This window comes from Azolla caroliniana, unplaced genomic scaffold (assembly GCF_043228905.1).
Source record: "Azolla caroliniana isolate FFs.n. ecotype wild unplaced genomic scaffold, voAzoCaro1.0.p SCAF_6, whole genome shotgun sequence".
NCBI lineage: Eukaryota > Viridiplantae > Streptophyta > Polypodiopsida > Salviniales > Salviniaceae > Azolla > Azolla caroliniana.
In genome coordinates, this window is record NW_028230441.1 from 1,501,948 (window position 1) to 1,622,717 (window position 120,770).

At 39.7% G+C, this 120,770-nt stretch overlaps 7 protein-coding genes across 14 annotated transcripts; 1 reads left to right on the top strand and 6 right to left on the bottom strand.

Moving 5' to 3' along the window:
• Positions 1-32,522: 32,522 nt before the first annotated feature.
• Positions 32,523-38,805, bottom strand: LOC147862458 (immunoglobulin). Of its 3 annotated transcripts, XM_087321051.1 has the most exons (11): positions 38,407-38,804; positions 36,835-36,912; positions 36,511-36,671; positions 36,342-36,426; positions 35,925-35,992; positions 34,510-34,759; positions 34,267-34,434; positions 33,839-33,942; positions 33,566-33,619; positions 33,407-33,490; positions 32,523-32,917 (listed from the first exon to the last, which is right to left on the bottom strand). In XM_087321051.1, exons 1-11 carry the CDS (start codon positions 38,699-38,701, stop codon positions 32,618-32,620), a joined length of 1,647 nt encoding a protein of 548 aa, XP_087177177.1. In that variant the 5' UTR covers positions 38,702-38,804; the 3' UTR covers positions 32,523-32,617. The 3 variants fall into 3 exon arrangements, with proteins under 3 accessions (XP_087177177.1, XP_087177179.1, XP_087177178.1); XM_087321053.1 differs by lacking the exon at positions 34,267-34,434 and having other exon boundaries at positions 38,407-38,805; XM_087321052.1 differs by lacking the exon at positions 33,566-33,619 and having other exon boundaries at positions 38,407-38,805.
• Positions 38,806-44,041: 5,236 nt separating this feature from the next.
• Positions 44,042-46,806, bottom strand: LOC147862459 (F-box/kelch-repeat protein At3g24760-like). 2 transcript variants are annotated; one of them, XM_087321632.1, is made up of 2 exons: positions 45,534-46,806; positions 44,042-45,096 (listed from the first exon to the last, which is right to left on the bottom strand). In XM_087321632.1, the coding sequence occupies exons 1-2, from the start codon at positions 46,770-46,772 to the stop codon at positions 45,088-45,090; spliced, it is 1,248 nt and encodes a 415-aa protein (XP_087177758.1). In that variant the 5' UTR covers positions 46,773-46,806; the 3' UTR covers positions 44,042-45,087. The 2 variants fall into 2 exon arrangements, with proteins under 2 accessions (XP_087177758.1, XP_087177757.1); XM_087321631.1 differs by having other exon boundaries at positions 45,192-46,806.
• A 24,202-nt stretch (positions 46,807-71,008) lies between these two features.
• LOC147862460 (zinc finger CCCH domain-containing protein 56-like) lies at positions 71,009-73,828 on the bottom strand. The gene is made up of 2 exons (XM_087321716.1): positions 72,229-73,828; positions 71,009-71,677 (listed from the first exon to the last, which is right to left on the bottom strand). Exons 1-2 carry the CDS (start codon positions 73,493-73,495, stop codon positions 71,379-71,381), a joined length of 1,566 nt encoding a protein of 521 aa, XP_087177842.1. The 5' UTR covers positions 73,496-73,828; the 3' UTR covers positions 71,009-71,378.
• Positions 73,829-76,230: 2,402 nt separating this feature from the next.
• LOC147862461 (hydroxyproline-rich glycoprotein family protein) lies at positions 76,231-78,428 on the bottom strand. 4 transcript variants are annotated; one of them, XM_087321699.1, is made up of 2 exons: positions 77,512-78,428; positions 76,231-76,561 (listed from the first exon to the last, which is right to left on the bottom strand). In XM_087321699.1, exon 1 carries the CDS (start codon positions 78,362-78,364, stop codon positions 77,513-77,515), a length of 852 nt encoding a protein of 283 aa, XP_087177825.1. In that variant the 5' UTR covers positions 78,365-78,428; the 3' UTR covers positions 76,231-76,561; position 77,512. The 4 variants fall into 4 exon arrangements, with proteins under 4 accessions (XP_087177825.1, XP_087177824.1, XP_087177826.1 ...); XM_087321698.1 differs by having other exon boundaries at positions 76,231-76,548; positions 77,512-78,427; XM_087321700.1 differs by lacking the exon at positions 76,231-76,561 and adding an exon at positions 76,585-76,703.
• Positions 78,429-80,031: 1,603 nt separating this feature from the next.
• On the bottom strand, positions 80,032-85,212 carry TRANS11 (translocase 11). 2 transcript variants are annotated; one of them, XR_015529965.1, is made up of 9 exons: positions 85,031-85,212; positions 84,740-84,910; positions 83,740-84,219; positions 83,537-83,601; positions 82,845-83,038; positions 81,803-82,011; positions 81,640-81,730; positions 81,398-81,527; positions 80,032-80,454 (listed from the first exon to the last, which is right to left on the bottom strand). XR_015529965.1 is itself a non-coding variant. In XM_087321539.1 (7 exons), the coding sequence occupies exons 1-7, from the start codon at positions 85,202-85,204 to the stop codon at positions 81,542-81,544; spliced, it is 1,482 nt and encodes a 493-aa protein (XP_087177665.1). In that variant the 5' UTR covers positions 85,205-85,211; the 3' UTR covers positions 81,399-81,541. The 2 variants fall into 2 exon arrangements, 1 of the variants encoding a protein (XP_087177665.1); XM_087321539.1 differs by lacking the exon at positions 80,032-80,454 and having other exon boundaries at positions 81,399-81,730; positions 85,031-85,211.
• Positions 85,213-99,437: 14,225 nt separating this feature from the next.
• On the top strand, positions 99,438-101,551 carry LOC147862463 (uncharacterized). Its single transcript, XM_087321420.1, has 3 exons — positions 99,438-100,172; positions 100,630-101,052; positions 101,199-101,551. Exons 1-3 carry the CDS (start codon positions 99,609-99,611, stop codon positions 101,277-101,279), a joined length of 1,068 nt encoding a protein of 355 aa, XP_087177546.1. The 5' UTR covers positions 99,438-99,608; the 3' UTR covers positions 101,280-101,551.
• Positions 101,552-104,486: 2,935 nt separating this feature from the next.
• LOC147862464 (putative pentatricopeptide repeat-containing protein At3g47840) lies at positions 104,487-109,221 on the bottom strand. Its single transcript, XM_087320974.1, has one exon. It carries the CDS (start codon positions 108,737-108,739, stop codon positions 105,206-105,208), a length of 3,534 nt encoding a protein of 1,177 aa, XP_087177100.1. The 5' UTR covers positions 108,740-109,221; the 3' UTR covers positions 104,487-105,205.
• Between the last annotated feature and the right edge of the window lie 11,549 nt (positions 109,222-120,770).

Consider the following 120,770-nt stretch of genomic DNA (forward strand, 5'->3'; position numbering starts at 1 on the left):
GAATCTTAATTTATATTGACCTACGAAGCCTTTTGAGGCATCCGTGATTACATGGAGTGGAGAAGTAACTGCATTTATATATTGATGTATGACGTGGTCTTTGCCGTTGACAAGTGCCATCTCAAAATCCCTTGGTTAGCCTATTGAGAGGAAGATGATCCCGCAAAACTCAAAAGTGACCCATCCCTTTGAGACAATGCGATCAAACCATAATTAGCTCAAATGTTATCGATAATAAAATTTATCATTAACTTGTGAGAAGTACAATGACTTGTTAGACGAGCATGATAATTGAAGTGTCAAACTCAAAATTTCACCAAGATGAGTGAATACATATGTCCATGGATTATTTTCACAAATAGGTTTTTGTATAAAGTAGAAACCCCCCATCTTAGGAAGGAGCCGTATCCAAGCTTATATGTTTATTTAGTCCCATAATTGGATTTGGTTGTCTCATTGTGGACAATAAATATATATTATATTATCTATATTTCATCGCATTTACTCTCATTTCCTTTGTTTGTTCAAATCATTGTGTGTTCCCCATTGTTTCTTCTTTTCCTCCCCCATCACTTCATCGTATTCGTTCATTATTTTTCCTTCCCCTTTTTTCTTTTTGAGATGGTTTGGCACACACATCCATCTTTGTCATCAAAGGATTCAATCTAGATTGAGTGGTGGAAGGGCAATGCAAATGGTTGAAAACAAATATCCATGGAGACATGTAAATATACCATTGCCTCGTCTTCTTTTTGTTAGTATGCAATGTGTTTCTCTTTCGTCCTTTCTTTCTCCCTTATTAATCGCCATCTTGAGTTATTTCTCAAGGACATTTAATACGTGAGAAAGATTACAAATGTGCTATTTAAATATCTGAACAATATAGTAAAATAGTCTAAAACAAGTATTTTCCCATAATTTTCTAAAACATGCCACTTTATCAAATAAGATCATACAATGGATGAATAAAGTGTGGAACTTCTACAATTATCTTTAATTTGTTGGACAATTGTTAATGTTCATAAATATTTGTTACCATTCATCGTAAAAGTTATTCAACTCAAAACTATGATATCACAAATTCAAGGATAATATAGGCAGCACAATGGGATCTTGGAATTTAAACTCTTACGAACTTCATCATGATCATGATCATCGACTTACATGAGGCAAATGTGGTGTCCACTCTAGAAAGGTGTTTTGTTTTGTAAGGTTGCAAAATGATGTGGGAAAGGCAGGGTGTAGCATGATAGAAGATGGCAATTCAATGTAGTACTTAAGAAACCTTGTTAATCTTATTTGTAATGCAAACAAAGATTATTGAATTTGTATGAGCTTCAAGAGGTGTTTCCAAAATTTCGTAGTGAATCTAAGATCTCATTTGATGATAATGATGTTTTGGAAGCCCATAGCGATGAAAAGTCTTGCAAAGTCGAAGTGCGATCATGACTTCACTTGAGATGGAGAAAGAGCATGGAATGAAATGTGCCATCATTGAAATGAAAATCAATCCACAACTACTAGAATGACATCATGATCTTTAGAAGTGGAAAACTCTAAAATCCTTCCAAGCCCAATTGGTATTAGTTGAGTGTTAAATAATCCATACTAAAAATGATGAGTGGCTTTTCCCGAAGCGCAAATGCCACAAAATAAAAAAAAAGCCTCAACTTTTCTCCAAACGAGGGACACTAGTAATCACGAACAATGAGCTCAATTGTCTAAGTGTCCCCAAAATGGTCTATGAAATGAGAATTTGTGACAAGCCTAGATTATTTGAAGGTATGGTGGATTATTTGGAACATACAAGAAACCATGTCAACACACAAGCTTGTCATGCTTTAATTAGGCATACCATATTCATCTGTTCATGATGTCGATTATGACAAAATTGTATCCAAGTATCGAATCATTCATGTGGCACTACATCTATCATTGATGAGTTTTGAGTGTCATCTAAAAATGTTATATCAGGATGAGCTAAAAACAAGGTGGTGGCACCAAGTTGTAGACTATTTGAACCAATAACAAACTAAGAGTAATGACCAAAAGTGAGCTTGCTTGGTTTTGGTACTAAGTAAAAATGACATGACAGTGCATTCAATTTGTTCCACAACCATCCTAGTTATAGATATTCAATATGATAGGAAGAACACCATAACTTTATAAGGGGAGCATTCAAGACAACATTGTGATTCCTAAAAGGAGTCCACAGTAGCCAATAATTGATCCATAACATAGATGGTATAAAAAAATTGATGGAATTTTCAAGAATGAAAATAAATAGGGTGCAATTGATAGTTATCTCTATCTTGAATTAAGATGCCTACCAATGCAAATTTATCGAATCTGGAAAATAAGGTTTTGATGGGGCTTGGTGTGCCCAAATTGGAGCTACTATGAAGGCATGTTTTAATACCACAAAGGTTCAATCTCCATCAATGGTCTAGTCAAAAGTGACATCTATCTTAACTTAAGATGGCTACCAATGCAAAATTATGGGATCTGGAAAATAAGGTTGTGATGGGGGTCGGTGTGCCCAAATTGGAGCTACTATGACGGCATGTTTCAATACCACAAATGTTCAATCTCCATCAATGGTCTAGTCGAAAGTGACATCTATCTTGACTTAAGCTAGCTATCGATGCAAATTTATGGGATCTGGAAAATAAGGCTTTGATGGGGCTTGGTGTGCCCAAATTGGAGCTACTATGAAGGCATGTTTCAATACCACAAAGGTTCAATCTCCCTCAATGGTCTAGTCAAAAGTGACATCCTTTGGAGTGAGACATTTGATCAACAAGACAATATTTTAATATTTCTTAATAGAATAAGAAAGCAGTTCCTAAACCCTACTAAACATTAAACATTCGATGAGCATCTGTTTTCCAATGAAGAATAGTCTAGACTTTTGCTTAATCAATAGATATCCATTTAGAGGTGATGAAATACACTAAGAATTTTAGATTACACTTATTCTTAAACTAATATTTGTCTACATTCGCATATGGTTCATGCTCTTAAAAGTTTTTAGAGCACTATTAGCATGGGATTAGTGCTCTTGTAAAGACTTCAAGAATATCATAATGTCATCTAACTACACAATAACAAGCTAGAGGTCCAGGAATTCCCCCAGAAAACCATTTTGTCACATGTTGAAAAATCGTTGGAGCATTAGTAAGCCCAAATGGCATGACAATGTACAAAACCAAACTTCCACTTATCCTCCTCTCTAATACAAATGAAATTATAATAAATACCATGGAGATTGACCTTAATTAACTATTTGGCTTCCTTGAGGCACTACAACATGTGTATGATTACCGAATAAAGGGTATCAATTTTAAAATGTGGTATTGTTGAGTGCAATTTTCTTATTAAGTCATGGTGTTATCGTGTCGACCATAACAATTGACCATAGTGACTTAGGTATGGTGAACAATGTGTCGTGTGGTATAGAGGGAATTAGTTCTTGGAACATAAGTGATCGTAAGAGGGCCACGAGGGCCACTTAAGAGTTGATTGAGACAACCATGTAATTGGAGTTTGGGTAGATCGAACTACTTGATTGAAATACTTAGTTAAAGAAAACTTTAATGATATTAAGGGAGAGTGAACACAATTAGAGAAATAGAGTTTGATTAATAAGGATGCACAATTAACAGAGTTGAGCTACAATACTTCCCTCTCTCTATATTCCTTTAGTTAGGAGGAACACCCTACTCATTATGTTGGTAAGATTAATCTATGGGGCTCTACCTTTGTACCATGTTATTGTTAAGCTATATATCCTAATGGTTAAAAATGCTCTTTGGCAAGATATTTCGTAAATCTTTTGCATGTACAATGATCACAATATTCTCAACATCCATGAACTACCTTAGCATGATTGATAATGATTGAGATGGATGCACAATACTGTGCATCCATTTAGAGAAGTCTGTAATACTGTGCAATGCAAATAAATGATTAGATAACATTTAAAAAAAACAATGTTGGCATGAATTTCATTGAATGTTCAATGGTACTTTTAATACAAGGATGGTTTTTACCAAGATCTCACGAACTGTGTATTGCATTAATTTGTTAATCCCTGGAGTTGGTAGCGCACCTTACATAGAGTCAATTTGTTCGACTCACCCCCTCAAAAGGTGTAAAGAAATCATAAAATTCCTGTAGGGCCCTCTATTGTCTTGTTTGTTAATAGTTCAATATCTAAACTTTGCCTTAAAAAGAATCCAGTTATTTGCAAAGGAACATACAAATAGTGAAATTGCTGAAGTAGGAAAGTCGGCCTCCTCTAATATCTTGTTTGTTTATGTTCAAATGTATCGATTAATACATTCTTTACCCTTCGATGTATTTTTAATTAATGTATCAAGGTCTATCCCCCGTAGCAAAAGAGTATACATGTACTAAAGTGTTTAATAGGAAAGTTGTGGGTCTTGTTTATTAATTAATATGTCAAGTCTGCCCTTTGTTGTTTAAAATGTCCTAGTATAACAAAGTGCTTGAAAAGGAATGCCGCATGTCTTGTTTATTAGTATGTTAAGGTCTAGTGCTAGTCTAAAAAGAGTCTACATATAATCAAGTGTCTAAGTAGGAAAGGTCTCGACCAAGTGTTAAAATAGTCCAAAGTTGTTGATGCCAAGTGGATCGATCCCGATCCAACAATTCCTTTCACAACTATTCTTTTGGGTATAGTCGATGATGCTTGGTAGTTTCTGTAAGCACTCTATTCAAAGTGGTCTAAGTGCAAAGTTTGTCATAAGAAAAGGACAATCATAATTGTAGTAGGACCCATCAACTACACATCCTTTACAAAGTCATGACATTACATGGTCCAATGTTTTCAAATGGGAGCATATTGTTGAAATATTGGTTTGACACACATGCAACCTACTATATGAATTCATGTTGATGTTCATTACCCACTTCTCCGAAAAATGTAATGCAATTTTTTATATGTTCCAAATCATTCATGTAGTCATGTAGGCGGTATGGATGTCAAATTATTTCAATAACAAAATTAATTACTATTTATGGTAGTAGCATTGTATCCAACTTCCTTGTGAAGAAGTTATATCAAAAGTATTCTCTGAGCATCTCTTCATCACCCTATGATTGTCCAGGACTTTATTTATCCATTATAGGCAAAACTACCACCATGTGTAAGAAAGTTGGATGACACTTCTAATATTGGCACGGAAAAATATCTAAAATTATATTTTAACCAATTGTGTCAACTTGCACATGTATAGAGAAACATTTAACATTCATTGGTAGAATAATTTTAACACATGAGGAGATTATACATAGCATCGTGGAGCACTGCGGCCTCGATTTCCCTCGGTTGATAGCTGGATGAATGCCTTCAATGCATGCAATTGGTGTTATGGATGCACAAGAGGTAAACTCGTCAAGTCTTGTTTTGTAAGAGGCTTGAAACCACATCCCCTCGTTTTTGGGAGAATTGGATGTTGATCGCAAGCTTCACCCTTTGGGGTAAGTAAGAATCGGCAACGGTTTTGTTCTGTTCAGTTCGAGAGGGTCCAAACCAAACCGGTTTGGAATCGAACCGTTTAAATTTTTTGAAACTTGAACCGAACCACGAAACTGTTAAACCGAACCGTTAAACATTTTCCAAACCGTTAAACCATTAAAACGTAAAAACTGTGGTTTCGTGGTTCGGTTTCAGTTTTCAACTTAGGTCAAATTTTAAATTTTAAAATTTTAAAATTTATAATAATTCATTATTTTAAAATTGTAAAGATGATCCTAAAATGTGAGAATAAGGTCTAAAAATGAAAAGATTGTTTAAAAACAATTTTTAAAATTTTTTTAAAAAATAATAAAAAATAAATAATCGTTTAAACTGTAGTTTTTGACTGTTGAAACCGAACCGAACCATTCTAAAAAACCTAAACCAGAACCGAACCGTTGCCGATTGCTAGGGGTACGTGTGGAAAGCACTATTGTAAGTAGGTGGAGCAGAGAAACATAGTTCGTCTTATGATCTTAATGTAGAGACAACAAATGAAGAGGAGGAACACTGAGAGGGAAAATACTCTTATTGATGAGGGCAACAATAGTTCTGTCTATTCTCAACAAAGAGATTTTTTACACAATAGTTAGAAAAAGAGAAATAAAATAAAAAACAAGGGCACATGCCATTTTGACCTTTTCACACTATGTACATGTATCTATGTACATAGTATTTATGTACATATAACAATGTCCCACTAAAAGGCCTAAACTAAGAGTACAAACAATAGAAGGTTGAACTATACAACGCCTATACCTCCCACCTGATGGGCATGTTACATAAGGCACTAGGCGATACCCATCAAGTGACAACAATGCCCCAATGCATCTTGTAGTAAGGCCTTGGTCAATGCATTTGCGCCATTTTCTCGAGAAACACCCTTCTCAAGGCTAATGCAACCATTAGCTAAGCATTCATGAATGAAATGGTATCACACTCCAATGTGCTTGGTCTTTGCATGATATAATGGGTTCTTAGCCAAAGCAATGGCAGTCTAACTATCACAAAACAATTTGGGTACATGTTGAGGTATACCCATGTCACTAGCTAATTGAGACAACCAAATTGCTTCCTTACATGCCTCACTGGCTGCAACATACTCTGCCTTTGTAGTTGACAATGCGACACATTCTTGAAGACGATATCTCCAAGCAATGAAACCTCCAATAATTTGAAAAATGTACCATGAAGTAGATTTCCTACTGTCAGCACATCCAACATAATCTGAATCTATGCATCCGATGAGAAAGATATCACCTCTTCCCAAACATAGACACTTATCTTTAGTGCCACTCGGATATCTCAATATCAACTTGACTGCATCCCAATGTTTCTTACCAGGATTTAACATGAATCGACTTACCGCTCCCACTGCAAATGCAATGTTTGGTCTAGTACCCACCACGATATACACAAGACTACCAATAACATATTGATAATGAACCTTGGTCATGAATTCCTTGTCCTCATCAGATGTGGGGTAATCACATGTGCTCAACTTTACATATGTAGGAAATGGAGTGCTCAACGGCTTTGCATTCTCCATATTAAACCACTTGAGTACTTTGGATATGTACTCAACTTGAGACAAGTAAATGCATCGTTTACTCCAATCATGAGTAATACACATACTAAGAATATGTTTCGTGTCTCCCAAATCCTTCATGTCAAAAGCCTAACTCAAGTTTTTCTTCAACAAGGATAACTCATCCTTGTTTACCAACGATAAGCATGTCATCAACATAGAGTATCAACATAATAGAACTCTCATCTGAACATTTTTTCATATAAAGACAATGTTCCTCATTGCTTCTAGTGCACCCTTCAGTCTTCATAAAAGCATCAAACTTTTGGTACCACAAACTTGGGGACTTCTTAAACCCGTACAAGCTCTTCTTGAGTTTACATACCAAATGTTCTTTGCCCGAGACTTCATAACCTTTTTGTTGTTCCATATAGATCTCCTCATCAAGATCCCCATGCAAGAAATCAGTCTTTACATCCATTTGGACTAATTCTAACTCTTGATTCGCAGCCAATGCAAGCAACATACACAATGTAGTCATCTTAACAACAAGAGAGAAAATTTCATCAAAGTCAACTCCTTGTTCTTGCTTGAAATGTTTTGGTACCAAGTGTGTTTTGTACTTTGGAGAAGTCCTATCACATGTATATTTATACTTGTAGACCCACTTGCATGGTAATGCTTTCTATCATTTGGCAAATGTACTAAATCCCAAGTACCATTCTTATGAATACTATCCAATTCACTTTGCATGACATGCTCCCATTTAGCATGATCACTAGCCAGCATAGCTTCCTTATAGCAAGAGGGATCACCTGCATCTGTTAACATCACATTGTCCGTGAGCCTAGCATGTGGCCTAGAGACACAAGTAGATCGTCTCACTAGTTGTTGAACTGGAGTAGGAATGTTCTCAGGTTGTACACATGCGTCATCATCTTGTACATCCTCATATGGGTGGACATATTATGTAGGACTGTACGGCATAGGTGTGGGATTATTCACTTGCACACTAATAGAGGGTGTAACATCTTGAAACACCACTTTCCTCACTCACTTCCTTAATTGGCTACTTATGCATAATCTTTTCATTGAAAATGACATCATTACTTTTGACTATAGTGCGTGTTTCAGGGTCCCATACTCGATATCCAAACTGACCATCTATACTATAGCCAGGAAAAACACATTTTCTACTTTTGAAACCTAGTTTCTACCTTAACTATTTTGGAACATGAGCATATGCTTCACATCCAAACACTCTAAGATGATCATTGTGAGGGGTTTTTCTAGTACATAGTGTTAGGAAACAGGTCCCTCCGGATGAGGAGTACCCGGCTACGGATGACCCGGTGAGAACCGGATGATGAAGACATGATGAGAACCGGATGAGGAGTACCCGGCTACGGATGACCCGGTGAGAACCGGATGATGAGTGCCCGGCAAGCGCCGGATGATGCAGGCCCAGTGAAGAGTGATCACCGGATGAAGGGACATATTCGTAAATATGTTTCTGAGAGACAATCGGGGCTATATTTGTAAATAGCCGAAAATTCATTTTAGTATAAATATGACTTAGGGCAAACTGTTGTTTATGATGATGTGTGTGTGTAGTTGTTGTCATTCTTGTTGGCGCAAGATTAGAGCGCAACAGTGTACACAGAGAGAGAGAAAGAAACGAAGAGGTCGTTGCCTCTGTTGTAACCGCCGCCTGTGGCAAAGATCGTGAGCACGAGGTTGTTGCCTCCATGAGCTCACTGTTGTAATCTTTGTGATATAGTGATAGTTCACAGTCAGTGGGTTGCCGTGGTTTTTTCCCTAATTTGGGTTTTTCCACGTAAACATCCTATGTACTCTCTTTTCTTTCCTCTGTGTCGTGCCTTCATTATCCGTTTATTTCTGTGCTTCAATTATAGACTCGGTTGTGGCCGAGTGGTGTGGAAAGGGAGTGTGCATTCCTGTCAAAGTGGTATCAGAGCGAAACGACACAGAAAATGGACAATTCGTTGGGAGGCATGTTCAAGCTCACCGGCTCCAACTATTCGGTGTGGAAGTCAAAGATGAGGGACATGCTCGTGGTTAAAGATCTTTGGTTGCTGGTTCAGTTCGGCGACAAGAGACCGGACAAAATCGACGCCACAATATGGGAGGTGATGCGCATGAAGACAACGGCGTACATACGGTGCTTCATTGACATGAGCCTATACAACAACTTCAATGAAGAGAGCAAGGCTCATGAGCTCTGGGAGAAGATCGACATTATGTTTCAGAACAAAAATGTTGTTAACCAGGTTTCGGTATTCCAGAAGCTAGTAAGACTCTAGTACCAAGATGGCTCCAGCATGGCAGAGCACATGAATGCCTTCAAGGGGCTGATACACCAGGCAACATCATTGGAAGTACCTCTCGCCGACGAGGTACTAGCGCTACTCCTACTCGGTTCCCTCCCGGATAGCTGGGAGACGTTGGTTGTCACTTTGGGCAACGCCGGGCCGGAAGGGAAACGGTTATCCCTAGCAAGAGTGAAGTCGAGCTTGCTAGATGAGGAAGCGCGTCGGAAAGATAAGGATACGAGCTCCGACTCTAAAGCGCTCCTTACCAAATTGGAACGTGGAAGACAAAGGAACTGTAGCCCCCAGAACCGGGAAAAGTCGGGGACACGGTCAAAGTCAAGAGGGAGGCCTACTTGCTTCTATTGCGGCAAGCGGGGACATTTCTAGAAGAACTGTCGGCATTTCCGAAAAGACAAGGAAACCGACGGTACCGATTCGAAGCAGACACCGAACCGGAATGGTAAAGACCAGAGGGGGCCGGACCGGAAGGGAACGACGGCAATCACGGCAAGTGAAGAAGAGTTGATGCTCATCACCGAGGAGAGTGAGCTAAACCTTGCCGGCGACGAGATGACTTAGGTGGTCGACTCCGGAGCGTCATTCCACCTTACCCCGGACTGGAAATGCTTCTCATCCTACTCAGCCGGTGATCACGGTTGTGTCCGGATGGGGAATGAAGGTACATGCCAAATTGTCGGCATAGGAGATGTGTGGTTGACAACGCCAACCGGATGCAAGCTGCTACTGAAGGATGTCCGACACGTTCCGGGGGTTCGTCTGAACCTGATATCAACCGATCGGCTAGATGATGAAGGCTACACGGGTAGCATCCGGAACGGTGTTATGAAGTTCAGCAAAGGGAGCCTGATTGTGGCTCGGGCCTAGAAGGTAAACACGTTGTACCTGATGAATGCCCGATTATGTCCGGAGGAAGTGAACGTGGCATCCGACACTACCGGTGAGCTGTGGCACAAGAGGCTGTGTCACATGAGCGAGAAGGGGATGAAGAGGCTTGCAGACGACAACCTCATTCCAGTGAAGAACGTGCACTTGGAGAAGTGCACTGATTGTCTGGCCGGTAAACAAAACCGGACCTCCTTCCGATCGAGGCCACCGATGAAACATAATGCACCACTGGAGTTGGTGCATACTGATGTATGTCAAGTGGACACGAAGTCACATGCAAGATCGCAGTACTTCGTGACGTTCATAGATGACCACAGCCGGAAGTTGTGGGCCACATCGTTGAAGACGAAGGATCAGGTGTTATCCGTCTTCAAAGAGCTCCACGCGAGAGTGGAAAGAGAAACTGGCTGGAAGCTGAAGGCGGTTCGAGCAGATAACGGAGGTGCATACCGGGGGCAATTCGCGGAGTACCGTCGCTCGAAGGGAATCCGACTCGAATTTACCATGCCGAAGACGCCGGAACTAAACGGGATGGCCGAGAGGATGAACCGGACCATAATGGAGAGGGTCCGGAGTATGTTGGCGCATGCAAAACTACCCAAGAAGGTTTGGGCTGAGGCATTGTCGACGGCGACATATGTGATAAACAGATCACCCTCAGTACCCTTGGACGAAGACACGCCACAGAGAGTCTGGACCGGTAAGGAAGTGTCCTACCGGCATCTAAAGGTATTCGAGTGTCTTGCGTATGTGCATGTAGCTAAGGACCGGAGAGGAAAACTATGTTGGGATTACGGTCCCTCCGGATGGGATGGTCGGATATCTGGGAATCGGGAATGAAGACCCGGTTTCAGATCCGGATGATGAAGACCCGGTTCCGGATCCGGATGATGAAGACCCGGTTCCGGAGCCGGATGACGAATGTACCCGGAGAGAGATCCGGATGCGGGGACATATTTGTGAATATGTTTTGCCAAGGGCCCTTGAGGCTATATTTGTAAAATAGCCCGAAAGTCATATATGTATAAATATGACTTAGGGCAAACAGTTTTGTTGTTGTTGCTCATTTTTCTTGTTTTACACCTAGAGGGAGCGAAGTGAGAGCAGCCGAGAGAGAGAGTGAGAAAGAGAGAGAAAGGAAGAGGTCGACGCCTCTGTGTAATACCGCCGCCTGTGGCGAGGACAGCGAGCTCAAGGTCATCGCCTTGCAGCTTGATTCGGATATGTCGGCTGATGCAGATACCAGCCGGTCCACATCAGGGTATGTGATGACGTATGCAGGGGGAGCTGTCTCGTGGCAGTCGAGGCTGCAGAAGACGGTTGCGTTGTCAACCACGGAGGCGGAGTACATAGCGGCTGTTGAAGCCGGCAAGGAAATGATATGGATGAAGGACTTCATTAGAGAGCTCGGTATCCGGCAGGAGGAGTACCGACTCTACTGCGACAGTCAGAGTGCCATCCACCTTGCGAAGAACGCGGCCTATCACTCTCGGACGAAGCACATCCAACGAAGATATCACTGGATCCGGGAAAGGATAGAAGACCAGGAGTTCGTGCTGACGAAGATCCACACGAACGAGAACGGGTCAGACATGCTGACCAAAGTGCTCACACCCGACAAGCTGGAAGCGTGCCGGAAGAGGGTCGGACTGGAAAGACATCCCATGCCGAAGTGAAGGGGGAGTTTGTTGGGATTACGGTCCCTCTGGATGGGATGGTCGGATATCCGGGAATCGGGAATGAAGACCCGGTTTCAGATCCGGATGATGAAGACCCGGTTCCGGATCCGGATGATGAAGACCCGGTTCCGGAGCCGGATGACGAATGTACCCGAAGAGAGATCCGGATGCGGGGACATATTTGTGAATATGTTTTGCCAAGGGCCCTTGAGGCTATATTTGTAAAATAGCCCGAAAGTCATATATGTATAAATATGACTTAGGGCAAACAGTTTTGTTGTTGTTGCTCATTTTTCTTGTTTTACACCTAGAGGGAGCGAAGTGAGAGCAGCCGAGAGAGAGAGTGAGAAAGAGAGAGAAAGGAAGAGGTCGACGCCTCTGTGTAATACCGCCGCCTGTGGCGAGGACAGCGAGCTCAAGGTCGTCGCCTTGCAGCTTGCCATTGTACATTCCCTGCGTATAGTGATAGTTGGAGTCTTACACTCCCATGGTTTTTTCCCGTCTAGGGTTTTCCACGCTAAACCCTGTGCATTTGAGTCTCTCTCTGTGTGTTTTTTTACTGCTGCATTGATCCGTGTTCCCTCGGTTGTGGCCATCCGAGGAAGGTTTTTGGAAAGCGTAAACTCCTAACAATTTGGTATCAGAGCGACTGCAGTGCAGAAAATGGAAGGCGGTAGCAGCGGGCAGCCGGGGATGATGGTGCTGAATGCGCAGAACTACGCCGACTGTAAGATAAAGATGGAGGATCTGCTCATTGTTCGGGACCTGTATGAACCGATCGACAGGTCGGAAATACCCAAGGGGGTACTTGAGACGGAATGGAGGCTTCTGAACCGGAAAGCCGTTGCAACCATTCGGCAATACGTCGACGTGAGCGTTCTACAACATGTGGCGAACGACACCAACGCATATGAGATGTGGCGGAAGCTGTCGGGCCTCTACGAGAGGAAGAATGCGTTGAACCGGACCTCCCTGATGAGGAAGATAGTGAACCTCAAGTACCGGGACGGCGAGAGTATGGTGGAACACGTAAGCACGTTCATGGGATTCGTGAACCAGCTTGCGGCGATCAAGTTCCCGTTGGAGGATGCAATGCAAGCCATCATCCTGATGTGTACATTGCCGGAAAGTTGGGAGAACTTGGTGGTGACTCTCAGCACCTCCTGCACCGAAGATAACTTGTCCTTACAAACGGTAAAGACAAGCATTTTGAACGAAGAAGCGCGTCGGAGAGATAAAGAACCGACCTCCGATCCGAAGATGCTGCTTACCGAATCGGATCGGGGAAGACAACGGAACCGGAGTCCGCAAAGACGGGAGAAGTCGGGGACCCGGTCGCAGTCAAGAGGAAGGCCCACATGCTTCCACTGTGGGAAGCCGGGGCACTTTCGAAAGAACTGTCGACATTACCGAAAAGACAACGGAGCCGACGACACCGATTCGAAGAAGTCTTCGGAACGGAACGGTGCTTACCGGGGAGCCACGGACCGAAATGGTTCGGATCGGCGAGGGCAGGACCGGAAAGGAACGACGGCACTCGCGGCAAGTGAAGAAGAGATAATGCTCATTACCGAAGAGAGGGAGCTGAACCTTGCCGGTGAAGAGATGACCTGGGTGGTCGATTCCGGAGCGTCGTTCCACCTGACCCCGGAGAAGAAATACTTCTCATCCTACACAGCCGGTGAGCACGGCTGTGTCCGGATGGGAAATGAAGGTACATGCCGGATTGCCGGCATAGGAGACGTGTGGCTGATGACATCAACCGGATGCAAGATGCTGCTGAAGGATGTCCGACACGTTCCGGAGGTCCGATTGAACCTGATTTCGGCCGGGAGGCTAGACGATGAAGGCTACACGGGTAGCATCCGGAACGGTGTCATGAAGTTCAGCAGAGGGAGCCTGATAGTGGCTCGGGCCCGGAAAGTCAACACACTGTACCTTATGAATGCCTGGTTGTGTCCGGAAGAGTTGAACGTGGCAGCCGACACTGCCGGTGAGCTGTGGCACAAGAGACTGTGCCACATGAGTGAGAAGGGGATGAACAGGCTCGCAGAAGACAACCTTATTCCAGTGAAGCACGTGCACCTGGAGAAGTGCACCGATTGCCTGGCCGGTAAGCAGAACCGAACCTCCTTCCACTCAAGGCCACCGACGAGACGTAGTGCACCATTGGAGTTGGTGCACACTTACGTGTGTCAAGTAGAAACGAAGTCACATGGCGGAGCCCAGTACTTCGTGACATTCATTGATGATCACAGCCGGAAGCTGTGGACGGCACCATTGAAGACAAAGGACCAAGTGTTGTGCGTCTTCAAAGAACTCCACGCGAGAGTGGAAAGGGAATCCGGCAAGAAGCTGAAAGCGATACGAGCGGATAACGGAGGGGAATACCGGGGGCAGTTCGCGGAGTACTGTCGCTCGAAGGGAATCCGGCTCGAGTTTACTGTGCCGAAGACGCCGGAACTGAACGGGCTGGCCGAGAGGATGAACCGGACCATAATGGAGAGGGTCCGGAGTATGCTAGCACATGCGAAATTACCCAAGGGATTTTGGGCTGAGGCAATGTCGACGGCGACATATGTGATAAATAGATCACCCTCAGTACCCCTGGATGGAGACACGCCACAGAGAGTGTGGACTGGTAAGGAAGTGTCCTACCGGCATCTGAAGGTGTTCGGGTGTCTCGCATACGTGCATGTGGCAAAGGACCGGAGAGGAAAGTTAGATCCAAAGACCCGGCCATGCATATTCCTCGGTTACGGCGACGACGAGTTCGGCTACCGAGTATGGGACCCGGTCGACAAGAAGATATTCAGGAGTCGAGATATCATCTTCATGGAGGACAAGACACTCGCCGACTGGGAGTCGGAGAAGAAGATGAAGAGCTCCAAGTCGACCAGTGAGAATCAACTCTACGAGGAGCAGTCCCGACCGGCAAGGGACCGGTTAGCACTCGAGGATCCGGCCGAAGACGGTGAAGAAACAGAACCGGCCGAGGAAGATGAAACTGATACCGGAACCGGCCCCGATCCCGAAATGGATTCGGATGAAGAGGAAACGGAGGAGCCGGTTACCGAAGCTCCGGAACGGAGATATCCTCTAAGAAAGAGAAGGGCCCCCCGGAGATTTCCGGAACCAGAGCACGTGCTGCTAACCGACGAGGGGGAGCCGGAGAGTCTTGAAGAAGCAAAGCTTGACACCCATAGCCGCAGATGGTTAAGTGCCATGCAGGAGGAGATGGATTCCCTGCGTGAGAACCACACATATGAACTTGTGGAGTTGCCGAACGGAAAGAGGGCACTTCGAAACAAGTGGGTGTTCAAGCTGAAACTGGGAGATGCCGAAAACCCCCCGAGATACAAAGCCAGGATCGTGGTGAAGGGGTTCCAGCAGAAGAAGGGCGTCGACTTCGACGAGATATTTGCCCCGGTAGTGAAGATGACCTCCATCCGGACGGTGCTGAGCATAGCGGCAAGCATGGACCTCGAGGTAGAACAGATGGACGTGAAGACGACATTCCTTCACGGTAACCTCGAAGAAGAGATCTACATGCAGCAACCGGAAGGATTCGAGAAGAAAGGGAAAGAGCACCTGGTATGCCGGCTGAAGAAGAGCCTTTACGGACTGAAGCAGGCTCCCCGACAGTGGTACCGGAAGTTCGACTCCTTCATGACCGACGAAGGGTACCACAAAACGCAGTCCGATCACTGCGTGTTTGTGAAGAAGTTCGAAGGAGGAGACTTTCTAATACTCCTCCTGTACGTGGACGACATGTTGATCGTCGGACGGGACCAGGTCAAGATACGGATGCTGAAGAAGGCCCTTCACCGAACCTTCTCAATGAAGGACCTGGGTCCGGCGAGGCAAATACTAGGGATGCACATCATCCGGGACCGGAAGAAGAAGCAGTTGTGGCTGTCACAGGAGAAGTACGTGACAAAGGTGCTTCACCGGTTCAACATGTCGGAAGCAAGACCGGTTGGGTCAACCCTCCCGGCAAACTGCAAGTTGTCCAGCAAGCAAAGCCCCAAGACAAAGGCTGAGAAGGAGGACATGATGAAAGTACCATATGCCTCTGCCGTCGGAAGCTTGATGTACGCAATGGTGTGTACAAGACCGGACATAGGATATGCAGTCGGAGTGGTGAGCCGGTACATGAGCAATCCTGGCAAAGAGCACTGGAACGCGGCCAAGTGGATACTCCGATACCTGAAGGGCACGGAAAACGTGTGTCTCCGATTCGGCTCCGGTAAGCCCGAACTCGACGGCTTTACCGATTCGGATATGTCGGCTGATGCAGATACCAGCCGGTCCACATCAGGGTATGTGATGACGTATGCAGGGGGAGCTGTCTCGTGGCAGTCGAGGCTGCAGAAGACGGTTGCGTTGTCAACCACGGAGGCGGAGTACATAGCGGCTGTTGAAGCCGGCAAGGAAATGATATGGATGAAGGACTTCATTAGAGAGCTCGGTATCCGGCAGGAGGAGTACCGACTCTACTGCGACAGTCAGAGTGCCATCCACCTTGCGAAGAACGCGGCCTATCACTCCCGGACGAAGCACATCCAGCGAAGATATCACTGGATCCGGGAAAGGATGGAAGACCAGGAGTTCGTGCTGACGAAGATCCACACGGACGAGAACGGGTCAGACATGCTGACCAAAGTGCTCACACCCGACAAGCTGGAAGCGTGCCGGAAGAGGGTCGGACTGGAAAGACATCCCATGCCGAAGTGAAGGGGGAGTTTGTTGGGATTACGGTCCCTCCGGATGGGATGGTCGGATATCCGGGAATCGGGAATGAAGACCCGGTTTCAGATCCGGATGATGAAGACCCGGTTCCGGATCCGGATGATGAAGACCCGGTTCCGGAGCCGGATGACGAATGTACCCGAAGAGAGATCCGGATGCGGGGACATATTTGTGAATATGTTTTGCCAAGGGCCCTTGAGGCTATATTTGTAAAATAGCCCGAAAGTCATATATGTATAAATATGACTTAGGGCAAACAGTTTTGTTGTTGTTGCTCATTTTTCTTGTTTTACACCTAGAGGGAGCGAAGTGAGAGCAGTCGAGAGAGAGAGTGAGAAAGAGAGAGAAAGGAAGAGGTCGACGCCTCTGTGTAATACCGCCGCCTGTGGCGAGGACAACGAGCTCAAGGTCGTCGCCTTGCAGCTTGCCATTGTACATTCCCTGCGTATAGTGTAGTTGGAGTCTTACACTCCCGTGGTTTTTTCCCGTCTAGGGTTTTCCACGCTAAACCCTGTGCATTTGAGTCTCTCTCTGTGTGTTTTTTTACTGCTGCATTGATCCGTGTTCCCTCGGTTGTGGCCATCCGAGGAAGGTTTTTGGAAAGCGTAAACTCCTAACAAACTAGATCCGAAGACCCGGCCATGCATATTCCTCGGTTACGGTGACGATGAGTTTGGCTATCGAGTGTGGGACCTGGTCGACAAGAAGGTACTCCGGAGTCGAGACATTATCTTCATGGAGTACAAGACGCTCGTCGACTGGGAGTCGGAGATGAAGATAATGAACTCCGAGTCGACCGGTAAGGATCGATTCTACGATGAGCAGACCCAACCGGCAAGAGACCGGTTAGCACTCGAGGAACCAGCCAGTTACGGTGAGGATAACGATCCGGCAGAAGAAGAAGTAGAGGAAGCTGAAACCGGAAACTGTCAGGAACAGTACTAAGACAGAGAAGGACTTAGTACTAAAAGAAGTATTAGTACTAAGAGAGGTGAAGAACTCTCGAGAGAAGGAAAGAGTGAGTGAGAGGGAGGGAGGGAGAGAGAGAGAGATGATAAGAAAAGATATATATTATGTGAAGAAAATGTACAGTAACTAGGAGGCTTAAGACTAGCGTTGAACCGATTTGGTTCGAAATAATGCCTGGTGCCTGCCTCCTTTTATAGTGTTCTAAGGAATACTCCTGAAGTTTCTAGAATGTTCCAGAGAAATCTGGAATATACATCAATTTTCTATAATAAAACATAAATGAAAATAATATTCTACGTATTACAATGTATAATCTAATGGTCAAGAGCTCGACCCATGTAGCATAAGGTCATGGGTTCGAGTCTTGCCATATCATGACACTATCCCCCCTTTAAAACGATGAGTGTAACGAGTTGTTTTGGATTGAGGACCCGGTTTGTCTGGATATTGACGATGGAAGTCTTCAAGAAGAGCACGAGCATTGGTGACATTCTCTATCGGTTCCCAAGTACGCTCACTGGGACTATATCCTAGCCAATCGACTAGATAGTAGAGCTTGTTGCGAACAAACTTGGAATCAAGGATGGGGGCAACCTCGTACTCAGGTCCATCTTCAAGCTCGATCGGGGGTGGAGGCTGTGTAATACGGCCTGGGATGGTGCTCTCTTGATAGGGTTCGAGAAAAGAACTATGAAACACCGGATGTATCCGAAGTTGTGGAGGTAGATCAAGACGAAAAGCGACATCATTAATCTTTCCTATAATACGGAAAGGACCTAATCGCCGATAATCCAACTTCTCGCATGGGCGAATAGTCTTGATGTGTCGCCGGAGTAGCCATACCTGATCTCTAATGTTAAAACTAGATGGGAGTCAATGACAATCCGCATAAACCTTGTGTGTTTGTTGAGCTTGTTGGAGATGAGTAGACAAATGCGCTTGTATCTTGCGTAACCTCTCCAAACGATCCTTTGCGCAAGGATTTGTGGACACCTCTGGGGTTTCAAGTACACACCACCGGGGGTGACATCCCGTATAAGCATAAAATGGCGTAACTTTCGTGGATGCGTGGATAGAGTTGTTATAGGCAAATTCGGCGAAGTGGAGAATATCTGCCCAGTCATCCTGATGATAGCTGAGAAAGCACCACAGATACTGCTCCAGCGTTTGATTGGTTCGTTCGGCTTGGCCGTCGGTTTGTGGGTGGTAGCCAGAGGAGAGGTTACAACTGACCTTGAGCATGTTAAAAAGGTGCTTCCAGAATTTTGACATGAACTCGGGTCCACGGTCGCTGATGATACTATCGGGAAGTCCATGATGCCGACATACTTCACGCATGACAATTTCGGCAGTGTCTTCACTGGAGATCTCCTTAGTACATGGCAAGAAATGAGCCATCTTCGTATATCGATCAACCACCGTTAGAATCGCATTGAACCCCTTAGAGACTAGAAGATCTGTGATGAAGTCTAGAGCAATGGACTGCCACGGCTTGCTTGGAATTGGTAATGGTTCTAATAAACCATATGGATGATGCCTTGGCATTTTCGCTCTGCAGCATGTATCACAAGTTCGAACAAAATCCTCGACAAATTGTCGCATATAGGGCCACCAGAATGATCGTTGTACTAAAGGTAGTGTTTTAGTACTACCAAAATGCCCAGCTGTATATGTGTCATGAACGTTTTGTACTACTTGAAGGCGGCAAGAACCATTAGGAACATACAAAAGTTCTTTAAAGAAGAGTAATCCATCATGGTATTTGAATTGCCGATAGTCCGTACCTGGTGGTTGCGACTGTGAACACAACGCTCGACAGGGATCAATTTGTGCTAGTATAGCTTGGGCGAATGCATTTGTCTTCAAGTCTTCACGTATGGTATCGATAACGCGGGAATCCATGGGCATGTCAAAGATCTGTGTTGCTTGTAATCGTGTCGGTCCCAAGATGACTTGTTTTTGGTTATCGAAAGCTGGCTCGCCGGGACGGGGTGCTAGATACGAACGCCGTGATAATGCATCTGCCTTCCCTTGGTGCTTCCTCGGATGATATGTAATTTTGAAGTCGAAACGCGTGAGGAAGTGGGCCCACCGAGCTTGACGTCGATTCAACACACGAGCATCCTGAAAGTAGGCAAGGTTCTTGTGGTCACTAAATACGGTGACCGGATGAGAGGATCCCTCCAGAAAATGCCTCCATTGCATAAAAGAATCCACTATTGCCAATAGCTCCTTATCATGAATTTCATAGTTGATTTCGGCGGCGTCAAACTTGCGTGAGTGAAAAGCCACAGGATGTAGCTTCTCATCATTCCCATGTTGTGACAAAATGCTCCCCAATGCAAAATCCAATGCGTCAGCTTCGATAATGAATGGTTTTTCCGGATCGACATGAGCTAGAATTGGAGCCGAGGTAAATGCCTTTTTAAGACTCTCGAAAGCCACATCCGTTTCTTCATACCAGATGAACGGTTGTCCCTTCTTGGTAAGTTGTGTGAGAGGTAGAACGATCTTTGAGTAATATTGTATGAACTTCCGATAAAAATTGGCAAAGCCTAAGAAGCATTGCACATCCCCACCGAACGTGGAGCGGAGTCTGCCATTCTACCACTGTTTTGACGAAATGATGTAGTCGAGAAATTCCACTTGGTTGCATCCGAAACTTCATTTTTCCAGCTTTGCATACAAACCATGTTCTCGAAGTCGTTTTAGTACTAATAGTACATGAGAATCATGTTCTTCTTGGGTCTTTGAATAAACCAGTAGATCATCCAAATAGATGATCAAACAATCATCCAAAAGATCTCGGAATATATCATTAGCCATGTGTTGGAAGACTGCCGGTGCATTAGTGAGGCCGAACGGCATGACCGTATACTCCAAGTGCCCATATCTGGTGCGAAACACGGTCTTCCATTTGTCTCCTGGTCGGATCCGTACGAGGTTATATGCTCCCCGTAAGTCAATCTTCGTGAAGAACCTGGCACCATTGATCCGTTCTAAAAGACTTGAGATAAGGGGAAGAGCATACCTATTCTTGATTGTAACCTTATTCAGGCCACGGTAATCTACAACGAGACGAAGCGATCCATCCTTTTTCTTGACGAAGAAAATGGGCGCGCCCGCTGGAGATTTCGAATGCCGGATGAAACCATTTTCCAAATTCTCCTCTATATAGGCCCGAAGTACTTCCAGCTCGGTTGGTGACAAATTGTAGATCAGTCCCCATGGCAGCTCTTTTCCCGATTGTAAATCGATGGGGCAATCGTACGGTCGATGATGAGGAAGTGTGTTGGCTTGTACTTTATCGAACACATCGGTGTAATGACGATACTTCTCGGGAAGTTGAACGGTGGATTCTTCTTTAGTGGTGCTGGAGGGGTTTATTGATATTGCAAAGAGGAACATTTCCTCCTTGTGCCCTTCTTTACGCAACTGACGTAGCGAAATGGTTGCCATCTTCTGAGTTGACCCTTGGGTTTGTCGACACTAGATTTCTCTTGTTCTCCAATCTATGTCTGGGTTATGTAACTCGAACCACAGTAATCCTAAAACTATGGGATGTTCTGGGATACTAATAATATTAAATGATACTACACATGCTAAGTTATCTAGGACAATATTAATGGGCTCTGACTCTTCTATGATATTTCCGGAAGCAATGGGACGTCCATCAATGACTACTACAGAGGCTGGACACTGGAGTTTTCTTAGGGATATCTTATGAGCTTGAGCAAATTTCTTATCCATAAAGCAAGAGTTAGCACTGGAATCTAGGAGTGCTAGGACATGTACTGGAGGGGTACTTTTAGTACTAATTATTACTTGGGCTACGAACACATTAGTAACTTGCTTAGAGGGAATGGAACCACTAATGAGCTGCACAGATCTAGGGCTATCCAACCAAACGGCTCCTATTTTGGCTGGACTTAGTCGTTTAACTCTTCTTCTAACTGACTAAGGACATCAAATCTGTTCGCTAGATCTGGGCTATTAGTAATATTAGGACTATCAGATATCCCTACTGAAATAGGCTCGGGTTTAGTACAATTAGAACTAACGACTATTTGGTTTACTTGTCTTCTTGGCCTATGGGGGCAATTTATTGCAATATGTCCTGGTCCACCGCAGTAAAGACATAGTCGATTTATACGGCGTCACTGCTTTTCTTCTTCAGATAATGGCCCTCGACGACGTGTAATGTCAATCTCCATCGAAGTCGGAGTATTCGCTGGAGGCACATTATATGACTCCCGCGTAGGTGGGCTCTGATCTTGCCCTCGGCATCTGTAGTTGTCGTTCCGAACGTCGCTCAAAGAGGCGGTTGTCACATCTCACCACGCGACTGATTGCTTCTGTTAAGGACTTTGGCTCTTCGGGGAAGGTCAAGAGTAAATCCTTGACATCGTTGCGTAAACCATAACGGAATTGCTTCATCAACGCTTGATCATCCCAAGGGATATCGGCGGCGAGTAGGCGAAAATCTGTAGCGTATGCGGAGGCTGGACGGTCACCTTGGCGTAATCGCCGAATTTTGTTGATTGCGGTCCTGATGCTGTCAGTATCTCCGAAACATGCTTTAAACTCACCTAGAAACTCTTCAAAATTGTTGAGTAACGGAGATTCCTTTTCTAATAGTGGAGCGAACCATGCCAACGCTGAGCCACTTAACAAAGTCCCTACTAAACCCACTGGTGATGCATCGAAACCCTCTAAACTGTGATCGCGTTCCATCGAACTTCGTGGGAAGGCCAATCTTGGGTTCTTTATGAATCCCTTGTGTTCCGGGCCCTTGTTGTTGCATCGCTACGATGGTTGCTTCGAGTTGTTGCACGCGTAACGCAAGTTCCCCATGCTGTTGTTGTGTTTGCTGCTTTTCTAAGGAGATTTGTTGAAGATCCCCCAGCAACCGTTGGTTTTCTTGCCCTAGTAGTAAAGATGACCTCTATCCGGACGGTGCTCTGAGTATAGCGGCAAGCATGGACCACGAGGTAGAGCAGCTAGACGTGAAGACGACATTCCTTCATGGTGACCTCGAAGAGGATATCTACATGCAGCAACCGGAAGGATTCGTGGAGAAAGGGAAGGAGCACCTGGTTTGCCGGTTGAAGAAGAGCCTCTACGGGTTGAAGCAGGCCCCCCGGCAATGGTACCGGAAGTTCGACTCCTTCATGATCAATCAAGGGTACCACAAGACGCAGGTCGATCACTGCGTGTTTGTGAAGAAGTTCGAAGGAGGCGACTTCTTGATACTCCTTCTGTACGTGGACGACATGTTGATCATCGGACGGGACCAAGCCAAAATACGGATGTTGAAGAAGGCTCTCAACCGGACCTTCTCAATGAAAGACTTGGGTCCGGCAAGACAGATGCTGGGGATGCATATTATTCGGGACCGGTCAATGAAGCAATTGTGGCTGTCACAGGAGAAGTACGTGACAAAGGTGCTTCAGCGGTTCAACATGTCAAATGCGAAACCGGTCGGATCGACACTTCCGGCAAACTGCAAGTTATCCGGTAAGCAAAGCCCGAAGGCGGATATGATGAAGGTTCCATATGCCTCTGCCGTCATGTACGCAATGGTGTGTACTCGACCAGATATTGGATACGCAGTCGGAGTGGTGAGTCGGTTTATGAGCAATCCCGACAAGGAGCACTGGAACACGGTCAAATGGATACTCTTGTACTTGAAGGGCACTTCGAATATGTGTCTCCGATTCGGCTCCGGAAAACCTCAACTTGACGGTTTTACCGATTCGGACATGTCGGCTGATGTGGATACCAACCGGTCTACATCAGGGAAAGAGTAGATGACTAGGAGTTCGCGCTGACGAAAATCCACACGGCCGAGAACGGGTCAGATATGCTCACCAAAGTACTGACACCTGACAAGTTGGATGCATGTCGGAAGCGGGTCGGACTAGTAAGACATCCCATGTCGGAGTGAAGGGGGAGTTTGTTAGGAAACAGGTCCCTCCGGATGGGATGACCCGGTGAGAACCGCATGACGACTACCCGGCTACGGAAGACCCGGTGAGACCAGGATGACAACTACCCGGCTACGGAAGAACCGGTGAGAACCGGATGACAAGTACCCGGCAACGGAAGACCCGGTGAGAACTAGATGACAAGTACCCGGCTACGGAAGACCCGGTGTGAACCGGATGAGGAGTACCCAGCTACGGAAGACCCGGTGAGAACCGGATGAGGAGTACCCGGCAAGAGCCGGATGATGAAGGCCCAGTGAGAAGTGCTCACCGGATGAAGGGACATATTCGTAAATATGTTTTCTGAGAGTTCATCGGGGCTATATTTGTAAATAGCTGAAAAGTCATATTAGTATAAATATGACTTAGGGCAAACTTAGAATGTGTGGTTGTCATTCTTGTTAGTGCAAGAATAGAGAGCGTGTAACAATGTACAGTGAGAGAGAGAGAGAGGAAGAGGTCGTTGCCTCTATTGTAACCGCCGCCTGTGGCGAAGATCGTGAGCACGAGGTCGTTGCCTCTGTGAGCTCACTGTTGTAATCATTGTGATATAGTGATAGTTTGGAGTCTGTGGACTCCTGTGGTTTTTCCCTCTCAGGGTTTTCCACGTTAAACGTCCTGTGTACTCTTCTCTCCTTTGTGTCGTGTTTTTTTTTATTTCCCGTTTTCTATGTTTGATTCTAAGCTCGGTTGTGGCCAATCGTTGTTCGTCGGAGCGTATAGTTCCTGTCAAAGTAAGATGCCTGAATATGAAGTCGAGTCGATCACCCCGACAACAGTGATTCGGATGTGTCGGCTCCCTCACTAGACAATGAGTTCGGTGTACCCATCATGCAGACAACCAGAGCAAAGAAGGCACTCACATCGGCGAGCGAAAAACTTCGATGCTTATCTAGAGCTAAGAACCCCGTCACTCGGCACGGCTACAACGAGTACATGGCCCATCATTATGACGGGAACTCGACGTTCCTTATGTCCGACGCTTGGCCACAACCGAGATTCTTTTCATACACAGAAAACGGGAAAAAGAACACGACACAAAGAGGAGAAATGGTACACAGGAGGTTAACGTGGAAAACCCCAAACTAGGGGAAAAACCACGGCAGCCCACAGGCTGCAAACTGTCACTATGTAGGAATATACAACAGTGAGTTCACTGAGGCAACGACCTCGTGCTCACGGATCTTCGCCACAGGCGGCGGTTACAACAGAGGCAACGACCTCGTCTCTCTCTCTCTCTCTCTCTCTGTACAGTTACGCACTCTCTCTTTACAGTTACGCACTCTCTCTTCTTCTTGCACCAACAAGGAAGAATAACAACAACAACAAAAAAAAAACTCAACCTAAAAGTTTGCCCTAAGTCATATTTATACTAATATGACTTTTCGGCTATTTACAAATATAGCCTCAATGGGCTCTCAGAAACATATTTACGAATATGTCTCTTCCTCCGGTTCATACCGGGCCTGCACCATCCGGCTCTCCGTAGCCGGGTACTCCTCATCCGGTTCATACCGGGCCTGCACCATCCAGCTCTCCGTAGCCGGGTACTCTTCATCCGGTTCATACCGGGCCTGCACCATCCGGCCCTCCGTAGCCGGGTACTCTTCGTCCGGTTCATACCGAGCCTACAACGCCGAAAGCCAAAGCGGATGTCGGACGCCTGACACTTGAGCTTGACGGGGCGTGTTGAGAGATCAAGCTCAACTAGAGTTAGTTATTTAGTCAACCATGTAACTTTGTAGTTACCTAGATAGAATCTAGTTAGAAGTGCTGACTATAACGCCTTAAATAGGATCGTGTACTTAAGTGAGATATTCCAGATCCTCCACTCCTAAGTACATTTAATATAGGACTTACACTTTTGTACCTATATTATCCTCACACATGTGCACCCTTGCACATGAAATCTATATATACCTCATTGTAGGTATTTTTGTATTTTGATGATGATGTTTTATAATATACACTCTAGTTTACTCATCCCCCATCTTGTGTTGTTCATAAGTGTATCTCTCCTCTCTCTCTTCCTCTCACACACATATACACACATATCACATAATCTTCTGCACTTAACTTAATCACATAATTAGGTATTAATTAACTCTTAATTACTTTCCTAATTCTTAACAAGGAGGAACACTGAGAGAGCAAATACTCTGATTGACGAGGGCGGCAATAGTTCTGTCTATTCTTAGAGAGATTTTTTATGTAGTAGCTAGAAAAAGAGAAATAAAGTAAAAAACAAGAGCTCATGCTATGTACATATAACAAGCATGTTACCCAAAGGTCTTCCAAGATATGGTATGCCCCTTGGAGGAAATGATCATGGATATTTGGTTCGCGATTATCAACTACCTACGAGGGCAGTTGGACTAGGTTTGCAACCACTCTGATAACGTGTTCACTATTCGCTTACGCTTTTGGCAAAAATGGAGGAAAACACCGATGATGACGCTAGGAGGAAATGGCCCGAGGTGGAACTACCACCCCCCACACTAGTTGTTTCCTACTCACCTTCCATCCCTCCGGTGAAGGCCAAAGGATTGGGTTCATGCTGGTCGGCGATGATTGCCACTAGTTTATAGTTCTAGATACCTGCTTACATTTAGTAGAAAGTAAGAGAGGATATATTCGTAGTCTCATATTCTTGAACTCAGCCAGGGTTGATTCCCCGACTTATATACTTGTATCTCTACCTATAAAAATGTCTCCTAACTAATGAGAAAGTAGTTCCTTTTTTGGAAAAAAAAACACATTAATTTATCTTGTTAGAAAGCATCTAGAACATGCGACTTTAAGAAAATGACATGACATTTTGATTAAGGGAACAAATTGCACCCAAATAATAGATATGGTTATTGAAATACTAAACATGATATCTTTTAATATTAATAGGACAAATTTAAAATCTAGAATACAATCTCCTTTATGTGATTACAACTTAAGTGATCGCATATCAAACTATTATGATACACAATAATGATTTATATTTGTAAATGAGGTTTGGAATAAGAAATTACATTTTAGGACATTAATATAGAGAAGACCTATCAAAACATATTGATTTTATATTCTAGCAAACTAGACTTGGAATACCTACTATGTTAATGGATGTAAATGATATCAAAATCTTTGATGAGTTATATCATGGCATTACAATGAGTTCAAGATTGCCTAAGTAGTTAGTTTTGTGGGACTTTGCCTTTACATTCATTCTGATATTAAGGGAATGCTTTAGGTTGCATTCACTTCAAATGAAAGCTATGAGCAATAATTAAGGACCAAAGGTGTATTTGATTGTGTCTAACACCATCGGCAAACTGGAACTTAGAGCATGGATTGGACCACTCAATCTCTTATACAATAGTCAAAGATACAATATTGAACCATGTCAAGTTTGAGGAGGGCTGAAGGGGAATTAAATTTACCTATGATAGAAATATGCCATCAATTTGATGTTCTGGATTGCATTGAAGGACAAGGAGGGGACGAGCATATTAATTTCCCAACATGTACAATATAAAGAGCATCTAGGAAATTTATGAAAGGAAAACCTAAAAGTAGAAATGTCATAAGGGTGAGTTAAAATACATTTACTAGATGCATAATTGTCAATGTATACGTAGGAATCTACTCTCACACCTATATATAATTTCAAACCATAAAATATCTTAACATTATCTATGTGTCATCAACCGTTATTCTAATCTTGATCTTTAGCAAATCTTTTGAAATTTAAATTGAAAGCAATCATTTTTAGAGTGACAAAGGCCTCACGAGTTTTGATTGATTTACTCTCTTGCTAGTCATATCTTATATGCTCATTGGAGAATAATTTGGAAGAGTAACTTACTAGTTGGGGTTGTTTAAATGAAAATACCAAAAAGGGCACCAATCTTTGGGGTATCAAATTGCAAGGTTTTACATCCTTTGCTTAAGCACAATCTACATTCATGAATATTTTAAGAATGTTGTAAATTCAATGAGTATTCTAAATATTCTTTTTTAAGCGAGTTGTTTTTTTATTTACATAGTGCTATATATCCCCAACGTGAACCACAATATCCAATTTGGAAGATTATAACTTCAACCTAAGCCTAGTTATCATATTATTATTTCTCAACATGGATCAATTGAGATAGATTGTTCCTCTGGGATTGATTGTAACGTAGATGACTTTCAGACATAAAATGGTGGCGAATGGTGCTCAGTAACCACCCAACAAAGTGAATATTCTAAGAGAGTTTGAAAGCTAATGAGAACTAAAACAAGGCAACTTTAGTGAAGTTAAATATTTAATATTCTTGTCTACTAAAAACAATTGTCATATATTCACTAATCATGAGGGAGAAATCAATAGCATAGAGAGATTTCCTTTCTTGTTTAGGCAAATTAGAATGCAATGAATTGGAGGCGAATTAGTAAACTATAATGGGATTGGTGGCTCGAATTAGTAAACTATACATAATGGGATTGGTGGCCCGTAAGAGATTAGAAAAACAATAAATATAGACATGTTGAAGGATATAAACTTGATCTTGTGTTAAATAATTGGGAACGTGTAATCTAGTTCGGATGCAGGAATAACTTGAGTTTGCAGTTTATGTAGTGCAATTATACAAAGTACAACATAATGAAGAACCACAACAAACCAGAATATATTGCTTGATGGAAATAGTTGACAACTAGTGGTCTGGTCCTATTATCTATAGATGTTTGTAGTCCCGAGATACAATAAATATGTTTAGATTGGGGAGATGTGAGTTATGAGAGTTAAAATGCAATACCATATGGAAGGATTATAATTTATAACTATAAGTCACAAATCATGGTAATTTGTGTCCTTCTAGGACCTAGATAAGTTAAAATAATGGAATATGGATGCTAGTTGTCCTAACCAGGTAATGTAGGAGAATAAGAAACAAATAGCATAATGTGCAATCATAAGAGAGAACTTGAGCATTGGGTTCTATAATTGTTTTCTGGAGCATTGATCATTTGAGTTATTTTCATTATGGAAACTTGGGCCAGGCAAACCAAAATATTAATGTGCGTTAAGCTTTTAACCTTGACTGGAAATCAGATTTTGAGCTTAATATTTAATAATAATAGTTATTGTGGAGCCCTTTTTATTTTATTCTGCCAAGGATTGAGGTTTTATGTTTGTATAAATGTAAAGTCTTCAACAATCATGTAAATACTTTTATCATGATTCATATCATTATTGCACACAATATGATGTATGCTAAAAATGGTATTTGATCATTTACAGATTCTATTTCTAATTTAAAGTTATATACATCATGGGTTGTTGTGGATATTAATGTTAAGTTTCCCTCTTGTGGTGTCTCAATATAGACTATTGGTGCCAATTCCTATAAGGCTCAACTATGTAAATGATAAAGGAATTTAGCCCTACCCGTAATCCTTATTAGGAGTTTTTTTTCCATAAAAAATATACTCCATTGGTATTAAAATTAAAGTGGCCAAAGGCAATATACAAGATAGTCCAATATTACAATTTACAATGAACGTAGCCAATCTTTCTAGGTTTTAATGATGCAATCTTATTAGAGGTTTTAATGATGTAATGGAAGAAGTTAAAGAATGATTGGAATTGGTTGGGCAAATACTTATAGGGCATTACAAGATGAAGAAAGCTAAGTAGGACTTAATGAACGTCATTAGATACACAATATTTTATTGGAAACCATAGCGATACTAAAGCTTAGGAAACCCTTGCTTGGCAAATGCTAGGATGTTCGTAATCCAACCACAAGCCTATTCACATCACAAAGCACACACTTGTGGAACCTAGTAGAACATTTTAGAAGGCTACTAAAGGTCGTGGAACATTATGGAAGGTAGTATAAGGTTATGTAAGGTTGTGGAATATTATGGATATTAGTACAAGGGAGTCATGAGATTAATTATGAACTTGTGTTAAATACATAGAGTTATGTACTTCCATCTTAGTGTATTTGTTATGATTGGGTGACATTCTTGAACATTGTTTAGGTTGTTTCATGCTAAAATCATTATACTTGATACAAAATATGTCAATGACAAAATAGACACTACCTAGAGAAGTAGACTACGGAATTTCTCATTTGCTTCCAAATAGTATACATTTCTTGTATCAACATTATTATTAGCATCTGTTGTATGCTCAATTTCTAGTGTTGTCATATTGCATCATGATCATGATCAAATAAATACTCCAACTTATGCACCCACCATGTCATTCATTGTATTCTCTTTGGCTTGCATACTAACATGATGATCCATCCCATCATGCATTTTTGTTACATATGCATCATTAATTACATATTCTTTACTTATTGCACCATCTTTATAAAAACTAGCAACGATCCAATACATATACCTTTCTTATCCTCAAGTTTTTACACATACAAATTGTGTTATATCAATATCTCCAACCATTACCTGAAATAATTGAATATGGAGTGTGTTATGGTTAATATATATAGATTTGTTATTGATCTAATTAGTAACTAAAATAACAAGAGAAATATATTTATTCACTATCGTTTAAATGGGACAATTTCTCGTGAAATCTTTGTCGTGTTGTCAACATTTTTGTTTATGATCCATTACGTTGTGTCATTTTTTACCAATATTATGCTCATATTTGTTGCAAATACACATAAAATGTTCCCCAAACAAATCCTTGCACCCACCCTCTCTCTCTGGAGCAGGTGCATAACTATTGATATTATCGTTGTTACTAACAATATGTTTACACAATTTTTTTCCAACAATACATCACACAAAAAAACACAGTGACAAGTGATCCACACCACAAAAAATGCAATTTAAGTACACCAAAAAAGTGCATGTTATAAGTTTCCCAATTGATAAATTTTCACAAATGCTATTATGTTAAGTAGAATTGCAAGATTCTTGTTTTGCCAAAAATTCCAATAACTTGGTACCATTAGAAAATTTACCCTTTCTTTTGTCGGGAATCCTAACATTATTTTAGCGCTTTTATAAATAGCTAGAATTTTCAGATCTTAGGTAATTCTTCTACAGAAACATTGAAATTGTTGACAATTTTAAAATGGTTGGAATTCCCATCACCTTTGGATATGTACTAGAAATTTGACATTGAATTTTTCTTGCCGAAGTTTCCACCATTCATGCACAATTGTCGAAATTTTCAAGAATATACAAAAATGTTATATTTTTCGTTTTAGGCATTTTGTCTAAATTCTAGGAAATGTAAATCTAAAAGTGCTAAAAACAATTCATTTTGTATCAATGAGAGTTAGAATCTCAAGATTCATTTGACTAGGTTTCGTACATTCACGTTAGGCATCCTTAATATAGTGGTACTGACAGCACAGATTTCTTGCTTTCTCACGTAAGACATTCCCTATATACAAACACAAATTCCTCTATGCAAACCTACCCTGAGCATTCCTCATTTTCTCAGAGCGTCGGGCGGCATCCCTACTATAGGAAAAGGATAATAGAGAGGGAGAGAGAAGCAAAAGATTGTCATCAGTTATGTTAACCGTAGTGAGGTCTATGAGGGAATTGAACAAACTTGGTGGAACTAGGGTATTATGAATTGATTAATACTAATGATAAGGAGTAATTTACACCCTCTTAACCACATTGACCATCCTCAAATGAAGGGCAAGAGACAAACGTAAAATATCATCATTCTCCCATATTATTCTCATCTGAATATTACTTTATGTATACCTCAGAACTTGAGATGAACAAATCTGAAAGAAGAGAGCTTTGTCTCACAAAATAGAGTCTCAATAGTATCTCTAGGTGCAATAACGGAGGGGGTAACTTGCCCCTTCACATAACACAAGTCCTAGGGACAAAGCATAGTTTGTATTTTTGCTCTTATTGAAACTTGAACAATCTGTTGTCACATTACATCACTTGGGAGATAGCTTTGTTGACAATTGTTGGTATGTTATGTTTTCTTCTTCAGCTTCTTCAGCCGGCCTGAAATCGAATTCTTCATCCGTATGGAACTAGGGGATATAGTTCTGTGTGAGGTAGGGTAAGAGATAGAGCTAACGTAGGGCTCCTTAAAGGGAATTTGGAATAGGGCTATTTATCACCAAATGCATAGTTTCTCTAACTTCCATAACAATGATTTTTGAAAGATTTTCCTGAGTTTTCAATCAAATATGGAAATACAAACAATGCCGCTAGCTGAACAAAGCTTCTCTTTTAATGGTTTCAAAACCTATTAACTAACACAATCAATCAATTTGGGAACTTTGTGAGGTTTTCTAATTTTCTGCCTTGTTTTACCTTTATTATATGAATCACACTGTTGAAATTTGAAACCATGTACATATATGTTGCAAAGATCCTAACCTCTTATACCAAAGGCAACATGTGGCCATTGCAAAAGATGGATAACCAATTATCTAAAAAAACTGGAAGAATACACTTTCTTTGATGTTTAAACAGTTAAATATGTAGGTTATCAAATACAGTACTACAAGCACATCCCATGACACATGTCAATGCAATCTATTGAAAAACACCTCTAGATAATGGAGCCTATGATGCACAATGTACATCAAATGAAGCAAAAATCATACACACGATCATGACCACAACCTGACCATGTAAACAAAATAACATAACTCAATAACCTTCTCTACTCAACTCAAAGCCCTCAATAACACTGGCAAAAAGATTAATCTGAGATATCTATTGAATTTCTGTAGTTCAAGCCCTCAAAGTGTTATAAAATCTTTGGAAGTTGGTGTTTAGATACTTTTTTAAGGTACTAAATTATCTTGTTGCCACACTCACATCGAAAAGAAGAAAAAGACATTTACCTTTTGAATGACGATGTCTTGATTATTTTTAAAGAGAAAAACATACAATATTGTTACAGTGACATTCTATAGCTACAGTTCTCTTCTTGAGGATGGTCTCTCTCTTTTCACATTTGCTTTCTGTGTCCTTGGCAATGGAGCATGGACAAGAATAGGTATCGCCCATTCCCCTCGCTCTCGCTCCCCAATAAGAAGTGGATGTTCATACTTACTCATATCTACATTTTTTGTAGTGGTGATAAATTCAAACCTTAAAACCCATTCCAAAGTTACATGAGGGGTTGTAAATGATGGAGGTCCATCGGATGGAATGGAAAATAAGAAGTGTGTCTGAAGCATATCTGCCACTACTTCATAGTAATCAGCTTGCACCTACATCACTCAGAAGATTAATAGATAATCTGCTTCAAATAAAATAAAAAAATCCAAAAACATCATCTGGATTTCTTCATTTACTACAGGCACCATTCTTTCATAGTTTTGACATCTCAATGGTTCTAAAATATCCAAAGATATAATCTGGATTTCTTCCTTTATTATAAGCACCATGCTTTCATAGTTTTGACTTCTCAATAGTTCTAAAAATTAAAAAACATAATCTAGACTTCCATTCTATCATAGTTCCAGTTGAGTACACAGCAGAATCATGATGAGGGCTCCTTATCTGCTGTGTACTTGCTAAACAGGGCATTGTATTTGAAATCACTTACAGGCTATTTTGAGCAGGTAAAGGGCTCTTCATTAACCATTACTTGTAGCCTATACATCTCTGAGACCCAAAAGCATTTCTATCAAATCTGACTATTTTCAATCACATATGAATTCACCCTGCCCGAAATTCTTAAAATTTGCAAATGGTACCTTTGTTATTATTGGTGAGTTCTTTCTGGAAGGATGCATGAATGCAGAATTCAACACTTCTCTCATCTCAAGGATAACTGAAATCTGCAACAATGTGAGAATTATATCATCAGCAGAGAAATATACTTGATTTATATTAACAGGCTTCAAAATTTACACCTCTAGGCATCTCCTTTGTCCTTCATGATGGAAAAAACTCAAGACTCCACCAATCTACAAATAAGAGAAATATATAATGAAAAGTATGCTTGAAGAACATGAACTTTGTTTTGCATAGAGAAAAAGATCAATGTCTAGTCAAGTCATGTGAACTGGATGTACAAATCAATCTCCATTGTGATTTGGTTCATTTGCCAATTAAAGTTGCCAAAACTATATCTACATCCTCCCTTTACAGGTAAAAAAAAACAAGGGGCTGAATTGGGACATTACCCCATCTCCATAGTAGTAGGTTGAATCAGGATTTCTTGGGGAAAACTGAGCAAGCACTCGATCATTAATCTTAATGTTATAGGATCTCCCCCTTGCATGCGTACCTGCAAAGTATAGGGGTTTAATATGTTAATGCACAAACTGCATGTTGATTTCACAAGGGGAATAACTGCAAAATACCCAAGTTTAAATTTAATTTCCAAATGCCCCTAGAATGTCATTATTTACCCAAATGCCCTCAGTCAACCCCCGCTTATATGTGCTGTTTAAGCAATTATACCATCACTACATCTCCTTTTTCTGAGTTACATGTGCTATTTGAGCAATTATATCTCTCTTTCAAGGGTTGGTCTCAGCATTTGAGGAAATAAGGAAAAACTCAGGAATATTTCAAAGTTTTTTCCATTTCAATAATAGCATTGGCTTACCAGAAGGAGTTCTAGACAATAAAGGTTGGATATCTTGTTCATCATTACTAATACCAAAATCATCATGGCCACCATTGGCCATAGGCATATTACTGCTACTCGTCCATATTTCTATAGACTCCTTAGCGCTCAATAAACCTCTTGTTTCTGATACCCTTGATACAGAATCTGTTGTAAGGAAATATATCAATCTGAAGTGCATATAAACTCTATAGTTGGAGGATACTTTACAAGTTACCATACCTTCTCCACCATCATAGTCTGAGGAATTAGGTATTAACAATGGAGGTGGTTTTCTCAAAGAGCCAAATCCAGATACACTATGAAACAATGGCTTTTTTGAATTTTCTGGAGTATTGGTTAGTGATTGAACTTGAATCTTTTTCTCATAAGACCTTGGAACATTCTCTTTCTCTGGACTTTGCAACGCACTTTGAGTACTCTGACAAATAGCATCCTTTTTTACCTCTGAAAGAATATTGGAAGCTCTCACCTGCACACATGAGAAAAATGTTCATACTTAATGTTTGAAATGCTTAAAATGTTAATATAGTTAGATCAGTCATTGAGATAAACCTACCTCTTATATGCACAGGCTTCATATGTTTCTAGGCAGTTTAACATTTTTTTAATCAGGGGATCAATGTTCAGTAACTACTAGTGGTCAACCACAATCGAGAGGTTCTAAAACACTTTGTTATTATATACATATCATTTATTCTTTTCCTTTAACTCTAGTATAGATGAGTTCCCTAGGAATTTTCGCCTTCTCTTTGTTATCTTCTATTTGATGTTACTCGTTTTCTCTTCTCCCTCTTCAACTGCTTTTGCTAGTGTCAGTCAACTTGCACACGATATTTTTTAAGAGGATGCCAAGTGGTTCGTTTTGATAGCACCTGAGTCTAATGGTGGACTTGGAGCAAGAGAGACAAGAGAGAGAAAACGCCTGGGGTGTTAGAGAATTCGGAAAAGGAGAGGGAAGAGATACACACTTTGGTTTTATGGGGCAAAAATACACTGTTTAATAAAAATGTGATTTAAGTGCATGTGAGTCAGTTCGCCCTAATAATCTGTTTTTAAGGGGCAAAAGTATATTGTTTGGTTATTAAGGGCAAAGTGATCCAAACTTGTCCTAACAGCTCTCAAGAGAGCTAAAGTGTGAAAGACACAAATGCGTAACTAATGAGCCTTTACACCCAACACTATTCCCCTACTTCTAAGTTTACTGAGGCTCAAAGCCCTGGGAACCTACTTTAGGAGGCATGGTCTCATTGGAAATTTCCTTTCCACTTTGGTTGAGTCTTGCGATTTCAGTGTAGTTTTATCCATGAAAACTCTAGATTCATTTTAAACTTTTAAATTCCTGTCCAACCTTTCACTCATGGTTAATGATGACTGCAGCAGCATTCAGTTGATTATGTCTCTCTATTCTTGAACCAAGAATTTCCAATTTTGTATCCTATAGACTGTGGTGTTTATAGGGATGTTAGTTTACAGCATATATATGGATGGACATAGTGTCCAAACATTTTGTGTATGATAAAATTATGCATGATTTTATCCGAATCAAGTTTTAGACCTGCAAAGATAATGCTTTCTACCATGTTGTATCTCTTCATGGCATCTAATAAAGAAAGTGCATACTCTGGTTTCATTACCCAATCACTCTCATCAATTTTCTCCTTCCAGTGTATTTCCACTTGGATAGCCGACTGAGGAACAATTCCTATAAAGAAAAAAAAGGCTGAAAAAAATATGAGCATTGCAGAGTCCAGTTGTTTTATAACTACCTTCATAATTATAAAGTAGCATGTCTTTTAATGTAGTAAATCCACATATCTCATTTAACAATATTATTGTGACTGTTACACAGACAAACCAGTCAAGGGAACTTGCTGACCTATACAAATGCCTGTACTAAAGACTGCCAAAAAAATGTATAGAATTGTAAATATACATAAAGACATAGAGACATGAATGAATGAAGCCTTAAAAATAAACTTCTGTAAATATTATGATTGATTTTTCTGCTGTTCACATCAAATAAACATGCACATGCTTGCCATACAGCTTACCCACATATTCTTTTCCTTGAGGTTCTTCAATTGTCAGGGCACTATTGGTTGGCATCATCCACATGTTCAAAACCGTTTTGACCTCCTAATGGATTCCCACCGAGGTAATCTGCAATATTTAGTAACATCCCATATTATTTGAATCCAGATGCAACAGCAACGCACTTACCAATGGTGGCAATAATATCTTTGGGGAATGATGTCCACTGTTACCATTTTCCATGGAAGCAACAGACCATTGCACACTTATACCAATATAGTATAGATATCGAATAGCAGTGCCTTTATATGATGGTGGGAGAACCTTGGGAAGAACAATTTGAATAAGATCTGAGCACAAGAAAGCACTTAGCAGTTAACTAAGATTATGAAAATGATATGACAGACATATAACTGATATGAAAATGAAACAAAGGAAGGCCTTCATAATAAAGATAAAAACAAAAAACGAGCACTTTTCATCATCAATTGTCTTTAAATTCCATAGACTTACATGTCTTTTTCACACCTTCCTCAAACAGGACATTTGTGACAATGGTAATTGGAGAGGATTCCAAAATACTGCGCTCCCCTGTCTCAACAAAAATATACTTAAATGATCACCATATTTGGATTGCAATCCAGTGCATAGCCAAAAAAGAACATGATTAACAATGAAACTACCTCGACTTAACTAGAAAAAGAATTGACTCTAAGATACTTACCCAGGTACTCTACAGTCAGTACCTTTTGTTTGTGAGGGAGAAAGCTTGTTAATTAGATTTGTGTTTTTGTGTTCATGCATCGTGTGTGTGCACGTGCATTTATTTTATGCAAATATTCAAAAGAACAAATATTATTGCACAAAGAGGGTTCTCGCATCCAGTGAACTCAGGTGCTTAAGTGACTCCCTGAGGATTTGTTTTTCTAGTTTTGGAATGCCGGTTATAACATTTTTAGTGAGCAAAAAATACACTATTCCTCAAGTTTCTGTTATGGGCATTGTTAACCATGATACATGTTGCAAATTGTCTCTGTACACAAACCTCAGCCATGATTCATATTGCATGTGATTTATGTACACATACCAGCAAAATGATTCATATCACAAATTATGTACATACACAAACCTCTAACATGATTCATGTTGGACAATGATCATGTACATCCCTCTACCGGGATAATTCACATTGTACATGATCTATGCACACATGCTTTGTCCATGATTCATATTGCATATTATCTATGTAAACACCACACAATGCACATGATCTACATACATACATCACATATTGCATATAACATATACCACATACTGCACATACCTCTACCACGATCCACAATGTACATTCCAAATATTCAGATTAGTATGATTGTAAAAAATATGAACTACATAGGCATACAACATATTGCCCGTGACTTAAGCATATCAGATTAGCATGAGTATAAAAAACATAAACTACATAGACATGCAACATATTATTTATGTAAACAGCACATGATGCACATATCTACGTAGATACAACGCATATTGCATATCACATATACCACATACTGCACAAACCTCTAACATTATTCATATTCCACATATTTCAGATTAGCATGATTATAAAAAACATGAACTAGATAGACATCCAACATATTGCCTGTGAATTAAGCACATACACGACCATGATTCATATTGCACATGATCTATGTACATTTACAACCTATTGCACATAATCTCTATAGGCATGCCTCAACCATGACTCACGTTGCACATACGCATATTACAGATGATCTATGTACCCCTACCTCTCCCATGACTTAAATTGCACATATGCACATTGCACGCAACCTATGTACACCTACCTCTCCCATGACTCAAATTGTACATCTGCATGACCTATGTCTACCTACCACTCGCATGATCAATGTGTATACATAATGACATTGCACACGATCTATGCATATGTACACATATTGCACATGATCTATGTTTACACATGGCCACATGTTGCACATGATCTATGTGTACTCATAACCACATATTGCACATGCTCTAGCATATTTCATATTGCACAATGAATCCTAGTTGCACACATACCTCTATGATGCTTCGAGCCAAGGATGGGTTCATCAGTGAGAATCCATTGTGGATCCAACTTCTCGATCCCTTTGATCTCGAATGCGAGATTCTCGAGCAAAACCGGTTCTCCAAAACAAGTATTCTCATTATCATCGCAGACAATGTCAACCGTGGCAAGCAAGGTATCGCCAGGTCTATAAGAAAGCTTATCCGTGCTTAATTTGACAGAAGGAGGTTTCTGGACGTGGCCAAGGGAAGGGTATGTTTCCTGGACAGGCTTCTCCTTCCTGAGGAAAGAGAAGATCTCGAACATGATTTTCTTCTGATTCCTACAATGGTTTCTGCTCCATGAAGAGAGCCTCAGTTCATTTCCATTCCATCACTGATCAACATCTGCTTGCATGCTTTAGCATTCAAACTTCATCATTTATTTAGCTTGGCTTAGCAACAACTTAACTTAAGTGTGGAAGACATTTAGAATGACATACGTTTCATCGTGGCCCGTGGGTAAGAATCGTCGTTGCTGCCATGTGGCATACACTCTCACGTTCGATCTTTGACAACAAAGGTATTGCTGCTATAGAATCTCATATTTGCATATTTCTATAGGCAAAACAAGTTGGAAGGTAAAGTGGCAACCAAAGTTGCATGGAACAAAATAACACGATGCAAGAAAGATGGAGGATTTGCATTCATCGATCTAGAAACTCAGAGCAAAGCATTATTGGGCAAATTAGTAGTAAGAAGTGTCCTCCCTAGCAAAGAAATTTGGAAAATGTTGATGAGGCATAGATTTGATATCTGGACTCTTAGAACAGGAGGCAAATGGTTGTCGGCTAGCAGATGGCCTTTTGTACAGTAAATGAAGCTCAAATCTTCCAACATGCCTGAAGAGCGTCTAATGCTTTCCATCATGACTACTTGGAAGTTGCTCACCATTGGAGGCAGTCGTTCTCTCCCATGGAGTGGGCTTGCAAGCCTCTTCTATGGAATCCCAACATTACATATGTTAGCGGTAGAATGCTAGGAATGGAAGTGGGACTTCCTTGGGCAGATCTTTGAAAAGTAATGGTGGCCCACAGTGGTTAAGTGGTGGGAGCACCATCAAAAATCAACAACATATTGGAAAATGGCAATATAAAATGGAAGAAAATGATAACACTCATAAAAAACTTGATGTGGGGGTATCCTTGGGAAGGTCATGTGTCAGAATGTGGCTTTGAGAGGTGTAAATGGTTGGGGTACATCAATGCCAAAGGGCATATATAGGACATTAAACACACTAATGCAGATGTTGAGAGCTCTACAACAATGGTAAAATTTCAGGAATGGATGCCAATTAGAGTGCTTACTAGATCCAAAAAACATTGGGAAGTAGAGTCACCCAGACAACTACAAAAATGATGTAGCTTCTAAAATCTCAAATTTGGAAGATACTAGCTTCAAGAACTCGACGTGGAATCCAACAGAACTAGGATTGAAAACTTTGAAAGGTACTATTAAGTTTTTCCAATATTCATCTAAGCTTGGTTGTAGTATTCTACAACACAAGTACATGGAGCAACATGGCCTTTCTAGCAAGTGGACTATGCAAGAATTGCATGATGATTTCCTAAAACTATACTAGAAACAATTATGGGCTACAAAGATTGCAGAAACAGCAAAAGTGTTCTTATTTATGTGGCCACGTATCTCTTTCAGTAGGCACTTGGCTACAAAAAAAAGGGAATTGATGGGAAATGCAGGTTGTGCTCTTCAGGAATAGCGTATCTAGAACATTGCTTATGGGAATTGTCACATGCATAGGAAGTTTGGTCTAAAGTGATGAGAACTTGAATGGATGGCACAAACTTTTGATCATGATCAAATACACTTTGTGTGGGCAAACCATTCCAACAACACAATTGATCCACGAAAATGCATGCGTTAATTTTGGAGTTGTAATTGTACTTTTGTGGTAAGTGTATCCAATATAACCTGAAGAGGGTCATATAATCTCAACAATTTATCAACAATTTGACAATCAACTCCATTGAAATGCTTCTCACTTTACATTTGGATTTTGGAATGTTTGTGACAGAACATTGAGTGCATATGAATTATTTGGGTTGGCACTTGACACCATTGCATCGACAATCGATATGGGAACCTACTTCCACATGAGACAAGTACCAAAGAGAGGTAAAACAAGAATTTCAACAAATATAGGGAGCAATAGATAAATTTATTTTGCTACAAGATTTAGGGACCCTTAGTTAATATATTTAGATTCGTGGAGATATTATTGAACTAAATAATGAGAATTTATTGGAATTTCATCTAGGAACCTCCGGTTAATATACTTGGGCCATGGATATATCTTGAAAAGAACCTCAACTTGGGTGTCATTTTGCAAATATTGTAACGTACATCGTAGATGTTACTCTTTGCCTTAATTTGAGTCTATGCTAAATCTATATGAATATTATACAGTATACTTATTGAGCAACATGGTTTTTAGTTTTCTTTGAAAATCTATGAGAAACCTAGATATGACAAACTTTTATGAACATTAATGTGGTCCTTCAACTTATGTAGAGTTGCTTATCAAACCTTCACACATACATACACTTTTTTTTTATGATTGACTTTCGATATGTAAGACTTTGTCGTATTTATATATAAAACAAGTGCAAAGTGGCACAACCATGCTAGTTCTTTGACATGTATACAAGATGTAGATGTTAGCAAGTTGTACCAATTATGTGAAAGAGACATAAACTAGGGAACATGGCATTTGTAGATTTATGGTATTCTATGATATTAGATACTTATATTAGAGGAACATTATGTCATGCAATTCAAAGACAAAACATGTTTGGGGATCTCATAGAACTTTAGAGGTGTATACCAACCATATTGAAAGAAAAGACACTCTCGTTCACCCATTGGAACAATGTAAGACCATTGGTCTTAACATGCCTTCCCCACGTACACATGGCCCCAAACCAAATTAGTACATGGTAGGTAGATGAGCCCACCAAAAGGAATCACTTTGGAGAGACCGGAAGAACTCATGATTAGGCAACGCCCAATACCAACAAATGAGACTCGAAGCTCCTTATGCACTATAGCATAATCAAGATGCGTGTTTAATGGGGATTTCGGGTGGGTTAACACAACAAAAAAATTTCTTTTTAGTTTTCATCTTTACTTAAGGTTGTTAGCTTTCATTCCTTGAACAAGCTATACTACATAAATTGCTTTGGTTCCATAACTTGCATAAGCCTCTTTAGAAAAATTAATACACTTTTTCTTATATACAAGAGAAGTCATGTATGCTCATCAAACCTTTAGGAAATATGTATATGTTAAAACATTGTATACCAATTACTCTTTTATCTAAAGATCTTGTTTCTAGTACGAACGCCATGAAATGGGCATTCATACATACATTTTATTTCATGCATACGCCAAACACAAAAAAGTAGGAATACCACTTACTTCATAGGAGCCCTCTCAAACTAGAGAAATCCTAGTTATATATTGTATAGAAACCCTTGATCAATTTGGAATGTTCCCATTCATGGCCCATGGGTAATATATCCAAGGATTGTTAGGTTCAACTCATATTAACATGATCTTAACATACCAAGATTAGCTCACTTACCACTATATTTGGGGGACATCAATAAACTAACTCTGATGCGACTATCATATGCCCACATTACATCAATCTTCTTGTGTTTATTTAATTAGTTACTTTGATTTGTATGGGTAAGTTACTTCGATGTTATGATTATTTCTAGGGAAAAGTACCAGGATACCCCTGGAAGTTTGTCTATTTACCAGAATGCCCCTGAAAGTTCTAAATTTACCAAACTACCCCTATGTCTAAAAAAATACACTCTATAAAGTAAATATACACTCAAATGTACAAGCCATATTTACCAAACTACCCTTCAAACAGAAAATTCTTTACTTAGTGATTATTTGGGTAGTTTTCTCTCCTTTCTTGTTCATCATCAATCGTCTTCATAAGGTCAGTAGAAACCAAATCCTAATTGCTATTTTCCCACAGATTCAGATGAATAATGCAATTTTACAGCAAAATCTGTGCAACGCAATTCAAATAGATTATTCAAACCTTCAAAAATCTTAATTCTGAACCCTTTATCCTGAGAGTTAACATTATGTGAAATCACAAAATTTGTTTTCTTACACAAAGTTTGTCTTTCCTTCTGTTTGTTTCCTTCTTTCTCAGTCTCAAACTTTATGTTACATATTTACTGTGAGTTGTTCGCAACAAATTTGCCTTAAGGTTGCAAACACATTGCATCCTTTTTTGCAACTTCTATCAAATTCTGGTTCCTTTTTTGAGCAATCACAGGGGAATATTATGAAGTTTGAACATTTTGGGTGAATACACCCATAATCCCTTGAAAACCTAGTTCCTTTCTCCCATAGATCCTGGGTGAATATATCAAGTTTGGTCTACAGATACACAAATTACAACCAGAAGTTTTTATTTTCATGATCCGAAGGGAGTACATGGAACATTTTTGGGAAAAAAAATCTTAAATCTTATCCCTTGGATTAAATTATTTTTGGTCCATGACTACAGATTTCTATTTACAAGCTATTTTTGTTTCCTAGAGTATTTTTGGGAGATTCTGCAGCCATATAGAATTGTGGATCATGATGAGAAGAATAGGAGGCTTTGCTAATGACATTCAAAATGTGAGTATCTCCTCCTACATATGGGAGCTTCCCATCCATTGGCCGAGACATGATCTTTCCACCGAAGCTACACATTAACTTGATTTGATCATTGGTCGAAGCCTTAATCCGAGTAAAATCAGGATCCACCCCACCGATAGAGTTTATCCGAGTGGAAGACAGGTCCGAATCAGAAAGGTAATCCAAAGTCGATACTTTGGATAGATCACCATGTTGCTTCCCCTTTACTGCGGCATGATGGTTCTGATGCGTAGGGTCTAAGGGATACCCCATTTGATGGCCGTATCTTCGTGCTCGTGGTGATGATCAAAGGAATTAGAGCTAGGGTTAAAGCTTCCCTCAGAAAGACGATGTGGTGGCCACGATGTTTTTTGGCTATCCTTACCACAATTTTCTTCTTCTCCGATGCAATAATATCCTGCACCGCCATGGATACGAAGCTTCGAAAAGGTCGATGGAGATGTCTAGGTTAGCAGAGAGCTACTGTCGTGTGAAGAGATGGTAAATTGGGGGAGGAAATTCCTAATGATGATGGTGGTGGTGGTGGTGATGAGGCAGATGTCGAAGAGGAAGATGAGTATGGTGAAGATGATGATGAGGACGATGGATATGGTTCGAGGGGGATATGATGGGGATGTGGAGGGTTTGAGGGGGATATGATTTATGAGCCAAATTTACCAAACTAGCCCTATGGTAAAAAAGTCTAGGTTTAAGGGTAGTTTGGTAAATATGGCTTGTACATTTGAGTGTATATTTACTTTATAGAATGTATTTTTTTGGATATAGGGGTAGTTTGGTAAATTTAGAACTTTCAGGGGTATTCTGGTAAATAGACAAACTTCCAGGGGTATCCTGGTACTTTTCCCTTATTTCTATAACTTGTTAATCAAATTTATCCTACCAATTAATTTGTCAATGATAATAATCAAGTGAGTTGATTGATAAATAAATATATTGTTATCAAGATTACGCTTGTTGCTAATTACATTCAAGGCATATGTGGTTTGATGGCTTCCTTAACTAACCTGGAAAAACATCATCCTTGCACCATTCAACAACCTTCTTGTTATTCATGTTTTTGGATGATACAAATGACTTCTCTTTTATCTAAGAGACTATATATCGGTTTCCTAGAGATCCTAGTTTAAATTGGATTTGTAAATCATATAATCATGGATCTATATCATAGAACTACTAAGCAAATCCACTTAATCTACAATCCATGGATTTATGGTGCGATAATAATACTTCCCTAAACAAGCACATCATACCTTTCAATTGGATTGCCAAGCTATCATGAGTTTGAGTCTGTAAAATCATGGCGGCATGATGGGCGGGAATCAATCCAACATACAACCCATAATTTTGATTGCTTTGTGATCTATGGCTCAATACCCCTTGAAGACGATTCAAACTACGACATTGAGAAATTTGAGACTATTGTGACTTCTAAATATACTAGCATTGATGATGTAAAACCAACCACCTTTGCTTCTATGATCCACCGAATCCTCTAAATTCACATAAAATGTTCCATCAGATAATCGCATCCTTATCGATTGTTGTCATAATATAAGTTACCTCCCTAATAAACTTTACTGATGGCTTCTATTTCACATTAATAAAGAACTTCAAACTTTCAACGCTTACTCAACCAATCGAGGACAACTACATCAGTAATCTCCCTTAAAACAAGTCTCATAGATGAGGTCAATTCCATTAGCTTAGTTCAGTTATCACCCATCCACATACATGTTCAAAGTCGTTGCTTTGCCCAGCAGATGAATTGCATCCGTAATGATTTAGATGCTAAATCAATTCAATTGATCGGGGCATAAACATGTTATTGCTTCACTAATCTCTCTTAAACAACTCTTATAGATCAAATCAATTTTGATGATTCATAGTTGGATTTGTAAGTCATTTAACCTATCCACACACACCTTCACTGCTACCTAACAGATTGACATCCCCGGTACATCATTTGCACTGACAAATCATGACCAGATTATTAGAAAATAGAAAAAAGCAATACAATCAAGCCAAGTAAGATACCATTGAAGAAAATGGATGGATCTTATTACTTGGTTGTTTAAAGGACCAATATCTTTATAGACAAATTATAGATGAATGTCTTCCATAACCAATGAGCTAAAACAAACAACTTTATCGAATCGATTGACTGGTGCAGGAAGATGTGGCATCTTCCTCCATATGACCTTTCCTCCTGAAACATCACAAATGCAAGTAGCATAATCTTTATGCCAAGAATCACTATACATGTAGATGAAATCGCCTCCACCCACGCAGGTGATGACAGGGTCCTTAATCTCATCATCCTCATCCTCATCAAAGATTGAGTAAATCTCATGTGGCATGTATCCTATCTCTATACATTCAAGAGAGGGGAAGTTAACTAGCCATACCTTGAAGCGACGATGTCCATCGTTGTTGATTCGAACCAGTCCAATGAGGATAAGTCTGGATCCGCAAGCAATAAGGAATGAATAGACAGTTCTTTGCTCAGGCTTGAGCAAGAATGTGTTGCTCCATTGAAGGGTTTCGATGTCGAGGTAAGCCATCAGACCAGTATCAGTTTCATACACAATAAATTTGCCTTCGAAGACAGTTGATCGCATCCATTGTGATGTGTTCAAGAGGCGAAATTGGTGCGGGAGGGGAGCACAAGGTAGCCAGGCATCCTTTTGAGAGTCATAGATTTCCACAACAAGTTGATCATCCATGGCTTTGCCCCCGGCAACCACCAAATGGAAGCTGCCCCCACCCGACCCATCAAGGCCAGAGTCAGGGTTGGAGAGAGAGTTAAATCTATGGCAAGTCGTAGGGTTAAGGTTATATCTAGGGTTAAAGCTACGGGTAGGTTCAGGGTTACGCGTATGCTTAGGGTTTCTGATTATCGCGACAATGGGCGATCGGCGCGAGACTTGCAGAGGGGGAGTTTCACGCCATGAGGAGTTTTTGAAGAGCGAGGTCGTGAAGCCAAGCTTACAGATCCCTGTCCCAGCAAGGGCGAACAGAAGACCATGGGTGCCCGTGAGGGAGCCTTGGTCGTAAGGCGGGAGTTGGAACGAGCGGAATCGGTGCCATCGCCATGTCTCAGGATCGAAGCCGAAGGCCTGATTCTTAGCTGCAAGGAAATGGTTGACTCCTGTGAAGAAGAACCATGGGCGGTGTGAGATGAGGTGCTGTCCCAGAATTAATCGACGAGGCGGGGAGAGGAAGAAATGCCAGCGCTTGCAAACCACCGAGGCAGCGATGGAGGATTGAAGGGGAAGTCGCCATAGAATCTCTTCCAGTAGATCTTCGTGAAGACCTCCAAGGTCTCCATAGCCTTCTTCATCATCATCATCATCATCATCATCATCATCATCATCATCATCAGTGTTAGCTTCATTATCATCATGAAGCTGTTGAGGGTCATAATCATCAGCACCATTACATACACCATCACCATCACCATCACCATCATCATGAAGCTGTTGATGGCCATCATCATCAGCACCATCACATACACCATCATCATCATCATCATCATCATCATCATCATGAAGCTGTTGAGGGCCATAATCATCAGCACCATCACATACTCCATCATTGTGTTGCAGTTGGTGACAAGTCTCTTTGTCTCTTGACAACAAATCCATGGGTAGAAGACGATTTTACAAAGGAAAAAAAGAATGGAAGAAGAAAGGGGGGGAGAATTTAGAAAGACGGAGATAGGAAATTTCTCATGAAGTGGATAAAGGAAAGGGGGTAGTAGGGTAGGTACCTAACACAATAAAACCTTTTTCGTGGGTGGGGGACCAGGGTGGGGTACATTAGCCATCTCACGTGAACCACCATGACATGATATGAATCCATTTGGGCGATTTATCGGATCCCCGGCTCGTCCGCTCGAATACTGTAACGAAAAAATCCCATGTTGGAAAAAAGCACATGGCGTATGACCTCCTTGTTCCTTCGACATTAAAAAGAAGTATCCGATCCTTGACACTTCTCTCATAGACTTAGTGATTAGGTGGAGCTTATATAGATCGGAGTATGTATGTATTCTAGGAAAGTCCAATCTAGGGGTTGGTTGAGAAGATTTTCTGGAGAAATTCGTTGATAAAACATTTATGCTTTTGCTTCTTACATGCTCGAAAAACGTTATTTATGTTTAAAAGGTACATCCATGTTATCCAAAAAAAAGATAGAATGGTATACCTACAATTGGTACTTTAGTGCATACTTGGCAAGGCTTAAAAACCCTTCAATGAAGGTAAACTTTATATAAAATCTCTAATGGGTTCTAGAGGCTACTAGAAACAATCCAATACCTAAGATTTTCGCTAGCAAACTATACCCAAAATCGCATGATGAATTGAGGCAAATGTTATGAGTGCTCCACTTGAAATTTGTTTGCCACTTGCTTTAGCCAATAACAATCACTCTTTTGAAGAAAATGCAATATACATCGTCATGCTTGGCCTCCTCCAAACTTAACTTCTATTACAAAAATATCTAAATCCAAGGCTCAAGAACTTCCCAAAAATATTGCAATTAACTTCTATGACATGCCAATCGACATGTGCAAGATAGTTGAAGGCCTTCCTTTTTTTTGATGCTGTTAAAGTAAAGTCGTTTAAAAATAACGTTATTTATATGTTAAATTTGTAGATGTACAATTTAGTACGGTACGTCATACGAAGATATTGACGTCTATTTCGAGATGGGTTTGAACATCCCACCATGTCATACCATCAGAGGATCAAGAGTATTTTATCTTTGTCCAATAGAGCTTAAGAACGAAAGGCCATTGAACATAACATTCCTCACCCATATGCCACATGCCTCACATCTTATTGAGACTCAAATAGAGTACAAATAGTCAAATGAGCCCGACTGAAGTGATCACCTTGGAGCAATCTAAAGAGCCAATGGCAAGGATAAGTCCTAGGACCTAGATCACTTGGGAGAAGAATTGAACACTCCTTCAACCTTGCGCAAATACAAGAACCAATAAATTTGGGAACTGGTTAAGGCTTATGTCAAGATTCCTCAAGCACATCAGTACAATAATGATGAACATGTGTCATCGCCCTTTGGGATGGGATCTTACTTTTTTAAATTGATTTAACAATTCTCTAACAACATAGAAGATGTACACCATTTATAACAATCGACAACGGTTCGGTTCGGTTTGAGAGGGCCAAAACCGAACCGTTTAAAGTTTTTGAAACCTGAATTGAATCGAACCGAACCATGAAATCGTTAATAAAATTTCAAACCGTTAAACCGAACCGTTAATAATTTTTCAAATCGTTAAAACTGCGATTTTGTGGTTCGGTTTCAGTTTTTAACTTAGGTCAAATTTTAAAATATTTCATTATTTTTTAAAATTTAAAGATGTTCCTAAAAATGTGAGAATATGGTCTAAAAATGCAAAGATTGCTTAAAAACAAGTTTTAAATTTTTTAAAAATTTAAAAAATAAAATAAAATAATGTCTAAATCGTAGTTTCTAACTGTTGAAATCGAACCAAACCGTTAAAAAAAACCTGAACCTGAACCAAACCAAACTATTAAAACCATTAAGCCATGATTTTGCGGTTCGGTTAGGTTCAAACTGAACCATTGCCTATTGTTAACCATTTAACCTCATAGGCCACAATAACCTCCGTAGAGACATTAATAAACTTCTTCCTCTTTACTATCTTGAATAAACAATAACATATGCTTTGTCTCATGATTATATTCATATAGTTTATAAAAAAGTGATTCCCAAAAAGAAAATACGGATCTCAATTATTTGTTACAGAAAATATATTACCAATTATGTCTCTTTGATTTTTGACTCAATGTTTCATAATGTAGAGAACTTGGGCTTCTACAGTCAACATCCCCAAACGGGGTAAACATGACTTAAATGTTGGAGTGTTGTACTTCCAAAGGTCATTATTGAGACTTGAGGGGTTTCCTTCTTCATAGTGGACTAACCAAGAGATTAAGGGCATCACTCCCCATTAACAAAGACCATATCACACTTCAACACATAAAAGTGCATGCTTCACCACTCCTTGCAGAAATGGAAACCTTGATGGGTTCTTAAGTTAAACCAACGTTAATACACCTAATCACTACAAAATAAGAAATAAAATTGCTTAATTAATAGATAATAACTACATGAGAAACACATGAGTTGTCTAGATCAAATAGATTATTGTTAATTAATTGTTGTAGAAAATCTATATGGGGTAAAGTGGATCTTAGAAGAGGCATATTGAAGAGAACAATAACCAAAAAGTAGTCCATATGTAGGGGCACCGAAAGACCCTTTATGTGAGAGCTCTTACCTTTTATCCAAGTTAGAAACTTTATAGCATCCTCCTCACATTACAAGCCCATTGAGCATTGGCCATTGCCACCTAATAGTCTCTTATTTTTGACAAATTACAATATGAGCTTGTTTCTTCTACATATTTCACTTATGAACAACAATTGAATTTCGAAATATTGTGGTGTGCATGTGTTCCTTTGTGCCATCCTTTTAGCACACCCTTTTTAGCTAAGACAACCCAAATGGGTACCTTTGTATGAACTATAAATTGAGTAAGAAGTAAGAAGCTAACTAGACTGGTTTTGATCTCTTATCTGCATTTCACATATTGGTGGAGGTGCGGGGTACCAGTCCCCCACGTTCAAGCATTCACCTCTTCCCCCTCACCTTAGGTTGCCCACTAACAAGTTTCCTAGATCCCCCTCCTACACGATAGCCCTCCTGTCCCCCACCTTAGCCAAGTCTAGGTGGCCCTTAGTCCACAAGAGCGATTGATCTCTATCCGCCTATAGCCCTCCTGTCCCCCACCTCAGCCAAGTCCAGGTGGCCCTTATTCCATAGGAGGAATTGATCTTTCTTTGCCAATTGATCTTTCCCCGAGCCCCCTCCGACACGATAGCCCTCATGTCCCCCACCTTAGCCAAGTTTAGGCGGCCCTCAATCCACATGAGCGATTGATCTTTATCCGCCGATTGCCAACTCGTTTTTCATCACTAGCCCCGTCCAACTATCAGGGCCGGCAGTTCTGCGGGGATGTCCTCAACGCCGTTGTAGCTCAACTTAGTGTCCAGTAGATGTTTACGTCCCCATGCCATCCTCAGACAAATGACCTCACCGAACGCCTCAACAAGACCCTCAAGATGGAGATTGCCGCTTACATCGATCCATGCCACAAAACCTGGGATCAAATCTTGCTTTTTGTCATCCATGCCTACAATACATCCGTACAAGCGTTGACATGGATCAACCCTTTTTGAGCACTCCATTGGTGTAACCCTCACCTCCCACCAGAATTGTCCATTCGAAAACTGCCAACATGGATAATGCCACTTGGGAGCTCTATCTCCAACAGATGTTCCCACTCGTTCGACAAGCCACTACTTATGTTAATGTTCCTGTTCTTGCTCCTTGGTGTCTTGTTTCTCTCAAGGGGGGGAAAATATGTGAAATGCCAATAAGAGATCAAAACCAATCTAGTTAGCTTCTTACTTCTTACTCAATTTATACTTCATACAAAGGTACCCATTTGGATTGGCTTAGCTAAAAAGGGTGTGCCAAAAGGGTCAGCTTAGGTACATGCATCCTAAATGTTACCGACCGGCAAAGGAGTCCAGAGTGTGAAACGAAGGAGTTATTTAATTATTAGGAATGGTTGTATGTAAGCTATTAGTAGTGTGGACGGACGGACCGGAATCGGTATGCCGTTCCGGATCCGGACCGATCCCGAATAGGTGTGGATGGCACCGTTTTGTACTACAGACCGGAAACCTATTTAAAGGCCCGGATACAATGTAATGAAGAGTGGTTAATTAATAAAGCTTAGTGTTGTTATCTCTCTGTGTTAATTGCCGTTCTGCATTCATTGTTATATCTTACGCATGTGAATATTAAGGACGATCTTGCTAAGTAACCTAATTAAGTCGAATTAATCGTTGAGTCTAATCCTGTTGCCGTAACACCCCTTTGGTGAAGTGTCTTCCGTAGACACCCTGTGTTAGGCCATTGTCCGGCCCTAAGAGTTAACACTAAAAAGGGTGTGCTAAAAGGGTGGCACAAAGGAACATATGCACACCACAATATCACTCCTCAAAGGAATATTAAAACCAAAAAATATGACATTATCACCCTTAAAGTTCTTATGTCTTGTAAATGACCAATCAACCTCAATTGAAGAATCAAGAAAATGAGTGATTGACATAAACAATCCTTGAAACTTTGACCAAATAGGTTTATTACTGAAAAGCAATAATATAAAATGATGAGTACTTGAACACTGCAAAGTAAGCAATTGCGTATTGCTAATCCCAAAGGAAAACCCCAATGAAATTCTTCCAAATCAAGATTATGATTAAAAGTGGGAATTTAGAACGCTAACTAGGTTTCAATGTACACACACACATTATTTTTTCCCGATATGTTTTCCCATAAAAATATCCTCCATTGGTATTAACAAAAAGTGGCCAAAGGCAATATACAAAATAGTCCACTATTACAAAGAAAATTGCAACATAATTAACTAGAAAACTATTGAACACTCGTGTACCTTCAACAGTCTCAACAACACTAGGTTAAAAAAAACCCCTCTTTTTACAAGCTAAATATGGATTTTTGACCTTTATCACCAAAGTCTCTGCCACATATATTGCTCAACATTCCTTCTATTTTGATGCAATTTGATAGCATCATTTGTCATTCTACATCTCACATAATGCCTGCTAAAGGACAATGAATTACTGCTCATTTTGATTATCCTGCTTCTCCAAAGCATGCCTTAGCGCTGCTTCCAAGGTTCACAAAAACAGATTAAATCTCTCTAACATCCATACAAAATCAACCACCTATAGAACTCCTTGCAATGTGAACAAAAATTTGCTGATGAATTCCAAAGGTTGGTGTCAAAAAATGTATGCCGATGACAACAACATGTAGAGCCTTTCACTCCCTAGAAATGCTTCATCCTCCATTAACATCATCCATCTCTACCACAAATTTTGACTATATATATATATATTCGCTTTCCATCTGTAAGGACGGCTTCGCCAAGCAAAGTTGTCCTTATAACATCAGCCATGTCAACGACGGATATTGATACCCAAATGATGTACCTATGACAACAAAATGACATAGTAACCTCATCACCTGAAGAAAATATGCTTCGACCCCCACACCATCTTCAGTCATCCTTATCACAAAAAATTTTTCATTCAGTCCACATAAACCATCTCACCGATTAGTGCCAAGTTCCTGTACAAACAACAAAATGAATCTAGACCATCATTACTCATCCTCTCGTCATGTTACTATGCTTCAATCCCCACCGCCACACCATCATCACTCATAGTAATGAGAAACCTAAAATCTTCTTCATTTAGTCCACATCAACATCTCGATCTCGTAGACCATCTTGCCATCTCGCCGATGCCCACCAATATCCTGTATTGATAGCAAAAAATGAGTCTAAAAGTTTCCTCACCTATTCATGATAGTCGGCTTCGACCCCCCCACCATCTTCACTCATCCTTATCATAGAAAAAAAATTCTTCCTTCAATCCACATCAACCATCTCGCCGATTACCACCAAATTCCTGTACAAATAACAACAAAATGAATGTAGAATGTTTCCTCCTCCCCTCATGATCTGCTTTGGCCTCCACACCATCATCACTCATCCTCTCATCATGGCAATATGCTTCAATCTCTACCGTCAACATCACTCATCCTAAAGAACAACATAAAATCTTCTTCATTCAATCCACATTAACATCTGGCTGACCATTTTGCCATCTCGCCAATTATCATTAACATCTTGTACAGACAACAAAAAATGAGTCTAAAATGTTCCTCACCTTCTCAAGATATCAGCTTTAGCCCCTACAACATCATCACTCATCCTTACAAAAAAATAGAAAATGTACTTCCTCCAATCCACATCAATCATCTCGCTATCGTATTTTTTCCCAATATATTATGTGACAGTTTGGTAACTTCATTCTCACACACGTTGTTTTCATAAATTTATTATATGCGGATGGTTGGAAATGCTTTGCATGAGTAATTCTTCCACATAGCTCATGCAAGCTTATTAATAAACTCTCACCATAATATTCTTATGTTCCTTCGTCTTAATTACACATAAATCATTCATTTTAGAGAGAAATAGTAAATTATTGTGCACTTATACATCCATTCAATTTCAATAAGGAGCATAATAATCTTAACACTAAAACACAAGAAGCCAAGGCTTACACATTGATATCAATATTGCTTGAATATTGCTCACAATATTGTTTTTCTTGAGAGATATGGAAGGGAAACTCTCACTTTGGGAGCTGGATTTTAATTATTCCTTACATGTTGGGAGTAATGGTGATGATTCACATGCACATGATGCTTGGTATAAGAAGTATATTTTGTTTTGGAAATAAAAATAAAATAAAATTGTAAGCTTCTAGGCAGACAAGCTCAAGTTGTAGCCTTCGGGTGTTTTTCGTTAATACTATGTACTCAAGAAAATCTTTGAAGAAAAAAATAAATTTGCTTGAATATGTCCATTTAATAAGAACATTGCATTTACTAACTAATGTGAAGTAGTGTTTTTTTGGGGAAAAAAAGAACGTTGCCTCTTAACTCCTATAAAAGGTTTTGTAGGATGGGAAATTCAATAAATAATTGGAACAACTTCATGAAGATTTTTCGTTGGTTTTAAAGAGTCATTCAAAACTTAGATCTTTCCAAAATATTACTGTTGTATCCAAATGTTTGGACATCAATGCATGGTGAGACGGAACTATCAAAACCAATCCTCCACACAAACAAGGCATCAAATTTGGTCACCAAATTGAGTTTGCAGAGAAGTAAATTTGGGCAACTTAATAAGAAAACCCATAACATCTAAGCAGTTGACATTTCGGCTCTTTGGGACATCTTTTCCACGAAGCAATCTCAAGATACATTAAAGTATACTGCCAACAATAACAAAAATTAGAACAAATTATATGCAAGGATGTGGTGTGCTAAGTCTTAGATTAGTTGTCAAAATATACAAAAAGTAGCACATAAAAAGCATTGTTTGTGAACATTGAAAAAGCCACCATGTGTTTTTCCTAATGAATTTGCAATTTATAATCTCTTTTCTTTTTTCGTAAATAATGGCTTTCATTACGAAAGAAAAAACACCACCATGACTAACTTACTTCAAAGAATAGAACCCTTCTATCTAGGGATCTAAAGACAACTACGACTCCAAACTCAATGCCACCCTACACATCAATTCAAATGGAGAATATGATGATATGCGGCCTTGCAAAGTTTCTCTCTCTCTCTCTCTCTCTCTCTCTCACACACACACACACACACACACACACACACATATTACACAACTTTTTTATTAAAAGGATCCTTAAATTTAGGCTTAAATAGCTTTTCTAACTAGGTTTCTCAAATGACCTCTTAATGCTAATAAAATTGCTCAAATTTCAGAAAGTAAATTTCCCGAATTTCAAGCTGAAAGGTCAAAGATCATTTGAAAATAATCAATGCCCAATTAGTGTGGGAGTTAGGCTTGACACTGAACCCAATTAGAACCACCCTTGGTCTTGCGTTAAAGTCCTAATCTTACCTTATAAAGTTATAGGAAGAACTTACAATGATCATTTTGATAGCTTCTTGAGGAACACAAATGTAATGCATAGGCTTGAATGGAGTGATTATTCTAGGCAAGGCAAGGAGGGGACTTAGGTTCAAGACTAGGGAAGGTATGGGATATAACAATTTTAAGTGGAAGTTACACATGTGTCCATGACAATGAACCCAACTAGGACCACTCCTAGATCTCTCATTAATGTCATAATCTTACTTTATACTAAGAACTTGGAATTAACATATTAATGGTTGCTAGAGGAAAACAAATGTAACAAATGATCATTAATGAAGTAGGCAAACTAGACAAGGAAAGGAGGTAACTTAGGTGTAAACCCAACTCAAGATTAGCCAAAAAATAAGAAGACTCCAGCGAAAGGAAACGTATTCAAAGTGGAACAAGTGTACAAGGAAAGAGAAGGTATTCAAGACAAGAAAATAGTATAAGGAAATGAAGCGAATTCAAGGCAAGGCAAGAGTACAAGGAAAGAAGATATATTTGCTATCCTTTTTTTTCCAAAAATAAATTCCTTCCACTAGTTATAGAATTTTATAGATGAGAGTGTTATACAAAACCTTATAGGGACGTGATAGTTCCATCTCATGTGGATGCCCACTGACTCACGAAAGGGAGAGGATGACCATTGTTGGATAAAGGCTAGTCGTTGTCTTTCAACTCCATCGAAGTTGCCCTTGAGGCCAGCGTATTGGCTCTTTAGAGTGGCTACAACTTCACTCCATATCTCTTGCATTGACATTACTGGATGCGTGGTTTGGTTGGAGAAGGGTCATAAGGGATGACTTTGCTTCCTTGAACCCCATAAGGATCGCGCCACGTACATTGCAAAGGGTCCCAATTGACCTTGCCTAGCCATGTGTTTTCATGAGTACATATGTGCCATTCTCATTGTACTTTTATTGGAACAAGATCTACAATCCATTTATGACCAGTATATGCGAGTACTCGAATTGCCATATTCAATGTTGGTGTCTCATTGTCTCGCAATTCATGGCCTTCGATCCTATCCAGTGTTTCCCTACCTCTTGGGATCAAAGAGCCCTCCTCCTCGTAGCCTATCCACTTCTCCATTGTTGTCAGTGGATTAATAACTTCCCTAAGCAATAGAGCATTAATCATTTTAGATCTCATAGTCCATCCGTCCCTGCTTCTGTGGAGTATGTTGGCTTGATCTCGTATTGGCAATGACATAAACCATCTCCAACATTCTATACTCTTTTTTGGTCCGTCTGCAATGTATTCCCATAACAACCCCTTACTTGATCCAATTAGTTGACTAGATTCATCTCTGATACATGGGTTCCATAGGATGTGTTGATTGAGCTAGGCATGTTCAGAATTAGGTTGATCGCACTTGAGCCCTCGTCTAATGTCACACCACACCTTCCACATGGATGCACTGAATCTATCCTCTAATTGGCCCCTTTTCGTGGCCTAAGTAAGTGAAGCGTAATCACAGTAGTATTTTCCACCAGTCATCCCCTCGTTTGAGTCCTTACACCACAAATTTGGTGAGTAGGGCTTTGGATTGTCAGAGGGGATCAATCAAACCCAATCCTCCTCTCGACTTAGGTGATGTGAGCATAGGCCATGCCACCTTGGCACAGGCTGCATGATCTTCTTTATAGACCAAATGTAGTTGCATACTAGTTGCTGAATATGGTATATACTTTCCTTGGAGATTGTCCAACATGATAGGGTGTACCATGCTATTGCGAGCAATATCGGGTTTGCCACTATGATGTGACTTGCTAGCGAGAGTTTTTTCAAGCCCCAATGTATCAACATTTGTCGAATGGAGTGAATAACTGGTGGAATCATCGACTTTGGAGGAATGTTGAATCCAATTTAGAAACCCAAATATTTGGTGCTCACTCCCCGATTGATCCACTTGAAAACGGGATATGGGTGCCATGCAAGATGTGCTTCATGAGAGAGCCATATTGCACAGGATTTGTGCCAATTGATCATGGCATTCGATCTCTTGCAAAATATAGTTAATCCACTTTCTGGCTAAATTTGTAGATTTTCCAAGGTCCCTTTCAAGTAGACTGCTGTGTCATCGGCAAATTCTATATCTAGGAGGCTTTGGTGAGGTTGCGTCACAAGAAGACCACATAGGTTTAGATGCCGGAGCTGAGAAAGCTAGAGAGTGCTTCGACGTATAATAGAAATAAGGATAGAGCTAGTAGGCATCCCTGTCGTATAGATCACGATATTCGGAAGAAGGGGCCCCTTTCACTTGTTAGTGAAACGCAACTGCTAGCATTCCTATAAAATCCTACAATGCCTTTGATCCATGACTCTTGAAAGCTGAGTTTCCTCATTACACTTTCTAGAAAACTCTAGCATAACCTGTCATATGCTTTCACAAAATCTAGGAGCACCACAACTACCTTGTTGTTGGTATGCTGTGCAAGCGCTACTACTTCCCAAAATGAGAAAAGGTTGTCTAGGATGCTTCGATTTTTGACGAACCTTGTTTGGGACGGATGAATGACTTGAGGGAGAAATGGTGCTAAGTGGCGTGCTATGATTTTTGTGAGCGGCTTGTAGATAGTATTGAGAAGAGTTATGGGCCGCCACTTACTAATGTTATTGGCACTCCCATCATTTTTAGGAATGAGATGTATCATCCCTTGTCCAAATTCCTTCAGCATGTTTCTAGAGGTGATGATCTCGTCATATGCCTGGAGGAGGTCTTCTTTAATAGTGTCCCAAAGGCTCATGAAGGAGTGAGGGGTGAGGTCATCAATTCCAGGGCAACTATCTGCATCCAAATCGGAGAGTGCCTCCCATATTTTGATGATTGATAGGGGACGTGTGAGCCATGTATTCATTTCCTTCATGACTTTCTGGGGTATGCTCTAGAGGATAATATCTTCTCTTGTGTCTTCCCTTGTGGCCATACTATCTTCGGTAATAGTCGGTAGTGGTTCAGTTTAAACCGAACCAAACTATGAAACCGTTGCTTAATAGTTTAACGGTTAAAACTGTTCAGCTCGGTTTCGGTTTGGTTCCCACAGTTAGAAACCGCGCTTTAAACGATTTTTTTTAATTATTAAAAATAAAAATTAATTAATTAATTAATTAAAATTTTTTTTAAACATTCTTTTCATTTTCAGGCCTTATTCTCACATTTTAGGAAAATCTTTAAATTTTTGAAAAATTTAAAATAATGAAATATTTTAAATTTTCAAAATTTAAAAATTTAAACGTTGAATTTTGACCTAACTTGAAAACTGAAACCAAACCACGAAACTGTGGTTTTACTGGTTTCGTGGTTCGGTTCGGTTCAAGTTTCAGAAATTTTAAATGGTTTGGTTTTGACCCTCTCAAACTAAACTAAACCGTTGCCGATTGTTAATCTTCGGTACGTAGTCGCTTATAGTAGGTTGTGGCGATATTCCTCATTTCTTCGCCATCCTGAGTTGTCGTTCCATTCTCTCAGTTGAGACTGCACATCATTGTTCTAACGTGCCTCGGTCCCTTAGATGGGAAGAACTTCGTGGTGGTCTTATCCACGACTTGAATCCAACGAGCCATGCTTCCATGAAACTCCATGTCATAGATTGTCTTTTCTGCCATGATGAGTTCTTGTTTGGCCATGGCAACTTGTCCCGCGATCCAACTACATGACGGGTAACTTTGTTGGAGTCGTTGTAAGGCTATTAGTCCCCGTTTTGTCCTCTATCGCTTTCCTTAAGCATCCTTACTTCTAGCCTTGATGATCTCGTGTAATAGATTTGAATCTCTTGTTAGTTTAATTAGAAGTTTGTCTGATGTTGATAAGTCATTTACGGGTAATGACCATTGGGTGGTGAGCTATTCCTTCACCTTTGTAACTATGTAAATAGTGTGCGGGATTCGAGGCTGGAATGAGCCACACTTTCAGTGCAATTGAAAATGACTGATTACCGGGTAGTGGTCGGATAAAGTTGTGCCTAGAGTTATGTGACACCATTCTCCCTTCTCTTCTAAGGCCTTGCCTACATAGAAACGATCGATGCGAGATAGGGTGGGTCCACTATTCCACCCATCTGGTCGGGAGAATAAGAGAGAGTCCCTTTTTCGTTGGAAGTTGTCTGAATGCCATATATCTCGCAGGTTATGGTTTGTTGAAAGAAAATCCCCTTTGACAACTCATTTTATATAAGTCCATTTATCCAATGACCGATTAGAACATTCTATCATCCCCCATGACTTTCGATAATTTTCCACAACACTCTAGAACCTTAAACTATCTCCCATGACATTCCATGAAGTTCCTTCTAGAACCTTTACTCTAGTATTTGTTTTCCATTTTATAAAATGTTTCACCTTAGTGTGATAATGTTGCTCTAATGAGTAGAAATTCATAGATTTAAACCCTACTAACAATAACCACATTTTAGTGGTTCGTGACAACTCCCCTCCCCTCCTGTTTTCCCCCTTGAAGAATGCCCTCAAAGGGAATGACATTATCAAGGTAATGAGAGAGGAATTTGTTGCTATGTTCTTGAGCATGGCAAGATTCTATGTGCTTCCCAAGTGTTGGTACTAAGAAAGTATATTTGCCAAGAAACAAGGTATTGAAGTTTTCCACAAAATTAATTGGAGTAGAGGATGACCTTGACTTTAATTTCTTTGTTTACTTCAATTTCAATTGGAGACAATGGTGGTTCCCAAGTGTTGTTAGTGAGAAAGTAGCCTTGCCAAGAAACAAGGTATTGAAGTTTTCCTCAACATTTATTCATTTATTAGAGAAGGATAACCTCGACTTTAAATTCTTTGTTTACTTCAATTTTGATTGGAGACAATGGTGGTGGATGTAGTTTAGTGATGGTGGATTGAAAGCGCTTAGGCATTAGGTGGATTCCAAATTCTGTCTTCAATTAACTTATGATAGACATCAAAGTTGTGCACAAGTACCAACTTTGTGATATTGAATAACTAATCTTTCCACAATTCATTTGAATTGGAAATCAAATACTAATGATAAGCAATAAATATTAAGATTTAGAAAAAACTGGTTGAAGGGTTCTTAAACCACAAAGACCAACTCTCATAAAAGGACAAGTGATAGAATATAAAATACCATTGGCATCCCATGCCAGCAAACATTTCCTTATGCTATACTTAGACATTGAGATGAATTGATCCAAAAGACGACAATTTTGTCTCACCAATAGAGTCTTAACAACATCTCAAGATGTTGTAGTGATAGGGGTACCTAGTTTTATTTATATAGCCAAACTTTTTAGGCTCTTAGAATCACATGTGTTCCCATGTGTCAAAGTCTTAATGGATTTATCCCAAGTCTTAGGATAATTGATCTCCCACTTATCCCATCTTTAAACCATAAAATATGGCCTTTAACCTTGGTCCATAAGGTTACACCTATAACAAACTTCTAGAAACTATGGAAAAGGCCACAATTATTGGCAATGTAAAAATTGATGGCTAAATATGCTCATATTGAGGTACACGAAATCAACTTCACATAGTTCTAAAGGTCACGATCTACTTATGTGGCACTAAAATAACATTTTTTTTTTCAAAACAAAATATCCTTCCATTAGTTGTATAAAAAGGGTCATGACGGCTACAACATACAAAGTGATTTCCCCCCCACCCATCTTATGTAAGACATTGGTTGAGGAAACAAATCCAAAGTAGCGAAAACAATCCACTAATTGCAAGTTATTCCTTAGACACAATGTAAGGTATCATATCCATAGACAACAACCAAAGTACTGATATTTGGAAACAAGCCCTCGCAGGTCATAGTTATGAACCTTTCAATACTTTTTCAACTTGCTCCTGTATAAAATAACATTTTTAATGGCTACTAAGCCATGGTAAATTGTAATTGAATTCAATCATGTGACTTTCTATTCTATCCCAATGCAAGAGTTGTGAGGATGTGATCACTTCTACCCAACATCAAGTTCTTGTACATTTAGGTTCAAATTCATATGATCTTCCAAATTCATTTGGATGCTCTCCTTAAGCACTTTGGGATGCTTATTGTGTATTTTCATGAATGAGCAAATTGATCAAGTGATGTTAAGTATCCACTAGACATCTCACATTGGATGCTCTAGTCTAGGGATACATTTAATACTCCTTGCAGAGTGAAGACAATATTTTGCTTTTATGTGTCTTTAGGATCTTCGTCTTCTATCCTATGTGATTCAAGAAAGTCAATGTGAAGGACTTTTTTGAACCTTAAGCATGTATTTGACAACCTTTTTCATAACCTTGATCTCAAGTTGGATTGAAGTTATGGAAAAAGGGTGTCGAAGATGGGATGCAATACACTTGTTTCATGATGCATAACTAGATTCCTCTATGAATGAGGCCTTTTTGCAATGCCAATGTATTATGTAGGAAAAATGTGGAGCCTCATGCCTTGCGCATTATATAACATGTGTTGCACCAAACTACAAAACCACATTCTCCATGAATGGGAAACCATACATATCAATCCATGTTAGAGCCCATATTGTTGTCCGTCACCCGTAACATTGATTACTAACGTTCACACTCACTACGATGTGAGATGGAGTGTTGGGAAACTAGTGATGAGAGTAGTTGACTATGCACACTTTGTTTCAAACAAGTTCGAGAGGTTGAGTGTTACACTTTGATTCAATGCTCCGCCTTTGATCACAATAGACGATGCTTTCTACACATCTTCGACCAAACCCAATCCTTGCAGGAATTTCTCTCATAGTCATATTGTGCATTGTAGATTGCAACATTCATTAGTAAAGTTCTTGAACATAGAGAGTCGTTACTACATGAAATGTTGTAGTTTTGGTCTCATAGGTCACATTTGACCTCCAAATAGAACATTTTCTCTCTCTCTCTCTCTCTCTCTCTCTCTCTCTCTCTCTCTCTCTCTCTCTCTCTCTCTTTTGGTGAAAACACACAATTATATTAATAAATGTGTGTGAAAAACACTACTTACAATACGTGTGACAATGGAGTATGGTCACACACTAACCACACTACACTACATGGGTAGTGGAACATGTTGAATTGCCAATAGGCAAGATGAACACTCCACCGAGGAAAGAATTTCCACTTGTTCCAATAAAGAAAATTGCCACATTAGTACTCCCTTCAACTTTCGTAGATATGCTTTCACTCCATGTCTATCATCGAATACAAAAGCGTTGCGCATGTTCCAATTATGACGCAATCCCTAATATCTCAGAAATAGGAAAACAATCTCCATCTCTGATTTTGGTTCAGCATGTGTAAATTGTGCAAACACCCATTGTCTAGGTGTCAAATAACTCTGTGATAAAACTTGCCAAATTTGAGAAATGTAACTCCAAATTTGACAAGCAATTGGACATTGTATAAATCGATGAGTACTATCTTCTATCTGAACTGTGCAAAAGAAGCAAGTACCCGTTGCTAGTCCACGACGCTTTAAAGCTAATCCCAAAGGCAATCCTCCGATCAAAACTCTCCAAATGAATACCTTTGCAACAAGTGGCAATTTAGAATGCCAACTACGTTGTAAGATCTGCCACCACCCATGATTAGATTTGTGTATTTTCCATTCTTCTTCAGCCTTAGATGATAACCATCCAAGAGACTCAACGGAACAATGATACAAAAGATTAGTAGTCACTTGTAACAATGGTGTTTGACCCCTTAAACTCCAATCAATCCATGGTTGTTCTCCTGTTTGTAGAGGTAAGGGACCTTGCATCAATGCAATATTCTGTAGTTGTTGCCAAATAAACCCATAATTAGGCAGGATGCGTAATAATTGTCGTGCTTTAGTAAACTCCAAAATTCTTTGAGATGGAACCTCAACTATATCTCCCACCTCTTTGACCCCCAAACGAAACAAACGATTAAATTGAGAACGCAATCTCTCCTTTCCTGGCCAACATAATAACCGAGAAGACACAAGTAACTCTTTTTGCAAAGAGTTACAATGCTCTCTACTAGATGATGGTTTCCATACACATAACAAGAGTGCTTCTTGCCATGAGGTAACTAAGTGTTGAACACATGAAGAACCCGGAATCCTAAGTGAAATACATCCATTCAGTAATTGCCACCATGAAGCCTTAATCGTTGTCCTCCCATGTGTTAAACCTGACAGGAACTTCACGTTCCCAATGAACAACGCTCGGCCACAACCAAGCTTAGAATCAAACACAGAAAACGGGAATGAATGCACGACACAAAGGAGAGAAGAGTACACAGGATGTTTAACGTGGAAAACCCTGAGAGGGAAAAACCACGGGAGTCCACAGACTCCAAACTATCACTATATCACAATGATTACAACAATGAGCTCACGAAGGCAACAACCTCTTCCTCTCTCTCTCTCTCTCTCTGTACACAGTTACGCGCTTTGATCTTGCACCAACAAGAATGACAACCACATACATACCTAAAGTTTGCCGTAAGTCATATTTATACTAATATGACTTTTCGGCTATTTACAAATATAGCCCCCGATGGACTCTCAGAAACATATTAACGAATATGTCCCTTCATCCGGTGAACACTCCTCACTGGGCCTGCATCATCTGGTTCTCACCGGGTCTTCCGTTTCCGGGTACTCCTCATCCGGTTCTCACCGGGTCTTCCGTAGCCGGGTACTTGTCATCCGGTTCTCACCGGGTCTTCCGTTGTCGGGTACTCGTTATCCGATTCTCACTGGGTCTTCCGTAGCCAGGTACTCGTCATCCGGTTCTCACCGGGTCTTCCGTAGCCGGGTACTCCACATCCGGTTTCGGCCTCGGCCAAGTTTGCTCATTAATACTATTCTTCTCACTTCCCATCCAGAGGGACCTGTTTCCTAACAAAACCCTTGTTCTCAATGAAATATTGAATAATAGATATCCATGGTTGTGAGTTTGAACACATGTCTTGTAATAATGAAAATCTACGAGCCATCATATGCATAGATAAGTTCAATATTCCAACCCCCCCCCCCCTGTTGGAAACAAGGTCGTCAATGCGGAAGATCAAGAAGCATTCGATTCTTTCTGATTACCTGCGTATGACAGTTTCTAAGTCGTTGCACAGAGAGAGAGAGAGAGAGAGAGACACAAAAGACTTTCTATTTCTCAAAGAAACAATACAACACCCAACCTTACAAAAAGGTTACAAGGTCACTATATATAGTGACTAACTTAGGGCAACTACCCTTTATGCTAATTACACAAATGGCCCAAAGGGATAGTGTGAATACGTCCATTATACACATGTATTCGACACTCCCCCGTAATGGGCGTATACATGGGTTATCTAAGATTACAGGTATAGACTTAGGTTCTCGGATGTATCAGCTTTGTTCGAGTCGGCAGGGTCCGAAGGCAGAAGACCGAACTGGTCGGGTCGGAACAGTTGAAGCCGATCATTAAGGAACTGATGTCGGTTGTCGGGAACCATCCTGCTCTGTGTCCGGCTCTAACCGGACTGGTTTGTCGTTACGCCCATCTGGTGCCGAAGAGACCGAAAACGGTCTGCCGAAAGACACTTGGTCATTCCATCTGCGACATTGTCGGTTGTGGATATTTTCTCTAGACCGATTTTCCCTGAAATGACGCAGTCCCGAACGAAGTGATATCGAACGTCGATATGTTTGGAGGCGTTGTGGTGAACCGGATTTTTCGACAAGGCAACAGCACCTTGACTGTCGCTATAGACAACTGGAGCCGAGTCATGGTCGACTTGTCGAAACGTGTGCGCCAGCCGGCCGAGCCACAAAGCTTCTTTTGTTGCGTCGGACGCAGCTACGTATTCTGCTTCGGTCGTTGAGGTCGCTGTGCACTCCTGAAGTTTCGACTTCCACGAGATTGCTCCATTGCCGAATTTGAAGCAGTATCCGGTTGTTGATTTCCGACTGTCTATACAGCCGGCGAAATCCGAGTCGGTGTAACCGACTACGCCTGAGGTTCGGTTCGGACCGAAAAGAATGCCGTGGTCTTTTGTGCCAGCTAGATATCTGAACACATGCTTGACTGCGTTCCAATGCGATCGGCCAGGATTGTGCATAAATCTGCTAACGACTCCTACGGCATGAGAAATATCAGGCCGTGTCGCGACCATCAGGTACATAAGGGAGCCGACTGCCGGTGCATACGGTACCGACTTCATATCTTCCCCCTGTGGAGTGTCCACCCTCCCGAAGAAAAACCGGCACGAATGCCGTCTTCATCTAGTTGTCCGACTGAGATCAATGGCCTTGTGAGCTCGGGTACATGTCGGACATTGTGGAGTATAAGTGTAGAGCCACCTGCAAGGTTGAGCTCTACTGTGCCGATTCCGATGATGTCACAGTGTTGTGAGTTGCCGACTCGAACTGAGTGAAATACATCCATTCAGTAATTGCCACCATGAAGCCTTAATCGTTGTCCTCCCATGTGTTAAACCTGACAGGAACTTCACGTTCCCAATGAACAACGCTCGGCCACAACCAAGCTTAGAATCAAACACAGAAAACGGGAATGAATGCACGACACAAAGGAGAGAAGAGTACACAGGATGTTTAACGTGGAAAACCCTGAGAGGGAAAAACCACGGGAGTCCACAGACTCCAAACTATCACTATATCACAATGATTACAACAATGAGCTCACGAAGGCAACAACCTCTTCCTCTCTCTCTCTCTCTCTCTGTACACAGTTACGCGCTTTGATCTTGCACCAACAAGAATGACAACCACATACATACCTAAAGTTTGCCGTAAGTCATATTTATACTAATATGACTTTTCGGCTATTTACAAATATAGCCCCCGATGGACTCTCAGAAACATATTAACGAATATGTCCCTTCATCCGGTGAACACTCCTCACTGGGCCTACATCATCTGGTTCTCACCGGGTCTTCCGTTTCCGGGTACTCCTCATCCGGTTCTCACCGGGTCTTCCGTAGCCGGGTACTTGTCATCCGGTTCTCACCGGGTCTTCCGTTGTCGGGTACTCGTTATCCGATTCTCACTGGGTCTTCCGTAGCCAGGTACTCGTCATCCGGTTCTCACCGGGTCTTCCGTAGCCGGGTACTCCACATCCGGTTTCGGCCTCGGCCAAGTTTGCTCATTAATACTATTCTTCTCACTTCCCATCCAGAGGGACCTGTTTCCTAACAAAACCCTTGTTCTCAATGAAATATTGAATAATAGATATCCATGGTTGTGAGTTTGAACACATGTCTTGTAATAATGAAAATCTACGAGCCATCATATGCATAGATAAGTTCAATATTCCAACCCCCCCCCCCCCCCCCCCCCAATCGCTTAGGGGTTGCTAGATGATTCCAAGCAATCCATGTGATTCCCATCTTATCCCTCTTCTTCCACAACAAATATCGAAGAGGTTGCAAAACAGAATTCAACGCCTTCTTTGTCCATGGCAATAATGGCAAGTAATATAATATCATGGGTTCCATAATACATTGTACAACCTTCAAGCGAACATGAAATGGCCAAGATTATGACTTCCAATACATGAACTTATCTCTCAACTTACTAGACATCCATTCAATCAATTGACCATTTGTAACATTCATTCCTAATGGATAGCCCAAGTGTCAAAAAATAGAACCTTTCTTCACCACGGATCCTTGCCATCCTAAACATTCCAAATCCCTTTCAGTGCATGATATGAGACTAGACTTCCTCCAATTAATATGTAATCCGGAAGCCAATGCAAATTGATTCCATACAAGCATCCCCTTCTCAAGATTCTCCCATGAGGCTTGTAAAAACATGAAAGAATCATCCACCAAAGCTTGTGCTACTATTTGCCCTCTGGACGGAAGGTGTAAACCCATAATGTCACCATTTATTGCAAGTCTTGATAGCATCACTAACAAAGGATGAGTAACAATAGCAAACAACAATGGGCTAAGAGGGCATCCTTGATGAACGGATCTTGTGAGGGCAATATCTGATGTAACTCCCCCATTAAGCATTACTCGAGACACTGCATCTTGTCCTAATAAAAATATGAGGCGAGACATATGAGGTCCAAAGCCCATTGTATGCATTAACCCAAAAACAAAAGACCAATTAACATGATCATAAGCTTTCTCCAAATCTAATTGCACCATAATCAATTCTTGATGAGTGTTCCGAGCATAATCCATGGCCATTTGAACATTCAACACATTATGCAATATATTTCTACCTACAATAAAACCATATTGGGCGGGGTGTATCAACTTTGGCAAATACTTTTGTAATCTATTTGTCAAGACCTTCGTAAATATCTTGTACAACCCCCCCATCAAAGAAACAGGCCTCCATTGATGAACTGACTCAAGAGATGCCACCTTTGGAACTAGTTTAATTAGACCAATCTTCCAAGCTTGAGGCATACAACCAGAATCCCAAGACTGTTGAAACATCAAAGTCAAGGGCCCCTTTAAAATGTTGGAATATCTCTTAAAAACTTCATTTGTCAAGCCATCCCAACTAGGGCTCTTACCACTAGGAAGATGCCTTAAAACTACATCCACCTCATCCTCAGTGAAATCCGCATCTAATTCATGACTAATGAGATCATGCACAATACATCCAACCACATCATAAAACTCATGACGTGCTCTACTCACCTCATCTGTCATTAACAATTGTGGACCAATCAACTCTTTAAAGTAATGAAGACATATGTCAATTATTGTTGTAGGATCCACTATCAATTCATCCCCTTGCTTCACATGTACCACATTAGATCGAGCATAAGTAGGATGTAATCCTTGGAAAAACAAATGAGATTGACATTGATTATCAATGAGTCCTTCCCTGAGTTGTCGCATCTTAGCATAACGATAACTTTGGCATTGCAACTGAGAAATAATAACATGCAATTGACTCTGAATATCCAAAAGCTCCTCATCTAATGGTGTACGTATCAATAATGCATTACACCTAGAGAGAACTTGTGAGAATTGTCGAATAAAACCTCTTCTTCGTTGAGCATTGGTTACTCCATACATACAATGAATGATGTTAATGGATATCCCCATGCTTTAACTCCTTTAAGATTCACTTGTTGAGAAAAATTTACCAAAATTTGCTCCATGAGAGAATCAAAGTGAGGTTGAAGCAAAAGAGAAGAGTTAAAGCGTAGTGGAGGCTTTCCAAGTAAAGATTTATACATGTCAATTGCATGATTACACACCTCCAAGCAAATAGGAAAGTGATATGAAGTTCCAACATCTTGTAGAACGTTCATACGAAGTGATGTTGGTAAAAAAGAATCATCATGCATCACATACATTCTATCTAACCGACTCCATGTTTGTCTATGTTGAGCATATTGGAAGGTAAAACCTGGATCATTCCCTTCCAACCATGTCCAAACATCCAACTTCAGAACCTCCATAGCCAATGAGTTCCAAGCAAGTTGCTCAGGATCATCCATGATTGAATGTTTAGATGTGGATTGAAATGCATCAGCACACATATTAAAATCGCCCATAAGTAATCCTGGACGTCCAATAGATAGGGTTTGAAGGAGTGAACCCCATAATGCAATATGTTGAGTGGCTTGGTTAGGGGCATAAATCCCAACCACCCACACAACCTCACCAAAAAAAGTGATTTCTAGAACCAAAAACCCATTATCTCTCTCTCTCTCTCTCTCTCTCTCTCTCTCTCTCTCTAAGTATAATAGAAGCTTATGAGGGCATTGGAAGAGTTTAGCATACATACTAAGTCGAGTGTCAATAGCTCTAAAACAAAGATTGTGCTTGTGAAGAGCCAAAATAAGGATAAACTATGTATTATGTATAATAATGAGAATTTCGTGATGCAATTATTAGCCCATAGTTCAAACTCATAGAGAAGTGTTGGTGTCACTAGAGAGCCAATGAGGTATTTCTTGAGAATATTCTATTGGAGATATTCCCAAATACATACTAAGCCCTCTTTCTGCTTTTAAGCAATGAGTATCACATTCATTCCATTTTTTTGTTGGCGAACAGACAAACGGGTGTGAAACAACCAAATGCCATCATTGTAATATGGGTAGAAAACATAGATAAAAGGAACCCACCCTTTACACTTATACTATCATTATCCATTGAAAATGAATATTTTTGTAATATAGAAAGGAATCACTATTGTTATCTACTCGGTCTCAATGTAATAGGAACTTGTGTTATTGCTTTGTAGTATTGTTATTTTGCACCTTGAATTGAGTTTCCCCAAAGGAGCAAACAAGACTCATACCTTGGAGTGTTGAACTTCCAAGGTTCACTATTGAGTCCAAAGGGGCCACTTTTCTCATGCTATCCTAACTAAGGAATTGAAGGCAAATCTCCTAGTTTGAAAGACCATGCCATACTTCAACTCATAAAAACACTTACTTCTTGAGTCCATGTAACCATGGATGTCTCGATGGGCTCTTTATGTTAATCATTACACAAATTTAATTAATGTGTAATTGTCTTAATTAAATAAATAATTCTTAGATTATAAATATATGGGTTGTTTCAATTAAATAGATAATTAATGAGTAAAAAAAACATGTATACCTCAATTAGTGTGGAAAAGCTACATGGAAGAAAGTAGGTGTTAGTGGATGAGATTGAGAACTAAAAGGTAGCCCCAATTAGGAATAAGCAAGGGTCGGATTCACCTTAACTTGGTTTGGGAGTTTTAAAACTTGAATAGAATTAATCCCGAAATTGATTAATGTTTAACTGATTTAGACAAACAAGTTAAGCTTAAACCATTTTAGGAACCAGTTTGGCTTGAGTCTTGCCAAACCGAGCTCAAATCGGTTAAGGAAACTCAAGCCTGAACGAAGTTGAGCAAACCACCAAACCATTTTAAAATGTTTTAACGTTTCGGTTAAGGCGTGAGTTGAGCCGTCACTGACTCCTAGACCCAAAGCTCAGGCACCCAAAGGTCCTTTTTACATGACAACTCTCGCCCTTTAGTTATTGCCACCACATTGAGGTTAGTTTCCCATATATTATAATATGGCCATGTTTCTCATCTATAATTGGCCTATGACCAATATTTTAGATTGAAAAGATTAAGCCTCATTATATTGTTAAAACCAAGGAATTTAACATTATTTCCCTTGACACACCTTGACTTTTCTCTTTTAATCTTAGTTTCATGGAGGGTATGCACAAGAGCTTGTGGACTAGGACTCGAAACGAAAGTGCTCAATCTAGAGCATTGTTTTGATTTGGCGTGTCATCCTCAACAAAGAACACTAAGGGTGGAAAGATGTCATAGATGCCATATAGTATTGTTGTAGGATCTAACTCTCATGGAGTATACCATGTTTGTGCAGTTCGTGTTTAAGTACAAAATAGGATAGTCAAGAGTAGTGCATTGTAAGTATACACAACAGAAACCCACCGTAGAGGAACCCAAGCTATTTGAGGCTTTCTACCATTTGGCATGGCTCATCATTATACACATTTGCAAAGTTTATTTAGTGAATCTCCAAAAGCACAACCTTTGTTTTCGAGCAATCAACACAAATAGAGAGCGAATCTCAAGATTTGCGAGACAGAAAGAGACAACGAGAGGAAATATTTTCTATTAAGCTAAGATGATGAAATTGAGAAATAGCTAGCGATGTGATGCATTTGACATCAACTATTCATGATACACAAAAATGACACCCACAATCGTGATGAATGTAATTGTTTCAAGGGGGATTCTTTAACACAATACCCAAGTCTAAATATGTAGGCCCTCATGATGAAACTAGCAATTTTGTGATTTGTTTTTGAAATAAAAATTATCACATTTTCAACATTGAATTGCATTTTCCACATCTTTGTTACTTGTTACACTTGTTTATTCTGCTCAACATTCACCATAAACTTGTTAACATGTGGAATCACCTTATTCTCACATATGAGAGCCTAGATTCAATGTCAACTATGTCCTCTTACAAAGTTCATTAACAAATTGATTTATCTAAGTCAAACTTAATTTTGTGACAAAAAAATCATGGAAATTAATCTAAAAATCAATGGCTAAACAAGCTACATACCTACCTTTAAATTGTGAAATGGATGACAAGATCTTCTCATGTCTTGATTTACATTGTAAAATGGATGGCAGGTGAATATTCAATGGTATGACTACACTCACAAATCAATAGCATCACTACACTCACAAATCAGGATAGAATTGTATCGTTGAGCCACTAATAAAAGAAATATATGAAGTATACATCAATGTAGAATAAGATGCACAAATTTTTATATTATTTTCAAGTAGTGCTTCTTTTGGAATCTTACAACATCTTCAACCTTCACTGCCTCACATTAATATGACTTGCTAAAAAGGGCAAGTTTGGGTTGAAGCTTTAGTTCGTTGATGAGCTCTTAATCATTTGATTAATTCTTTCGTAGTCTTGACAAATTACTTACAGGATTATTGTCACATGATTATAAACAAAACCCAACTTACTGCCATGTAGTGCTCGAACATTTGTCGGCTACACTTTGGAGTCCTCATACTGCAAGTTCATGCTTGCAAAGACTCAACAAGAAGATGGAGTAAATGATAGTCCTTTGTAGTTAACTTTCAAACTTTTTTACTATATTGTTATTCATCATCATCAAGCCAATCACCATATATTCTAGATATTTGATTTGATGGACCCTTCCAATTTTCTAGTAGCTTTGTTGGTTTTTCAATTTTTGAAGTTGGCAAGTATGTGCTTTTATGCCTGGATGTGGAATGTGCATCTACCATGTATGATGGTGTTGATACATATGAAGAGCTTGCATGATCTAGCTTGGGATTAGCTATCCGCGTGGTTTGCTTATTATCACTCAACAAACCATTCGACACAATTGTTGTAGTATCATAATCGATTTGTGCTCCAGAGTACATTTGCAACTCTGTGAGGGTAACACCAAACATATCCATAAATGGTATAAAGTCAGTAGAATGAAATCCCAAACCATCTTTGCACAAACATATGAGCATATAAGCATAAGTAGGTGATTAGGTATTGTTGAAGGATATGGTAGGTCCACTAGGCCTCCTAACAATAGACCTTTTGGGTTTGCACACACATTGAGATGGCCAACTACCCTTGTGTGCACACATCTTGGGGCAAACTTCTCACGTTCCAAATGCTCGGAGAACCAAGAGCTAAGTTTCTTCAAGTTATCATCGAAGAAGTGCCTAATTCAATCGTACACTCTAATCATGGATGTCTTCGGGAGGAAGCAAAAGTGGCAAGGGAGAGTGCCTATAAAGGAATGCCCCCGAAGATAAGCCCAACACACAAGAAAAGGGGTCTCGCCCAACACGGAACCATGACACTAAAACAACAATTACAAACACGGACCATATTTTGGAAAAACCACAAAGGGAAGGGAGGTCATTAAGATAAAGAAGCCCAAAGAGGAAGGACGTGTGTGTGTGTGTGTGTGTGTGTGTGTACCTTTGGCACCATGAGCAAAGTTGCACTTCTGACCAAAGGGGCAATGTCCGGTCATCTCCCACTTGTTGCACATTCTGGTCTTCCAGTTGGACGGCCTTTCTCCGCCGCCATTGCCGCCGACGCCGCCATTAGAACCCCCGATGCTCGTTGTAGTAGTAGCAGCAGCAGCAGTAGTAGTAGTCAATACTCCTCCTCCGCTGCCCGACCCTGGCCCTAAGCTAATGGCATTGCTCTCCCTCGATTTCACTTGGTCGTCGTGCAAGAAATTGCACCTCTCGCCATACGGGCATCCTTCCTCGCTATAGAACTTCTTGCACCGGCGGGTGCGGCGGAACCGAAGGGACTCCGATCCCGACAGGACCAGCTGACCCGAAGAATTCTCCTTGATACTGCTATTGTTCCGGCCTCCTCCTCCTCCACCTCCCGATCCGGTCGACGCTTCCACACCCGATCCGGCCGTGGCCGCAGCCGCCGCCTCTTGGGCAGCCACCATGTCTTCCCATCCAGGGGGAGGCTTCCTTAGCTCTTCCATTCCATGTGCAAAGTTACAATTTGAGTTGTATGGGCATGTCCCTGCCCTGAATTTGATACAAAGCTTGGTCTTGAAGAAGAGGCTCCCTGTTCCGGAGCCTTTCCCTAATTTGGATGAATTATTATTATTATTAGATCCTACACCCGATGCTTGCATTATCGATGTCGGAGATCCGGCCAGTTGTGGCGAATTAGAGCTCGGATCAAAGAGAATTCCGGCATTATTCACATTATAGTCTGCGGAGATGCTCTCAGATGCCCGCTTCACACCTCGCCGGGGTGGGGTGGGGGTCTGAATGGGGATGGGAATCTGCTCAGGAATATTCTGACTACTAGAATCCACCCATTGATTTCCATTTAACTTAATATATCCATGAGTATGGACGCTATTATAGTTACTACTGCCTGCCATAACCTGATCATCACCATAGCCAATGTCATCCTCATCCTCGTGAAGGAAGCCCAAATTGTTATGATAACCGGCATATGCATCCACAGGGGGATCCACGAAATCCTCCTCCTCATCAACAGCCCCCACATCAACGTGGTCATGATGAGATTGGTAATCAAGGAGTCCAGATCTATGAGCGCCATCAAATCCTTCTGGGTGTCGGGAAGGATTATAATTGAGGAGATGAGATCCATCATCAGTATCTTCATCTTCCTCGTGATCGTGGTTATCATGCCAATGATCGCTTCGATGATGATCATGGCTTAAATGGAGACGGTTATCCATGGGGTAAGGAATGGGGGCTTGTGTGGAATTGGAAGAAAAATATTGTGTGGCCAGGGGAGATCTGGGGATCTACTAGTTTATGGTGGTGTCCATGGCATGGCATGGCATGCTGCTGTTTTGTTGTTGGTATGAAGGAACAGTCTAGGAAAAAGGAAGAGATATACATATGTACATACATACATATGGGGATATATGATGAGGGGAGTTAGTAGAAAGAAGAAAAGGCATAAGCAACGTGTCTCGCTTTACATATTAAAGGCCCATTTCATCCCTCTCTCTCTCTCTCTGCTCTCTGTTCTCTGTTCTCTGTTCTCTGTTCTCTGTTCTCTGCTTCTGTGTGTCTGTGTGTGTTTGGGATGAGGATTCCTTCCTTCCTTCCTTCCTTTGTCGCCCACACAAACAAAACAAAACACAGACTCTGTGTCTCTGCTCCTTTTTCTCTTGTCGCCCACACAAAGACTAATCGCTAAAACACTTCCATTCCATTATCTTTTCACACTCAATTCATCGTTATGTGCTCCATGACTCTCACTCACATTTTGTTCTTATAATACCCCCCCCCCCCCATACAATACATACAAAACCTTCCAGTTGTGTACAGGAAACATTAATCGAGCCATACAATGGATTGAATCACACTAAAATGCATTATTAATAAAGAAGACACTATGCCATAGATGTTGATTTCCAATATCAATGGAGACGTACAATACATGATTATGCTATGTGCATTGAGACAACCCATCCGATATCTCCACACTTGCCACATGTGTGGTTCACAGTTTCGTGTAAAACAAAACAAAACTCTACATCTTGGCATGTGATAATGGTCCATATAACCTTCACTTTGATTTGCTTTGCGGTTCTTAAATCACGTGGGTGAAGAGGTTGGATGACCATCACCATTCGCCATCGTATAACTATTTTCTCTTAAAAATAGGCACTCACAATTGTGTATACCATACATATTTTGTATGTCCATATTTATCGTGTACCCACATCTTCGTGTTTTCTTAGGAGAACTCTAGACTAGATTGTGTCCCCTCATATGATGATCTTCGAGATGCACACTTCATTGTAACTTCACTTTGATAGATATTATGGTAGCAGAGGTGAAGTTGGATAGCTCCCATTCCTTTGTCTCATTAATTTGTGGGATGATCGTGTGTTCACCTAAGAACTCCTCTCCTTACTTGGATCCTTGAGTCTGTTAATTGCACGGCTCTGGAACACCTAAAGTTCATTTACAGCCTTGGGAGTTGGAAGGTTTTGAAGTGCTTGTTGATGAAGTACCGATATTCGTGGGTATTTGTTAGTTGAGCAAATATATAACATAAAGGGAGCACATGTGATAACACTTAAAACATTAAAATCACAATGTGAAAGCATGAGCTTGACGTAAGGAACACGTTTAGTAATGCATAAAGCATAAAATATTAATAAGCAAAGAGGAAGCATTCATTACCTTTATAATTCCCTGCCAACTAACATATCATCAAAATAAGCATTTTCTTTGCACCTTAAGTTTGCCATGCTCTTTCTTATCAAATGTCTACTTTGACATCATACATGGGAATAGTTTGCTCCTAAAATATGGCTTTACGAATCTACTCCTTTTTAGGTCAATGCTAACAAATTTGGTCATGTTAATCATGGGATACAAAGCAAAGATGTACATAATATAAGCCATTTCTATTGTGGTTACATCCTTTTATGTGAATGCTAACAAATTTTGTCATTCTAATCATGGGATACAAAGTAAAGATGTACATAATATAAGCCCTTTCAATTGTGGTTACATCGAGTGAATTTTTCTTCTAACATTAACATGTTTAGCCCTTGGCCAAATTTATGCCATGTAGTGTGGGTCTTGATACACAGTATCCAAATGAATCACATTAAAGAAGCCTACTTATTTACTAACAATCATGTTCATGGTCACCATCTTTTATTAAAGGTATTGGATTCCTTTTTGTGCTATCCAATTTCTTCAATCTTTTCTTCATTTTGGTTGCTTTGGATGTTGTTCACTCCAATTCCACAAGATGGTTCCATCTCCTCATTCTCCATTTTCAACTTACATTGGGCCTTTGTTATACAAAATTTTGTAGTGCTAAGGTTACTAGAATTTTCCTTTCACATTCTTCATCTTGAAGATTTCTTTCTATTTTACTCCCAAAATATATTTTTATCTTGATAGTGTTACAATCTAGTACTTCACCTTGGCTAGAACTTCTATTGGATATCTCTCCATCCTTGACTAGAACAAGTGGCAAGCCTTAATATTGAACAATCACTATCTAGCAATTGGATGTGTTGCAGCTTACCAACAAATTATCAAAATCACTGTGGTAGAAAAGAGAGAAATGTGCAACATTCATTAGACCATTGAAATCATTGTCTGACAACTTAAAACAAAAACCAGGCATGGGGGGGGGGGGGAGGGGGGGCATAAGAATAATAGCTAAAGACCAGACGTGCTTCACAAATTTAAATTAATAAGATCAATTTAACTACTTGAACAATATCATGACAGTTATACAATTCACAATAATCTCTAGTTCTGATCTATGTTCTACTTCTCTTTGCCATTAACCCCCTTTGTTCTCAGGAGTATCATTACAAATTATGCCACCTAATTCTCTCATGAACAAAAAATGCCAAACAAAAGAAGGTCAACATCTTGCTAATAAAGCAAAGTAATAAAAAAAAGCCAAAACTTGATCAGCATTGCAGACTCCAAAATGAAATCTTTTGTATTAAAAATCTTATAAGACACAAGATTTTTGTCGAATAAGTTACATATGATTCTATGTTTTCCAATTGTTAACCTTTCCACCTCCATTTCTTTGAGTAAACTTTTGTTTAGTTTTCCGACCGTCTCCAAGGTACTTTTCAGAGAATCAGATCCTTGGATTTTGATATGATCCTATTGATGTGACAATCTCTCTTATCACCATTTTCAATAAACTTCCAATGAAATGGTCGCCAGTAATACTGGTGATCTGACTGAGAATACTGTCTCCCATATGCTGCAAAGCTTCAATGGAGTACTGCTATGCAACGCTTGATTTAATGCCAAAAATAGTGTATGAGACATGTTCCCATCTTTATCAGCTATAAGAGTTTTAATAAGAGCATTACTATGTAATATCTATGTACCATGTACACACCTCCAATTAATATATAACTCAACAAGTTTTCTTTCCTGTAAAATTAGTGTATGTATTAGAACAACATCACAATACAAAAACCTTGTTGTCCCTACATTACAATAGTGAGGATCTCATGATAAGGAAAACCCTCAAGAGGTGTTGTAAGATTAGCTTACAGAAAAGAAAACTTCTCCGAGGACAAGTTGCCCACAGATCTCAGTTGCAAAAGTTGCCAAATCAATTATGCACTTAATGGAGAGGATCAAACAAGAACCCATTTCTCATGCACCAATTGTACCATGGACCCAAATATCTATGGTAGTAAAAACGAAACTACACTATGGGGATGGAACTGGCTCCTTGAGAGAAAAAACCCTGAAAAGGTGAAAAAAATATTCCTAGTTAACAATACCTAATATTATGACATAACAAACCCAAATGGCTTTTTATCAACTGGGCATACATACACAAATCTTTGTAGCGGTACAGTAGCTAAATAGACTTTTAACATCCATTACATATTGAAATTCAAGAGGTTATACTCAGAAAAACCTCCATTTCATTGTCTTTTGCATAATGGCCATGCAAACACTACTCAAACAGGAATATAATGTGAGGCAACCACAAGATTCGGAGCAAGTACCAAAGAATTCTCTACAGTGAAACAGTGTAGAACATAAATAACATATACTTATGTGGGCTCCATCTCAAGCCTTTAGTTAGAGAGAACTCACTCAATTTAGAGCAAAGGTCAAAAAGCATACACCAGATGGATATGATCACATGGATCAGCAAACTAGCTATGTGTTAATCAACAAACATTATGTCTAAAATCGTAACAACAAGAGGTCAGATGCTTACTTCAATCTTCATCTTCATCAGAGCTCCCATCATCATCACTGTACTCGCTACCATAGTCTTCTTCTAGTTCGGGATTCAAGTCGAGCTGAACAAAAGGCACTTGGATGATACCAGAAGTCGCCAGAGGAGGAGGAGCCACTGTTGATGGTGTTGGTTTCAAACCCCCCTGGAGGTCCGACGGTTTTGCCAAAGAAGACGAAGGCGGCAATACAACAGCATCACCCGGCTTCCATCCTTGAGGCAAAGTCGGTATTTCAAAACCGGGTGGTAACGGGATCGGATCACCAGGTTTCCATCCGGGTGGCATGGGAGGGAGTTCAGTTGGAATCAGGGATGATGAGATTCGTTGCACCTTAGGACTGCTAAGTTCCTCATCATTTCTTAACTTAATGCTTTCCAACATGGTATCAGAGATGGGTGCCAGAGAGATAAGCGCAGGTTTAGGTATACCTATGTCCATGTGTATTGCTTGATAGAGCTGTGAAGCCCGGATTTGTTCTTCTTGAGGAGCCGGGGGAAGAGCTCCTCTTAGCGGTATCTGTCCTGATGCGTACTCTGGAGGTGCAAATGTTGTATAACTGATCTTATGTGCATATGAGACTAACTCCGTCATGTCGATCGATGTTCCCAGAGACTCCCTCGCTCTTTTCGAGCTTCTGACTCTGTGTTCTTCATGTTCTTCCAAAGTGTTTTCTAGAATCTGTTGTGCGTCTCTGAGCTTCTTTGCGAACTCTCTCATCATCATGTCTCGTGCCGTGGTCATCGATGCTGCTGCATGCCTCTGTTCTGTTTCCTGCAACTGGATCGCTTCTCTGATGGTGGAGAAGAGCAGGTCACCGTCCTGAAGATCCATGGCACAACTCCTCGACCCTAATGGGCAACTACTTCGACTGCACTGTGTAATAATATGTAACTTATAAGCATATGTATTCATAACATATGTACATATGTATACGTATGCGTGTATGTACACGTATGATACTCTATGCAGGCTATATTGACTCAAGCAAACCTACTAGACAACCGGTTTGTGTATAACAAGCATATATGTATATGTATATGTATATGTATATGTATAAATTATAACTATATGCATATTGTATCATACAATTTGTATGTATATATATGTTTGTGGCCATAATCATGAGGAAGTCCAATTCTCGTAAGGGATGGGATCATATATATGTATATGCATATTGTATGTATGTATGTTTGTGGCTATAATCATGAGGAAGTCCAATTCTCTTAAGGCATGGGATGGGAGTCAGGACCGGGTTCTCATTTGGTTCAAGAGTAGTGCACAACCATCTTTCAAGGGTAGTGGTGAAAATGGTTTAGAGTAAGTTAAGTAAAGACCAAACACACACAAGCCCTGGTGCTTTTCTATTTCTTAGGCGAGCCACTTCAACGATTGCAATATATTTGAATTACCAAATTATTTCATATGCTTCAATTCGCAACGGTCTCAAACCTCCTAAATGAGCAACTAAGCATGTACCTTTTTATGACATTGAAATGTGTGCTCATGGAGGCACCTTAATAATAATTCCTACTACAAGTTTGCCTTCACACACATCACATGGAAAAGGTATGTTAAGTTAGTTATGATAATTGTTGTCACCTTCCCCGTCACCTCTATGTACTAATAACTATCCTAACACAAGTTTAGGTTAGGTTAGAGCTATATAAATGACACACATAGACATCCATTCACCAAGTCTATCCAAGTTTTTTGACCGTCTAGCAAATGTGACCATTATGCCATCAATACAAAACCTAAGTAATACTTAATTATGATTTATTACTCAAGAATGAAAAAGTCTCTTATTCACTTGGCCAATAGGTAAATAACTAAACCTTTATTGTAGGATAGAGACCCTTCATGTCAATAACCTTATACTAGGCTATGGGCTTTCTCTACTAATTGTTGAACTCATACAACATCGATCTCTTACTTTCACTAGTAGTTTCTCCACGAATGCTAACTCCACAAATAGGTTCATTTGCATTATAGTTTTCTCGCCAAGTGCATTGCAAATTGGTTTCACTATGATCATTTTCCATTAGGTACCTTGATCACCTGTGCAATTCTCACTCAATTAATCTAAGCTCAATGGTGACTTTCTCATTCTCATGTTTTAGGATTGTTACAATGTTCATGACTCTACCATATCTAGACAAGGTTGTGTTGGAATCGAGCTCAGACTCATGGCTACTAGCTAAGCCTTCGCTATTTTCATGCATGTCACTATTATTTGTGCCTTGGTCTTTTGTCAAGTTTCACTCAACTCGCTATTTTCATGCATGTCACTATTATTTGTGCCTTGGTCTTTCGTCAAGTTTCACTCAACATGACAAGATGGGGTGCTAGGTTGGTAGATGGAGTACTCCTGATGAAAAGGAAACAAGACCATTTACTAGGGCAAAAAGTCAAATTCCTTACTAGGGCCAAAGTGTGATTTATTCAAGATAGATGTGTACTTCGTAGGTAACTCGATTGAATCAATTGTAACTCGAACCAAGTCACAATAAGGTATTTTGACTCAATTGAGTAACTTGATGATCACAAATGAGTATTCTGATTTGATTGATTCACAAATGCCTATTTTGTATTCTGACTCAATTGAGCCATATATGTGCAAGTGACTCAACTGAGTCATAGTTATCCATACTGAAATCACCATAGAAAAAGACACAAATAAGTTCGCCTAATCCATGATTGAGACAAATTATTTTTCATGATTCCTTTGGGAAATGCATAGCCTGATTATTATCCTCAGCTAACTAGAATGATGAAGAACAATGTTCAAACTCGAGTATATCTCGCACTTGAGATGTACTTTGTGATTTGGATGTTAAAACGCCATGTAGTAGTTTCCCTCGCATGTTCTGAATGTTATAATAGGTGTAAATTTTCTACGTGACAATTTTATCCACCCAAACCTGCACAAAACATAAACTCAAGAGAGTGTGAGAACTTGTCTTCAACGATAAACTTTACTTTATGTAATAATAGGCTTTCTACAGCCAAACATTAGTATGAATGTTTAAAGCCTAGCCATGATGAAAATATCAAAAATTAATATATCATACTGAAAATGCATATACAATATTCGTTGTACATCCATTTTCAATGATCATTGCAACTAATTTATTAGCATTTCCGGTTTTAAACCATGTACAATATACGTGACTTGGACATCATCCATTGTCCATAACAGTTGAGAGCTAGCATCAATAGTGACACCATATTGACAATCATTGGACCTGAATTAGGACACCGAGTTTTTGACCATCATTAAAACTAAATTAAGAAACTATCAAGTTCTTGGCGATAATTGGAAATGAATTAGGACACCACGAGTTTTTCGTCAAGCCATATGGATGAGTAATTTTTTATTATGTTTTCAATACACATGAAATGCCTACAATTACATTGGGAAATCATTGATGATTTTTGTGATTGCCAGTTCTGTTTATGGTTCTTATGGACACTTTCCAGAGATTGTAAAGACAATGTTATAGTTTCAACTTTCCCATATACAATAAACACTTCCTTTTGATTTTGTATACCGTTTCCCTACCCCAGCCCCTCATCCTTGTTTCATACCCAATCTTAATGCAAGAGAGGGAGGTAAGTTTTACTAATCTTTACACGACAAAATTGCTACATGCATCCTCAAGCAACGTAAGGAGAAAAAAATTGAAGAGTTCTGGATTCTATGGAGCAAAAGAAAATTGAATTTTGTACAGGCAACCTGATGACTCCGAACGAAGTGCTTGACACACAAAAAAATCGGGAACAATCATTATTAAAATAAATACAACCTTCTTCATACCCCTGAATTAGTGAAAATGCAGATTAAACCATTGAACAAGAAATCACCTCTTGCTGCTTCCATAATATTTCCGCATATGCTGAAAACTGCTTGAAGCTTTACAAGCATGAGGTCTTTTGCACCAATCCCTCCAATAAACTCCACTTATTCAAGGTCGTTTAAATTGAATCCAGCTCTCTAGTGAAGTGGATTCAACCTCTTGAAATTACAAAGCCGGCAGCAGCACCAAAAATTGCAAGAACACATGAAATTATATGGGCAACTGCAACAATAGTGGACTCTTTCATACCACCAAGCTCAAAATGGTGATGGATAGGAGCCATTCTGAACAGTTTCTTAGTGGTTCCAGTACGCTTCTTTGTATACTTTTTGTACGAAATCTGCTCAAGAAAGGGGAGAATCTTAAACTGGTTATTGTATAGGTTCTGGAATAAAAATTTGACACAACTGACCTGAAGTATTACTGACACCGTTTCAATAAAGAAAACACCTGAACATATGAGAAGTGGCAAAAATAGACCCGTGCTCGATGCCATTGCTGCAAGTGCGCCTCCCAATGCCAAAGAGCCAGTATCCCCCATGAAAACCGTTGCCTTGTGGTGATTATGAACCAGAAATCCAACACAAGCTCCAGCCATTGACACTCCAAATATGGTAACCACTGCATTGAATATCTGATTATCTTTAATAGATACCAATTGTATAGGCATAATTCACTATAACAGTAATTATACAAAGAACAAAACTACAAAATATCCAAGCATTTCTCCTGTTTTCAGGGGCTGGACAAGGGCGTTTGGGGAAATAATAAAAAACTCAGAGCATTTAGAAAATAAAAATAAAACTAAAAGGTATTCTGGAGTTTCTCAATTGGAAGAAACATAATCTGGAAGAATAGGGTTCAACCGAATCCTATCATAGGTGTAAGGATGAGTCTCCACTCAGCTTGAGGCTGCCATAACTACAGAAAAGAAGTCAACATATACTGCTTCTACCTCATATTTGTATCGGATGATTAATTGCTCTATCATAATCAAGAAACTGATAGCAGCTAAATGCATGAGTATAATTCCTGCTTCCTATTCCTCACAGCTGGGAGGGGAGTACGTCAACATAATTGCAGCTAAATGCATGATATACCTAAACTAACTCCTGCTTCTCAGGCAGATTGATAACACTTGTTATATCATTTTGGACACAGTAACCATGCAGACACTAGAAGCATTAAAATAATTTTGCAGAATAATAGCAATGCTTCTGAAGCCTGTAAACCTGTGAGCTTTGACAGAAAACGTTCTTATCCCGAAATTTTTCTGTATAAAGAATTCCCAACGCAAGAAGAAATAATTTTTCATGTAATGCCAATGATGTCCCAACTCGTCACTTCTTAATGATACTGTTAACATACTAATAATTTTATTACTCAGCCCAATCAACAACATTCACGACAAATAATTTCATATCATAATCTAAACAACAATCCAGATTATTTACCTGGACAAATATTTAAGGCAGCCATTGCCATTCCTGAAAAAGCTGCAGCTGCAGATCCAGCAGCTAATCCATCTAAACCATCTGTCAAATTCACACCATTGCTCATTGCCGCAAAGCAAAATGCAGTCAATGGTAGATACCAAGCACCGAGATTCCAATGTTTCAATGGTTCAGGCAAAAGCAACATAGTTTTCCTGTTGCACAAAACCAGCTGAATGATTTAAAATGTGCACAGTGACTACTTGAGAACATGACAAAACAGAAATAGTAAAATTCCAAGACCAACCATGAATGCATAAAGTAGTCTGCGGCAATGCTAAACATTCATGAGCTTCCGCATGTTAGAAATAGTCTACAGAAATGCTATACATACACAAGCTTCCGCATGTTAACATTCACATTCCAAGTGGATGGATTCTCACTTTTTTCCTCTAAACACTCATTGACCCATAAAGCATATATATTTAACGGTTTTATCCCTGTTCCCACATGTTCACCTGCATAATGCATATGCCATAAACACTTAACTTAATATGCACACATATTTAATGTATTTTATATTGAAAATCGGACCACATCAGACAAGATTAAACAAAATAAAACAAAATAAACCTTTTAGCCATCATGACAGCATCATTCACAAGACAATTTAAGAACTGATAAATAAAAATGAGCTGTAGCAGAAAAATTACACTTCAACAGTAGTAGGTAAATCTGCTGACTTATTCCACCAAAAGAACCATACACCAAACATTACCTGTCAGAACCCCACAAAGGCACAAAACAGACAACAAAACCAATAGAAAAAAGCAGTTAATAGGAGAAAGATTAACTCTACACAACCGATAACATGTTTCAAAAAACATATAATGGGATAACAATGTAATTCCTCTACCTGTAAAAGAAGTTTGCACCAAGCAGGAAGTCCATAGTTATGTTTCCTAACAAGACTTAAAACATCATCAAGAAGCCCAATTCCTCCAAATAACAGTGTTGCGCAGATCAGTCCATCAAGTTGTACTGATGCATAATTTGTGAAATATCCACAAATAGCTATTGCCGCTGGAATAAAAAATAGGCCTCCCATTGTTGGTGTACCACTCTTTGAAAAATGAGCAGCTGGTCCCTCTTTCCTAATTATTTGGTATGCCTTCAACTTCCTTAGAAAAGGTATACAAAGGAAACCAAGTAGAGTACTTGTGGCCATAGATGCTATGAAAACAAAAGAATAGCTTCCCATAATCATTTCATAAAATTTCAATCCATCAATCTGTTGCCTCCAGTAAGGTGACTGTGCTGATTTCATAAAGTCCAAAAGAAGCACCATTCCAATCAGAAAAGGAGCTACAACGGATGTCCTGAATGTCTCTGTAACCTGCAGTAGTAGCAGAGAGATCTGTTGATTCTGAAATATGAATGAAATTTTTTTATTTTTTGTAAAATCTATATCCATGTTCCCCTTGGCCCCCGTCTGAAAGTAAGGTTGCAATTTTACCACACGCATGGACAATTATGGTTACATTATTTTAAGCTCAATGTTCCCATGTTCGGGAAGAACTAACTCTACTTGATTTCATCATACAAATAACCTCCTGATATACATTACACCAGTAAAAATAATCTCTCAATAATCATTCTTCTGGTTTATGTCACCAAAAACATAAGCTCTAAGTATACATTCTTATATATTCTAATTGTTTTCATCATATAAATAAGCTCTTACTCTATACTATACATTCATCCAGTTGATTTTGACATATAAATAAGAACTTAATAGACATTCTTCATGTAAGTACGCCCTCCTGTAGTTAATTTCAGCAAATAAATAAGCTCTTAATAAACAATCGACCAATTGGTTTCGCCATATAAGCTATATACCAATGAAGGAAGCCTACCCGCAGTAATGAATCACAGTAATTTGACATCTCCTTTGCAATCTTTCTGAAAAACCGTTTGTCAAAATCTGAAAGAAATTTGTAGCAGATTCTCCGACCTCCTTCGTCCTCAATAGAGTTCCCTTTACCATCACTGCTACATTTTATTCTTTTTCCAAAGTTCTTCCGAACCTGCAATAATTCTTATCGAAAATATCGATTAAGAACGATTACATGAGATAAGAAAAACAAAAAGAAATCGCTGTTTCGGAAGAGAGAAAAATAAAAAAGAAACAAAAACAGGCCACGGACTTTGGGAGAAATGTTTCGAAGGTGCAAGGAGACTTGATATTCTCTGTGTTTCCATGTGGCAGGGGAAGGAAGAGGAGGAATTGAAGGAAAGCGCGATGGGGGGAACAAGCTAAGCAGCAGCGACGGAGAACCAGCTCCCATTCCACGTACAACTTGGATGACAGGAGATAACATACTCTCTCTACAACAATTTCTCTCTCTACATGCTTTGGTTTACATATTTCCTTTGATGCCCCTGCATTTCCGTTATTTCACGACATGCCCCTCTGTCCCTCAAAGATCAATTTAATTTTACATGCCCTCACTCAACCCCCGAAGAGGAAATTCGCATGTTGTATTTGAACCATCATATGGTTGGTTCATCTGAACTATATTAGCCTCTATATGATCGAGTCATCGCCTTTCACTTTCTATATATTGGCCATTCATGGGTTACAATTTGGTAAAGACCAAGAACATGATGGGTTGCTAGGTTAGCTCTTTACCTATGCCCATGACATCTTGCTCTTATTGCTAGAACACATCTTTAATAGAACTATGTGTGACGGTTTCCCTACTATCTCAATATAACATACCAATCTTCAAGAGTAGAGCCAAATAATGCTAAGCCATTATGGGACAATCATGATTGGCCATTACTTGGCCAAATTGTATGGAAGAGGGCAAAGCATGTACATTATAAGAGAATTATTGTTGCTTTGTGAATTTCCAAAAATCCTTCAACACTACCACATGCTCTACGCATGCAACAATTAGAAGCCCTTGGTGTCCCTATAGATTATGCGATGCAGAATCTATGCATTGTATGAATATGTATCGAGAAACCTAGGTACACTCTCCTAATGGGTTATCAAAGGTTGTATCTCCAACAAAATTACCACATGTTGATGGTATCATGTCGATCTAAGACACTCTAGAGATACTAAAAAAGACATGTAAATGCCTTAAAATTAATTTATGAACAGTTTATGTTTGTCAATAGAAACTGATCAAACTAAAATGATGGTATTTAACACCACTTGAGCATGGCAACAAGTTTAAAACCCAAATTCTTCTTGGACGATCAAGAAAAGGTGGCATTCCCATTATCATACACATACTTAGGAGTGATATTGATAAGGTATCGGTTCTCTGTATGAGAGGATACTTGTGCTTGAATTTCTCATGGACATGCGGAGGTTGCTACTCTTGAAAGGCAACATGCATGTTTGCAATTTCAAGATCCACGAACTAAATTGCAACTATTTTATATACTTGTCACACCACCTTCTTCCAACTTCCAATATAACTTGGATTGTCACTATCTGAACATGAACAAAGCGGAAATGCATAGAGTGATCCAAAATGATATTATCAATGTGGAAAACAAAGTACCATTGATAAACTCCACAATATCTCTTGCTAGGAAGATGACCCCACTGTAAGAAACTTTTTACACACCAAAGGATGGATTCGTCATCAAGCCCTCTCATATGGATATACATCTAGCCTATGTGCTACATAATGTGATAGGGTAGCTACAAACTTCTTCATGTCAGATAGAGATTGAAGGAGGCAAATATGCACAAATACCCCCAAAAGAAAGAATTTGTGAACTATGTTATTATGAAGTGGAATCTGAAGGACATTATGTTTGTCATTGTATTGATTTTTATGAAATAAGAGGGAGATACCATTGTCTTTTTAAGCAAGGCTTTGAAATCTGAGGACGAGTTTTTCTTGTTAGGACTCAAGAGATATAGGGAGAGGTTTTTGAAGGACAAATATACAACCACACAATATCATCAACAAAGAACAATCGCAACTTTCTTTAGCCCCATCATCCTACTTATGCTACAAATTAGTCAAGAGCTACACACATGGCCCAATGGGCTCTCAATTATTGCAAGGGGGTTTCAATAGACAAATCAATAGCAACTTGTCATGAATATGGGCTCTCTTGGACCACAATCTCACCACCCTTGTCATTGACAAATAAAACCATTTTCTCCCATTGTCGCAAGTGTGTTCCTCACTTTGGAGACCTCTCCTTTTCGAATTGACGTAGGCAAGAGAATTTTTTAAGACAATAATAATATTACAATATATTTCACTTGAGAAACTTACATGTATAGATTACAAGATTATTAGTCATGTCCTATTCTATTTTATTTGCTTTTTTACTTAGTTACATCTATTTTGATTTGTTGTTCTCAAAGGAAGAGACAATATTTTAAGGTCGAATCTCTTGTGTGGTCTTATAGACCATTTGGCCTGTTAAAAACGTGTTTATGTATATATCTTTCTTTCGTCTTTCTCTAAACCTGTCGAGGGTTTCTTGAGGGAAATAACAAAAACTTAGGGAATATCTAGGAAAATGAAGAAAAATGTAGGGGCTATTTCAATGTTTTTCCCTATCAACAACGTCGACCATATAAAGAGGTAATATTAACATTGTCTCGTCGATCATTTCAACATCAATTGTATAAATCCCTAGTTGTTTTAACGCTATCAATATTACAAGAAGGGGCACTACTAAAATAAGCTTCATTTATGGGGCATTGAATGTTATAATGCTTTAAATGAGGGAGCTTGATGGATAATTTTGTGATAATTTGGAAGGCGCACAATAGTACAATAGCCAATGCTAAGATGGTGTTGTGGAAAAATACAAATAAATGGGAAGCTAAGAACAACCAATTGAAAGCTAAGTGAAGGCAACAAAAAAAAATGTTTAGGTGAGTTCAAGCTCTAGTCAAAGATTCTACACAACAACATTCTAGAAAATGTTCTACAAAGAGCTAAATAGAGCAAAGAGAGTTCAGGGGGTTGGAAAAATGAGACAATTGAGTCAATTTTGAATGCAATGTTCCGTAAGGATACATGCATAAGTTTGATAATAGCAATGACGTCAACAATGGTGTTGCATCATTATTAACTGCAAGGTATCAACATGTGCAAAGTGATGGCATGCCAATGGGGATATGTAATTGGGTTCTGAGCACAAATATTTGGGGTGCTAGCTACTATCGAGTTAATAAAAAATTCAAAACAAGAATTAAATGCTCCAATATTCTTTTGAATTTTGGATCCTCTAGAACATAAGATAGAGTTATATCAATATGTTTATAAGGTGGCCTAGCACATTTTACATTATTTATGGTCTCTAGTATCTTATCAACATTTTTTTCTCGCATTGCATTAAACATTGTGTACCCTTGCATGTTGCATGTATGGTGGACCGTGCATGAGCTAAAACATTCATTGGGAATACTAAAGAAACGAGAAGAAATATTCATCCATGGACCATGACAAGTATATTAAACTATTTAGGATTGCTTGCACCAAAGATCCATAATTATGTTGTCCATATCACAATAAATCATAGGATCATTGTCATTAGCTAATCATGCATCTTATGGTACACCTTCTGATGTTGGAAGACGTATTGGTTACGTGTGATGGTGAAGTGTATACAACAAAAAAAGGGCACATGAAAAATGTATCGTGGTCCCAACATAAAGGAGATCTATGAGGTACCTATAATGGCACCACAGCCTAAATGTGTGCATGAAGTAATTTTACCCACACAAGGAAAATTTTGATAAAATAAAAGTAAACATGCTATATACTTTAGAAACTCAAATAATTTCATCAATGTGTCGTCCGACAAATATTTCTGCATGAGGACATCAATTAGAATTCAATATTAGTGTAATAATGATTTGTTTTTCTATCATCTTAGGATAATCATTTGTCCTTATTGTAGTGAAGCAACAGTAAAAATAAATCCAAATGATTACCAACAAGAAAGTGTGAGTTAAGGAAACTTATGCTCATGGATATCATAAGAAGTATAGCAAGCATGCAAAGGTAATCATAGTGACTTTTGGAAAGGAAAGTATGGATCTATTTTAGGTTGACCATAATGGTTGTGTGACATCCAAAGTGTCCATATAGCTCATTATCTAACAAAATTGAAAACAAGGGACATATGGTTGCAAAGTTTTGGTCATGGATCCAACTGCTGGTCTAAATTGGAATTATGTCATACCTTCTTTTATGTTGCATAGCTGATAGTTATTGTTCTACTTTCTTTTTTTTCGCAAAAAAAAACTCCTTTCATTAGTTATAAAATTTTACGAATGAGATTATTGTGTACAAATCCCTGTAGGGATGCGATAGTTCCATCTTATGTGGATGCCCACTGACTCAAGAAAGGGAGAGGACGACCATTGTTCGATGAAGGCTATTCGTTGTCTTTCAACTCCATCGGAGCCGCCCTTGAGGCCATCATATTGGCTCTTTAGAGTGGCTACAATTTCACTCCATATCTCTTGCAGTAACATTGTTGGATGTGCGGTTTGGTTGGAGAAGACCCGTCTACATCGTTGTTTCCATAGAATCCACAGAGTTATTGAGCTGACCAATTCCAACGCAACTTGAGCTTTGTCATTAAGAGGAGTTGAGTGGACATTGCCGATGGTGGAGAAAAAAACCTCTTGTGCTTTTATCACCAAAGTCATCCCCTCCTCCTGATGCTCGTATCTACCAACTGGGGTCTGCCATGATAGCCAACATATATTTCCCCACGTGATTGAGCCTTGCACCTGGCATAATTGCAAAAAGTGGCCAACCCCCCGCCATATTCGATGGGATGTTGGGCAGTCCCACAGAGCGCGTCGTATTGATTCTACTGCATTTGGGCACTCTACACAATTAGGTGAGCTAAGGTTCCCACGTTGCCATGCTCCCACTGGTAGTGCCTTATGTATTAACAACCATTGGAATGTGGTAATTCGCCTTGCGTGTTGTTGTTTCTAGATTTTCTGCCAAAACTTGGTGATAATTGTTTGAGAAACTTGATATGTGTGCCAGACCTTTGCAACAGCCGGCTCTCGGGCGGTTTGAGCAGCTAGAATGTGGCGACCCAATCTAGTTGTGAATTAGAAGAAAGGGATGGGTTTGCTTCCTTACCCCGCGTAAGGATCATGCCATGTCCATTGCAAAGGGTCCCAACTGACCTTACGTAGCCATGTGTTTTCATGAGCACATATGTGCCAATCGGGTTGGACTTTGATCGAATCAGGATCTACAATCCATTTATGACCAGTATAAGTGAGTACTCGAATTACATTATTATGTGTGTCTCGCAATTCAGAGCCTTTGGTCCTGTCTAGTGTTCCCCTACCTTTCGGGATCAAAGATCCCTCCTCTTCGTAGCCTATCCATTTCTCCATTGTCATCCTTTGAGTAGCAGCTTCCCTAATCAGTAGAGCGTTAATGATTTTCGATCTCAAAGTCCATCTGCCCCTAATTCCATGGAGTATGTTGGCTTCATCTTGTAGTGGTAGTGATAGAAACCGTCTCCAACATTCTATACTTTTCCTGGACCTTCTGCAATGTATCCCCATGACAATCCCTTACTTGATCCAAGTAGTTGATGAGATTCATCCTTGATACATGGGTTCCATAGGATACGTTGACTGAACCAAGCAGGTTTGGAACTCGGATGATTGCACTTGAGCCCTCGTCTAATGTCACATCATGCCTTCCACATGGATGCACTGAATCTATCTGTCAAGATTCGAACTCTTGACACAACCATGTTATAATCTAGTATTATGAGTTAACCAAGATATCTAGTACTAGTTATGTATGTAATTGGTCCTTCTTATTTTGCTAGCATCATGTGCATAATTGCTCCCTTGTAGTATTTACACTTGGCACGTGCATGCATACCTACATGCTCTATTGTAGATTCACATGCGTGCAACAAGTATGCATGCCATGTAGTATAAATAGAGGAGTTCACCTTGAAGGAATTCAAGGTGAACAACACCAGTTATGGAGTCTTTCCTTTAATACTATCTTCTTTCTTGTCCATTTGGTTATCTTCTTGCTTGTCTCTTGAGTTTATGATCCGTGACAGTTTGTTCACCTTCCCATCCTCATAGCTCTCCCTCTCATAAGCCATAGCTATGTCCGACTCAACTAGTGATTTAGGCCAAATAATGGTAGCCTTACGACAACTACAGCTTGAAAATGAAGCTCTTCGAAATTCTTTAGAAGAACTTCAAGTTGGTACCTCCCTATCCTCACAACCCCCGAACCCTAGTCTCCCACAACAACCTAGCCTAGAGCCCGATCTTCTACCAACATCTAGCCTAGCTTCGTCACAGTTTCTTGAGCCTAAGGTTAGCCTCCTAGAAAAATTTGATGGAACGAGGTCACGTTTCCGAGGGTTCATCAACCAAGTTCGACTTATCATTCGGCTACAACCTCAACGTTATGGAGATGGTCTTCGACAAGTCGGCCTTGTGGGCACCCTTCTCTCTGGTCCGGCCCAAGCTTGGTTTGCACCATTGGTAGAAACCTCATCACCTTTATTGGAGGACTTTCCTACCTTCCTCGCCGAGTTAGAGGCCACATTTGGCGATACAGACTGACGACGTACAACTCTTAACAAGATTTATGCACTCGAACAAGGTTCACGTGCAACTTCGGTCTATGCTTCCGAATTTCGACAACTAGCATGCGACGTCAATTGGGATGATCAAGCTTTAACTAATCACTTTCTGCGCGGTCTTCGAAGCAATGTCAAGAATCTTCTCTTAAACTTTCTGGAGCCCACCTCGTTATCCCAAGCGATTTCACAAGCAGACCATTGTGACAATCGTCTTTTCGAATTTCGCCAAGAAGAGCGCTGGACTTGGGTTCCACCTCATTCACTTCCACGCCATGCCCCGGTCATACAACCCCAAGCATCCTCACACTCGCCTACTTCGGCAGATGCTCCTGTCCCCATGGAAATTGATCAAGCCCGATTTCGGCCATTGACTGATGTTGAACGACAATTTCGGCGGGCTAATGGCTTGTGCATGTATTGTGGCGCCTCCGGTCATGTCGTTCGCCATTGTCCTAGGAGTACTCGCCCACAATTCCATCGAGCTAACGGACCCCAACATCCGGAAAACAACATCGTTCGGTTGTAGTAGGAGCCATGCAACTGGACATCTCCCGTCGCCCACATTCTCTTGGTTCCATTGCCGGACCATCAGGCAATTTCACATTGGAGGTATGGCTTTCGTTTAACTCTAGTTCCATTCAGTTTGTTGCTTTACTTGATTCTGGGGCATCTTCTTGCTTCATCGACGTCGCGTTTGCCCAAGCACATGGCGTACCTGTCGTTGGCCTCTCAAAACCCATTCTAGTTGAAGCTATCGACGGGTGCGTCCTCTCGTCAGGTGCAATTACTCAAGCTACAATCCCATTAGGGCTTCGGGTGGGCTCACACCAAGAGGAGCTCACCTTTTACCTCATCGCATCTCCTCGACATCCGATCGTCTTAGGACTAACGTGGTTGGAGGCGCACAATCCAATAGTGGATTGGTGCAACCACTCGATCACATTTAGCAAGCCAAGATGCTCGTGCAAAAGTATGAAGGTAAATTAAGTTTCCTATCCTTCGGAGACAGTCGACTCCGAATTGACTACCTTATCATCGGTCCAGGATGGGTTTGTTTGTGGCGCCATTTCTAACACACTCCATGTTATTCCCGAAAAATACCAACACTTCTCTGACGTATTTGAAAAATGCAATGTTGATCGTTTGCCTGAACACCGGCTCTACGATTGTCTGATTGATCTTCAAGAAGGTGCGTGTCCACCCTTTGGTCCTCTATATGCGTTGTCTGCACCAGAGTTGAAGGCCCTTCGTGTGTATCTCGATGAGAACCTCGAGAAAGGCTTTATTCAACCTTCTAAGTAACCAGCCGGGGCCCCCATTTTATTTGTGAAGAAGAAGGACGGCTCTCTACGCTTATGCGTCGACTACCGAGGTCTCAACAAACTCACTGTGCGCAACCGTTATCCGCTACCTCTGATCCCCGAACTCCTTGATCAGCTCCGAGTTGCGCGTGTCTTCTCCAAAGTTGATCTGCGTGGAGCGTACAATCTAGTACGCATCAAGGGGGGGGATGAATGGAAAACCGCATTTCGAACCCGGTATGGGCATTTCGAATACAAGGTAATGCCTTTTGGTCTTACTAACGCTCCCGCAGTTTTTCAACATATGATGAACAATATTTTCCTGGAATATCTTGATCTTTTTGTTGTCATTTACCTCGATGATATTCTCATTTTCTCGCCAAACATGGAGGAGCACACTCGCCAAGTCCGATTAGTTCTTGCCAAACTTTGCGAGCATGGCCTTTATGCTAAAGGCGAGAAATGCGAGTTCGATCGTACCTCGATCGAATTTCTGGGCTACATCATCTCGCCCACTGGCATCACCATGGATATGAAGAAGGTCTCTGTCATTCAGGCGTGGGCGACTCCCAGGCGACTTAAAGATGTGCAATCCTTCCTCGGCTTCGCGAATTTTTACCGTCGCTTCATCAAGGGGTTTTCCACCCTAGCACAACCTCTTATCGCTCTCACCCATAAAGGCACTCCATTTTTATGGACCTCGGAGGCACAAAATGCGTTCGACTCACTCAAACACGCATTCATCACTGCCCCGGTGCTGCTACATGCCGACCCCACAAAACCCTTCCAAGTCGAAACCGATGCCTCTAACTTTGCCATTGGCGCCATCTTATCCCAGGCAGACGACAACAACCTAATGCACCCAATGGCTTACTATTCCCAAAAATTTACGGCATCTGAAATCAATTATCCCATTTACGACAAGGAGCTTGCTGCTATCATTGCTGCCTTTGAAGAATGGCGACCCTACTTGGTCGACGCACAACATCGTGTCCAAGTAGTGACTGATCATAAAAATTTAGTTTATTTTTCCACCACTCGTACTTTGAATCGAAGGCAGGCCCATTGGTCGACATTTCTCTCTGACTACGATTTTGAGATCGTATTTCAACCTGGTGGCCAACATGGGAAGGCTGATGCCCTTTCTCGTCGAGCTGACCTTGCACTCCGCCCTAGGGATGCTGCTTATGCTCAACAATCTAGACGTTTGTTGAAACCCGACCAATTGCATCTTTTTGCCACTTGTATGTTGCAGGATGATTCTTTACTCCAACAAATCACTGATGCATCCAAGACCGATGCGTTCGCCAACGAGATTCGAGATAGTCTGCAAAACCCCTCCAAGGAGACCAAAAGGAAGGATCTTATACGTCCCAGAGGGCCCATGTCGCACCCGGGTGTTGCGGGAATGCCACGATGACCCACTTGCAGGTCATTTCGGGGTTGCGAAAACCCTCGAGCTAATCTCTCGGGGGTATTGGTGGCCACAACCATGGAAGTTGGTCAAAGAATACATAAAGAGTTGTGAGGTTTGTGCTCGCTCCAAAGCCATTCATCATCGGCCATACGGCTTACTACAACCGCTTCCATGTCCTCGTCGTCCTTGGGCCTCTATCTCTATGGACGTGATAACTGATCTACCCTTGGTCAATAGCTATGACTCGGTGTTGGTCGTTGTCGATCGGTTTACGAAGATGGCTCACTTCACTCCATGCTCCAAAACCATTTCCGGAGAAGGAATGGTGCATCTCCTACTCAACAATGTGGTACGCTTGCATGGACTCCCCAATGATGTCATCTCGGATCGTGGACCCCAGTTTGTCTCTCACTTCTGGCAGCGCCTGCTACAAACTTTAGGCATCTCTGTCAAGTTGTCCTCCGCTTATCACCCCCAAACTGACGGGCAAACGGAGCGTGTCAACCAAATCCTTGAGCAGTATCTTCGGTGCTCGGTTAGTTACCAACAAGATGATTGGGTCAACTTACTTTCGCTCGTGGAATTCGCCTACAATAATTCTCTCCATGCATCGAATGGCGTCACTCCCTTCTTTGCCAACAACGGTTTACATCCTCGCTTCAACATTTCCCTTCCTACCACTTCCGTGAACCCTTCGGCGGAGGATTGCGCCCGCATTTTGGAAGAACTACATCATGATTTATCCTTGGAGCTTAGTCTTGCTAGTGAACGATACAAGAAGCAGGCTGATCGCCATCGATCTTCCACTCCACACTTTGTCGTTGGAGACATGGTCTGGTTGTTACGTCGACACGTCTCTACTACTCGTCCATGTGCGAAACTTGATTACAAGAAGTTGGGACCATTCTGTATCATCGAGTGCATCAATCTCGTTGCCTTCCGGCTCGCCCTTCCATCCAACTTCCGGATTCACGATGTTTTTCATGTCTCCCTCCTCGAACCCCATTATGCTTCACAACTCCCAGGACGTCAAGACCCACCACCACCACCTGTGCAATTGACGACAGGGGAGGAATACAAGGTCGACCAAATCCTTGACTTGCGTTGGCACCGTCGACACTTGCAATACCTCGTCCTATGGAGGGGTTACCCCATGTCTGAGGCCACATGGGAACCATCGGCAAATTTACAAAATGCCCCAGAGGTCGTCCAAGATTTTCATCACCGATATCCCCACAAACCAGCGGCCGATTTGGGAAGACGGCGTAAGAGGGGGGATAATGTCAAGATTCGAACTCTTGACACGACCATGTTATAATCTAGTATTATGAGTTAACCAAGATATCTAGTACTAGTTATGTATATAATTGGTCCTTATTATTTTGCTAGCATCATGTGCATAATTGCTCCCTTGTAGTATTTACACTTGGCACGTGCATGCATACCTACATGCTCTATTGTAGATTCACATGCGTGCAACAAGTATGCATGCCATGTAGTATAAATAGAGGAGTTCACCTTGAAGGAATTCAAGGTGAACAACACTAGTTATGGAGTCTTTCCTTTAATACTATCTTCTTTCTTGTCCATTTGGTTATCTTCTTGCTTGTCTCTTGAGTTTATGATCCGTGACACTATCCTCCAATTGGCGGGAGAAACTAGGTTTGAGATCCATGTTTAGAATCCATCCCGTTTGGGGGGCCCAATTGACCCCTTTTCGTGGCCTAAAGTAAGCGAAACGTAATCGCAATAGCATTTTCCAATAGTCATTTCCTGGTTGGAGTCCTTGCACCACAATTTTGGCAAGTAAGGCTTTTGATTGTGAGAGGGGATCAATAAGACCCAATCCCCCTCTCGACTTAGGTGTTGTGAGTATAGGCCACGTCACCTTGGTGCGAGTTATGTGATCTTCCTTACCAGACCAAATGTAGTTGCGTACCAGTCGTTGAATCTTATGTATACTTTCCTTGGAGATTGTCCAACATGATAGATTGTACCATGTTGTTGCGAGTAGTACCTGGTTTGCCACTATGATGCAAGCTGCTAGCGACAGTTTTTTCAAACTACAATGTATCAACTTGTGTTGAATGGAATGAATAACGGGTGTAATCATAGTTTCCGATGGTATGTTGAAACCAATTTGGAAACCCAAATATTTGGTGCTCGCTCCTTGAGTGATCCATTTGAAAGCAGGATGTGGGTGCCACGCAGGATGTGTTTCATTAGAAAGCCATATTGCACAAGATTTGTGCCAATTGATCATGGCATTGGATCTCTTGCAAAATATGGCTAACCCACTTTCTAGCTTTTGTAGGTTTTCCAAGTCCCCTTGCAGGTAGACCGTTGTGTCATCTACAAATTCTATATCCAGGACGCTTTGGTGAGAATGAGGCACAGGAAGACCACGTAGGTTGAGATGCCGCAAGTTGAGAAAGCAAGAGAGTGCATATATGACATGTTTCAAGTAATATGTACAGTTTTCAAGTAATATACTAAGGTGCATCATTTCTTTTCTTTTTAAACAAGAAAAAAGTCTTGGTCAGGGAACCCACATCCAAAAGATCTTGCCAAAACTACAACCAATAGATGTTAGTTGTAAGAAATATTGTAGGTTTAGTACAAATTTGTTGATAGTGAGGTCCTTTTACAATGCATGTATAATTCTTTTATTTGTGGTTCCACATCATTTATAGGTTCAAATTTCCAAGCTTGGAGCAATAATGCTACAAGTAATACTCTAAAAAAACATCTTCACAAGAAGAGATGTTCCTTGAGTTATTTATATGCCAATTGTTCCATATGGCATTGCAATGCATATCCACCTATGACGTTGGTTTTAGGCCAACGTAGATTTTACTAGTTGAATGTCTAGAAACCTTTCAAATAACTTATTAAATACATTGGTTATATATACCCAAGGAAATCTTCTTTCAACTTTGAGGAAAGTCGATACAAATTTGTATGACTTTGGAAAGGTCATACTCATGTGTGCTTTTAATTGTGTATTGTACCCAATGCTTTTAATTGTGTATTTTCAAACTGCAAGGCTAGGATTACAAAATGGCCTCAACTATAACAAATACAACAATGCTTGGATTAAGCCAAAAAGCAAACACAATAGTTTAGAAGAAACAAGATAGAATGTTTTCTTGAATGTGCGTGAGGAATCTAACTATTAGACAAATTCATTATTCAAGCCACTTGTAGAATAAATGGTCATATGGGATGTTAATGGAGTCTCGTTTTTGCTCTTCCTTAGGGGCATGGTAGGTCATATGTGCATTTATTCACAATTGATTTCTATTTGAAAGGGTCTAATAATATGGTTTTGCACTTCTAATGTCATGGTTTACCATAGGTAAAGTAGTTTCCTTAGCTCTTCGAAGGAGAAGGCACAACTTCATGCCATATTGTCAAGATATTCAATTTCAATCATCATTTTTGTTTTGCATTAGTATGCTAAAATTGAATACAGCCAATAACATGTGTGCATAAGCGGCAGACAAAAACTTCCTTTAAGTTGCTCACATTTGATGGTACCATATCGCCTCCCACATAAATTGAGTTGTTTGTTTTTTAAGTTATCCATGCCCTTATTCTTTATTTATACACCAGACTCATAGGTTACTCAATGTTACCTAGTAAGGGCCCAAATTGTCCGAAAACAACTTCAACATCAAAATAAATAAGGATGAGCTTTATATCTTATAAACAGGAACCATATCAATTGAAAGTATACTAAAATAATCATATGAAATCATGAATCTCATAAAATCTCTATCTTTACTTTAGGAGTGTGGCCACTTACTTATGTGCATCAGTCACATAGGTTAACCAATTTTACCTAGTGAGGATCCAAATTGTCCGACAACAACATCAACATCAAAATAGATAATGATGCATTTTAGATCAAATAAATAAGAACCATCTTCTTTTATAGTAAAAGTTACTTGCAATGTTATTCCCTTAGCAGACCTACCAACATAGAGAATGGGAAAGAATTATGAATATTGGCAAATCTCAATGTCTTTTTCCAAGACAAGAAGCTACACGTGCAAACAAATGTGTATGCTAGAATATTATAAAAAACTACCCTTTATTGAATCATTCTAGTCATAATTGGTTTAGATTAAATAGCCACGTCCAAAGCTTCTTCCATGAGGTACAAGGATGTCCAAATCAACTCAAGTAACACTTCGGATCATCATGTCATGAAGTGCACAAATTTAGAGACGAAAACGACTAATCTTAAGACACGTGAGTTCAAGAAAATAAGGTCTTAGCCTATTCAATTCAAACATTATTACATAGGTAAGGATGCCGATGCATGTCATGTTTACAAAGGACTGTTTGAATGTCTGGAATTCTATATGTTACTTAACATTAGGATATTTATATGTAATTTTGGGGATTTAAAAGCTTTTGATCATGTGTACGACACTAGAATGATTTAATGTCACATACTTAACTTGGACCTAGATTAACATTTCCTTTTACATGGTAAGCCTCCGTAATCTATACAAATTATATCATTGGTGTCTCTAAGGAAGACACGATCTCATGACGACATGGGATGTTATGGGTTACACTTGTGTGAATGCTTTAAAAAAACGGGGGAAAAAATCAAAACATGCAAGCCAAGCTAAAAATGGGATTACACGATTTGATTGAATTAAAATTGATATTGTTAAATCTTACAAGCCTATCGTGCCAGGGATGAGGAGATTATAAGATTTTCAACTTTTCAAAAATAGCCACCAAGCTCTGACTAAATAAACATCCCCTTATCTAAAAGCGCGATCGAGGCATTGTGAAGAGTAAAACACATTAGTCACAATGTGAGACATACAACATGTCCTATGAAGTCTTGATAGAAATTAAGTAGACTAGTAGGTACATTGAGTATTGATAAAAGGTTTTCTATGAGCCCTATCGTTATTATCTATTATCATATTGAATTCAGAGGGGAAGGAAGGCAAAAGAAAGCAATGGGGCTAGATGGGTGATGATGGCAAATTACGAGGGAGGGACATTAAAAGACCACCGTTTAAAGATGTGAAAGAAGCATGCTAGGATCTAGTGTGTCAACTTTCAAGGTACAATACATAGACAGTAACATAGAATGATGAGCATTTGTAATAAGTGACCAATGGTGGTACATTAATGTGTTGTTTCTAAAGCTCATTGCTTAATATAAATAGGAAATATTCATAGCCACCTCTCTTAATCACACACATTGTGACCATTATTTCTTTATGCTTATCTTGCCTAAGTATGGCCGCTATTTCTCTATGCTTATCTTGTCTTCGATCTCATTAACCTTCCATTAATGTTAATCATATCCATACCTAAGATTTATTAGTAGGGTAAATTTGCTACTATTTTGAGCAATCCCTAACCTTAGCTTGCATTATGGAGAAGATCAGCCCCTCCCCCCTTACCACCACCTCTTCCAACAACTTCACACCTAGTCAATATTATGGAATGGACCCTTCATTTGGTGCATTGTTGTCGTATGATGATATTTATAGCATTGGTAATAATCATGAATTGAACTTTGATGGTGAGTTTCAAGATTATCAAAGTTCTTCATGGCAAATACATGATATTGGAGGTCCTATAACCACAATAAATAACCATAGCATCAACATTCCCAATCCAAATGAAACCATAAAAAGATGTATTGATTCCTTTACGAATCAAAACAACAATGAAGAATGCATTCCTTCTCTCACACCATTAAGGCCTCCTCCTGGATATCCTCATCAAAATAGTGATAATCTTGTCACTAGTGCAAGCTCACAATTGTCAACTAAAGCTGGTATAAAAAATTGCAGCACTATGAAAACAACCCTTCGCAAAGGTACATCTCTATACCGTGAAACACATATAAATTCAGAGCGGCAACGTCGTAAAACTATGTCTAACCTCTTCAACGCATTGCATTCCTTACTCCCACCCCAATTAAACCTCAAGGTAAGAATATAAATAAACATAAATGTTCCTACTTTATATCTCTCATATGCTTCATTGAATTATAAAATTTGCTTGGCAATGAAGATTAATGCTACAATGTGAAACGATTGACTTCATATGTCACATAAAAAACTTTGATAGTTATAACTTATAACATAATATGTGTCTCACCACTCTACACATAAACTTTCTTCACCACGTGCATGTCTCAAAATATGATTTATGTGCTCGAATCAAAGAAATTGGATGATCATGAAAGGCTCTAAGACCTTTTGATGCATCCATAGGAACGCAGTGGTTAGAGTATGAAAATAGCAATCAAGTGTCATAATTACGTTTCACTATCTTCTCATTGACTCTAAAATGCCAAATATAAATTTGATCCTACAATCTTACCTATCAAATATCAGTAAAGAAATGCAATAAATAAGTAACATGTAGTTTTCTTTTTTTGCAGCAAGATAGGTGTACAATGGTTAAATACGTCATCAACTATGTGGGACATTTACAAGAAAAAATTAATGATTTAGGAAAGGTGAAAGCTGAACTAGAATCACACGTTGACAAGAAACGGAGCAATGGTTATATGATCTCCAAGAAAACCATACTTCAATGTAACCAAAATGCCCACAAATATAATCAATATGAACCTGAAGTTATTGAGAGAAAATCGAGGTGTACTACTAGATTTCAAAAACCACTTAGTGTGACAATAAGATTTTGGGGAACCATGGACATGTTCATAACTTTAAGTCATCCTAAACAAAGAGGTATTTGGTCAAATGTTCTTGGCTTCTTGGAAGAAACTTTTTCACTTGATGTGCAAAGTGTTACTTTCTCTGCCACCTCAACTCTCTATTTGCACTCCATTTATGCCAAGGTATGAACTCCATTAGTGACATATTTAACCTCTCTAATGTTGTGTCCTAGTTGAAGATTTGATCTCTCTTACAAATACAAAAACATTACATTTTCTGATCTTATTATTTTGAACTCAAGTTCCTACTTTATTGTACTTGCAACCAGGTTATCCACGCTCACCAAATGCTATCTACTGAAGAGCTGCAATCAACAATTATGGACTTCTTACATGTATATTTCAAGTAGTAGTATGAAAACAACGCATCCACCTATCAAATTAGTTCAAGTAGCAATACATAAAGAAAGTATCTTCCGGAAGAAACTTGAGTTTTCTAGTATTGTCACCTTCTAGCCTAATGTAAGATAATTTGGCATTGGTGATGGAATATATTTTTTTGTCATGCTATAAGATAATGGTCGTATCTTTCAAACATGTGGATATAATCACTCAAATTTCAGAATTCCTGTTTCCCTTTAAACTTTGTCGATAGGAAATATGTGATCAAACTCTTTTTATTGAAAACAAATAGATATGTTGACGAAGCTTGATTTAACATTCCTACAATGGCATATGGTATATGCTAGCGTCAAACTAAAAAAATGAATGCTTCACCTACATTGACGGGATATCCTCCTTCGACCCTTGATGATCTCAAAATTTCCAATAATATCAAATGACATTGGCAATATCCGTCTGTCCATGAATTCCATTTCTATGGATTGTGATATGTCTTGTTGTATTGCATATGTGCTAATAAAAATCCTTAGGTGTGAATATATATCCATGTGCTCGTTATTGTTGGTACTTTTGTGTTTATATGAATCCTCATGCTCATGTTATATGGATATCTACGTGTCCACACATGCATACAAGTGTATATGTGTATGTGATGAGATCCATGGACTACATATGGAACATCATGTGATGAGGTTGGATGTGATTGTTAAGAACAAGACCACATTTTCAAACCTCGTGTGTAAGTGTCTCTACCTATAAGACACATAATTTTAATTGTCTGATCTACATCAACCTCTAGTTTCAGAATTTGAATCCTCATCTCATTGTTTGAATCAATCATTTTTCCATTCGGCAACGCTTTCTTCTGCAATAAAGGTACAAGTATTTTGTAGAATACTTAGAAGCTATTGTTCCCATTATAAAGTTTTCAAGTAGCAAGTTATAATTTCAACTAACATTCTAGTGAATGGAGGCACATTTTTCTGAACACCTATTGACACCGAGGAAGTTATTACTATAAAAGTACTCAACAATTTTACCCTGGCTACAAGTTTTGAAATAAGTTTCCAACCTAGCAAAGTGGTTGTGTTCAACACAATGGTTTGTTGTGTGTAGGTGTTAATAACCAAAAGATTGCGCTATTGTTTATTCTATTACTCATATACATATATGATATTTCATAATACTCTACTTTATATACTTTACTAATGGGTAATTCTTGTGTTGCTATGTGTGAAGTCCCGAGTCACAAGACCAATCTTTTTTGCATAAAAATACTACATATAGTTATGTCCAAGATGATTCTACATGCATAGATCACACATATCTATAACCTATAAATTAACAATAGCATGTGGTTCCATCTTTTTCTTGCATTTATTTGTCTTTAGAAACTACTCATGGTATAAATATTAAAAATGGCATAATCACTCTCATATGCTCCTAGAAAGTTTAATAAGTTGAAAGCATTTAACTCATTCTTGTTCGTGATGATCAAGGTTTTTTCCCTTCTTTTGCCACACAATTTATATACTAATGTTTGAGTCATTGTCTCGTCATCCATACATATCCCGTTTGTCCTTCTAAACACATAGTAGTCTTGTATTTTGCGATAATGTTCCATACTTTAGTTAGTGTGCTCTTAGTGTATATATGTGCATCCAACATATTTTTAGTTATGTCAAATACATCCATCATGCTATTTATATACTAGTCTATCAATTCGTGTCTCATCATCCATGCATTTATCTTTTGTCCTTGTAAACCAATTGTTTCTTGTAGTGTTTTAGTGATTTCTCCTACTCAAGCACAAACTATATGTATCACAATATACTTGAAGTGTGGCTATCATTCCATAGAAAGAGTTTGATATGGCTCTCTTAGCTATTGTGTTCTCCTTGCCATGCCCTTTCAAATCTATATTTGAACTACTTTCATGCATTAACATTGATTATCAAAATATTTTTGGTTTGCATAGGGTTATTATAATAAATTCCGAATGTGTTATTTTGGAGTAATCAACAATGGTTCCTTTCTATTTGGAAGTCTCAAACTCAAGCCATGTACGAGTACCAAAACTTAAATGAAAACAAACTCTAAAACCTTTAAACTAAAATCATTCAAACAAAACCCTTTGAAGGATTTTCAAGCTCAAACTCAACAATTCAAGAGATCTAAAAACCAGTAAGCTAGTTTCACTGTTCAATTTTAGATTTTCTCTTGAACTAAATAATTGTCAACGGTAAACTTAAATTGCTTTTTTTAAATATGTATATAAACTAAAACTTAAAAATAATTGTTAGGGTTCAAAGTCAAAACTTCAAAATACATTTTTTGTATTACATATTACATGATCTATAATATGTAATCAGTATTTAAAAAATGCACCCAAATTGTTAAGCCATGGTTTGAAGTCAAATAAACCACAAATTATTAAGCGATAAAGGCTCAAACCAAACCAAATTGGTTAAGCCATTAAGGATCAAGTTACACTTTCGCAGTTTGGTTTGGGGCTCAAACCGAAGTGTTGTAGATTATTATTGATATGTTGGGAATGACCATTTGGATAATTGGGGATTGCTCTATATATTCTAGAAAAAGAAATCTTATTAATTGGATTTCAAAATCAGTTTTAGAGGGAATATCACATAAAATGAGCTCGTTAAGGATGAAAGTAGTTCAAAAGGATTATGGTTTCATTATAATATTCATTTGTCATTTGTTGGCTTGGATGAGGGATAATAAGCATAGCGTCAATCAGGTCAAATAAAGTATACATACCAAAACATAAATCTTGACATCTTCAACTGTGGATCCTTTTTAAAGTATGTCCATGAGTCATTAGGTCCTTCTAAATACTTCCATTCATGTTATGGATAATGGTACGTTATGCTTTAATATATTACATAGATGTCACTTTCTCTAAGGACCGCTCACTCTTGATTTATGTGACCTAAGTTTCAATATTAGTCCAAAGTTCAAACCTTACATACCATATGCCTAGTAGATGGGGCATGTATAAATAATGCAAAGCTCTTGATGGCATAATAATAGAAAGAGGGGACAAAAAGGATTCTACTTTATTCTAGTGAGATGAAAATACACATAATTGATCGTACACAATTGTGGCACTCGAACTAAATTAAATGAGTTCCAAATCCTTATTCCTAATAAGTCACTTAGTTTGGGGATCAACCTAGATAAACACGAACATATCCATAAACTAGAAGTAGTCCCACGTTTAAATACATAATACTCTTGGCCTAGTAGCTTGCATAAGGCTGATCACTCTAGTGAGGAGCATTCTTTTGACCAATACAAGTAGTACTAAATACCAAGTTTCTCAAAATACATATTGCAAAATCGACACCTGTGTCATTCGATGACTAAAGCTTTACATGCTCGTAATGATATCCAATGCCTGAGTTATTAACCATACATAAGGAGTTCAAATCGTCTATTTAGAGGAAGAGTAACATTCAAAATTGCCACGTACATGTCTTCTTGGCAATAATGAGCCCCCAAAGAAAATGATTTGTGCCAAGTTCTTAGGCCGCATTCAGGGCAAATAATGTAGCAACTTCCAAAAAAATAGAAACTTTTTTCATGAATTTGGACTTTTCGGTTATGTTATATGCTCAGATTCTCTGGGTGCATTTTATAATACAGTTGTTTCCATAGTCAAGATCAATCTCAGTAATCACATATTTTTTTACATATGATTGCTTTTAATGCAATTACTTCCATCATGGAGATTTGTCTTGGATGGGTGATTTCCAGCAATTTTACCCTATGTCATACTAAGACATTGAGAGTCACGTCTATAAATAGGAGTGTCTCAAATTATAGAACCCGGTGGCATTAATGGACGCGTCCATCTCTTCAGAGAGGCCAAATCTACCCTCTGTATCATGATTTGTACCTATCACTCATATCATTGTGTGTTTCTTATCGGTATTACATCACAAGTTTCCTTTTGGAATTCCGAACTTGCATAAATATGAGATATTAAAACATAAGCTGACGCATCTCCTCCATCCAGGGTAACTACATTGTCAAAGGCCTCTTTCCCGATCTTCACATTACCTGAGCTTCGACAAGCATCCAGCAAAGTATGCCAAACAACGAGGTTTGGAACTGAAGGAATCTTTTTAATCATCAAAATTGCCTCGTTAAATTGACCTGATCGACAAAGGAGATCTATAACCCATGTCAGGTGTTTCACATTGGGAACAATGCCATAATCTTTGCTCATTGCCTCAAGATACATCTGGCTCTTATCAAATAAACCTGCCCGGTTACATACTCTGAGAACAATCAGAAAAGTTACTGGGTTTGGCTTAATACCATCTTCAACCATTCTATCAAGGATATGGAAAACATTATCACCCTCTCCACACTGAGCATATCCTGCCATTAGTGCAGTCCATGACACAACGCTCCTGAGAGGAAGTTTATTGAACACATCATTTGCTTTTGCAAGGCAGCTGCATTTAGCATACATATCAACCAAGGCATTTCCAATGACATAATCTCCTTCTAGCAACCCTCGTCTTTCCATCTCAAGATGTATATCTTGCCCCTTTTCTGTGGCTCCTACATTACCACAAGCTTTCAGACTACAAATAAACGTCACATAATTTGGTGAGAAACCTTCGAGTCGCATTTTATCCAAACACTTAAGTGCATCATGACCATCCCCATAGTCTGCATAAGCAGCAATCAGAGCAGTCCATAGGACCACGTTTCGAACAGAGAGTTTGTCAAACACTTGCTGTGCCATAGCCAGCAAACCACATTTGGCGTACATATCAACCAAGCTACTTCCAACAAAAACATTTTCAAGAAACCCTTGTCTCTCAATATCAGCATGCATTTCTTGGCCCCAATTTACATCTCCGATACTACCACAAGCCTTCAAACCATATATAAATGTCTCGGCATTTGGGGATACACATTCTAGTTGCATCTGTTCAAAAGACCGAAGCGCTTTTTCACCGTACCCATGTTCTGCATATCCTGCTATTAATGTTGTCCACAACACTACATCACGAACTTGAACACTGTCAAATACTTCTTGTGCGAGATCAAGGGATCCACATTTAGCATATATATCCACTAATGTGCTTCCAACAACAAGGTTTCTTTCTAAAAGCCCCCATTTTTTAACCTCAGCATGGATTTCTTGTACTCTTTCAATGGTTCCTATACTCCCACATGCTTTCAGGCTACACAACAACGTGATAGGATCTGCAGAGACACCTTCAAGTTCCATTTCTTCAAAGCATTTGAGTGCTTTTTCCCCATGCCCATGTTCTGCATATCCCAAAATAAGTGCAGTCCATGAGACCACATCACGTTCTGGAAGCTCATTATGAATCTGTTGTGCAATGGCAAAGAATCCACACCTAGCATAGAAATCAACCAACATATTGCCCAGGGCAACATTCTCTTCCAATAGTTTCTGTCTTATGATCTCTGAATGTATTTCTTTACCTTTGCTCACATACTTTGTGTTGCTAGAAGCTTTCAATATGGCAACAAATGTTGCAGCATTTGGAAGAACATTTTCAAGTCTCATTTGTTCAAATAGTTGGAGAGCTTCCTCGCAATGCCCATACTCTACATAACCCATGATCAATGTTGTCCAGCTAATCACATCGTGAATAGGAAGTCGCTCAAGCACTTCTTTTGCCATGGAAATCAGTTCACATTTGACATACATATCAAGTAAGCTATTTCCAACAATAATGTCTCCTTCCAGAAGTTTTCTTCTTTCAATCTCAGCATGTATGTTTTGCCCCTTGATACCCGCTTCTGTCTTTCCACAAACTTTTAAACTACAAGCATATGTTGAGGAATCCGGGTAGACACCTTCATATTGCATTTTTTCAACACACTCGAGTGCTATTTCATCATGCCCACTTTCAGCATACCCTGTAATTAAAGCATTCCACAATTCTATGTTTCTAATAGGAAGCTTGTCAAAGACTTGCTGTGCCATAGTCATCAAGCCACACTTACTATACATATCAACCAAGCTATACCCAACAAAATCTCTTTCCAGCCAACCCTGTTTTTCTATCTCCATGTGAATTATTTCCCCCTTGTCTAATGCTTTAATGTTCCCACAAGCTTTCAGGCAACAAACTAGTGTAACAACATTTGGTACAATTCCCTCATAGTGCATTTGTTCAAAGAAACTAAGGGCTTCACCACTATACCCATATTCATAATAACCTGCAATCATCGAAGTCCACGAGACTACATCCCGAACATAAAGTTTCTCAAAAACTTGGTGTGCAATAGTTAAGCAGCCACACTTTGCATACATATCTATCAAGGTGTTAGCAAGAACAAGGTTTCTTTCCAATAAACCTTGTCTTTCAATTTCAGCATGTATATCTCTTCCCTTGGAGGTTGCTTGTATACCACCACAAGCCTTCAAGCTTGCCATGAATGTAATGGAATTCGGTGACACACCCTCAGCTTGCATCTGATCAAAATATTCTAGTGCTTTTTCACCTTGACCATACTCGGAATACCCTATAATCAATGCTGTCCACGAGACTACATCTCGAACACGAATATTGTCAAACGCTTGCTTTGCAAGAGTTAATGCACCACATTTGGCATACATATCAACCAATGTATTACCAACAAGTTCCCTTTCCAGTAACCCATGTCTCTCAATTTCTCTATGTAATTCGCGACCCTTGTCTAGTGCCTGTATCATGCCACAAGCTCTTAAGAGGCAAACAAGTGTTACAATATTTGGGTGGACACCCTCAAGATGCATTTGCTCCAGATATAGAAGGGCTCTATCAGCATGCCCATGATCAACATAACCGGATATTAATGCTGTCCATGAAACAACATTCTGGACTGGAAGTAGATCAAAAACCATATTGGCTTTAGAAAGCTGACCACATTTTGCATACATATCCACTAAAGCGCTACCAATAAACACATTTATTCTCAGTAAACCAGTTGTGTCAAGTTCCTCATGTACCTTGACACCTGTTTGAAGATCTTTAATTTTTGAACATGCCTTGAGCACTGCCACAAAGGTATGTTCATTGGGACAGATATTCGGATCCTCTTGCATACTTTCATATACAAAGATAGCATATTGTGGATTGCCACATCTGATATACCCAATGATAAGCGAGTTCCACGACAAATTGTTTCGATATTCCAATTTATCAAAAACCTGTCGAGCATTATCAATGTATCCAATTTCAACTAACATGGATACGAGATTGTTTCCGAGAGAGCTATGCCCTTCCATCCCATAGCTATGCACATACAAATGCATCCATAATGCATTTACTCTGTCCTTCTCCTTTCTACATTTCTCCAAGATACATACAATATCATCGATACAAATTTGGGGAAAGAAAAGCAATGGTTTATCCAATGCATGGATCTTCACGTATCCATAATTAATAACGCTCTTTGCGGTCATCCCTTCAGCATATTTGATTGTTCATCTCTCCTTAGGTATCAACTGACAATACCTCATAGGGTTCAAATGACTGGAAGCCGACAAATAAAATATTATATATATTATCATGTTTTTTGTTGTAGTGCCGAAATATCTTTGATAACCTCATCTGAGCAAAAAAAGGAAGCCATGACTATTTTGGCTGTGTCCATTTGTATCAAAACAAAACAGAGGGTAAATCCATTCAGTATTATCAAATGCTCCCAGGTGTGTACTAGGAAGTAAGCCAGAAACCAGAGGGCTCTGTAGCTTAGCTGGGGTCTCCTGAAAGATATACGTTTCTATTTTCTTGTTTTTCTTGTGTGGATCAAGGAGCCATGATGTTCCAATGTCATGTCATGAGAACAGCTTCACATGAGACAGGCCCCACTACCAACAACTCGTTGACAAACTTCTCTAGCTAGAAGCATTTGTTATGAAGCAGCTCATTTGGTACTCACCTCAGCCATCAGCCCGTCGAGGTCAAGTCTATTTCACGGGCGGGACTCCTCGTACCATCTCCAAGAACCTTGCACAATGTGTGTGCGTACATGTTCTTGCTCTCGGGGATCAAGGGTAAAGGTTTCGGTACAAATATGTTCTGTAAATGGTCTTCCCCTCAAGGAGAAATGATACTTTGTTGACATAAAATTGGGGCTCGATGCTTTTGTAGGCAAAGGTTAAAGTGTGTGGGAGCAAATTTGAACCTTGTTGAGAAATCTATAACATAAGGTTCTAACCAAACCATACACTTCTAACCACTACACCAAGTCTATTGGTTAGATTGCAATAGAAATTATTTCATTAAGACTTTCATCTAGATATAATACACTCACCTTGAGGGGGCTAAGGCGAGGTTGATTGCCTAATCTTCACTAGGGGAATGTGATATTTTGCCAAGTGGCACTTGAATGTGGCTACATCTGACATGACCAAAGTGGTCTAGCATTAATGAATTTGATCCTTGTTTTGACCAAATGAACATTTTGGTGGGTTCTTAGTGGGGCCCCTTCATCCCTAAGTTTCATGGAGCTTACAAAATGCAAGGTGTTGATGCCATGTAAGTGTGAGAATGGTGATATTAAAGAACTTTATGAAGTAACAAAAAGAATGGTAAATAGAAACATGGGCATGTACAAGTAGTTGTCTTTGTGTTTATTCAATAAAGAGGACAAAGAAAGCTAGATATACATATTGGTGGCGATGATAAATTAAAAGATAGACTTGCTACGAGAGTTAGGATTACAACTACTACTAGAACCTCTAAAGTTGCTTCAAATCTTATCTAGTTGGATCTATTGAAGGTGGGATGTGCTACATTCATCAACCAATTTGTTACATGGGTCCAATCTAAAGTGTGTGAACAAATAAGTTTATAATGGGAGTTATTTAAAGGTCGAGACTTTCTTGGTCATGAGTTAATTCATCTATTATACGAGTGTTTCTTGGCACCATAAGGTCAACGTGCTTTTACGTTAGTGGGAAAATACTTTTACAATATTTTACAATGTGAGTAACATAAACACGCATAGAGACCAATAAGTATATCATTGAAGGAAGGTAATGTTATAATGATAGGCAACATGTCAACAATAGAGCACAATTGCATGTGACCATATACATGTATATATTATCTACAAGCTAATCATGATCTCCGTTAACAACAACATGTATAGCTAAAGGGGTCACTGATGATGTTGTTTCGTAAAATTTGGACATTATCAAATTTGCCCAATTCTTGAAAGCTATGTTTCCCAATGTCCTTTGGTCAATGTAGCCTTCACACAGAAACAATGTCAACAAAAAATATATAAAGAGATAGATATAGTTGAGTTGGTAAGGTTTTCCGATGGAGATCAGAAGGTCATGTGTTCAACCCTCCACATTCCAAAGTGGCTTCTAGTAATATGTATGGTGTGAAAAATGACATTTGTCAAAGGGCACTAAGCTCTACAAACATATGACTTTGAATCATGTTGAACTTGTGAAGGTTCACACCACTTGCAAGAGGAGAAGTGGGTTGCCTACTACATGTAAGGGGCAAAACACTAAAAGAAGTTTTTAATCCAAGGCAAGAATTTAATTCTATATGATTGTTTTCATAAGCATTCACATAAAAACAATATTTACACTTTACTATCATCAGATTTTTTTTTTGTTGCCTTTCTTAGCCTGTGTGCATGTAAATAGGGTCATTTTTTATGTTTTGTTCTTCTTGTGTCAAGTTAATTGAAATGAAAGGGATGAGCTCCTACTGGTCATGGATTTGCCATGCAGGATTGTGCATGGGTATGTTTTGGGCCATGGACATTGGATACTCCTTGGATATGGCATATGTACATTATCTCGCAACCCCTCACTTTAATTGTGCTTAAATAGCTAGGATTTCTTATAAGGGATTGTAGTAAACCAACTAATCAAATAAGCCCATTTTGTCCTAAAGCTATGGACCTCAATACTTTCGAAAAAAAATTAAATTTTTTTAATGAGCCTTATTTTGATGCGGAGCTACAACTTGTTTTCATTTTTACGGTTTTCTTTCTACTAGTGTAGTGAAAATATATTTGGAGATAGTTGATAGTGGTTGCCTTCTTTAGTAGATAGCTTGTACATAAAAAAAAGGAAGCTCACCAAACTACAAGGAGCACAAAAACCTCACCAATAGGTACTTTAACATGTTCGTGAATGTCTAAGGAGCACAAACAACTTGCCAACAAAACTCATAAAATTGTTCTCTCATGTGAAATAAGGTTAATATTTAATCTCTAATTCACATCGTTCAAACACTAACACACACATGCTTGCAATTACATACGTATATGTGTGTGCATGTTTATAATGGCGAAGGTATTCAAATGCCAATAGTTACCTACATATACATATGTAATTCCATATAGTGAGTTGTAAGCATCTCTAAGAGCTTGTGACCTTGGAGCTTGGGTACATACGTGAATTTCAGTTTAGATAGACACAATGGATATTTCCATGTGGATAACTACTATAAATCCTTCATTGGCATAACCACTTCACAAAAAAGATGTCTGTTTTGAAGAATATGTTGTTTATTGTGATTCAACTATACATAAACCAATTCACATAGACTAAAAGAAGATGATTCCAATTTTGCCATAAATATATGTTGGAATAACCGTTGGAGTTTTGAATTGTGCGTATTCCAACACAAAAGAAGACATTGATATGTTCTTCTTCCATTGATTATATATTCTAATGAGATGTTCTAACTTTTCCATTTTCGTTTACGCCCCAATAGAATGACAATATGTGTTCTCAAATAGGTAAATGGCAAGGTTCACACATTATTCAATCTTATGATAAAACATAAATTTTCTCCAATGACAATCAACGAGAATATATAGGTATTGACAATAAAAATCTTCAACAAAGATCATACAAGTTACCTTATGAATGTATTCGATATGTCCATCTACAAAGACAATAAATTATTTGGTAATATGTCCTACCAAAAAAAATATGGCAAGGTTTTACATGCTCAAATTCTTTGCTATTCTCTAAGTTATAATGTAGAAGCTTGTACGTTTTGAGAAAAACAGTAATGTTTCCATCCAAGACTAAAGGCAGTATAGACATGACTAGTTGTAATTAAGCTTTGCTCATTGTTTAATGTGCCCAAGTTTATGCCCTACATCCTTTCATTTAACAATGTAGCCAGTATTGTCCACATTAATCAATCATTCCAATGAAAACACAATTCCCGACTAGTAGACTTAGGCCTTGTAGGCTTCACAAATTGCATAGTACGACATTATGATCTAACATATGAGAAAATGTTTCGGATCATATATCAACAAACCCAATTATTCAACAAACAAGGGAGCTAGGTGTTGTGAAAGGCCATACTTCTATTCAACAATTGTTTATGAGGCCATGTCAGTTGGAAGTTATGGATGTGATTGCATATAACGACGCTTGACGTTATACGTCATATAAACATGGGATGTTCGATGGATCTCGTAACACGTGACCTAGAAGAATTACTTAGTCATTGCATCACATCAACGATCATCAAAGATGCATAACCTATATTTCGATGGATCTCCTAACGTGCGACATAGTAGAATTACTCACTCATTGCATCACATGAACGATCATCAAAGACGCATCACATAACCTGGTGGCAAGCAACGACAACGATGGATGAGGAGGATGGGCATGTGCATCCATCCATCCATCCATTCCCGACCATCATGACAAAGATCCAACCACCATGGGTATGCAAACCCTCACTCATGGCGTCACATCAAGGATCATCAAGATCACATGACACCCTTGCCCATTGCATCACATCAAGGAACATCAAAATCCATCCACACCCTCGCCCATTGCATCACATCAAGGATCATCGAGATCAAACCACGGCTGAGCACACTCTCTCACTCTCACTCAGATCATCAACTCGACGTTATTACATAAATACCCTATCTCAAGTGTTGTGTGTGTTGGGGGGGGGGGGGGGGGGGGGGGCAGGTGAGATGGCCATTGGCATGGGTGCCCAAATTTCTACCATCACCATTTTAGGTCACCGTATTCATGAATCATCATGCATATGATGATGTCTTCCCCGACTCGATTCAATGGAATGTAGAGCAAGCAGAAACAAAAAAAAGGAAGAAAACACTCTGGGTTCTTCTTATTCATATGACACAATACACACATAAAAGCACAGGTAGAAAGCCTGAAAATCCATCCATCATGGTAGCAATGAAATCGGGTGACTGATGATCCCCTCCTCATCAGGAAGGAACAAATCGGGAGACAGAAGAAGAAGATGATGATGATGATGATGATGCTGATGAAGAAGAAAGAGATGGATCAATGTCAGTGCTTGAGGAGTTGAAGGGAGGCCAGCAGGAAAGGGCCGACCCCTTTTGCGTCGTTGGTGACGACGGCCTCGCTCAGATAGTACTCGTAGGTACCATTGCGGTACGGCGTGCCGCCCAGGCCCCCCACTGAGACGGTACGGTTGAAATTGATGCCCCCATCCGCCCGTGACTCCACGAACTGCGTCTTCAAACCCTCAAAGCCCCGCTCGTAGACCGCGCGGTACTCCGATTTGGACAGGTACCCTTCCCTCACACCCTTTGCGAACCCATACACGAACATGGCGGATGCAGAAGATTCCAGATAGTTCCCTGCACGCCCACCTTGATCCAAAACCTCCCACCACACGCCAGTGGCTGGATCTTGCACCTTGGCCACCGCCACCGCTAGCCGCCTTAGGATTGCCTCGAGATCCGCCCTCTTGCCATGGTCTTTCGGGAAGAAATCGAGGGTATCGACCAGTGCCATGAAGTACCAACCAACCGATCTCCCCCAGAAGCTCGGTGAATGGCCAGTGACCGGATCGGCCCATGCCTGTTGCCGTGACTCATCATATCCATGGTAAAGCAGCCCGGTTACGGGATCCCGGGCCCTTTTCTCCATCAACACGAATTGCAATGCAATGTCATCGAAGGAGGGCTTAGGTTCATCTTCAAAGAGGAGGGTATACTCGGCATAGAACGGCTCGGCCATGAAGAGACCATCGAGCCACATCTGGTATGGGTAGACTTGCTTGTGCCAGAAGCCTCCCTCGGACGTCCGCGGTTGCTTTTGCAACTGGTCTCGGAGAAGCTTGGCCGCGGCCCTGTACTTGGGCAATCCAGTCCTCTTCCACAAGAAGAGCAAAATCGTGCCCGACCTTATGTTGTCGAGATTGTAGTCAGATTCCTTGTAGGTCGGGATGGTGCCATTGTCTGCGACGTATGTGTCGGTTCGATTCTTTATGTAATCGAGATACTTGGGTTCTCGGGTCTTTCGCCACACTTGTTGGATTCCATACAGGAGGACGCCGCGCTCATAGTTCCATTGATCCTTGCCGGGACCTGTCGAGTTCCAGATATTAAGGGCGGTGTCGGCCATCCGAACATATAACGGCTTCTTGCTGTTACTTCCAGCCTCCGCCATGCATATCCAGGGAAGCAAGCACAAGAAGGCAGAGACGACCACTATCCGTGAGTTTCTCATTGTAGATCCAATCGACAACCCCGATGTTTTAGAGTTTATTGTGTTTTATCTGGCTTGAATTGTGGTACAACTTTGTACAAAACAAAAGCAAAAGCAAAATACCAACCACCAGCAACAAGATTTGCCGGATGGGGAATGCTGGTTCTAGTACTCTTGGAGATCTAGAAGCTTATTATTCAGACTAATCTGTTCACCTCTCATGGGGGTGTGTGTGTGTGTGTGTATGCATAAAGAGAAAGAATTTCAGAGCAAAAGAAAAGAGAGAGGTGAGATGAGATGACCAGTTCTCTTGGAAATGCTTGGTTTTTAAAAGAAAAGTCAACCAGCAATTTAGCACAAATTTCGTTAGATCTCTTCGTTGTTAAATTTAATCCTCTTTTCCACATCTTGGTCTCTGATGCTTTATGTCTCTCACAACAAAAATCCATTTTCTCCTAAGCAACCCGAAATGCCTCATATTTTTTCAATTGTAAGAGTTGGAGTTTGAAATATATGTCTTTTTCGTTTAATAATGCTATTAAATATTTGAGGGAAGAACATGAGTCTTCATAGTTGCATTACGTATTTGATTGGTGGGATACTGTAGCATTATATATTTGTGGGATGTGGATCTTATTAGTTATCACATATAATACTATTATATGTTTGTGAGACGTGGCTCTTCATAGTTACTAGGATCAATCTTAGCCACCATATGTGTGTGTGAGCAAGATGAAAATACAAGTTACCCACTAAGTTATAACCAAAGTAGAGAGAGAGAGAGAGAGAGAGAGAGAGAGAGAGAGAGAATATAAAGGAGGAGGTGGAATATGTATTTTCACATCTTGGAATTGATAAAAGCCCGGGTTGGGATGACATTACGAATGAGTTTTTTAAAGCCTTTGTACCATAACTCAAAGCTCCTCTAACAATGATATTCCAAGAAATGTGGAGTTCTAGTAAAATGTCTGATTCATGGAAAGTTGGTCTTGTTAAACTACCAAAAGTTGCATCTCCTATATCTTTTGCCCAATGGAGACCAATATCATTAATGGGTGGGATGTATAAGATTTTTGCCAAAGTAATTGCAAATAGACTTCAAAAGGTGTTGTCGTTTGTGGTCCACCCAATGCAATATGGGTTTATTGAGGGAAGGGACATCTTGCATAATATTTTGAATGTGTAAATGGCAGTAGATTATGCAAAGGAATCCAAACAAATTATAATGATACAACTCGACATCGAGAAGGCATATGATCATGTAAGTTGGTCTTTTATTCCTCAACCTATGTCTCATATGGGTTTTGGGGAAAGGATGTCTCGAATATCATTGTTGGTGGGATTAGGTGCAGTGTCACACATTATGTTAAATGGTGGAGTTACTAAGGCAATACTATTGAAAAGATCACTTAGACAAGGATGCCCATTGAGTCCATTATTATTTGCAATTGCAACACACCCGATTTTGGTGAAGATGCATGAGTTGGCAACTCCTCGAGAAATAGTTGGATTAGCTCTACCATCAGGGAAACAATTGATTGCCCAAGCATTGGCTAATGATTCGTTTTTATTTCTCAAACCAACACCTGATAACATAGCCAAAGCCATGGAGGTGTGGAATGTGTTCGCATTGGCATTACAATTACATATAAATATGCAGAAGTCGATGCTCATTAGAAGCACTAAGAGTGATTTGGTTGATCTTGGATGGAGTGGCCAAATAATAAATCAAGGGAATGTGTGTAGACACTTAGTTTACCCTATTGGTGTTGATGTCTCATCATCGCAAAGTTTGAATTGGATATAAGGAACCATTTTGGACAAATTTATGTATTGGAAGTCTCAAGCACGGTCGTTTAGTACTTGTCTCAAAGTGGTGCAAGCTATAATGATTCCAATTATTTATTATTTTTTGTCATTGTTACCGTGGACAAAGAAATCACTTGATCATTTAGCTCGTTCACTTAAATATACACTATGGAAGAAAGAAACAAACCTTGGTATGAATTAGGGATCATGGAACAATATTTGTACCCCAAAACGGTTAGGGCATGTTGCTTTACTAAATTTAGAAGATCATATCGTGGCTCGAAGATTCAATCTTTTGAAAGGTATGTGCATAGGTACCCAACCTTGGGTAGAAATAATTACTTATTTTGTCGAAAAGGTTGGTACTTACTATGGGAAAACGAGAATTACAGCTTTGTGGTGGCATGTGGTTAATAGTACCCGGCAGTTTAAATGTTCAGAATCTATTATGGTTCAACAATTGGTGCTTTCTTGGCAGCGGTGTTTGAATTTGTTTAATTGGAGGCCTCCTGAGTGCAGAAAAGATATAAATTCATTGGCAGTAGAGGTGTTGGCAGCTTCAAGGATATTACACTATGATGGAAATGAAAGTATAAATTCACAATTCAATCGAATGGCAAGGCTAGGCTTGGTAAATGTGGAAGATGTTATTTTAGAGTCATGTAGGAAAATGATGGCCTTTCCAACAATCAGAAATAAGTTTCATATACCACGTGGATATGGGTATATTTGGCAATCAATATTGGCATGCCTAGATTAGTTTTCCCAATTCCAGAGTTGGTGGTCGAGGAACCATGGAAAGATTGGTCATTTGGTAATGGGAAATCGATTGATGGGGTGCACACTAATGATGTGTACCATAAGTTGGTTGATGATAGAGCTTGGTTAGCAAATAAGGTTTTGGATACATGGCGCATTACTCAAAATGTGGAGTGGTGGCGTAGAGTTTTAGTTGTAGGGTGGCAATCTCATCTTCCATTTCGTGCAAAGGTGTTTCTTTGGCGTGCCATAGTTGGTGGGTTGCCTTTGGCGATGGCCTTAAAACGAAGACATATTTCAAATGGGACATGTTTTTTTCTGTACGGTGGTTGAAGAAGATGCCAGACATAGGTTCATTACATGTTCGGTTGCTAAAGGCATTTGGGTGATTATGTCACAAATTTGGGCATCGATATCAAGAAATATTTTGTCACCTTATAAATGGGTTTTTATGGATGAGGATAAAGTTATGCCCACACCATCGTATACGGTTGTTTTTTATTACCTTAGATATTGGGAAATGTGGTTCAATTGGACCATGAGAAATGGGTTCTTGTTTGATGGACTTCATGGGGTAACACAACAACTCCGTAGGATGAAAGGGAAATTGATTTGGCAATTTTCACAACTATGTTGTATGGGGACGTTGTCCCAACAGAAGATAGACTTATGTCATCTAGTTTTACAACACTTGAGAGGGTTTCCCTTGCACTATCACTATTTATGAAGTTGTGACGATAACAAGGGTTGTATTATTATCTTATTTTAATAACAAACATTGATTTACGAAAGAGAGAGAGAGTAATGAACTTATTTTAAGCAAAACTTGTGTAGATGATTAGTACCCTGACATTATGTTCTCATACAAAATGGAATGTGAGCAAACTCATATGGAAGCAATAGTGTAGATTGCAAACAAGGAAATAGGCTCTATCATGTATAGGGATTTTAACTTGCTTGTTTGGACTATATAGCCTTGGATCTCTCTCAAGTCACGATATATTACGTTCCAAAAGTGCCTCATCCTATTGACAATGAAGCATGAACCTATTGAGGTGCCATGAAGTAACGTGTAATACACAACCCAATTATTGGAGTTATTGACAATTAATCTTGTATGGATAGGAAGGCTCTCCAAGACACTTATTAGAAAGTATTTTCTCAAAGCACCATATTATTCATGAAAAACAAAGCATGATTGGTAAACTCATTAATGTCTTCTAGTTGTGTGAACTTGTGAACAATATATTCCAACGCATATAGACTAGCACCATTTGAGCTAATCTCAATGGGTATATGGCATACCATCATTTCATTTATAAGAGAGAGAGAGAGAGAGAGAGAGAGAGAGAGAGAGAGAGAGAGAGAGAGAGAGGAGCCCAAATTTCCCTTATGAGACCAAATCAGACATATCATCTTGTATGTGCCTCCTTCCTAGGAGGGTTACTACTCTCAGTGAAAATAATGCACTTATGTGCCCGTCAAACAAGTCATTATATTTCTCACAAATTATTGTATGAGCATGTGATAAGTACATGATATTCATTCTCCATTAGGTTTTCATTTCATACATTGCATATCTTCATATTTGGGCGATGTGCCATGATCATACCTCAACATTGTGTGTGTTATAGAGAGAGATAGAGGTTGAGTGTGATAGAAAGTATCTACATTTAGTCATCATGTGAGACAAAAAATGGAGTAACGATCATGAAAAAGAGGAAATAAAGTATAGCCATCGTGTGTGAAAAGATATCAAGGAGTGAGGATTAAAGTGCATTATACCAATAATTTGATCCCCATCAATCTCGTATATGTTAGGGGTGATCTTGAGGTGTTTGATTACAAATTTGTTGAGGTGTCATCACTCTATTTAAAAATAGGCTAACTCTTGGGGAATAGAGCAACCATTCCAATTTTTTCCCCATATATGGTATTTAGGAAGCGGTGGCAGTGGGCACCTACATGAAAGTTCAACATCATGAACTCCTTAAAGAGAAACTTGAACATCAATAGTTAAGAACAACTTTTTTGTAGTGTCACACTCTTTGGCCTCTTGTTAGTGTCATTGATAATCAACTTCACACCCTCAAGTGTCTAAATTGTTGTATTCAATCTCCATTCTCTAAGAACCATTTGGTTTACTTACACCAATTCATTAGAATCCAAGTCTTACTCAATTGTTGGATACTAGAACTTTCTCGATTAGAATGAGGCGGGACCACTACTTAATGTTATGTTCATTACAAACCTAAAATACAGTGAATTTGCTTGTCGGTGATGTGGAGTTCCCTTGCACCTAAATTCAAATTTACCATTTTTTCCAAGGATACTTACTTTTACCTTGCATATTTCTATTCTCAACTTTGTTAATCATTGTTGGAATCAATTACACACACATATATTGGTTTGATTTTTAAGCCTTAACTTTGAGCAAATATGCACACGAATCTTAGTTCAACATGAACAGTAAGAAAATATTATCTCGATCTTAAAAATAAGGTGCTCAAACGATAAATAAATAAAAGTTTTCTTTGTATTTTCCACCAAAAAATGAACCTCGTTGAAGTTGTTAAATCCGTCAATATATAACTATTGTCAATGTACGTTTAGCCTTTAGGAACCAACCCTCAATTGTAGTACCCTCGTAGATAGCGGCTAGTGAACATGTCATGGCCCTTATCTTCTTGGTAGTGTTGAAAGTTTCTTCAAACAATATCCTTTACGTTGACATTATTACCATTGTATTTTTAATTTTGATGGGGGCGATATCTCATTTTCTAAATCTTGCATGTGCCACCATAAGCATTAAAGAAAAGTTTGCATACTGTGTCTCGACAAAAGAAATAAAATCGTTGAAATTCAAACACGACAATTACGGTTTGCACATTGAATGCTTACAAGATGTGTGATGAATTCCCTTCAAGTATATGAAGCAAAATGATATTAGATTTCTTAGCAATGAAAGTCTTGATAAGAATCTAATTACGTCGCGTCGTGCCGATTACCAACTTAGTTGCATTTGCACGATTTAGATTATTTAGATCAGACACCAGGTCACCATAGGAAACTTTCATAAAGACCGAAAATAATAATAGTTCTATGTAGACCTATTCACGAGGCTAAGAAACTAGGGATTTTAACCAACATCTAACAGTGAATGAATTGAGGATGCACGCGTTTGGTGTGTGTGGACATACATACTGATACATATATACATGTCCACAAAGACACAAGCTTGGTATGAGGGGCTTTTCTTTGGTCACATTGAACGCAATGCAAACGTGCATTTAGAGAAACCTTCAGTGTGAAGTAAGGAAACTCAGAAAATTGTCATGTGCTCTGCCCTATGACATCCAAGAGTTGTTATCGTTATGTTTTGGCAGAGATCGGTGGGATCCACCAATACTTTCTGCACCAT

Bases quoted from the DNA above. Each gene is read 5' to 3' on its own strand.
- LOC147862458 (XM_087321051.1), bottom strand. From the start codon at position 38,701: ATGTTCGAGATCTTCTCTTTCCTCAGGAAGGAGAAGCCTGTCCAGGAA. The intron at 36,672-36,834 runs GTAAGTCTATGG...TCTTGTGCTCAG, and splicing joins GGAAGGTGTGAAAAAGACAT to ATCTTATTCAAATTGTTCTT. The intron at 36,427-36,510 runs GTAAGTGCGTTG...GGAATCCATTAG, and splicing joins AGATATTATTGCCACCATTG to GAGGTCAAAACGGTTTTGAA.
- LOC147862460 (XM_087321716.1), bottom strand. From the start codon at position 73,495: ATGGATAACCGTCTCCATTTAAGCCATGATCATCATCGAAGCGATCAT. The intron at 71,678-72,228 runs GTACACACACAC...TTACCCTCACAG, and splicing joins CTTTGCTCATGGTGCCAAAG to AGTTGCAAATGTACTCTGGA.
- LOC147862459 (XM_087321631.1), bottom strand. From the start codon at position 46,772: ATGGATTTGTTGTCAAGAGACAAAGAGACTTGTCACCAACTGCAACAC.
- LOC147862461 (XM_087321699.1), bottom strand. From the start codon at position 78,364: ATGGATCTTCAGGACGGTGACCTGCTCTTCTCCACCATCAGAGAAGCG.
- TRANS11 (XM_087321539.1), bottom strand. From the start codon at position 85,204: ATGTTATCTCCTGTCATCCAAGTTGTACGTGGAATGGGAGCTGGTTCT. The intron at 82,012-82,844 runs GTAAATAATCTG...TATTCAATGCAG, and splicing joins TGCCTTAAATATTTGTCCAG to TGGTTACCATATTTGGAGTG. The intron at 81,731-81,802 runs GTCAGTTGTGTC...TTTCTTGAGCAG, and splicing joins CGGTGTCAGTAATACTTCAG to ATTTCGTACAAAAAGTATAC.
- LOC147862463 (XM_087321420.1), top strand. From the start codon at position 99,609: ATGGAGAAGATCAGCCCCTCCCCCCTTACCACCACCTCTTCCAACAAC. The intron at 100,173-100,629 runs GTAAGAATATAA...CTTTTTTTGCAG, and splicing joins CACCCCAATTAAACCTCAAG to CAAGATAGGTGTACAATGGT. The intron at 101,053-101,198 runs GTATGAACTCCA...ACTTGCAACCAG, and splicing joins TGCACTCCATTTATGCCAAG to GTTATCCACGCTCACCAAAT.
- LOC147862464 (XM_087320974.1), bottom strand. From the start codon at position 108,739: ATGACCGCAAAGAGCGTTATTAATTATGGATACGTGAAGATCCATGCA.